At 36.5% G+C, this 121,640-nt stretch overlaps 2 protein-coding genes and 1 pseudogene across 3 annotated transcripts; 2 read left to right on the top strand and 1 right to left on the bottom strand.

The window, feature by feature from the left end:
• Positions 1-21,385: 21,385 nt before the first annotated feature.
• LOC107505042 (NXPE family member 4-like) lies at positions 21,386-38,358 on the bottom strand. Of its 2 annotated transcripts, XM_016134876.2 has the most exons (5): positions 38,263-38,358; positions 32,944-33,677; positions 26,106-26,167; positions 24,608-24,814; positions 21,405-21,964 (listed from the first exon to the last, which is right to left on the bottom strand). In XM_016134876.2, the coding sequence occupies exons 1-5, from the start codon at positions 38,356-38,358 to the stop codon at positions 21,429-21,431; spliced, it is 1,635 nt and encodes a 544-aa protein (XP_015990362.2). In that variant the 3' UTR covers positions 21,405-21,428. The 2 variants fall into 2 exon arrangements, with proteins under 2 accessions (XP_015990363.2, XP_015990362.2); XM_016134877.2 differs by lacking the exon at positions 38,263-38,358 and having other exon boundaries at positions 21,386-21,964; positions 33,408-33,523.
• On the top strand, positions 24,375-24,492 carry LOC118603431 (annotated as a pseudogene).
• A 15,090-nt stretch (positions 38,359-53,448) lies between the features above and the next one.
• Positions 53,449-87,053, top strand: LOC107505041 (NXPE family member 2-like). Its single transcript, XM_036221554.1, is given in 6 exon segments — positions 53,449-53,481; positions 54,359-54,544; positions 86,029-86,164; positions 86,551-86,740; positions 86,742-86,914; positions 86,917-87,053. Coding segments are annotated over 6 exon segments (855 nt in total).
• Positions 87,054-121,640: the final 34,587 nt, after the last annotated feature.

Below are 121,640 nucleotides of genomic sequence, written 5' to 3'. Positions count from 1 at the left end.
TTGACAAACCCAATATTTGTGTTTCCCAGACTCCGTTGTGTTTTGGTGTGGTCATAGGACTGAGTTCTCTAGAGTGGAATGTAGACAGAGGTGATGTGTGCCATATTTTGGCTTTCCCTTAAGGCTATGCTATACCTCCTCCATGCTCTCTTTTCTCTTTCTATTTAGTGCAAACCACATAGGCCAGCAGCCTAGCTTTGACCTTGGAAGTGATGACAATTACTTAACACATAGGGTTCTTAAAACCTCTCTGTAACCTGGGCCCCTTTGGCAGTCTGAAGAAGCCTTCACACTTCTCCAAATAATTTGTTTTAAAATACATAAAAGAAATAGAATTATAACAAAAAATAATTATGTCGAAATGCAGTTATCAACATTTTAAATAATTTATTTTTTTGCATAGCTGTATAGCAAATTCTTTATTAACATACTAAATTAGATTTAGCAGCCAGGTTTAACATTTTATCATTTTAAAGTGATATTAAACATGAGTGATATTTCCAGATTCCGTAAAATCTGTATTGTGGTTTTGAGTTTTACATTTAAATCTTTAATCCATTTTGAGTTTATTCTTGTATACAGTGTAAAAAGATGGTTCAGCTGCTGCTGCTGCTGCTGCTGCTGCTGCTGCTGCTGCTGCTGCTGCTGCTTCTGCTTCTTCTTCTTCTTCTTCTTCTTCTTCTTCTTCTTCTTCTTCTTCTTTGCATGTATCTGTCCAATTTTCCCAACATCATTTATTGAAGAGACTGTCTTTACCCCATTGTATATTCTCACCTCCTTTGTCATATATTAGGTGAGTGAATAGACATGGATTTATTTCTTGGCTCTCTATTCTGTTTCATTGATCAATGTATCTGTAAGACCTTAAACCATAAAACTTTTAGAAGAAAACATAGGCAATAAACCCTCTGCTATTACTAACAGGAATTTCTTCTCAGATATATCTGCTTGGGCAGGGAAACAAAAGAAAAAAATAAACAAATGGGACTATATCTAACTAAAAAGTTTTTGTACAGCAAAGGAAACCATCAACAAAACAAAAAGACAATCAACTGTTCGGGAGAAGATATTCGCTAATGATACATCTTATAAGGGGTTAATATCCAAAATTTATAAAGAACTTATACAATTTAACAACACAAAAAAAACCAATCCAATTTTAAAAAAATGGGCAGAAGACCTGAACAGATACTTCTCCAAAGAGAAAATACAGATGGCTAATAGACATATGAAAAGATGCTCAAAGTCACTAATCATCAGAGAAATGCAAATTAAAACCACAATGAGATATCACCTTGCATCTGTCATAATGGCTATCATCAATAAATCAAAAAACAGCAAGTGTTGGTGAGGATGTAGAGAAAAAGAAACCCTCATACATTGCTGATGAGATTGCAAATTGGTATAGCCGCTATAAAAAACAGTATGGAAGTTCCTCAAAATATTAAAAAACAGACATAACTTTTGACCAAGAAATTGCACTTCTGGGTATTTATCCAAAGAAAGCCAAAACAATAATTCATAAAGATCTATGCACTCCAATATGACAGCACAATTTATAGTAGCCAAAATATGAAAGCAACCTAAATGCCCATCAACAGATGATTAAAGAAATAATAGTTCATATATAAAATGGAATATTACTTAGCCATTAAAAAATGAAATCCTATCATTTGCAATGACATGGATGGACCTAGAGGTTATTATGCTGAGTGAAATAAGTCAGACAGAGAAAGATAAATACCATTCGATTTCACTTATATGTGGTATCTAAGGAACGAAAAGAACAAACTAATCAAAAACTGACTCACAAATATAGTGGACAATTCAGTGATGGACAGAAGGGAGGAGGTTTGGGAGGCTGGGAGAATGGGGTTAAAGAAGTACAAATTAGTAGTTAATAGTTGGATACGGGAAGCATGGCAGAGGGAATGCAGTTATCATTAATATGATGGTTAAGTGGAGGGCCAGGGGAGGGAGGGAGCAATTGGAGGATCATTTTATGAACATTATAGATATCTAACCAATGTACTGTATACTTGAAACTAATTTAAATAAATTTATTTAAAAACCTGTATTGTGGTATGAGAATATCTGATTTCAATTGGTGACTGATTCACAGGTACTATTAATACTACTGTGATTCGTTGTCATTATTCATAATTGAAGAGATTACTAAACTTCATTTAGAAGCTAGTGAAAATAAAGACGTAATTTTTCCCATTCAAGTTCAGACTTCCTAAATTCTGTTAATTGCCCCATATGGGGTCATCATCCATTGACTCCAAGTTAAACTTTATGGAGGTATAATTCGTATACAAGGAGTACATGCATTTTAAAGGCAATTTTGTATGTATTAATAAATGTATACACCTGTGTAGTATCAATATATAGAATATTACCATTGCTCCACAAGGTTTCCTTTTGCCATTTCTCAGTCAATTCTTTTCCCTACTGTGCTTTATTACTTTTATGTATAGTGTTTTGGAATCAGCACACATCCCAAACAAAAATGACTAGAAGAGCCTGTGTTGGCAGCTTTGATTTGTTTCCATTGTTAATTTAAATATTTCACCATGTTTGATTAAATGTCTGATGTTTGAAGTATGATATTTGCTTTTTTAATGTCTTCTATTAGATTAAGAAAGCTCTTTTCGGAAAATCAGTTTGCTAAGTGTTTTTCGTCATTAATAGGAGTTGAGATATTGTCAAAGGCTTTTTCTGACTTATTGAGGTGGTTATATGATTTTTCTCCTTTATCTTTAAATGTTTTCTAAAGTTAAACCACTCTCCTTTACTGGCTTAAACACAACTGGGTTTTAATATATATTGCATTTTTATATATAACTCTTGTACATGAGAATACAAATGAATATAATTATTTTTAAAGCAATATGGCGGCAGGTTTTTTTTTTTTTTTCAAATTCCGTACTTATGTCCTAAGTCCAAGTAACCCAAATTGGGTTATTATCACAGAGAACTTCTCAGTCAAGTCCATAAATAATCACACACAAAATTTTATGGTAGTTGCTTGTATATCTATGTGTATAGTTATAGGGAATTAAATAGACTTTAATAGGTATTACTATGAAATGGTTAAGAAAAATGTAGTGAATGTGTAATGTAGGACACTATACAACAGTTCTAAAAAGAAGAAACTTACTACATTTATGTACAACATAGAAGGCTTTTAAAAATAGGGCTAAATGAAAAAAATAAGAAATATCACAATGAGATATCACCTCACACTTGTTAGAATGGCTGTCATCAATAGGACAAGTAATAACAAGTGTTGGAGAGGTTATGGGGAAAAAGGAACCCTTGTATACTGCTGGTGAGAATGTAAATTGGTGCAGCCACTATGGAAAACAGCATGGAGGTTCCTCAGAAAATTCAGAATAGAATTACCATATGACTCAGCTATCCCTTTTCTGGGCATCTACCCCCCAAATTTGAAAACATCCATAAAGATTTGTTCACTCTAATGTTCATAGCAGCATTATTCATGGTGGCCAAGAAATGAAAACAACTGAAGTGAGCTTTGATAGATGATTGGATAAAGAAGATGTGGTGCATATATACAATGGAATATTATTCAGCTACAAGAAAAGATGAAATACTGCCATTTGTGACAAAAAGGTGGATCTTGGGATAATCATGCTAAATGTAATACGTCAGACAGAAAGGGTTGAGAACCATATGATTTCACTAATATGTGGGATATAAAACTGAAAGCAACAAACAAACAAGACAAACAGACAGAGACTCATGGACACAGACAACAGTTTAGTGGTTACCAGAAGGAAAGTAGGGAAGATGGGAGGTAGATAAAGATAAAGTGGGGGGGGCACAAATATATGGTGATAGAAGGAAATTTAACTTTGGGTGGTGAACACACAATACAATATACATATGATGTATTATTGAATTGTACACTTGAAACCTATATAATTTTATTAACCAATGTCACCCCAATAAGTTTAATTTTAAACATTTAATCTGGAAAGAAAAAGAAATATTACAACTCTTCATCACAAAAGTCTTGATGTAAATTAAAAACATACACACAAAATGCAATACAAGGATATACACATATTCAGACACAAATTTTACAACATTTTCTGCTCTTCTGACTTTGTTTATGATACATCCTGCTGCCCACCTTGGATGGCTTGCCCCTGTACCAAACTCTATAGTCAGTCAGTCTCCAATTTAGAAACGTTTTCTTTATAGAAACATTTTCAGAATAACTCAAGACTACATTGATCTCTCCTATACTCTGAATTTCTGTGATATTTTATACATTTCCCACCCAGAAAATGTCACATATGAAACAAGGCAAAAATATTTTCAGGTGTAAGCAGGTATTTTTGATATACTTATTTATAAAATTATTTTTTATTTTCAATTACAGTTGACATTCAATGTTATTTTATATTACTTTCAGCTGTACTGCATAGTGCTTTGATATTTATATAATTTATGAAGTGATCCTCTTGATAAGTCTAGTACCCACCTGGCACCACACATAGTTATTACAATATTATTGACTATATTCCCTATGCCGTACTTTGTAACTACCAATTTGTACTTCTTACTCTCTTAATCTTTTTTACTGAGCCCCTTAAACCCCCTCATCTGGCAACCATCAGTTTATTCTCTGTATGTATGAGTCTCCAACTAGATGTTAAGTGATTGTATATATGCTTGCTCCCCGTGGAGCACTGGGTACTTTGGCTCATTGGTATTAGAAAAATATTTTGTTTTCATGCCATGTTAGTCTGTCCTTTTCAGGAAGAAAGACTCACATTATTGTTTTTTGTTAGTTTCCCATGGTTGTCTTCTGAATGTTCCCCCTTTTCTTCTCTTTGTCTTACTTGAGAGAAGATCTTGACAGAGACAGTCTTTCTAATTCTTTTTGCTTTTCTTCTTCCCCTCCCTCACTGAACTTAGACAAGATTAGAGATAGAGTATGGTGAAATATCCATAGTTTTGTGTACTCACCTGTTTTAATGACTTCTCCTCTGGGTAGCTGGAAAAATACCTGTGAGTTCTTAACTGGCTCTTGTGGCTATGGAAAACTAGTTTTTCTTGTCTCTGTATTCACTATCACTTGATCTTTTATTATCTTAGGGAGCAGATTTGAAGAGGCAAAAACAAATAGTACAATTAGATGGCTATATAACTGCATGGTTCTGCTGACTGTTTCCCAGAAAGTCTTTGGGATTCTTGTTTCTGTTCCCATACATTACCAGAGACTCTTGGGAATGGAAATCTTTTAGTTGTACGACGACTAAGATCCTTGTGGTCGTGAAAGTAAACATACCCCCATTGGATCTACTGTTCGGATAGACTTTCCTCTGAAAACCTGGGGTCTCAAGATAACTCCAAATAAGAGGACAAATTGTTAGTGCATACCATGCAGAAAAATGATGGGTGGTTGAGATATTTCTATCAGTTTGACAAGAGTCTAATAAAAGGAGGGTTATTTGCTCTGTCGGATAAAGATAGAGGGGGCAGTTCATTTTTTCTGCTAAGGAAGCTCTTTTCCTATGCCTCAGGCCCTTCCCCACCTAGCACCTTTACTTTTGTCATATGACTATTATTACTTCAGCTCTGAAACATAAATCCAATATCATCTCTTTTCCTATGCCTGGATGCCTAAACCCTGAGCCAATTTCTAAGATTTCAGTTCCGAGATAACAAGCTAACAGCCCTGGTGCAAAGTCTTTCAAACTATTTGTGGTGAAACACAAGTTGTTTATTTGTTTATTTCTGAATGATCACCCACTATGACTTTTGAAAATACAATAAAAATCTATGTGGATGTTATGGGATTATGAAACTGTCTAGAAATTTTCAAATGCTTACTCTCAATTTCTGTACATACCTTTATTAGGACCAGTAACAAGCAGTCCATGGATTGGCACATGTATGTCTGTGACCATATGCAGAGAAGCACTGCTGTAGAGAAAAGGCTTTGTAAGAAAGCACAGTGGTGGAAATAAACTCCAGGATGGAAGGTTATAGTAGAGAGGTCTTCAGTGAAGAGCATGAGAAGCCAGGGCAGGGTTTATCTGGGCATTCTGATAACCCTACATTCCTTATGCATTTCACAGGCCTTTAGCATAGAGGGAGTACAACAACTTACTGTATTAATGAATTTGATAATGTGTATGATAATGAAGAATTAAGTCATTACACTGAGCAATGTGCATACATTAATTCGCTCATTTATTCATCCATTATTTACTTAGTACCTATGATGTTTTAGATACTAGTTATTCAAACATAAATAATAAAATGTTAGCCTGTTTTTAAGAATCTCATAATCTAGTGATCCTAAGGTTATGATCTTTATAGCATTAACAAAGTTATTCCTAGGGCATTTCATCCTACCCAGAGCTTCATCTGCTTCCATGCACTGTATTCCTGTGTTTAGACATTCCCTGAGGACAATATACCCTTCTGGTAACTCACCTTTCATGTGATAGATACAGAATGGAGTTGTTCTAGATTTGATTCTTGATCCAGGAATATGGTCTGGGTAGAAGAAACTGATAGGTGATAGCAAAATTAATTAATATTATGCTATTCCAAGCTTTCTTTATCTTATATTAAAATAGATATTCCAGTATCTCCTCTGTTTATATTTACTATCCCATTCCTTGGCTCTCATACTTTTTGTGTCATTATGTTTTAGATGTTAGATGTTAAGCTTTTGAATAGACTAAAGAAGGATTTTATTTTTTAATTTTAATTTATAAGTCATGTTCAACAGGAGAAATTGATCCATTTAAAATTATTGCCATTACTGAAGTGTATGAATTTATTTCTCCATGTTATTTTGTTTGCTTTATATTTATCATGTTCTTCTTTCCCCTTTTCCTTATACTTCTACTCAAATGATCACTTTTTTTTTTTAAACAGACTATATTTTAGAGCAATTTTAGGTTTGCAAGAACTGAGTAGAAAGTAGTGAGATTTCTCATATTCCCTGTGCCTCCACATGTCCAACTATCAACATCATGGACTGGAGTAGTACATATGTTATAACTGACAAGCCTATACTAACATAGCACTATCACTCAAAGTCCACTGTTTACATTAGGGTTCATGCTGGGTGTTGTACATTCTATAGATTTGGACAAATGTATAATGACATCTACATACCATTATACTATCATATAAAATACTTTCACTGCCCTAAAAATCCTCTGAGCTCCAACTATTCATCCCTTCCTCCTTCCTAATTACTGATAACCACTGATCTTTTTACTGTCTCTATAGTTATACCTTGTCCAGAATGTCATATAGTTGGAATCATTTAGTATTTAGTCTTTTCAGATTGGCTTCTTTCACTTAGTGATATGTATTTAAGTTTCCTCCATGTCTTGTCATGACTTGATACTTCATTTCTTTTTAGCTCTAAATAATATTCTATTGTGTAGATATACCACAGTTTATTTATTCATTCACCTACTGACATCTCAGTTGCTTCCAAATGTTGGCAATTATAAATAAAGCTGCTATAAACATCCACGTGCAGATTTTTGTGTGGAAGTAAGTTTTCAAATCATTTGAGTAAGTACCAAGTGCTGGGTCATGTGGTAAGAGTTATGTTTAGTTTTGTAAGAAATTACAAAAATGTTTTCCACAGTGACTATACCATTTTGCATCCCTACCAGCAAAGAATGAAAGCTCTTGTTTGTTCCAAATCCTCCTTAGATTTGATGGTGTCAGTGTTTTGGATTTTGGCCATTCTCATAGGTGCGTTGTGGTATCTTGTTTTAATTTTCAATTTCTTAATGAAATATGTTGAGTTGAGCATCTTTTTACATACTTAATTGGCATCTATATATTTTCTCTCATAAGGTATATGTTCAGATATTTTGCCCATTTTTAAATTAGGTTGTTTGTTTTCTTATTGTTGACTTTTAATAATTATTTGTATCTTTCGAATAAGTCTTTTATCGGAGATGTCTTTTGCAAATATTTTCTCCTAGTCTGCAACTTTCTTTTCATTTTCTTGATAATTTCATTTTTATTCTCTTTTTCCCCTTATAGTTTTAAAATTATATACGTACATATATCTCAGAATTTTGAAAATTTTAATGTATGTTCTTCAGTATACTTAAATTTTAGCAGTTAGTTAGGATGGTGGAGTAGGTAAACATTGTACTTGCCTCTTCTCACAACCACATCAAAATTACAACTAAGCTGTAGAACAGCTATCATTGGGAATCATCTGAAGTCTAGCTGAACAGAAGTCCTACAACTGGGGACACACAGAAGACTGGTAGGAGAGGCAGAGATGCGAAATGGGCTGGTCCTGTACTTGCATGTGGCGGTTGAGAATCAGAGAAATATCTTGCTGTGGAGATCCCCCTAGAAGAATGAGGGGTCCTAGCACCATACTGGGCTCTCCAGCCCAGGGTTCCAGTGCCAGGAAGAGAAGTCCCCACAACTTCTGGCTATGATAACCAGCAGAGACATGGCTGAGTGAGATGAAGCGCCTCTGGAGTGGCACATGTTCCTCTTACTTGTTAAGTGTGCAGACTTACTTGTTGACGGACTCAGTTGGCCTGAGCTCCAGCTCTGAGGCAGCAGCTCAAAATGTTCCAGGGATAAATGGGGAGGAGCTGGGTTGTCTGGCTTCAGGGTGAGGGCTGGTGGGGAGAGGGGAGGCACGCAGCTTTCTCCTAGACAGAGTTGCTGGCAGAGGGCATTGTTTCTTTGTTGAGCCTTCCCCCACCCAGCTTGCAGACTCGGGTTGCTGCCATATCTAAATCTCATCAATGTAGCTAATATAGGTTGCTCTGCCCAGGTGATTCTCTGAGACCCTGCCCCTGCCAACATGTGGGCCCACCCAAGTTGCTTACAGTGGCTTTTTCATACAAATGGCCTATCTTGGCTCATACTGTGGACTTTCCTAAGATCTTTTAAAGGTTCACAAAAGCTAAACAAGCAGCCTCTGGCCTCGATGTGCCCCATACCTCTTGCTGAGCAGCCCCAAGCCTGGCACTAGCGGCAGCCAGGATTGGTTTGTGGCTTGGCATCTCATGGCACTTTACCCAGCATGGGTGGCAGCCACATGCAGATTGTCTGGTGGCTCATGCCAGGTGGCCCCGGACAAGGCACAGGCTACAGTTGAATTTGGCCTGCAGCAGGGGCCCTCCTAGAAGGCTCTGGCCTGTATGCCCAGTGGCTGGCTTTGGTCTGAGCTGGAGTACCACCCTGAGTCACATCTTAGGACAGAACACCCAAAATGCAGACAGGGCAAGCACCAGAGCTCTGCCAAAGTGAATCCTGCTCAGTAAGTAGAGTCAGTCCCTCCACAACAGCTCCTCCACTGTAGTCAAGGCCAGTCATTACAATCAATCAGCCCAAGGTCAGTCCCTCCCATTGATGAGCAAGCAGCAACCAAGGCTCTACTACAACAGGAGGGTACAAATAACCTTTACAGGGACATACCTGGAGCATCCAGTTTAGGTGACTAGGGAAGACTGCACCACTGGGACCAATAGCACACCTACTACAAAAAGCCACTCTACTAAGACTGTGAGACAGCAGCCCTACTTAATATATAGAAACGAGCACCACTAGGCAGCCGAATGGAAAAACAAACATGTTACACATGAAAGAACAGAACAATATTCCAGAAAAAGAACTAAACAAAATGAAGATGAGCAACCTACCAGATGTAGAATTCAAAACACTTGTTATAAGGATGCTCAATGAACTTAGGGGAAGAGTAGAGAAATTTGGTGAGAACTTAAACAAGATAGAAAACATAAAAGATATGGAGACAACCTGTGTGTCCATTGGGGGTGGGGGATGAATGGATGGAGAACAGGTGGTACCTATATATAATGGAATATTACTCGGCCATAAAAAGAATGAGATCTAGCGATCTGCGATGGCATGGATGGACCTGAAAGATATTGTGCTGAGTTGAGTAGGTTAGACAAAGACGAGTGCCATGTGAGTTCACTTATGTGTGGAATCTAAAGAACAAAATAAATGAATAAGCAGAACACAAACAAACTCATACATACAGAAAACATTTTGATGGTTGTCGGATGAGAGGGGATTTGGGGAATGGGTGAAGAAGGGGAGGGAATTAAGAGGTACAAATTGGTAGTTACAGAATAGTCATGGGGATGTAAAGTATAGCATGAGGAATATAGTCAATAATATTATTATAACTATGTATGGTACTAGAGGGTACTAGATTTATTGGACGTGATGACTTCATAAGTTATATAAATGTCTAATCATTATGCTGTACTCCTGAAACTAATATAATATTGTAGGTCAACTATAATTGAAAAAAAAAAGTTATTAAATTTTTTATAAAGGAAAGTTGTACTATTAATTTCTCACTTTATAGATGAGTAACTTCTGCCTTATGAAGTTAAGACCTTGTCCTAGATTCAGAGCCAGTCTATTGAGAACTTTTGTTTCTCAGGTATTATATACCAAGCAGGCTCTAATGATAAAAGATAAACAAGTGATTAGCAGTATAAAGAGATAACAAGAGATTAACAGTATAAAGTAGGAAGCTGAAAAACAGAAAAAACTGTAGAATTTATTCAAAATGATGGATTTGGCACATACTACAACCTTTCCTCTCAAATAAGTCCACAGAAATGACTGGCAGGAGGTTTATAAAACTTCATTACCTTGCTAGAGGAGGTGAGTTTTCTTTAACAGAACAGAGTATGTGAGAAAATCCTAGAAGTCTGAAATAAAAAAAAGAGATTGGATTAAAGTATGAAACTATAGTCCAAAATGAATTAAGGAGTGGACTGCCACAAAAGTTTCATTTACCAGGGTTAGGAGGGAGCCCTGGAATGGCTGACAGAGGAGCCAGGAGGTATGACCTTTCCATACCTCATATGAAAGCACTGAAAGTATGTGCTCGGATTGGGAGTACAAAGCAGTGTCATGTAAAACACTTAAGAAGGAAAGGAAGTCTGGACTCCTGAAAGACTAATCTTGGCACATAGCACCAGGCAATATTTCTAACAATTCTCCCAGAAACAAACTGTAGTAAACAAGAGATAACATTTACAGAAAGACTAGTAGAGAATTTCAAATTCAAAAATAAACACAACCAAAAATTATTGCTCATGTGGAAAAGGCTAATATTTGAAAGAAAGGCATTAAGCATAACAATCAGAATTCCTATATAACACAGCAACCTATATAGGAATTTAAAATAAATATAATTAATTTCCAAAGTGACATGAGAAGGTGTTGCAGCCATACTTAGAATTATCTAGATGTTCATTAAGCTAAACATGTGATAAATAAAGCCTCGAAGGACACACTGAAAATCAAAATGAAAATAATAGACTGGTGAGGTAAAATATTAAGTATTCCTCCAGAATGTTGAATAAAAGAAAAATGAGATCATAATTATGAAAGGAAAGTTAACAGATATCAGATTTGAATGGTTCTGATCCATTAAAAATGCCAAGCGAGATGAAAATAAAAAGAACCGCGTAAATTTCATAATACCAAGGATGAAAAGAAAATCTAAAAATGTTCCAGAATATTAACTTTGATATCTGATATTTCGCCAGCCACATTACATGCAAGAAGAAAATGGAACCATGTCTTCAAAGCTATAAGAAAAATATTTTTCATCTTATAATTCTATACCAATAAACTTAACTGTTTGTGAAAGCAAAACAAAAACATATTCAATCTCGTATTGGCCCTTTCTGAAAGAACTGCTAAAGAATTTATGACAACAAGATGAGAAATCAATCCAGTAGATAGGAGTGGATTTTAGAAGCAACATTGGTTAAAGAAATCAGAGAAACAAACAATACTATTATAATTGTGAATGAAAGAATATATAAAACTTAAGCACAAATATTAGCAGTACGACTGGTGATGATAGTAGATGATGATAATTGGTGAGCTTAATCTAATAGCAAGGCACTGCTTAAATGCTGTACATGTATTAATTCATTTAATCCTCATAACAACTCTATGAGCTATATACCTGGAAACTGATGATACTAAGGCACAGAGAACTTTTTTTTTTTATATGCCCAGCACTTGGTAAGCATGTAAAAATCACTCGTTTAATGAATAGATGCTATCAGGCAATTACAATAATGTTGGTAATTAGGGGAATTTTTAGAAGTTGAAATAAATACTAGATAAAACAATAAAATATAGGTGCAGATAAAGGGAGCTAAGTGTTTCTTCTTTGCATGGAAGAGGATTAGAAGATACAGATTGATTTTAAGTGTTCTTTTGAAAAAATTTTCTTATGTTTTAATTTTTTTCATTTATAGTTGACATACATTATTGAAGAAGGGCCTGGTGGGGACCCCAAAGTAGAGGCCTCACAGCCACCAAAGCTTCACCTTTTCTTACCCTTTAGTTTAACAATAGATTGTCCCCTGTTGCTTGACCCAGAGCTTGGAATGTCCCCTGCCATAGAGAGTTGCCCTGAAACTTGTGATTGCTCTTAGGTGTACTGATTGCAATCTTTATGGTCCAGCATTCTTTCCAGACTACTCTGATCTTTGTCCCTGGGTTGCTAAGGCCACCAGAGGACCATGCTGACAGAGAGAAAGCTCCATAAAGCACAACAGGCCCTCTACCCTCAAATAGTCATGCAGCCTCTGGAATACTGCCCAGATTTTCCCTTAAATACCCTAAGCTGGACTGAGACAATAAGGCAGTTTTCGAAGGTGTTAACCTGCTGCCTTCTCAGATCACTGGTGCTCTGACAATAAACACTTATTCTAAATAGCTCAATTCCTGTGTTGGTCTATTGGTTGAGTGGCCCAAGGCCACATGAGCCCTGAACTAATTACAATATTATATTATTTTCAGGTATACAACACAGTAATTAGACATTTGTATAACTTATGAAGTGATAACCCTGATAAATCCAGTACCCATCTGATACCATACATAGTTATTACAATATTACTGATTATATTCCTCATGGTACACTCTAATTCCTCATGACTATTTTGTTAACTACTAATTTTGTAACTACTAATTCTTAATCCCCTTTCCTCTTCCCCCATCCCCCCAATCTGACAACCATCAAAATGTTCTCTGTATCTATGAGCTTGTTTCTGTTGTTTGATTGTTTATCTTGTTCTCTAGATTCCGCATATTACATTTGTCTTTCTTTGACTTATTCCACTTAGCACAATACCCTCTAGGTCCATCCATGTTGCTGCAGATGGCAAGATTTCATTCCTTTTATGGCTGAGTAATATTCCATTGTATACATGTACCACCTCTTCTTTATCCATTCATCCATTGATGGACACCCAGGTAGCCTCCATATCTTGGCTATTGTAAATAATGCTGCAATGAATATATGGATGTCCCTTCAAAGTCTTGTTTTGGTTTCTTCTGATAAACACTCAAAAGTGGAGTTACTGGGCCCTTCTTTGTCTTTTGTTTTAAAGTCTATTTGTCTGGTCTAAGTATTGCTACCCCAGCTTTATTATTGTTTGTTTCCATTTTCATGAAACATCTTTTTTTCGGCCCTTTACTTGCAGTCTGTATGTGTCTTTCGATTTGAAGTGAGACTCTTACAGGTAGCATATGTAAGGGTCTTGTTTTCTTATCCGTTCAACCACCTTATTGTTTGACTGGAACATTTCATCCATTTACATTTAAAGTAATTATGCTAGATATGTGGTTATTGCCATTTTATTATTCACATTTTCTTTATCATTTTATCCCCTTCTTCTTAAAAAAGTCCCTCTAACATTTTCTGTTAATATCGGCTTGGTGGTGATGAACTCCTTTAGCTTTTTCTTACCTGAGAAGCTTTTTATCTGTCCTTCGAGTATAAATGATACTCTGCTGGGTAGAGGAATCTTGGTTGTAGATCCTGGCTTTACATGTCTTTGACTATTTCCTTCAAGCCTTCTGGCCTGCAAAGTTTCTGTTGAGAAATCAACTTACAGTCTTATGGGAGCTCCCTTTTAGGTAACTAACTGCTTTTCTCTTGCTGCTTTTAAGGTTCTCTCTTTGTCTTTAACATTTGGCATTTTAATTATGATGTGTCTAGGTGTGGGCCTCTTTGGGTTCATCTTGTTTGGGACTCTCTGTGCTTCTTGGCCTTGGATGTCTATTTTTTCACTAGGTCAGGGAATTTTCAGTCATTATTTCTTGAAATTGGTTTTCAGTTCCTTGCTCTCTTCCTTCTGGTACCCTTATGATGGGAATGTTGGTGTACTTGATGTTGTCCCAGAACTACTTAAACTAGTCTCATATTTTTGTATTCTTTTTTCTTGTTGCTGTTCTGATTGGGTGTTTTCTGCTACCTTATCTTCTAAATCACTAATTCAATCCCCTGCTTCATGTGATCTACTGTCGATTCCCTCTAATTTAGTCTTTATTTCAGTTATTGTATTCTTCATTTCTTGTTTTTTTTTTTGTATTTTCTATCTCCATTTTTATGTTTCCTATCTCTTCGTCGAAGTTCTCATGGAGATAATTGAACATCCTTCTAATCGGTGTTTTGAATTCTGCATCTGGTAGATTGCTTGTCTCCACTTTGTTCTGTTCTTTCATTTGAGACATGTTTCTTTCTCTCCCTATTTTGGCTGCCTCCCTGTGTTTGTTTCTATGTACTGGTAGAGTTGCTATGTCTCCCAGTCTTAGTAGAGTAGCCTTATGTAACAGGTGTCCTGTGGGACCCAGTGGTGCAGTTTCCCTTGTCACCTGAGCCAGGTGCTCCAGGTGTGTCCCTATAATGGCTCTGTGTGCTCTCATGTAGTAGTTGAGCATTGGTTGCTGTTTGCTAATCAATGGGAGAGATTGACCCTTGGGCTGATTGGTTGGGAGGACTGGCCTTGACTACAGTGGAGGAGCCGTTGTGCAGGGGCTGACCCTATTGAGCAGGATTCATTCAGCAGGGCTGTGGTACCTGCCTAGTCTGTCCTTTGGGTGTCTCTTCTGTGGAGGTGGTTGGGTGGTGCTCTGGTGTGGTCTAAAGCTGAGTGTGTTGATTCTGGGACTTCTTGAGAGGAGCTCTGTTGCAGGCCAAAGTCAGTTGCTGCCTGCGCCCTGCATGGGGCCACTTGGTATGAGCTACAAAGTGATGCAGATAGTTGCCACTTGTGCTGGGTTTGGAGGTGCCTAGGAGAGGCTAAGCTGAAAACTGAGGTCAGCTGCCACTATTGCTGGGCTCAGAGCTGCTTAGCAAGACATACAGGCCACATCAAGGCCAGATACTGCTTGCTTGGGGTTAGTACAACCTTCTTAAGGTTTGTGAGGATTCAGTGTGAAAAGATATATGCAGGCAATTAATAGTTCCTTCAATCTGTTTCTTTCACTCTGTTTCAGGAGAAACTGTAAAGTCAGTCAGCCTCCATAGAAACTCTTTGTGTCCATCTTTACTAATCTCAGTAAGATTCATTCAAAAGATAAAAATACTATTATTTCAACTATTTTCCACCAGGCTATCCAGAAAGTTCTCTTTCGCATCAAACACAAATCCTGCATTGTTTACTTTGGCTAATTTCCTATGGTTTATAATGACTGTCACAACTGCATCTATAATTTTTCTTATTATTCCCAAGCAAGTTGACTTTACAGATATGCATTATCCACAATTCATCCGGTTGTAGTTTCCAATTCGTGCTAGTGGTTTCTATGCCAGCTAAATAAAAAAGAAAACTTAATGACTCATCTAGGGGTTCAAACAAGGTAATTGAGCTCCCTAAGCCTCTAGGATCTACTGTCTTTCTTTTCTTGGATCCATTTTCAGGCTGATACTTTTCATTTTGTAGTCCCAACAAGCATATACCATGTATGGTCTTTAGTGTTCAAGATCTCACCCATATCCATTCAGAATTTATATTAAATCACTAAAAGAAATAATAATAACAATTCCAATGACTGTGGTAGGACCAATCACTTATATGAGGGTAAAGTGTTTGATGGATGAGTAGGAGCTAAAGAGAGGCAGAATCACATGGTTCATAGTCCTACTAGTAGAATGTAAAGTGAAGCAGGTACAGTTATTCAGGAAAAGAGAGACCCTATTACTAGAAGTAGGAATATTGGTCAGGATAGAAAAAAAATATGTTCGATACAAAAGGTAATGCAGGTGAGGGCAGATAGGAGCATGAGTCATATTTTCTGTCATTAATGCTTTACCTATCTCTAAGGCAGCCTTATCTGAAAATTTGTTTTCTCCCCACATGAGTCAAATAAGGTACTTATTTATCTACTCATTCATTTATTTATTTAGTCCCAATCATTTATTGCATGCCTGCAGCTACAAACGTGGAAATAACTGAGATTCCATGTGTAATCTTTCACTCTGAAAGTCTCAGATTGTTTATGTGATAAAGGTATATTCCCTGCTCTCACAAAATATGTGATTTAGTTTTAGTATTATCTATATTATCAGACACACGTAGAATTATTTCTAACACAATATAATACTACAGCCATATGAAGATAGTGCATGAGTGCACAGACGAGGAAGTAGTTGAGCATGTGTATGGGGAACTAGGACATGAAGAATGATAAGGTCTCTTTAATTGGAGAAAGCTACAAAGGATGTTATTTTCGTTAAAAAGAAACAGCTTGGACAATGGATTGAAGGAAGGGATATGTAGTCATTATGATCCTTATCTAGTTCTGGAAGTGGAAAACCCATTAAAGGGCTACTCTTAGAGGCTAATGTAGTGTGAGATATGGAAGTTTAGGCAGTGCCGGTGGACCCCTGGTTCCATTTGTAAGTTATTTCTATACAAATTTATCTTGGTTGGATTATGAATACTTCCTGGTCAGGGACCAAATATTATTCTTTGTTTTTCTAAGTGTTCCAAGCCATTTCTAGAAGGCACTAGTATTAATATCATTGCCCATGTTCCAAAACAGCAAATCTTTCCTGGCAACACAAAGAGTGCAGCTAATAGCATATACCCATATTTCCCCTTTAAAGCTGCAGCCACCAATAGGTAATGATGAAAAACACAACCTCTGTTCCTAAATTTTTCATTTCTGAGTCACATAATCATAATATTTTGTGATACACATTTCTTGGGCTTTGAGAATCTTGGAGCTTCTCTGTCATATGATGGATATATTCTCCTAAAAGAGAACATGTCTATACTACATGCCATGTCATTTTATACATAAAAATATCTGTACTGCCAAACAGGTAGCTATTAGCTACTATTGCTACAAATAGTTATGTCGTTAAAATTATAAGTGGTAAGTAATTTATAATAAACTAGAGGTTGGCTATTGTCCAGAATCAGAGTATAGAGAGAACAAAGCATGTGGGTAGGACTGAACCCCAGGGTATTTCACATTCAGAGGCCAAGTAATAGGGGTAGAATTGACAAGGGAGAGTGGAAAAGAGTCTCTAGGAGGCAGAAGGAAAACACAGAAAGAGTCGTGACATGTGAACAAAGGGTATGAATAAAGAAGGCTTATTCAACTTGGTCAAATGCTACTGAGAGTCTGAGTTAGATGAAGATAGAGACATGTCCATTGGATCTGAACAACACAAAGCTGACCTTAACAGGAACAGTGTAAAACATAAGTCCAACCAGAATGTGCTATAACAGAGAATAGGAGATAGTGAGGACAGTTAATATAGGTTACATTTTCAAGAAGGTTTTAACAAAGAGAAGATGTGTGACAGTATCTGAAGAAAAATGTAATATCAGGGGAGATTATATATATATATATGACATATATGTTATATATCATATATGTGATATATATGATATATATGGATATATTCTCCTAATATATATACTATATTATATATAATATATATATTAATGTACATTTTAAAATGCAAACTATTATTAGAACATAGTCTTATTTCTTAAGGAAATGACCCAGTAAAAAGGAGTGGGTTTATGATTGTGTCATTTATTAATTTATTGTCCCTCAGCTCCGAATCCACCCTTCAATATAGTCTCTGCGATAATGGACAGAATTCCTTTAAGCATCTTTTCTGTACAGTGAGCACATTATTTAGCTTTCTCAGCAGAGAGCATTGGAGGGACATTATAGGAGGAAGGAGTAACCCTTCTATTTCCTGTGGCTGAGCCATGGGTCAGAATTTTGAGTATGGGAACATCTAGTGGAGCTCTTCTCCAGTCTTTTCCTCAGAACCGAGAAATCCCTTGGTCTTCCTTGGTCTTCATTACACAGAAAACAATGCCCGAGTGAAGGCCTCCTGCTTTCATGGGGCTGATTCCTCTTGTAAGTCCTCTGCAGAGCTCGCTGGTGTCCGAGCCCTCACCCACTCTGCATGTCCATGCTCCTGATCACACCCACCCTGCCTGTTCTGCAGAGGGTAGCTGTCTGCCGGCCCAGCAACTGCAGACCAGCTATGGCCTGGGAGACCAGCCATATTCTCTGCTATGCAGTGGACTAAACTACGCCTTTCCCAACAAGGTTTGAACTCCAGCCTGAGGAGGGCCCCTTCCAAGTTACTCTTTCCTTGGGTATTTCCCCTCCACCCTAAGGGTACTATACAGTTTCCTTATATCCTACAGTCACTTGTTTATCAGTTTAATAATTCTTTATATTGTACTTTGCCAGTTTAGCCCACTGTGTGGTTTCTAACTCCTAACTGGATTTAGACTGATACAATGACAAGAGAGATTATAACTTCAGGAATTTAGCACTAATGAGTACTTAGAATATGTCACTTTTCAAAACATCCACCTTGGAAAAAACCTCCTATTTAATTAAAAACATTTCTCATCTTCTCAGTTTCTTCTTAGTACTTTATATTCATTAACATCCTTGCCTCTTGATAATGGTTTCCCTTGGAAATATTTACCTCTTTGTTTCTTTTAGGAGTATCTATCCATCTTATCTCAGAATCCATTCTGTCCAAAAGGCTGTGTAACCAGTCATTTTCACTTTTCCATCCTGTTTGAAGACCAACTTGCACTTGCCATGTACACATTGGGTGATCATCTTGGACAGGAAATGACCACATCAAACAATCAGACACGACAACAGTTATTTTTATGTTTATAATGATTCGATTTTTGGAAGAATCTATAAATCCTTTATGAATTTTCCCCCAGAAAGCACTAACTTCTGAGGGCTATCATTCTGAATGTAATATCTTATCTGAGCTTATATTCTCTCTTTGAGCTCACATTTTACAAACATATACTTTTTTCTTCTTTTCTTTAAAAAAATCTCAGTCACATTCTAATTTTAGTCTCTGTTCTAAAATTACAGTCCTCTGTGTCCCTTAAAAAAAAAATCTGCCCCTTTAGCAAGACCCCCAATGCACATTATCCATGCTTGTCCCACTTGGAGAGTGGTAATGCAAAGTCATTTTATTAATAGAAGAAAGCAGATGCCTTTGCAAACCTCCCTGGTTTTATAACTCTTGCTCATTCTGACCTTAGCAACTATAGCACTCTATGGTGATGCCTGAGTTAAGGTAACAAGTCCTTCCCTCCCTTCTATCCTCCCTCTCTCACTTTCTTTCTTCCTTTGTCCTTCCTCCTCTCCTTCTGTCTGTCCTTCCCTCTCTCCTATTTTCCCTTCTTTCCTTCCTCCCTCCTTCCCTCAAATGCCTTCCCATTGTTATTAGAATAAAATTCAAACTCCTTACCATAGGCTGCAATGCCCTAGTAATCGGGCCCCTGCCTTCCTCTCTAACTTCTCCCCTTTTATTTCCCTCATTGACAGTATTTCAGGCATAATGGTCTCCTTCCTGTTCTTTAAATAAACCAAGCTCCATAATGTCTCAGGGGTTTGCACGTGCTGTGTTTCCCGCCCCCTTTTTTTTTTTCCCCTAGGATCTTTGTCTGCACTTTTTAAAATGAAAGTCTCCTTTCTATTATTTTGATCTCATTTGAAATGCCTTCTCCTCTAAGGTGCCTTCTCTAACTGCTCTCACTAGTCACGTCCGTTACCACCATGCTGTCACTCTCCAGTATATCATCCTGTTATAAACTTTGTTCATACTACTTTAGTGCTATGGAATTACTTATATTTATTTATCTTTTTTCTTTATTATCATAGAAATTCTTTGATGGCAGAGAATTTATATGCCTTTTTGATCACCGTATCCCTAAAGACTAGAATAGTTCCTGGCACATGATGGAGTCTTAATAAATATTTTTGATCATCTGAGTATTTACTGGGCATTTATTGTTCATAGACATATAAGTAGAAAATTTAATATCTCTTGCCCAGAAGAAACTGGATAAATAGATTTAAGATGTTTCTATTATAATTGTTTTTTTCCTAGATGCAGCAAGAGTAGGTCAGAGGCCCAGTGGTATCTGGGGCATGGTTTAGAGGGAAAAATTAAGGAGGGATATGATACTGAATTGATTTATAATAATTATATTGCCCTATCCAACTGAAATCTCCTCTCAATCATTCTTTGATGGTCAAGTTTTGGGAAAGCCTATTAAAATGCAAGTGAGAGTGATTAAAATGTTAACCTACATGTATGTATTATAAAAACCAATGTTGTTGATTATCTACATAATGGTTTTCAAATATGTTTTAAGCAGTAGAGCTTTTTTCAAACCAAAAGCCCTCTCAGAAGCCCTATATAGGTAAAAATGGCTGATACTTTGTCTGGTGTGGCAGAATTCGTACCTTGATCCCCAGGCATCTCTCCTAACTTCTGTCCCTCCAGATAGTACTAGAAGTATCACCTACTGCACCCAGGTCTGCACAGAGCAAGGTTTGAAAATCACAAAGCTTAGATTAACCATTTAGTTTGGGAAACTGAGGCTCAGAGAGCTGAAGTGACTTATCTAGTTATAAGATGACTGGCTATAAAAGGATGGAAACGCAGTTCAGAGAATTCTAGCGCACTGTGCTTTCACCTGTGTTATCTATATTTCTGAAGAATAAGTTCTATTAAATCTGATTAGCTCCTAGAAGTGGGAGTTCCTATAGGGAGAGAAAAGCCAAAGATTCTCAGTGCCCTGGAGGCCTTGCTTGGAATTTTGCTGTTTCTCAAGGGCTGTGGAGCTGGAAAATAACCTTGAGACTTCTCTTCTCACTTGGAAATCATTTTTAGCTTGTCTTTAATGGTGGAAATGAGAAAATGGGACTGCTTTTTCCAAATATTTATTGCATAATGATTTAATTGTTCTGAATTTTTATGAATTGGGGAGAAGAACTTTTAACCATTAGGTGTCTTGATGTTCCATTTGTGAAGAGTGGCATGGCCTTGATCAAGACAGGCAGGTCCTTTTCATTAGTATTTTTTATTTTTAAGTGGAAGCCCAAATTAGAAATAAATGATTCAGTTAAATTGGTGGTTTGTGGATCAGCCATAGTGCAGATTAGCTCATGCTAATTGGGAGTTCAGAGCCAAACACAGCATCTGGCATGATAGCAAACATTTACTAATGTTTTTAATTAAGTGAATGAATTTCAGAGGTATGTATTATTTAGCAAATATAGTTTAGCAATATATTAATTTGATTTCTGACTACAGATATAGGTGGGTGGACATTATTTGTGCCATATGCAATTGTTATATCCCAGGCATCAATGATGCCCACATTGAGATCCTGAAAAATGTCTCTTATGGTGAGATATTGGATATAACCATGAAAGTCACCAAATCTCTCCACATCACTATGCATCTCCCTGATGTTTTCTGTTTTGATAATAACCATAGTTTCTGGGCTTCTCAGAAGAAGACGCTGAACAGCCTCATGGACATTGAGGGCCCTTCGGATAAAAACATCAATGGGAAAGGGTCTGAAATGCTGGCCCAGAGAAATAACAATGATAGTATTTTTTTCTCCTCCAGTTCTGTCAATTACCCGGGTGATGTACTCAATCTCTTTGACTGAATAGGTCAGTGATCCAACCAAAGGGTAACCATGTTTTTGCCATTGGATGTTGATATTCTTATCCAAGTCCACAGCAAGTTGATGCTGAAATTTTCCAGATTCATGCAGATCCACTGACTTCAGGGCTGATGGCAAATAGGCAATCCCCAAATTAAAAAAGGATAAAATTATAAAGATCATAAAGACAGAAGAAAACACTTGGTATTTATATTTAAATAAGTTAATCATAGCTGATTAATTATATGTTTAAATGAAGTAATAGTTCTGAAAAGTACTTGAATAATCAGAAGTATTATACAAATAAGAAATTATATATGCCCCCTTGTAGAACTGTTAAGAACCAAATGGATTGGGGATGGTAAGCATTGGGATAAGTTCATTGGAAGATCATCGTTTTGTACATTTTGCTTAAAATGTACAATATTATTTTTGTATATTTTCTTAACTAGAGACAACTCCTTTGAGGATAAAGTACTAATTGATGCCTGTACAATTCAAAAAACAAGTGAACCTATCTCCCCAAGTACTCTGTAAAGTCTCTTAAGGCTGAAATTATATTCTAAACTTCTGGGTTTTTTGTTTTGTTTTGTTTTGTTTTGTTTTGTTTTGTTTTACATATGTATGGAATGGTACTGAGTACATCATCTATAATGGTTTTCCTATTCATTTGTGAAGGACTTTACACAGCATTTATTTGGACTAATGTATTCATTCACTTCACAGCTCGCTCGTGCTCTCTCTCTCTCTCCACACACACACACACACACACACACACACACACACACACACACATACAACACACACGCACACATTTAATTGCCATAATATAAAAAAGAAACTCAAGAGATAAAATGACCTGCTCAAGATTACACAGCTAGTGACAGAATTTCCACTTACATTTGAAGCTCTTCTCAGTTCTTGTGAAAATAGTCTACTCAATCTTAAAATGTCTGAGAATATAAGTATAATATGAATAGAATCAAACAAAATCCTTCCATTTTTCATAGTTAGTTAGACCCTTATCAGACTATCAGGGCCAGCTCCTTTGTAGTTAAAATTTCTGAGGAAAATGTTTAGAAAAGAATTATTAATGTTTCATAACATGTACTATCTTAGGAGTAAAGGGCTACATTTAAAGTCTTAACCCAGTGAGGTCTGAAAATAGAGATGCTGGAGGTTTGATTGGAGGAAAATGGCAGAATTATATTCTTCATTCTGCTTCCAACTTATTGCAATTTCTTTTTCCAAAGCATACTATGCACATAGAATTTAACTTTTAACAAAATGTACAACAGATGTTTTGCTACCACAATATAAAAGATCATTCAAAGAAAGTAAGTAACTCAGTACTTTCTATAACCTAAGAGACCCACTGTTATGGAATGTGATGTTAAAGGTTATCACCAAATCCTTAGTTTTATAGAAGGGAAAACAGAGGTCCTGAAGAGTTCAATTATTTACTAGAGGTCACAATTTAAAAATCCCTCTTCTGTTAGGAATTCTACTTACAGCTTTAAGCCAAGGCTCTAATGATTTTCCCATTATTTTGGGAAGATAAGCTTACCCCCTAAGTTTGAGATGACAAAAATAATATCATGTCAGGAATGCCAGAATGGAGCCACATCAGCTGTGTTCAGGGCCCAGAACACAGGGGCAAGCAGTGATGGTTTTCCAGGTATAAGTGCTAAGATCTACTAGTGCCTTCTGAGTTATGATTGTTGCATTCTTGGGTTAGTAAAAAGAACAACTAGGATTTTCTAGCAACTGGGTTTTGGTCCCAATTCTGACATTGACTAATGATAATTGCAGTAGCTATTGTTTACTGGGCATGTTCTATGTGCCCTGTGCCTTCAATGTGTTAAATGTTTTATACATATTACCTTGTTTAATCTTTGTAACAACCACCAGATACCATTGTTATTCTAGATTGATTGATGAGGAAAATGAGGCAGAAAAAAAAAGTAACATGGCAAAGATCATGGCTTCTAAGTGGCACAATCTGGGTCTGTTAGACCCAAAGCCCATGCTTTTTACCACTGTGCTTATCTGATGTAAAGTCATCACCTTAGTCCTGGCATGTGTCCTTTCATATCGTAATAGTGATGATAGCTTATACCAATGACTATTTACTATATAGCAAAAATCATGCATTCTAAATGCATTGTATATATTACCTCATTTTACCAGGAAGGTACTATTTTTATCTCTATTATACATGAGGTAACTGAGGGACACAATGGTTATGTACTTGCCCAAGTTTACCCAGATCGAATATAGAGAAGTCAGATTTTGATTCCAGGCCATCTGGATCTAGAATCCACACTTTTAGTCATTATTTCAACTGTAGAGGGTAGACAGTGTAATATCTTAAGTTATCTTCACCTCTACCAATGGTTTTCTGAGCATACGAGGTAAATATTGAAGTGTGGATTCTGCAGGGATAAGGATAGGTTTATAGAGGTATACTTTTAAAGGAAAGATAATTATGTCTTGTGAAAAGTTTTGATGTATTGTGATTAAGGCCTAAAAAAAAGGGTCTACAGCCATGTCACCCTGAACATGCCTGATCCCATCTGATATCAGAAGCTAAGCAGGGTTGGGCCTGGTTAGTACTTGGATGGGAGACACCCATGAATACCAGGTGCTATAGGCATTTTTAAAAAAAGACCTATGAAAAAGAAGAGATGCTCCCCATATTCCTTTTTATTTTTGAAATGAAAAAGAACATTCTGAAAAGGATATAAATAATGGCTTAGACTCAGGCATACCTTTGATACTGTCTTTGAAGTATTCCATCCACTGGCGTATTGTGGAATCTCCCATTAGATATATGAATTTTCCTTTCAGGCATTCTTTTATTTCAACTGGAGCCAAACTACAAGAGATAGGATTCCATGTGTCTTTCCAGACATATCCACTGGGGATTGTGGATGCCATTCCTAACTTGCATTTCTTTTTCATTGGAGCCATGTTTTCTGCCAAAGAATCAGCAAGATACGACCTTCTAAAATATCATATATTCATCAGTATTTATTAAGAACCTACTGGATTTTCTAAATATACACTTAATAAGGCATGAGAGTTGGGGAAAAGCCTTATTGAAGCCTTATTCCTCTTAATGGAATAATTATTTTTGAGTAAAATGTTTCTATGATGTGAATTTTCTAAACGATACCCATTAATGTTCACTACAGAGGACGTTTTCTCCCAGAAAAAAAAAAAGGCCTTTAGGGGAAAATGTAAGTATTTGTTTGTCTTCTTATGAAAGTAAAGTCATTAATTCTTGCTTAATAATAAAAACTCAATTATTATATCATTTTAACACACTTTACTCCCAAGTTTGTTACTTTCTTTCATAGTGTCATAAATGCCACCATCAAACTGTAAATCTTTTGAATTAAATGCAGGGTGAAATAAGAAATTAATGATTAGTTTGGTTTGGGACCTGGAAAGTCCACAGGGATATGGCTGTAGGCTGGAATGGAGTACTAGAGGTCCAAGATGGGCCAGGTATTAACCCATTAAGTATTGTGAAGCCTCTGGGAATCTGAGGGGCTCAGGTGGCTATAGTGGTAAGGAGCCGTTCGTAGGCTTGGTGCAGTAATTATACAACTATTAAAGGCAGTAGTTTAGTATTTTAACATCTGGTATGAGTGTACTTGTTTATTCTCAGTGAAAATGGCATTTCTACCTCTAGCTACATATTTACATTTCAGTGTGAACAAATTTATTAGTGATTAGCAAACTGCTAATGCTGAACTTGCAGAGACACAAATGCTTCTGCCTTAAATTACTTTTAGATAGAGATTTCCTGGGATATTTGAAGCCAAAGAAATTGAGAGTGCTATTTTGTATGTTAAAATGGTTTGAAAGGTCCCAAAGATGAAGAGGGGGAAATTGTGATGAATTAACTTCTTGTTGGCAAGTTGGAAACATCTAGGTGGTGATTCTTGGGCTGTAGGAAATCCTGATAGTGGAGGTGTAGGAAGACAAAGACCTAAGTATAAGTTGGGAGAGAGTTTCAACATTTGAAAATTACTGCGTTAAATTGATGATGAGAGTTATAGTTACTAAACCAGGTTTATGATTTCCTAGTGATTTCAATTATTTATTTACTTAAGTAACTGATATCTTGGCCCACTATAGACAAGCTCAATGATCAGACTGCCAATAAGACTGATAATAGTGTACAAGTCCAGCAGAAAGTAGGAACATTTCAAATGGTCGAATACTAAGCACAACCCAACAAACATAGGGAGAACTTACTGTTGCATCTGGAGACATTAATAGTGTTGAAGTTTTCCATAATCTCTACACCCACATTTGACCTTAAAGACACAAATACAGAAATTAATCTGAAGGTGGACCCAAAGGTCAAGAAACAGGGTCCAAGATGGTGGTGGTGCAAGAGGACACTGAGCTCACTCCTTCCTGAAATATACATCTATATAGAGAGCAATTACTCCTGAGAGACAATGGAAGGCTGAATGAATAGCTTCTGAACAACAAACAAGAGAAAGAGACTGAATAGAGAAGACTGAAAAACTGTAAGAGCTCTCCAGGTGCTGCAAAAATTCTCTGAGATGAGAGGTGCTGGTGAGTGACATTGTTTATGATCCTGTCTATCTTGATAGTGCATTAGGAATTCTATTTGGGTGCTTTGGCCTATCTTTAAGGTCACTGCAGTGTGTCCCCAGCCACACTGCTTGGAGCCCATTATGCCTCTGGACAAAGACAGCAAGTAGCATCTACAGGGCATCACCACATGTACCAGACCTCTCTACCTGGGGCCACTCCAACCTTGCAAGCCAGTGCTCCAAGCACAATAAGCACCTGCCTGGCATCAACTGCCCTTCCAAAACTACCAAGAACATACAGCTTACACAGACATTGCTTCTACATAAGACCACTTTCTGTGCAACAAAGGACAGAAATACTATATAGAGAAATCTGTGGAGGCACAGGAACTTTCTGGGAAATGGAGGAATTCTCCAGGGTTGGAGGTGCTGGTGAGGACCATAATTTATATCACCCTCTACCTCGATAGTGTAGGCGAGAGCTCTACCCAGATGCTCTGGCCTACCTATAAGGTCGCTGCAGTGTGTTCCAGGACAATCACCTAAGCCCATATTGGATCCAAACAAAGGGAGCAAGCAGGATCAACAGGACATTACTATAAGGGCTGCTCCAGCTGAGTAGGCCATTGTCCTGGACACCATAGGCACTTGCTTGGCTCCAGCCAGCCTGTCAAAACCACCCATTACACATAGACTACACAGAGATCATCTCTACACAAGGACACTTTTTCAGGACTGGCTGAGATAGATATTTTGTCTAATTTATATAAACAAATATAAACAGTCAAACAAAATGAAATAATGAAATACCTTTCAAATCAAGGAACAAGAAAAATCTCCAGAAAACAACCCTAAGGAGACAGATAAGTAATCTTCCTGATAAAGAATTCAAAGAAATGGTCATAAAGCTACTCACTGAACTTGTGAGTTGAATAGAGAAACTTAGAGAGAACTTCAACAAAGAGTTAAAAAGTATAATTAAGTACCAAGCAGAGCTGAAGAACGCAATAACTAAAATTAAAAATACATTAAAAGGAATCAACATTAGACTTGCTGATACAGAAAAGTTGAGTGAACTGGAAGACAGACTAGTGGTAATCAACTATTTAGACAGCAAAAAGGAAAAAGAATTAACAAAAATGAGGATAGTCGAAGGGACATTTGGGACAACATCAAGAGTACAAACATTTATGATATAAAGTTGCCAGAAAGAGAAGAAAAAGAGTGAGGAGCATAAACTTTATTTGAAGAAATAATGACTGGAAACTTTGTTAACCTGGAAAAGAAAACAGACATTCAGGTTCAGGAAGCACAGAAAGCACCAAACAAGATGAACCCAAAGAGATACACACCAAGACTTACTGTAATTAAAATGGTAAAAATTAAAGGTAGACTGTTTTGAAGGCAGCAAGAGTAAAATAACTAGGTACATACAAAGGGAACCTCATAAAGCTATTGGCTGATTTCTCGTCAACAACTTTCAGGCCAGAAAGGAGTGGTAGGACATTTTTAAAGTGCTGAAAGAAAGGAATCAACAATCTGGAATAATTTATCCAGCAAGGTTATCATTTAAAATTAAAGAAGTGACAGAAATGTTTCCCGGACAAGCAAAAACTAAAGAAGCTCATCTCCATTAAACCAGCTTTACAAGAAATGTTAAAGGTCTTTCTTAAGCAAAAAAGGAAAGACCATAACCAGAAATAAGAAAATATGAGAAAGGAAAAAAATTCATAGATAAAGCCAATATTTAATAAATACAGTGAATTGGACATTTAAAAAGCTACTATGAAAGTCAAAGGGCAAAAGTACCAAACTCAACTCTAACTACAATAAGTGGTTAGAAGATACACAAAACAAAAAGATCTAAATTTGTCATCAAAAACATAAAGCATGGAGGGGGAGTAAAAAGGTAGCCTTTTAAGAACATATTTGAACTTAAATGCCTATCAGCTTAAAATAAACTGCTATAGATATAGAATGGCATACATAAACCTTATAGTAACCACAGACCAAACACTTACAAAAGATACACAGAGACTAAAGAGAAAGGGACCTAAACAAAACATTAAAGAAAACAAAACCACAAGGGAAGAGATCAAAAGAAGAAAGGAACTACAAAAACAATAAAAATAATTAATGAAATGGCAATAAGTACATACTTATCAGTAATTACTTTAAATGTAATTGAATTAAATGCTCCAATAAATAGGCATAAGGCAGCTGAATGGATTTAAAAACATGACTCGTCTATATATTGCTAAAAAGAGACTTAAAACTGAAAGATACGTACAAACTGAAAGTGAAGGGATGGCAAAAGATATTCCATGTAAATAGAAATGGAAAAAAACTGGGGTAATGATACTCATATCAGACAAAATAGACTTTAAAACAAAGAATGTAAAAAAAAAAAAAAGACAAAGAAGGACATTATATAATGATAAGGGGTCAATCCAAGAAGAGGATATAACAATTGTAAGTTGTTATGTCACAGGAGCACCTGAATATATAAAGCAAACATTAATGGACATAAATGGAGAAATTTATAGTAATACGAATAATAATAGTTGGGGATTTTAATATCCACTTACATTAAATCACCCAGAGAGAAAATTAATAAGGAATTAATGGCATTAAGTGTCACATTAGACCGGCTGGATTTAATAGACATAAAAAACATTTAATCCAAAAACTGCAGAATACACATTTAAGTGCACACAGAATGTTTTCCAGGAAAGATCACATATTAGGCCACTAAACAAGACTCAATAAATTCAAGAAGATTGATATCATATCAAGTATCTGTTCTGACCACAGTGGCATGAAAGTAGACATCAACTACAGGAAGAAAACTAAAGAAAAACTCACAGAGACTATATAATGTGTTACTGAACAATCAATGAATCAAAAAGGAAATCAAACAGGAAATCAAAACTACGTTGAGACAAATGAAAATAAAAATACAGCTTTTCACAACTTATGGGAGGCAGCAAAAGTAGTTCTAAGAGGGAAGTTTATAGCAATACAGGGCTGCCTCAGGAAATAAGAAATACCCCAAATAAACAATTTAACTTTACACCTAAAGGAACTAGAAAAGGAAGAACAAATAAAACCCAAAGTAAACAGAGGAAAATAATTAAGACAAGAGTGGAAATAAACAAAATTAAAAAATTTAAAAATGATGAAACTAAGAGCTAGCTCTTTGAAAAGATAAACAAAATTGATAAACCTTTATCTAAACTCATCAAGAAAAAAAGGAGAGAACCCAAATAAGTGAAATAAATGAAAAAGAAGCACAGAAATACAAAGAATAATTAAAGAATACTATAAACAATTATATGCCAACAAATTGGACAATCTAGAATAAATGAATAAATTTCTAGAAACATGTAATCTTTCAAACTGAACCAGGATGAAATAGAAAATCTAAACAGACTGATTACTAACAATGAAATTGAAGCAATAATCAAAAAACTCCCAACGAATAAAAGCCCAAGAGCAGACAGTTTCCCAGGTGAATTCTATCTAAATATTTAAAAAATTAATATCTATTGTTCTTAAACTATTTCAAAAAATTAAAGAGGAAGGAACACTTTCAAACTCATTCCACATAGCCAGCATCATCCTGATATCAAAACAAGACAAAGATATTATAAATATTAGCAAACCAAATTAAACTATATATTAAAAGGATTATACACTATGATTAAGTGAGATTTCTCCCAGGCATACAAGAATGGTTCAACATTTGTAAATTGATCAATGTGATACATTGCATTAAGAAAATGAAGGATAAAATTCATGTGATCATCTCAATAGGCATAGAAAAAGCATTTGAAAAAATGTAACATTTATTTATGATAAAAGCTCTCAACAAAATGGGTATGGAAGGAACATGTCTCAACATAATAAAGGCTATATATGACAAACCCACAGCTAATATACTCAATGGTGAAAAGATAAAAGCTTTTCCTGTAAAGTCAAGAACAACACAAGGATACCTGCTATCACCACTTCTATTCATCATAGCCACAGCAATCAAACAAAATAAAGAAATAAAAGGCATCCAGATCAGAGAGAAAGAAATAAAACTGTTTTCAGATGATATGATACCATATATAGAAAACTCTAAAGACATCCAAAAACTATTAGAAAACTTAATGAATTCAATATGGTTTCAGAATACAAAACAAATATTCAGAAATTTGTTGCATTTTTATACACCAATAATAAATGATCAGAAGGAGAAATTAAATAAACAGTCTCATTTACAATTGCATTGAAAGCATAAAAATAACAAGGAAATTTAATCAAAGAGATAAAAGACCCATACTCTGAAAAATATAAGATATTTATGAAAGAAATTGAAAACAATACAAATAAATGGAATGATATACTATGTTCATGAATTGGTAAGATTAATATTGATAAAATGTCCTCACTACCTAAAGTAATATACAGATTCAATTAATACCTATTAAAATACGAAAAGCATTCTTCTCAGAACTAGAACAACTGTTCCTAAAATTTATATGGACCACAAAAGACCCAAATTAACCCAAAAAATTTTGAGAAAGGACACAGTGGGAAGCATCATGTGGCCTGATATCAAACTATACTATAGAGCTACAATAATCAAAACAGTATGGTACTAGCATGAACAGATATATAGATTAATGGACTAGATAGAATAGAGAGCCCAGAAATAAATCCTCACTTATATGGTCAGTTGATCTAGGACAAAAGAGGCAAGGATATACAATGGGGTAAACACAGTCTCTTCAAAAAGTGGTATTGGGGAAACTAGACAAATATATGCAAAAATATGAAATTGGACCACTTTTTACACTATATACAACAATAAACTCAAAACATATTAAAGCTTAAATGTATGAACTGAAACCATAAAACTCCTAGAAGAAAACATAGGCAGTAAACTCATTGACATTGGGCTTAGTAATATCTTTTTGGATATGTCTCCTCAGGCAAGGAAAATAACTACAACGAAAATAAACAAATGGGACTACATCAAACTGAAAAGTTTTTGCACAATGAAAGAAACCATTAACAAAATGAAAAGACAACCTACTGAATGGGAGAAGATATTTGCAAGTAATGCATCTGATAAGGGGTTGATATCCAAAATATGCAAGAAGCTCATAAAACTTAACACCAAAACACCCTAAAAATCCAATTAAAAAATAGGTAGAGGACCTGAACAGATATTTCTCCAAAGAAGACATACACATGACCAATAGACATGTGAAAAGATGCTCAACATCATCAGGGACATGAAAATTCAAACCACAATAAGATATCACCTCGCACCTGTCAGAATGACTATTATCAATAAGTCAAGAAACAAGTGTTGGTGAGGATGTGGAAAAAAGGGAATCCTTGTATGTTGTGGGTAGGATTGTAAATTGATGCAGCCGCTATGGAAAAACAGCATGAAGAGTCATCAAAAAATTGAAAATAGGTTGTCATACGACTCAGCAATTCCACTTCTGGGTATACCTGAAGAAAACAAAAACACTAATTTAAAAAAGATATATGCACCCCTGTGTTCATTGTAGCATCATTTACAAGAACAAAGATACAGAAGCAACCTAGCTGTCCAGCGATAGATGACTGGATAAAAAAATTCTCTCTCTCTCTCTCTCTCTCTCTCTCTCTCTCTATATATATATATATATATATATATATATAAAAAATATATATAAAATATATATACACCATATACAGAAAACTCTAATATACGTATATTACTCAGCAATAAATATATATAGCAATATATATATATATACACACACATAACTCAGCAATAAAAATGAATGAAGGCTTGCCATTTGCAAGAACATGGATGGAACTAAAGAGTGTTATACTAAGTAAAATAAGTCAGACAGAGAATGACAAATAACGTGATTTCACTTACTTACATATGGAATCTTAAAAATATAAATAAATAAACAAAACAGAAACAGATCCATAGATATAGAGAACAAGGTGATGGTTGCCAAAGGTGAGGGGGTTGGGGTATGGGTGAAATTTAAAAATTAACAACAAAGATCAGGAAACACAGGAAGCCACATTATCCATTGGTTCAGTTAGTTAATCCTTAGTGATAATAATTGACTACAGCTGGCCAGTGGCACCTTCCATGCCAATACACCTCCCACAATTCTTGGCCATTTATTAAATTTTCATTTCCTTGCCTATTCATCTAGGGGTTATGCAAGGTCATTTATTGAGATGCAGAAAAGATGTATTAGAGCATATACATATACACAGATGTATATTTCTCATTCTCTTTTAATTTTATTCTGTTTATGTTTTTGTTTCAATAATAACAGTTAAATATTCAAAAAGTTTAGGAACTACTAGAAAGTGGACATTGTCTCCAAGTCTTTTCTAAAGTGGTTCTTCATAGAGTCTCAAAGTTAATGTACTCATAGTGCTTCCCTTTGGATCAACATATGGGCAAAATCATTACCATATTTGCCCAGGTAAGACCAGAAGTAATTATTTACCTTTTAAAGAGGATCCTTTCTTGTTTTCTAAGATAAGAAACTTTCTTGTTTTTGGAATGCATGTGGGTGAGTGCAGCACAGGGTATGTGTTGAGGTTTCATGCAGTAGAAGGCTTCTTGGTCTTGAGGATCTAGGTACTTGCACAGTTCAACACTTGAGTTTAAAACCAGGGCACAGTAAGAATTGGCAAAAGAGGTCTCACTGGCAAACTGGCCTATGAAGATCACCCTGTCATAGCCTTGGTTTCTTGCCCTCCAGAGAGCTGACACCCCTTCACTGGGGTGGATGAGCAGAAGAGACAGAGTGACCTGGCCCTCCCAGAACAGACCAAAGCTGACAAGGTACGTGCCATTGTTGAAGTCTGTCACTTTTCCCGAAGCACCTGCTTTCAGGGCTGGGGAGGACATCCTGGCCCTCAGGAAATCTCCACCATATTCTTTCCTGCGTCCCAAGTGGTCCCTCACCTCCAGCAGGATGTCTAGCTGATGCCCCCTGCAGTATGTTTCTTGAGGGTTGAGGATAGTGGCTCTGCTCTGGGCAGCACTGGTGGTGGTTTTCACATGGGTAAAGGGTCTGGGTGGGATAAGCTTGTCTAGTTTCTCCATGATTTCCTTGATTCTCAGCTCAGTCTCTGTTGGTGAAACTCCTGGATTTAGTGGCACTTTAGGACATGAGGATTTCATGATGAAATTCCAGTAATAGAGGGAGAAGGGCAACTTGAGTGCAGTCCATAACTGAAATGACATGGAATATAATAAAGAATATAGAAAATGTTCTATTTAATGTAACAATTTTGGTAAGTCAGCCAACTTTTACATTTTGTAAAATAATAGGAGGTACAAAAATTAAAATTAAAATGATATTGAGATTTTATTATTATATGTGTTTCATAGGGAAAAGAATTTTTCTGAAATTTGGTGGCAGAACTCCACTTTTCACTGGTTAACCTATTTTTGGATGAGCCATTTAACTCTAAAGAGCCCTAGGATCTTTTTCTTTTTTTTAAAGTGGTGATGACAAAATATACCTTTACTGGGCAATTGTGAAAACCAAACTGCATAGTGGAGAACAAATCTTTATTTATTTTTTTATCTTAAAACTAGAATATAGTCATTTAAAAAAAATTCTTAAGAAAATGTTTAAAATGCATGGGGCTTTTATGGAAAATATGATTATCTTTTTCTATTCCACCTTTTATACTTGCTTAAACATTTTATGATATTTCACAATATTTTCAGATTGTTTTAGCTAATTTAGGAAATAAGAAACACAGGTTTATAAAAATATATTTTTTCTAATCACAAAATAACACTGATTTATTAAAAATGAGAAAATGCTGAGACCGTAACTGTAAAAAAAAAATCAGTCACAATTACATCAGTCATTGATAATTACTGTGAACATTTTGGTGATTTTCTCTCATTCTTTGTGTACCACATCACATGATTGTGAACAAATTGAATATTTAGCAAGGAATTTTGACTTTTTAAAAAAAATATCATAAAAAACATTCAACTGCATGTCAAAGGCCCACGTAATATTTCATTCTATGGATACAGCTTATTATTTTACCTATTCCCATATTTTTGGAGATTTATTTCATTCAGCTTTTCTCTATTACTTACAATTCTGTAAAGAACAACTTTTGGTATAAATGTTTCTTTTCAATTCAGATTATTTGAATTGAAGTACAATTATAGGTCAAATGTGGTGAACATTGTTAAAGGTTTTAATATGTCCTATGAAACCATTTTCCAGAAATGTGGTGCCAATGTGCACCTAAATCAGCAGTGAATGAGAATTCTAGTCTTACTACATGCTTGCAACACTGGGTAGCTCATTTTCAGAGATATTTGCCTGAGGTTAAAGCTTGACTCTATTACTGACTAGCTTTGCAAACTTGGTTAAGTTCCTTAACTTCTCTGTCAATCAGTTTCATCATCTAAAAATTGGGTCATAAAAGTAAACACCTTGTGTGTTACTGTGAGGATTAATGGCTAACATGAAAAACATTTAGAACGGCACATACTAAATGTTTGTTACTATCTCTATTATTTGATAAATAAAAATGTTTTTATATAAAAAAATCTTGACATGCCAAATCATAAAACTAATAATATTAATCATACTTATATCTCAGAATTTCCAATAAAGGCAGAATAGCTTTTATTGAACCAATTTTCCTGAAGATAACAATGTTAACTCTAGACCAAAAAAAAATCTCTCTTAAAGCACTGGAGAGTGACCACATGCAGATGCTGGAGGGGAATAGAAACTTGGAGGAAGTTACAGCACTGGACTTGCATTATAAGAAGTATGAACTAAAATTTTCAAGCTGAAGTAAAGTTATATCAAATGGAAACATAGATCTTCAGAAAGGAATGAAAAGCATCAGAAATGGTAGATATGTGAATAAATATAAAATATTGTGTGTTTATTTCCATATTTCTTTAAAATCTATGTAATTGTTTGAAGTAAAAAATGATTTTGTAATAATGTGAGAACTACAGCATGAAGAACTAAATGGTTGAAAATTTATTACAGACTACATGAAGTAGCACAATATTAACTCTAAAAGTTAAGAATGTATATTGTAATCCCTAGAGAAACCACTCTTGAAAAACAACTTAGAGTTATAAGAACAATAGAGAAACTAAAAGGAAATACTAAAAAAAAAAAAAATTCAGTTAACTCAAAATAAGGCAGTAAAGGGGGAACAAAGGAATACAAAAATGGAGGGGCCAAACAGGAAACAAATAGTAAAATGGTGGACCTAAATTTACTCATATTAATAATTCCTTTGAAAATAAGTAGACAAAACATTCCATTAAAAGGCAGAGATAAAAAAGCAAGACTCAACTATTTGTTACCTATGGGGAATGTAGTTTAAGTATAAAGATGGGTCAAAAATAAATGGGTGGAAAGTGAAAGATCTTATAAGCACAAAATGGCAAATATTAATATTAAAGTAGACTTCGAGATAAAGGGTATCACCAGAAATAAAGATGTACACTTCATAATGATAAAAGGGTCATTGTGTCAGAAAACATGCCATTCATAAGTGTGTATGTGCCTATATCTACATGTATTTATATGTGAAACAACAATCGAGAAAACTAAAGGGAGAACTAGAAAAATACACAATCATAATTAGAAACTCAAAAAACTGTCTTAGTAGCTGCTACAGGAAGTAGATAAAAAATGAGTAAGGTTCTAGAGGATCTGAACAACATTATCATAGTAATGTCTTTTAATCATCACAGTACAGTATCAGATATTTTTAAATTGCTACAATTTCAAATAAAAATTATAAGTGATTTTTGGTATGGTGGAATAGTATTTGGTACACAAAAAGTTTTAGTAGAAATATAACAAGGAAATTCTGATTAAAGATGGAGGAATAGCACATATCATATCTTCAGTTAACCACTGTAAAATCTTGTAAAAGGCAGAAAAGAACTTTAAAAATAATTCTGGGATATAAGAAGAGGTATCTTAATTAAGTAATCTCCTGAAAAATGAAAAGCAGTGCAGACTAGATCCAGGAAGAAAGCCATGGCTCCAAATGCACATAGACGAGGATTCTGCAAAAGATGGAAGCCGCTCCAGGGAGAGTTCAAATGTGGAGAGGGTTGATAACTAAAGTAAGAGAAGGCAAAGAAGTAGCCCAATCCCTCCCTATTTTCCTACTTGTGCCTGGGCCAGGTGGCTAAAAACAGGGACTTCTCTATTTAGGTGCAAGTAAAAACTATAGATATTTAAGTTGGAGAAGTAGCTAAGAGACATATGGGGATCATATATTGCCCTTCAGTACTTAAAAAAATTTAAATTATTTTATGTTCTACTTTTTAATATTTTTAAATTAAATTTATTGTGGTGACTTTTCACATCTCCAGCATAAACAAAAAGAAGTAACACCACTCCAGACTGGTCAACACAGAATCTCAAGTATAAGGATGTCCATACACCAAGAAAGCAAAAATTTTATGAAAGTCAACTCATGAAAGAGAGGTATCAAGTTCACTAAAGAGAAAACATCCAAAGGAATAGAATTAATAGAAAAACAAAACTTTAGAACAAGTATACTTTCTATCCTCTGAGAGATGCTAAATGATATTGTATCCTTAAACTAATGAATCAATTAGAGACCTTGGAAAGTAAAATCTTGCTGTTCAGTACACAAGAATCACTTGTATTCCTCTACATCTGCAGCAAGCAATTAAAAAATGTATTTAAAAGGATGATATTTACAATAGCAACAAAAAGTTATAGGGTAACTGAGAATAAATCTAATAAAAGGTATATAAGACTGTATGCAACAATTATAAAATTTACTGAAAGATCTTGAAGGAAACCTAAATAAATGGAGAGAGATTACATATTGCTAAACAGCAAAACAATATAAACATCAGATTTTCCAATTTGATCTACATGGTTAATGTAATGCACATATAATTTAAGTAGGATTTTTCATTCGACAGGCTGACTCTGAAACATATAAGAAAGAGTAAAGGGCCAAAATTGGCCAAAAACCTTCTGAAATAGATTAAATAATGGTAACTTGACCTAGAAGTTTTCAAAACTAATTATGAAGTTCTATTAATTATAGCAATGTGGCATTGGTACAGGGAAGCCAAATTGATCAATGGAACAGAAAAAAGAGCCTAGAAAGGGACCTGTTCTTAGGTGTGAGTATAAACTATAGATATTTAAGTTGGAGAATTAGGCAATTTTGATTAAAATTTTAATAAGGAACAAACAAATGACATGAAAAATAGCATGGAAAGAACAGCGAAAAAAGAGTCATTATCCAATATGGGAATAAAAGAAAAATCAGAAAAAAATCCAGTTACATTACAGGATTAAATATCTAAAGTAATTTTTAAAAGTTTAAGTAGAATATTGAAATAATATAATTTGACGTTGGAGTAGGGAGGGGTTTCTTAATACTCAGAAAGCATTAATTGTAAAAAAAAAAAAAGTAGATAAATTTTATTATATAAACATGAAAATATTCTGTATAGAAGATATCTTAAAGAAGGTGAAAAACAAACTATACATTGGGAGAAGATAGTTACCTTTACAAATGACAGAGGAAGAATGTGTGTGGTACGCATACACACACACACACACACACATACACACACAATATTGCCCTCTCCCATATTGCATAATGATTATCAAGTACGTTGATTCTTAGTTTGTATAAGCTGTTGGAACTCCCCTACTATAATCTATAGGTCTGGCCATTTGAACTAGAACAGGTTAAGTATCAAGTAAAAATATTTTTCTAAAACACAGAAAGAAGGCAATTCCTACCTCTGTGGAGTTTTCAAAAACTGTAAAAGTCATCCAGGAGGCTAATATAAACAACAGTACCAGCAGTGGCTTACGATTTGTCATATTCATTGTCATGAGTAGGATCCTACAAGAGACAATATCAAAACTAGCACAAATATAACACAACAAAACAAAAAATCAGAAACAAAATGCATGAACATGTGAAAAGTTTATACTTTCTGATTCTTTTTGTCCTCAGATTAGTTACTCCCAGAATAGAACATGGGCCCTCTCAGCTGCTCTTGCTGTCTCCCAGCTGCTCTCTTTGGCCGTTGGCTTGTACCTTCAACAGAAGTGCTATTCTGAGACGCAGAGTCCACTATGGACTCTTAAGAAATTGAGAAACTGAGAGCTCGAAGAATGCAGAGTTTCTCATGTCCGGGTGTAGTCTCCAGGTTACATACCACCTAACAGGTTTCCTATTCTCTTTCCTTGAACACAAAGAACAGACACAAACATCTCAGTAAATATTGACCCTAAGAATCACATTATCCCACTTCCCTTTTACTGTAACTTGATTTTTCCGGCTTCCTTATTGCAAAGCTGTTGATATGTTCTTCTCTTATCCTACCAGCCTTTCTAGCACCCCTCGAGCTTGAAAATAATTATTTTAAAACTCAGATTTCTTTCTTCATTTTAAAAAAGTGTTGGCTGTATCAATGTTTTTTTTTCCCCCCCATCTGGTAATATCTACTTTCTGTTTTTTTTTGGAATTTCAAGTTTTTCTTAAGTCAGATTGCTTGAATGCTGCCCTTCTAAAATTTTCCATCTCTCAAAGTTTACTCTCTCCTAGAAGCACTCCTACACTGTATCCCCAGTTTATACATAGATATCAAAATTTTCTGCACCGAAGAACAAATGTTATCCCCACCCTACTGGTCAATTTTGCAAATATTTTCATACCTTTAGAGTTTAAAGATTTTGTTCAATCTTCTACATTGGAACTATGCTTAGCTGGGTGTTGAGGCTTTGTTCTGAAGTCACCAGTGTACTACTGGGGCACCTCCCCTCTGTGCCAAAACAAATCACAGGTATAAGTTGCAGTCTGCATGCTTTTACCTTGGATCTAAAACCTTTACTTGTATTGGCTAAGGTGAGTGTCGGGCATACCAGGTTCACCTTGAGGAGGGGCCTGGATCATAAACTACACTTATCAGGTCAGGCAGACATGGGAAGGAAAACAAAATTCTCAGTATAGTAGATTAGATCATTTTGATGTCCTGAGACTTTATTATTCTAATTCCAGTAAGTGTGCAAGAAATACCCAACACAAACATGAGTGAATAGAGCTGGAAGTTTGAACGATTGAGAGTAGATAGTCATTCATGGAAAGCTGAACTACCTAGTTTCTATCTGAGCCTTGTCATCAAGACACAGTTGCTAGGATTTATGTGCATACTATCTCATATACAGTAGGTCCTCAATAAAATTTGTTGAATTGAACTGAAAGGGCCTCAAATACAGTGTAGGCAAGACAATGATACTGATGAAATCTCAGACTAACAGAGCGATATCTTATAGTCTTGAGTTTAAAGCCATCTGGAATTTGTATTCTTGACCTGATAGAAATGGTGTCAGAAAAAGCAGGTGCCCAGGACAAATGCCCCAGTGCCCATGGGAAGCAGCAGGTGATCATACTGTGAATCCCTCCACATTTGTGCTGTCCCACACAGGAAGTTAAAGATATTTAAACATGTCTATCAATTCTCCCAGATACACACACACACACCCACACACACACACACACACACACACACACACACACACATCCATATATACATATGTGTATATATACACACATATATACACACATAAATACGACAATCAAGATCTGTTTTGCAAGGTTTTCTAAGGTTTTGATAATCCTTCCAACATCCTTGATTTTTCTCTACCAAACTGGCCTTAACATGTCTTTACATGGTAACAGTTGGAAGCTGTTTTAAGCATGTTTGACTGCGCGGGATTACTCAATTCTGCTTTAGGGAGTCCCTAATAAAAGATTAATATTTGCAGTGGGTCTGATTTGGCTACTCCTTAAGAGACTGATGCCAGCAAGTACCCAAGTTTACTGTCTACTCAGAAACACATAAACATATAGATTTTAATATGCTTTTGTCACACAGATGTTACAATTTAATATTAACCTGGTATCTTTTTATGAGGTAGGCATGATGGACGTGCTGACTCAAAGAATTGAGAGCACAGGTGAGAGTTTAAATGATTTGCCCAGGTCATACAGTGAGCTTTGAAACAGAGCTGAGAATAGGATTCCTGTCATTTTGATCTGACTCAGAGCACTTTCCGCTCTTAAGCTTGACTCCAATACATATGGTATAACCAAGTTCAGGTAGATCCTGTGGTTCATATATTCGTTGTCTATTATTCTCAAAAGAAAAGGCTCTTCTTCACCATATTTTCCTTCAAATTGCTCAAAAGATTAATGTGAGCAAGATATATGGTCCTCCTTAGTGTCCTCTCTGTAGCAATGTGTGGTTTTGTTATCATCTGATTGATTAGTTCCCTTTCCTTTACATTTATGGATCTAAATGAGAGATCTAAACATGAGAGCTCATTCAGGGGTAGAAACATGAAGTCAGGAGTTTACATGACAAAATATAAACTAGGAGATCATCAGTTCTTTGGGTGTAAGAGTAGTGCTGGCCAGGGTCTAAAAGATTCCAAGCAAAAGGGGCAGACCATCAGCATCAGGCAAAGTGAAGAAGTGAAGTCAAGAGAACACTCAGTGGGGACTGAGACACAAGTTAGGGGAATGGCGTTGTGGCCCCAAGAATCAAAGAAGATGCACCTCATTGCCAGAGAGGCTGCACTGGTTGGTAGTAAATCTCATGTCCATGTCTAAGTACAAAGAGAGGGTCCCTGTCTCTGGAAGGATGAGAGAAGAAGCAATAGACAAAACTCAAGATTACAACAATGAGAACTTGGCATAGAACTTGTATGTCACTAAGTAATGATGAAGGCACAGGATATTGCAGCTTAGACATGTTAATAGAAGAAAAAAGCCAATGATGTAGCAGGTATATGGTTAGAGAGCTCACCATGGCCCCAGATTTATAGAAGGTCATGGACACTGCCATTTTTAGATATACTACAGGAAGGTGCATGAAGTTAAGAGTGACTGCCATGCCCATCAGTCCTCTTTGGAAAAGGCGGTTTCAAACCCATCACTAGGGCTACCTCACATCCTAAAATCTCTTCCAGTTAGTTTCTTAGCAACACTTAATGATCTCTGTGAGGCATTGGAGCATGTTGGGGATATGAGAGGAACAATTTTTTCTCACTCCCCCCCCCCAACTTCTCAGACAAAATTCTAAAACGTGAGAAACTGTCAAAAGTACATAAAACCAATTACACATATTGCAAACACAAGTCATTAGATTTTTATTCACTGTCAATATGAAACATGTTTGCCATGAAGATAAAAAACAAAGCACAGGAAAACCATGAGCATCTCGTTCAAATGCACGTGACTTTGACACTTTAGCAATACTAAGAGCATGTGTTTAGGGATTTTCCTCATTAGCTAAATGAACATGTTTGTTCAGATAGTGACGTGCTTGGTTTCCTGAACAATCTTAATGGATCTGCACAAACTAAACAGGAGAATACGGGCTTCTGGCCATCTACTCCATTTTTGACCAAACACTGAATGACATGTTTACCTGGCTGAGATTTTGCCTCCAAGATAGAATGAGGAAGAACTTGTTTTAAAGATTTGCAAGTCGTCTTGCTCTTCCAGCATTGACTGGAATTCCTCCCCTACCAAGAAAATTTTAGCTATATGACTATAAGGCAAGTGTATGCCTAGTTTTCTTTTCCCTGTGGAAAACATGAATGAAATGGAGCAACTTAAATACAGATATTTTAGAATAATAATTATTCCATTTACTAATATAAATAGATAAATTGTTAAGGTGCATCATTTCTCTGCATTAGAACACTGCAGTCATAATTTCTATAGGCAAAATCTGTCAATGGGTCCTAAAACTAGTGAAAGAAAATTTGAGAGGAAAAAAGAATATCTTTTCACCAGTACATTTAATAATTTAAAAGTGAAACATAGTAACTTTACAGTGGAGAAAATCTACAGACACCAGTTTACCCAAATGATCAAGGTTAATATTACTGAAAAGAAGATACATCTCTTTTTTCACGAATGTTATATTGAAAAGGGCACACCCCAACTGTGGTATAATATAATTATGAGAAAATATTTGAATAGAACAAATTGAGGGACATTCTACAAAATAACTAATACTTCAAAAGTATTGTGATCATGAAAAGCAATGCAAGACTAAGCAACTTTTGGAGCTTAGAAGAGACTAAGGAGACTTGATAGCTAAATGCAATGTGGATCTTGGATTGGGTTTTGGAACAGAAAAGGAACATTAGTGGTAAAACTGGTGAAATTTTTAAAAAGTCTGTAGTTTAGTTAATAGCCACTAATAATACACCAATGTTAATTTCTTGATTTTGAACATTGTGCACCGGTTATACAAGATGTTATCATTAAGTGAAGCTGGTTAAAGGATATATGAGAACCATCTGTACTATTTTTGAAACTTTTCTATAATTATAAAATTATTTCAAAATAAAAAGTTTTGTAAACTTTCTCAAATGGAGGAAATAATAAATATCCTCATGAAATGATTTATTTTGCCTACATAATCTACCAAATAACTTATCAAACTTATCAAATAGTAAACTAGAGAAAGCATAGTGGCATCACTAGAGACTCCCAAGGGTAGTGAATAGAAACTTACATACACAAATGAATGAGCTAGTTCTGAACTTTAAATCCTCCCCCATTGCTATCATTGGGGGAACTATTATCATTTTCTTTGGGACAGTAATTCATTGTGTGGGATTTTTCCATACATTATAGCATATTTAGTATTCTCAGCCCATCGCCCAAAATGCACGTAGTAATCCAGCATCATAATAGCAACCACCATATTTCCCTCACATATTTCCAAATACCACCTTTGGTGGAGAATTTCTGGTTTAGATAGCTAGATCCCCAAAGGACAGCAGCTCTTTAGAAAAGGTTCTCAGCACTAAAGAACCTTTCTAAGAATTTCTGTTAACTCAATGCCAAAGGCATAAGTTAAGGCTTGGAATTTGGCCTGTTTGCCTAGGGAGGTATTACTGTTGGTAGTAACAGATAATCCCAGCAAATAAAATAATGAGATATTTGAAGAATACACTATATAAGAAAGGAAAAAGTAATGGACAACATACAGCAAAAATTAGAATTAAGTACAATAAATATCATTAGAGAGAAATAAAGTAGAGGTACAGATCGTCTGGTTGTAAAGCAGAAATAAGCAGTCATAAAGAACTAGTTGAAAATTCTTAGTCTCGATGTATAATAACTGAAATAAATAATAGTATGGTGCAAGAGTATAATATATGCAAAAATGAAATTAGTGAGCTGGAGGATCAGGTTGAGAAACTTTCCCTGAAATTAAGAAGGAGTATAACATTGAAAGAATATGGAAGACAAGTTAAAATATAGGCAGCGAGAAATAAAAATGACAATATCCATTTTAATAAGAATTCTAGAAGAGTAGGGTAAAAACCAAGGAAACAGAGAAATTCATTATTTTCAAGAATATGTGAAAATCAAAAATAAACAACATACTTGGTCACAAGAGAAATCTCAACAACTTTTAAATTCATCATTTAAATGTAAATCACAATAAAATTGCAATATATTCAACAGTGAATAACAATGAAAATCTTTATATCAATGACTTGGTGGAATGTCACCAAATTATACTGAGCGGGAATTATATAACTGTAAGTGCAGCTATTAAACAGTAATGAGAATTAAGATGAGTTGAATGTCCAAGTCAGGAAAAAGAAGAGCATAGTAAACCCGAAGAAAGTAAAAGGAGATCATAAATATAAGAGCAGATACTAATAGGAGAGAAAACAAAGAAACAATAGAAATGTTCAGCTGAATAAAAAGATAATTCTTAGAACAAAACTAAAAAGTGAGCAACCTGCTAGTAAATTTGATCAAGAGAATAAAAGAAAATACGCAAATAATTAATTTGGGGAATAAAAAAAAGGGTATACCGCAGCTGATACCAGGAAGATTTTTGAAATCATGGCAGTATACTAGAATTACTTTGTGTTAATACATTTTCAAAGTTTGAAAAAAGGAAATATTTGCAAAATATATAACAACAAAACCCATAATCTCAATCTAACCATGGGAAAATACCAGATGATAAAATCCCAATTGAGGAATATTCTATATAATATCTGATCAGTACTTCTCAAAACCATCTAAGTCATCAAAAACAAGGAAAGTTTGAGAAACTATTATAGCCAAAAGGAGCCTAAGAAGACATGACAACTAAACATAACATGGGATCTTGAAACAGAAAAATGGCATTAGATAAAAATAAAAAAAATCTGAATAAAGCAATAGTCATTAGTTAATGATAACGTATCAATATTGGTTCATTAATTATAACAATGTATCCTAATGTATGTTACCATTATAATATATATCACATATATGCATTGTTATATTATAAATGTGCCATATCTTGAAATAGTAATAATAAGAGTGCAGGGTATATGAGTACTTTCTGTGCTATCTTCTCAATTTTTCTATAACCTAAAACTGCTTTAAAAATAAGGTCTATTAAAATTTTTAAAAATGTAATTATTAAGGAAGGTGAATTCATCATACAAAAAAAAAAATTTCTCCGAACTTTACTGCCAATAAACAAGTTTTACCTAATTTAGACTCTATGTTATCTATATTATATAAACTATTTAAAAATAGAAAAAGACTAAAAGTTGTATGAATGATTTTGTGAGAAAATATAGGATGAAAAATTAATTTCACCATGAAACATATGTGAATAATTTTAAATAAGTTACTAGCTAATTGAATTCTGCCATGTATGGGGGAAGTAAACCATCATGTTAGGTTTGTCCCAGAAAGACAATGATGGATATCCACTGCATTTTACCATGCGAGGATTCACTCAGAACCCCATAGTTGGAATAAAAATTATTTTAAACTGAAGGCATTTGAGATTCAATAGACATAAGTAACAGCCTTCTTGAAATTTCACTTATCTGACTAAAACAGCAACTTCTGGGAAATGAGGCTACCATAATAAATCAGCCCTCTGGGGGTGTGTCATGGCCACGAAGATGGAAAGTCTATTGGCAGCTACATAAAACACATTATCGCAAATTTTATTATTTCCCATTTGTTCTAAAAAACAATTTATTTTTCCTAAAGAAACCCAGTTGTTCTTCCTATGAGAGCCTCCTCCCGTTCTTTTCCTTAATAAATTAGATGTGTAAAACTCTAACTTTAATCACTTAACAAGACAGATACTTCTTTTGTTGGCTCCCATATGCATATAAATCTTTCGCTCCTATTAATCTATATTTTGTCAGTTTAATTCACAGGGTCAGTTACTGAACATAAGAGAGTAGAGGAACAGTTTTTTCCTCCCTGACAATTACATTAACATTTAGATGAAAAAGAAAAAAATTGGTCATTTCAATTGATGCTGAAAAAAGTCAATAAAATACAACACTCTTTAATAATTTAAAAACAAAACAATGTAAAACTACCTTTTAGCAAACTAGGAATAGAAGGAAATGTGATTAGTATAATAAAGGATATTTATTAAAACCCTACATCAAATACATTACACTTACCCGTAATATTTTAGAAGAATTCACACCAAAGTTAGAAACGCATTAAAATAGTTTGTCATCATGACTTTTATTCGACATTTTCCTGGAGTTGTAGCAAAAGTAAGAAGACCTAAGGAAAAGAAAATGAAAGAAAAGACAGAAAATGATTGTCTCTGCTGATTATATAAAAGCCTATATAGATAATTCACGAATTATTAGAAATAAGAAGAATGTTGGTCAAGTTGTTTGATGCAAGATTGTGAACTATATAATTACCACCCTCACCCCCCCCCCCAAAAAATTCATGTTCACCTGGAGCCTCAGATTGTGATCTTATTTGGATATAGGGTCTTTGTACATGTAATTAGTTAAGGATCTCAAGATAAAATCATTCTCAATTTAGATTAGGCCCTAAATTCAATGACTGGTGTCCTTAAGAAAGAAAAGAAGATAGAGAGGCCATTTGAAGACAGAAGCAGAGACTGGATTACACTATCAAAAGCCACAAAGTGTCTGGGGCCACTAGAAGCTGAAAGAGGTAAGCCGACATTCTTCCCTCAAGTCTCTGAGGAAGTATGGTCTTGTTGGTACCTTGATTTCAGATTTACAGCCTCCAAATTTGTAAGAGAATAAATTTATGTTGTTTTAAGCCACACAGTTTGTGGTACTTTGTTATGACAGCTCTACAAAATTAATTGACATATAAAATCAATTGTATTTTTAAGTAATACTAATGACCAATTAAAAATATAAAAGTAAAAAAACTCACATGCAGTAATATCGAAAATTAACAAGGCATAAAAGAAGACATGAATAGAATAGTATGTCATGTTTATGAATACTAAAGTTGAATATCATAAAGATTGCAATTCTCCCCCGCAATTCTATCAGAACCCTATGAAGTAATTCTAAATATTAAGAAGCAGTTATAACTCAGACAATGTAGTATTTGCATAGCTATAAACAAATTGACCATTGAGGTAGAATATAAATCTCATAAATCAACCCACTAAGAAATCTTGATAAATAGCAGAGTTGTCATTATACCTTGATGGAAAAAGATATACAATTTAATAAACGATTATTCATACTGAAAAAAGAAAACACCATAAAATAAGATTCCTACATCACATAAGGCATGCCTGCAAATTCTAAGTTGATTCATTTCTAAATTATAAAAAGCCAAACTTTAAAAATTTAGGGGAAAATGTAAAAATATATTTATGACTCTGAAATCTAAAAAAAAATTCTCAAAGACAAAAAGGAAATAACTCACAAAAGATCACAAACTATAGAAAAAAATGTTGGTAAATTTAACTATATTAAAAATTTTAATTTCAGTGCAACAGAAGATATCCTAAAATTAAGTAAAGATGTGAGATGTTAACCTAAAAATAAAAAGTCAAAGAGAGGCAACGCAATGCATTTGAGATAAAAAAAAAAGAATTGCAGTCAAAGAGAAGTGAGAGCGTATATGCAGAAAGAAAGATGAAACTGGGGTCTTTTCTGTGGGTAGGAAAGATTTCAAAAAAATAAATAAATGAATTTTGTTAAAAAAAATAAACAATTGCAATCCATAGGCATGGATTCAGGCAGAAGCCCAAATTATGTCCTGATTATGGGGTGAAAACAAATGGTTTTTATGAGAAAGTGAAGGAAAATAATTAGATAAATAGAAGGAAGGAATTTCTATTGGTGATAATAGGCTAAGTTATTCTTTATTTATACATGGCTCTTTACTTATTCTAAAGAATGTCTTTAATTATCAGTCCTCATAGTCAGGATGTCAGCTTTCCTTTTAGTGTTACAGTTTTTGTAAAAGAATTTTGGTTTGGTCTAGTCTAAAGGTAGTTTTGCCCAGTTCAAACATTAAGATTCTTAGTGTAAGATGTGCACTGTAGTTCCTCTGGAGAGGCTGGCTCTGACTCTATTTTAAAATGGCTTCACTTATGCCAACTTTTCACATTTTCCCCTTTTGATTGGTTTCTTAGAAAGCATTGCTGATCAACCATTGGAAGATAATGCTGATCAGTTATTAAAAGCCTCCTTGGTCTTTTATTGCCAGGAAGGCTCATTCCTGGTATGTTATGTCCCAAATAGGAGGGAAAGTGATTTCCTTAGGAGTCTTAGGCCACATTTGAGCATTAAGATCAGCAGAACAGAGGAAGTCTACCACCATGTTCTTTTAAGGGCAGACATCTTTTGCAGTTCCTTGAGATTTTTTTTATATAAAGTCTCAAGTAATGTTAACTTATTAAATAGACTTAATTAGTTTAGTATCCCCTTATTTAGAGGGGGTGGGAAGAGAGCTAGGGAAAAATCCTTTTGAAAATCTCAAAGTTATTTTCTGGTTAAGGAAAAGACTCTTAAAAATTTGAATTTTGGAAAGTTTGCCAAATATATCAAAGGTTTTAAAACACTTGGCCAAATATGGTGAGTCACTGTGAGACAATACTTAGTTATCCATTTAACCAGAATGACAGTTAAAGAATTTGCAGGCAAATACAGAAAGTTAAAAAGTTATAAGCAAAACTTAGTTTTTAGTTTTCTTAAGTAATCAAAACCCTGATGATGAGGAGCATGAAAATTATTTTGGAAAAGTAAAATATTTGCTTTCATTTTATATCAGGAGCATACCAATAGTGTGAGAAAACTTTGACCCTTTTAAAAAAGAAAAAAAACAATTTTAATTTTTTATCTTTTTTTTAATTTTAGTTTTTAAATTAGAGTTGACATTCAATATTATTTTAGGCTAGTTTTAAGTGTACAGCATAGTGGTTAGATATTTATATAATTTACAAAGTGATCCCCTCAATTAGTCTAGAATCCATCTGTGTAAATTCCCTATGCTAGACTTCATATCTGTGTTACCTACCAATTTCTATTTCTTAATCTCTTCATCTTTTTCACCCAGCTCCTTGAATTTCCTCCCATCTGGCAATCTCAGTTTGTTCTCTGTACTGATTCTCTTTCCATTTTGTTGGTTCATTTATTTTGTTCTTTAGATGCTTCATATAAGTGAAATCATATGGTATTTGTCTTTGGCTGTCTGACTTATTTCACTTAGCATAATACCCTCTAGATCCCTCCATGCCAAGCAAAGGGTAAGATTTCATTTTTTAAAATATGCTGAGTATTATTCATTTTGTATATGTACCATTTATTCTTTATCCAATCATCTATTGATGGGCACTTAATTTGCTTCGATATCTTGACTATTGTAAATAGTACTACAGTGTACATAGGAGTACTTATAAATTTTTGAATTAGTGTTTTGGTTTCCTTAGGATAAATACCCAGAAGTGGAATTGCTGAGTCATAAGGTAGTTCTAGTTTTAATTTTTTCGAGGAAACTCCCAATCGTTTTCCACAGTGGCTGTACCAATTTACAATCCCACCAACCATGCACAAGGGTTCCCTTTTCTCTACATCTTCACCAACACTTGTTTTTTTACTTATTGATGATAGCAGTTCTGACAGGTATGAAGTGATATCTCATTGTGGTTTAATTTGCATTTCTCTGATGATAGTGACATTGAGCATCTTTTCATGTGTCTATTGGTCATCTGTATGTCCTCTTAGGAGAACGTCTCTTCAGGTCCTTTGCCCATTTTTTAATCAGATTTTTTTGTTGTTGTTGTTGAATTGTATGATTTCTTTTTAAATTTTGGATATGAACCCCTTTTCCGATGCATTATTATCAAATATCTTTTCCCATTCAGTGGGTTGTCTTTTTGTTTTGTTGATGGTTTCCTTTGCTGTGCAAAAAGTTTTTGGTTTGATGTAGTCTCATTTATTTTTTCTTTTGTTTCCCTTTTCCAAGGAGATATATCATAAAAAATATCACTAAGGGCAATGTCAGATTTTTTTTACCTATGTTTTCTTCTAGGAGTTTTATGATTTTGGGTCTTACAATTAAGCTTTTAATCCATTTTGAGTTTATTCTTGTATATGGTGTGAGAAACTGGTCCAGTTTCATTTTGCATATATTTGTTCAGTTTTCTCAACACCATTTATTGAAGAGACTGTTTTTACCCCACTGTATATGCTTGCTTTCTTTGTCATAGATTAAATGACTATATTGGTATAGGATTATTTCTGGATTTTCTATTCTGTTCCATTAATCTGTGTCTGTTTTTATGCTAGTGCCATGCTGTTTTGATTAACTATAATCATAGTATAGTTTGATATCAGGTGCCATGATACCTCCAACTTTGTTCTTCTTTCTCAAGATTACCATGGCTATTCAGGGTGTTTTATGGTTTCGTATAAATTTTAGGATTATTTATTCTAGTTCCGTGAAAAATGCCATTGGTATTTTGGTAGGGATTGCATTGAGTCTATAGATTGCTTTGGGTAGTATGGACATTTTAATGATGTTAATTCTTTCTATTCATGAGCACTGTATATGCTTCCATTATTTGTGTCTTCTTCAATTTCTTTCTTCAATGACTTATAATTTATTTTCCTTAAAAATGCATCTCTATAAATACCTTATACCTTCTTTTATCAAAAACATGTATTAATTTCTTTCTATATTAATTAGAATTCATAACTCCTAGAAACCTTAATTTTTATTTAAAAACTAGCAATTAAAGCAATTGTGAACTGTCTTATATTAGCATTCTGTGGATTCACAGACATGAATACTTTTTATAACTTACAGAAACATGTGCTTTTTCATAGAACAGTTGTTCAGTAAAGCATAAAACATGTTGATTAACAGACCCAAATTTATCTTCAGTTTTTCTATAATAAGAAGCCAAAAGCTGTTAAACTTAGACTTATTTGGCAATTGATATTTCAGTATTTTATCTTATCTGGAAATTATCTAGATATTTAATAAATTTTTATTATTTAATTCAACTCAAAAAAACTCTAAAGTTCAAGTTACCAAGAAGGTTTTAGAAAACTATATACTATGTGTTATGTATTATAACACATAATTATTGTTTTAAAAGTTCACCATTTAATTCTATTTACATATATTTAATTTATTCTAAACGATTATGCTTACATTATACACAAAAACTTCATAAGACATCTAAGTCAAATTATCATTTCAAGCAACTTTTACTGCTGACAAATTTTATAACAGAGATAACATAAACTTACTTTAGTAAACCTAGGCAAAATAAAAGTATTATATTAAATATTAATAAGTCTAAAGGCTTGCCTTTTAAAATTAAACCAACAACTTAAATTAGTTTTATTACCAAATATTTTTCTAGGACCTGAAAAATATGAGTTTGTTTTTATTATTTTTCTTAATTTACATAAGTCCTTTAAACCAAGTAAACAGAGTTCTTTAAAAACCAGTTTTAGTAGTATCCTCTGGTGGTAGATATTACATGCAAATACATACAAAGATGCAGAGACCCGAGAGTTTTGTTTATCAGCTTTAAATTCTGCCAAATTTCTGATCATAGAGTTGTTAAATTCTTTAAAATCTTTCCAGCTTCAGGTAGGACAAACGGTAAGAAATTTTGAAGTGTTATGGACACTCTTACTTTAAGTGCTTAAATTAATATTGCCTGTTCAGATGGCTAAACATTTTTTTATGATCAAATAGAGCTGTTGTTGAAGACATTTTTCTTTTAGAAACTTCTGCATACCACAGAAAGTGTTCTGTTGTCTGTAAGAGGTTTGGAATCCTTCCTTTTGAAGTGGGATCTTTAAGAATGAATTATATAAAACAAAGGTTTCTCAGAATGGCCATTAGAGTTTTAAATTATTTTGGCTAAGTTAGTTCATTTTATTATGAAGGTGCAAGAGGAAGGACCAAAATGTTTTTACATATAATCAGCTTAAAACTCCAAGGAAGGGAATTCTTGGGAAATTTTAGAGGATGCAGATCTCATGTTAAAGACAAATTCCCTTGAGAGCTGACATGGTAGGACAAAAAGACAAAGAAATGCCAGTCACAAGCCACAGGGTGTATTCCTGTGCTTTTGACCTACTGGATGCAGCTGCTCTAAACCCCCAGTCTATTTGACTGGCTGTCAAATGTACATGGATATGTGCACCTTTTGGATGGCAAAGCCAAAGAGGGTATTCTCATAGATAAAAATCCCAAAACTTTAAAGACTAAAGGAAAAATTTCATTTGATTTCTAGTAGTTATGCATCATTTGATGATGGGCATACATTCTGAGAAATGTGTTGTTAAATAATTTTGTCATCGTGTGAACATCATAGAGTGCACTTACATAAACCTAGATAGTATAGACAACTACACACCTAGGCCATATGGGTATAGCCTATTGCCCCTAGGCTATAAGCCTATACAGTATATTACTGTATTGAATATTATAGGCAATTTTAACACAATGATGAGTATTTGGGTATCTAAACATTTAAACATAGACAAGGTACAGTAAAATATAGTATAAGAGATGAAGCGTGTGAGTATGCATACACATACATTAAAAGAGTAGGGGGAAGTCTGTGGAGGAAGGCACAGGAGGGAGAGTACAATTCAGGGGGAGAAAGGGAGGGAGAGAGAGATGGAAGAGAAGAGGAGAGGAAGAGAGAGCAGAGGTTGAAAGAGACCCAGAGAGATTCTCGAGAGAGTTAGAGTGAGAATGAGAGGAACAGGAATGAGAAGAAAGAGAGAGAAAGAGAAAAAGAGGGAAGGGAAGTGAGTTTGTGTGCCTGAGTGTGTGTGAGCGGGCTGGGGACAGACCTCTGAACTCCCCTCCTTTCCTATCCACTCCTCTTACTCCCTTACCAACTCTGGGACCTAAGTGTAGGTGGGCACAGAACAGAGAGAGAGTATGCTGAGTCTCCTTTTGTATTCAAACCACCCAAAGCTAGCACTCAGCGAGGTGCTCCTAGATAGCCTCAGGATGGAGGCTGGTCACCAGAAGGATTAACACGTGATTAAATTGTGGAAATTTTCAGCCCCATCCCCAAACCCTATTTCATCTTTGGCAGAGCACAGGAAAAAGAGACGATGTTAAGGCTGGAACATTTTCAAATGGCCAACTTCTGCTTCCATTGTTTAATGTTAAACAGGGTGTAGTTCTAGGAGATATTCTGTGCAAAGATATGCTAATGTTAAGGGTGTAGTTATCCTGTGTAAAGATATGTTAATGGCCAGCCTCTGCTTCTGTAAACCTGCTTGCTTGCTAGAGGGTGTTTTGGAGCTTTTTAAGCTATTCCTTCTAGAGGCTTGGGGCTAATTCTCTTGTGAGGAGAGTCAGTCACCTGTGGCTAATAAAGGCTCATAATTAATCTCAATTGGCTCTGTGGGTCTTAAATTTAACCACACTGCAACATTTTGAGGCCCCAGAGAGATCCTCCCCTGAAAGAAAAGGGGAGCATCTCCTAAGACCTACAACCCCCAGCCACCTTGGGCGAGGACCTGCTCCGTCTAGGGGATGGTCGCTGAGAGACATTCCTCAGCCCCAGATGCCAGGCAGACTCGCCCAGAGGGCAGGTGGACAAAAGGTACAATTCTGTAACAATGGGGCACGAGTCATCTGGAGCAGCTTCACCGGTGAGTCAGACTGCACTACAGGTATCCAGGTTTCTGGGTATCTGTCAGGGAACTAGTGGAAGACTGGCTGCAGCAATACTTGTCTAGTTCAGTCAAGGTCTGAGACGTCAGACTTGACTTCTGGTGTTACAGGTATTCAGGTTTCTGAGTATCTGTCTGTCTGTGAGCCCTAGAGTACGTCTAAGTTTCAGCTTAGACCTGGCTGCCAGTAAGCACTAGAGTTCGTCTAAGTCTTGGCTTAGACCTGTTTGTGAGCTCTAGGGTACGTCTAAGTTTCAGCTTAGACCTGTTCCTGTCTGTGGGCCCTAAGAACTAGTGGAAGGCTGGACACGGCACAACTTCCCTTGTACGGTCAGGTCTGAGACGTCAGATCTGACCCAGTACCTGCCTGATACGCTAGCGTTTTGTGTTACTTGTAGTCTATTTTGTCTCTCTGTATTATGTCTGTCTGTCCGGACTGGTCAAAATGCACTGTTACCTTCTTATTGCCCTGGCTTTCTTTCATAAGCGTACTCCATATATCGGTGTGTGGTATTTTAATTCTTTCCTTAGGTCCGGCCTCCGTGGCCCCGTCTGATTGGACGCTAGGTCAGAAGCTGATCCTAGCCCTGGTTTATTTGGCTTTTGTGGGGGTCTTGCCTGTTTTTATTTTTAACATGAGTCAAGCTTCTTCCTCGAATCGTCCTACGCCCTTCAGTGCCTCCTTAATCATTTTAAGGATTTCAGGAGATGAGCCCATGCCTACGGAGCCAGTGTCACTCCCTTTGACCTTCAGCGGTTCTGCCAGTTAGATTGGCCCACATTTGGAATGGGGTGGCCATCAGAGGGGTCACTCGAACTGCAAACAGCCTTTCAGGTGCGGTTCTTTACCCACCAGCCGACCTGGGACGACTGTTGGCAACTCCTCCAGGTCCTGTTTGCCTCAGACGAATGGGAGCGGATCCAGAGGGAGCCTGCAGAAAAGCAGTATTGGAGCCCAGCGGGCAGCCTTTCACCGACCCGGCCCGCATCCAACAGGTTCTCCCGAACACCTATCTGCCTTGAGACCCCAACACTGACCAAGGTAAGGAGGCTCTCCAACGGTATCACCAGCTTCTGCTCCAGGGCCTCAGGTCTGCCACCCGACGACCCACTAACTTATTATGAGTTGCTGGCAGCATTCTTGGAACGACTCTTAGAGTTATACCGGTTATATATCCCTGTTGACCCGGAGGACCCTAATAATAAGAGGGCTGTGAATTTAGCCTTTGTCAGTCAGTCGGCCCCAGATATTAGAAATAAATTGCAGAAGATAGAAGGATTTGAAAGAAAGAACCTATCTGGGCTGGTCAAGATCAACCCAGCTACCCTATTGCCTGATGATGACCCTCGCTAAACCCTGCATGACTGCCTTGAGGTCCTAGGGAACGTCACCTGCACCAGACCGAACCTGACAGACAGCCTTTGGCCGAATCCAGACGCTACTCTACTTACGGATAGGAGTAGCTTCGTCTCAGAAGGAGTCAGGTATGCGGGGGCTGCAGTGGTTACTGCTGAGACTGTCATCTGGGCTCAAGCCCTAAACCATGGCAAGCCAGCTCAGTGGGCTGAACTAGTAACAGTGACTCAAGCTTTTTGGTGGGGTGAAAACAAGACTGTGACAGACAGCAAAGGAGGCTGCCAGAAAATCAGTGGGGCCACTTGACATTCTGCCGGCCTTACCGCCCAGGGTGCTAATGGACACCCCTACCTACACTTCAGGAGAAATTGAACTATGCAACAAGCTGGGAGGCAAAGAAGAATCTGCTGGGTGGGTTAGGCTCCCGGATGGCTGCATGGTAGTACCTGAGGCCTTGAACCGAGACCTTATAACCCAGGTTCACCAGAGAACTCACTCGGGAGGAACCAAGTTGACTGAACTGTTAAAAAGAGACTATTATATACCGGGGCTGCAGCGAATGGCCGAACAGATATCAGCCCAGTACCACATCTGCGTGGACAGGCACCGGGGGAACATTGAGAGTTGGATTTCACTGAGGACAGCCCAGGAACCTTCGGATTCGGGTGCTTGCTTGTGTTCATTGACACTTTTTCAGGATGGACTGAAGCCTTCCCCACCAAGCACGAGACCACTCAGGTAGTAGCAAAAAATTAGTCTCAGAAATAGTGCCTCAATTTGGCCTGCCCATAACACTGGGGTCCGACAATGACCCAGCGTTCATTGCCCAGACCAGTCAATCTTTAGCCAGAGTTCTAGAAATCAATTAGAAAGTTACATTACATTTACAGGCCTCAAAGCTCAGGACAGGTAGGAAAGATAAATAGGACCTTAAAGAAAACTTTGACTAAGTTCAAATTAGGAGCTGGCGAGAACTAGGTGAGCCTCCTTTCCTTTCCTTCCCTCTGTTGAGGGCACAGTGCACCCCCTACTGTAGGGGGATCATGCTTCGTAAAATCACGTTTAGAGGACCTCCTCCACTTCTCCCCAAACTAGGGAGGATGGGCTCGCAGAGGTCTGTAACTTCTCCCTTCTTGGGTCCTTGTAGGCTCTCCACCTAGTGCAGCAAAGGGCTCACCAATTGGTCTCCGTGGCCAGAGTCCCAGCTCGATCTCTTACCCAGCTGCAACCTGCCTCACTTGAGCTTCACTGAGGGGGACTCTTCCTGGTTTTAAATGTCTTTTCTGAATGTAAATATTTAAATAGTTTTTGTTTGTTTCCTTTACTGCATCAACCATGGTTTCAGAATCTGCTTTTTGTACAGCTTAGTTTCAAAATCTGTAAAATTGGTTAAATATCTTGTGTATTGATTCATACATGTAAGATTGATGTGTTCATAAAATATAGATAATTGAATAGCTTTAGGTAAAAAACCTGCTGTTTTTATGTTAATCATTTAGGCATCATTAGAAATAGCTTAGCTTTGGTCAGACCAGAGTTCTGCGACAGAGAAGAGCAATGGTGGAGGACAAGATCTTGGTGTGAGAGCGTGTTTAACTGGTGCCTGTGGTTGACTACTCTGCTTTCCTCTATTACAGGACATTATTGTAACTACGTATGTAAAAAGGGTGCAGGTAGTAAAACTCATGGTTTTCAGAACTCACTGCCCACCATTCCAGGTTGACAAATCAATGATTTGAATTCCCCTAGGAAACCAGTGGGGAATGTTAAGGGTGGAAAATTTTCAAATGGCCAACTTCTGCTTCCATTGTTTAATGTTAAACAGGGTGTAGTTCTAGGAGATATTTTGTGCAAAGATATGCTAATGTTAAGGGTGTAGTTATCCTTTGTAAAGATATGTTAATGGCCAGCCTCTGCTCCTGTAAACCTGCTTGCTTGCTAGAGGGTGTTTTGGAGCTTTTTAAGCTAGTCCTTCTAGAGGCTTGGGGCTAATTCTCTTGTGAGGAGAGTCAGTCACCTGTGGCTAATAAAGGCTCATAATTAATCTCAATTGGCTCTGTGGGTCTCAAATTTAACCACACCACAACAACGGGAGTGATAGAAAAAGGAGAGAAGTCAGCAAAAATGTAAATGAATTGTTAAAGGGCAAGTATGGGCAGGTGTGCTGATTGGAAATAGCTGGAGTACCAGAAAAGGGTAGGCCACAGTCAACCAGAAACTCTTCTTCATGTCTTTTTGCTGGTGCTCTCAAGAAGAGTGGCAAAGCAGGATATTGAGAGTATCCCTACTTAGTGCAGGCATGAAGGAAGTGAGTGGCAGCTGCTTTTAATGGACATAAAGCCCTGCAGACTTCCTCAGGCTCTCAAACAAAAGCCTTAAAAAGCAAAAGCCTTAAGAAGGGGCTATGAATACTGTAGCTCCTAGAGCCCAGGAAAAACTCTTTTTGCTAAGGCAGGAAGATTAGAAATACAACCTGTGTGCTTTGGGAGATGTACAGGTAGCTTTCTCATCCCCAGGATACAAGCAAAATCCCATTGCTGCAAAGAGAGGAGATAGAATATTCCCAGGAGAGAGACAGGGGGAGCCATTTTGGATACTGAGCAGAAGTCTGCTACCACTGTGGGTTGGCTAGGACACTCCCACCCAGACCAACCATGGATACAAAGTAGAGTGTGGCTCCCAAGAGAAAGAGGAGCAGAAGCTCTGAGAAGGGCTGTCTCAAAGACCCAGGCACCAAGGACCTGCCTAAGACAGAGGCTGGACCAGGAAAACAGAACCTCTCCTGCTCCCATCCTAGCGCTAGTACCCAGTAGCAAGAGTACAGCAGTGATTTGCAACTGGTGGAGGGAGAGCAAGGTGACATTGGCCTCAGAGATGGCTGACAGTGGATGGGTAAGCAGAAACACAGTAAAAATCTTCCTGCATCTCAGCCCCCACCCTAAACATAGGGTAACAAAGAATTTGAAGCTTGAAGGCTGTGGTGGCCTGAAGGCAATAATAGCAAAAAAAGAAAAAAAAAAAAAAGAAAGAAAAAAAAAGTATTTTGGGTAGCAGCAATGTTTAATTTTTTTGTAACCCAGGATGAAGTGGAACTTGGAACTGGATTGGACCTCAAAAAGATGTTATTCAATTGATAAAACTTAATCACTTTCCCTAACATGTACACCGATATTTCAAATTGTACTTTTGTTTACTGCTTAGAGTGTTTTGCATTCTGCGGCAATGTATCCTGGTAAGATTCAAGATAGGAAAGGGATAATCAGTGAGATAAGGGCCATGGTAACAGAGGACTCTGAGACCTTACTTGAGTTAACAGGTGAATTCATTTTATAAAAGAATATTTATAGAAATTGAGTGGAAAATAATTCCCTTTAAGCATTCAGTTCTATTCCTTTCAACCCTTGGAAAAGCTTCAAGTCTCTAGAGCTATATGTACCCAAGCTTGAAGCTGTGATTTATTTGTAGGGTTAAGAGTACAGTCGTGCACCACATAATGGTGTTTAGGTCAGTGATGGCCCACATTTACAATGGTATGGTGGTCCCATTGCCACAGAATGCAAAACACTCTAGGCAGTAAACAAAAGCACAACTTGAAATATTGGTGTATATGTTAGGAAAAGTGATTAAGCTTTATCAGTTAAATAACGTCTTTTTGAGGTCCAATCCAGTTTCAAGTTCCACTTTCACCCTGGGTTACAAAAAACTGAGTATTGCTGCTACTCGAAAAACTTTTTTTTGCTATTATTTGCTTATATTGGATTATAAGCAAAAAGTTTGTGATGTTGAATTTACTTCTAGCTCCATGTGGTTGAAATAGATGAAGAGGCTCAGCCTGTAGTCCACCTGCCCTGTGCCTGCCTGCAGCTGAGGTGAAGAGTTGGTGAGGGAGTGAGGGGGCCGGGCTGGGGAGGATGGGAGCTGGAAGCACACTCCCCTCCCTGTTCCTGCCCACCCCTGCACACGCATCCACATGTACAGCATGCACACTTCTCTGTACAAACTCCCTTCCCTTCCCTAAGTTTCTCTTTACCGTTTCTTCCAGTCCTGTTCTTTACTCTCATGAGAATCTGTTTGGGTGTCTTTCAATCTCCACTGTCCATTTCTCTCCCCTTTGTTTCTCTCTCTCCTTCCCTCTCTTCCTCCTCCTGAGCTGCTCTCCCCCTACAGCCCTCCTCCTATTCCTTGAATGCTCATACTTTATCTTTTATACCATATTTTCACTGTACATTCTCTATGTTTAGTTATGTTTAGATACACAAATACCATTGTGTTACAACTGCCTAATGTATTAAGGATAGTAACATGCCGTACAGGTTTATAGCCTAGGAGTAATACGCTATACTATAAGCCTATGTGTGTAGTAAGCTATAACATCTAGGTTTGTGTAAGTGCACTCTGTGGTGTTCACACAATGACACAATTGCCTAAGGATGCATTTCTCAGAACGTATCCCTGTTGTTAAGTGATACATGACTGTGCAGTTTCGAGAGTGAGACTCCACCACTTGCAGGCTGTGGGACCGTGGGCAAGTCTATTAAGCTTTTAATGTCTCATTTTTCTCTACTGTAAAATGAGGATTGTGATGGAATTTATCTTAAAGGGCTGTTGTGAGGATTAAATGAGATGGTCCATGTAAAATGCTTAATACAATGTGTGCTGGTTGAAATATATTAGCTATTATTACTATAGTTCTCATCAGGAGGTAATAAAGTCCTGAATTCATTATTGAAGTTAGAGTGAAAAGAGGAGATGGAGTTGAAGGATATTGTTAAGACTGAATTGACTCACTGACTGATTAAATATGAAGGACGAGAGTGTGGGCAGTGTTAAGGGTGGCTCTACGTTTTGAGACTATGAGATTGGTAGAGTGGTAGTGCTGATGGTACCTAAAAGGTGGCCCATTCAGCTTTGGCCACCTCCATTTGAGACTGCAAACCCAGTGGTGCCAATCCACTACTGTTTCAACTGAAGTCAGTAATCCAGATGATTATATGAAATTCCTGAATTTTTAGTATTCTTAAAAAAGTGGAGCAAACAAAACATGACTGTGAGGTGCAAATCTGCAACCTCTTAGAGATTCTGCTCCTGTAGAGATCATCGATATATGATGCCTTTAATTTAGGATTTTCTCTGGCTCAAGGATCTTGTCTCCCTAAAATAGTTTTGTTTTTTTTCAAATAAACTCTGGAGGACTTTTAACTTCAGCCTAGAATGTAATTAGCTGGCAGGAGTGTCATCATTCCTATAGTAACATGAAAGATTCAGATAATGTACAAAATTATAATTTTTGTTTAACTTACTAGCAACTGGGGTCACAGACCAACCATCTAACTTAAAGTCTATGGAAAGACAGATGCTTCCAAGAACAGAAGGTACACAAAAACTGATTCATTTTGGAGGGAGAAACGGGTAAAAAGAATTTAGTTAATTCTAAAAAATAAATTGCTCTCAGCTGAGTGTGTGTTAGTGTGAGTATGTCTCTAGGAGTAAAGACATAAAGAGAGTTTGCACCTAACTGCTTACTCTTCTCCTTGGACCTCAACCAAGCACTCCTGCGAAAGAAGTCAAGGCAGAAGACTGGATAAAGCCTCCCTCAGCAGTGCTGCCTGGAGGAGAAACAAGCTCCTTGATGAAAAGGCACACCTTCTCCTCTGTGTCCTTTTAATTTAAGAACAAAAGCGTATGCCACTGGGGGAAGGGTAGTCAATCTTTCCCAGAGCACATCTGAAGACTGACCATGAATGGGGAGATGGAGAAGAGATAAAACTGTGTACCCCTCCGGGGAGGGAGTTGTTCTGGACCCAGACCAGTAGAGATTTCTTAATGCTGTAGGGAGGGATAGAGGACCACTGAGAAAGACACCCCAACCCTGACCGAACCAGGATACAGGGCCTGCTTAGGTCTGAGGCTGAGCCAAAACAACAGAAAATCCCATGTCTTCTCCCCACTGGGATAGGCAGCATCAAGTGAAAAGCAACAGCAGTCAACCACCGGAGAAGGGGCAATGGCATGGAGAGAGACCCTTTATGAGATACAGGGAAAGATGAAGCTAAGGGTGAAATAAGAATAATAAGACATACCCTTTGTTGAAAGAAATGCCCATCCTAAGCACCAAATCACTCCAGGGAAATTTGGAGCTGATGGTGAACTTCAGATCACCATAGCAACAAAATACCCAAACCTAGTTTAACTTCTGACTACATTAAGTGACCTCCCACTAATGGCCTAGGAGAAGAGATGTACAATTTCTATGCATAAATACTATATTTAAAGTCCATTCTGTTCTAAAATTTATTTCTGATAATAAATGAAATAATTATGGGACACACACATTAAAAAAATCAAGGAAAAATTTCTTGGTAAAGGAGCAAGGCAATCAATAAAATCAGACTCAGGTGACCCAGATGTTGGAATTATCAGACAGGGACAGTTACAGAGATGAAGTATGCCTTTGGTGACTGTGATAGTTAATTTCATATGCCAACTTGTCTGGGTTAAAGGATGTCCAGTTAGCTGGTAAAACATTTCTAAGTTCATCTGTGAGGGTGTTTCCAGAAGAGATGACCAATTCAAGGTAGACTGAGTAAAGAAGTTGGTCCTTTCTCCTCGCCAGTGTGGGTGGGCATCATTCAATTCACTGAGGGCCAGGAGAGAATAAAAAGGTAGAAGGGAGTGGAGTTTAATTTCTCTGCTTGAGCCAGGACTCCTATTTTTTCCTACCCCTAGACATCAGTGCTCTGGTCCTCAGACCTCTGTGTGTGTGTGTGTGTGTGTGTGTGTGTGTGTGTGTGTATACATTCTTCCCAACCCAAAAATAAAATGAATAACCCAATTAGTAAATGGGAAAAAGTTTAACCATTTCAGCAAAGAAGATATATAAGTGGCAAATGAATATATAAAAAGATGCTCAACATCGTCACATTAGGGAAATTAAAATTAAAATTATAAAGAGAAAGCATTACACATCTATTAGCATGTCTTAAAAAAACTGACAGTACTGAGTGCTAGCAAGATGTGGAGAAACTGAAACTCTCATACATTGCTGGAGTATGCAAAAATGGTTCAGACACTGTGAAAATCAGTTTGGCAATTTCTTACAATCTTAAAATAGGCTTACCCATCACGACTGCCACCCAAGAAACATGAAAACTTATATCCGCACAAAAAACCTATTCGTGAATGTTTATAGAGGTTTTATTCACATTTTCTAAAAACTAGAAATAATCCAAAGGTGCTTCAACTGGGTAAACAAACTGAGATATGTCCATATCCATACAATGGAATACTTGAGTAAAACGGCACAAACTACTGATAGACACACAACATGTATGAATCGCTAATGAATTATGCTAAGAAAAAGAACTTAGACTAAAAAGGCTTATATGACTTTTTAGAAAAAGGAAACTAGGGACAGAAAATAGATTAGGGGATTACTAGGAGTTGTAGATTGGGGCAAGGATTGACCACAAAGGGACATGAGATAATGTTTTGGGTATGATACAACTATTCTGTATCTTCATTGTGGTGATGATAACATTACTGTCCAAACCTCATATAATTATATACGAAAAATGGTGAATTTCACTCTATGTAAACTATACTACAATAAATTGACTTTAAAAAAACCTAGACAGTATTTTCTACATTTGCTCCAGTTAGATTGTTTTGCACACCATAAAAAAAAAAGTGAGTTCATAAAAAAAGAGCTCCTTGAAGGAACATGATAAATCATTTTAAGTGCTGATTTCCCCCCAACAATCTTATCAATTAGAATTTTGAGATAATATGTCCATAACAATTTGATGATCTGTTAATAAAAATGTATGTCCTGACCTTGTTCAAAGTTTAAAGATTTTGTGAACATAATGCATGAGTTTTTATTCCATTGATAGTCATACTTTTCTGAGGCTTACATCAGTGCTCAATATATCAGTTCCAAAAATGAAGAGTTTTGAAGAGTCTGAAGATCTCAAAACATGCAAAGAGACATGTGGCTTTTAAAATATTGCAACAACTTCTCTGAAGCCCACATAGTTAATATCTTGTGTTAGTAGGACATGGAGAACCAGAACCAATTGCTATGAGTCAGTGTAGGTGGAAGATGGTTTGGCATGTTGGAAAGAATTTATAATCTGGGGTCAGAAAGACAGAGTGTGTAGGTGGCATATGTCAAGATAAGTCAAGGTCAGAATCCAGGGACTCAGAGGAGGCCTATGGCTATCCAAGTAAGAAACTCCTTGGAACTATTCCCTTCTACATATTCTAACTAAAGCTACTATTTATTGAACACAGACAATCCACTAGGACCTTACACAAGCTAAAACACTTATCTTCATGACAAACCTGTGTGTAGTTATTATTCTAATTTTATAGAAGAGACTGAGCTAATGTCTGGGTCACAAATGGAATTTACACCTTTCTGATTCCAATGTTCCTACTTGTTTCACATTATCCTGCATCTTATGAGAAACCAATCAGCATTCAGGCTTATTTGGCCCTAATGCACATTTTCCAGATTTCTGAAGACTTTTTTCCCCATCCTTGGAGAAATATGCCACTCTTTCAACTGGCCCTGTCATCTTTTTTCATGATTTGCAGTGCATTCTAGACCTCAGAGAGTATTGGACCTCTCTCTCTAAGGCCCTGTCTGACAGTTTCCTACCTTTTCTCCACTATAGAAGGTTCATTCCTCTTTACAAGGTCATCTTTTTGATACACAGCAGCATTTCCAGTTTTACAACATTCCTTGCTTGCCTGGAGCCATTGTCAGTGTCTTTACAGTGAAAGTGCCACAGATGCATAATTATCCTTCATTTGGGGATGGGGAAAAATTTTTCCCTTAAGAATAATTCAGGTAGGTTATCATTTATCAAGATTTAAAATGCGTATACCCAGATATGTGATCTGTTTTGAAATGTTATTTATGGACTATCAAACAAAAAAGTTTTGTATTTTTTTTCAGAGGTGGTAACATAGTATAACTGAAATTCATAGGACCGATATTTAAGAGACCTATTCTACCCTAAATTCATTGTTCAATCAGCTATATAGCCTTTGGTAAATCTTATAACCACTTTGAACTTCAGTTTCTTGATCTGAAAAATGAGGCGTAGTTTTACCAAAAAATTTCTAAAGAGATTAGAGACCCAAATCTCACTCTAGATTGCTAATGTATGCTAATGAAAACTTTTTCATTGCTAATGAAAATTTATATTAGCTAGAATATCAGCTCGTCTTGTAATGTTTTTTTTAGTGTATTTGTGTTTTCCTTGTATTTACAGCCTTTGTTTAAACTAAATTCTTATTCAGTCATGATGGACAGAATTACCAAAGGAAAAATGAACACAAAATCTCATTCACAATATACACAACCTAAATATAAAACATACACAGAACATACTCCATGTACACACCCACACCTCTTCCTCTTTCTCTCTCTCTCCCCCTTGCCACACACACATCCTGTAGTGTAAACCCTGACAGTTTTGTCCTTATTTGTCATGTAAGTGTCTGACTTTAGCTTTGATTGCCGTTCACTTCAAAGATCATATCTTGAATAGTAAACACATTGTCAGCCATGAGACAAGATAAGGAGCCAGGCCACCTCTCCTCACTCAGGCTTGTTTTAGAGATTTTGGTTCCTTTTGATAACTGACCATTTGGGTCACTTGTTTTCTCTTCTCCCCACTTTAAATTCCCACTCGAATGTTTTAAAGTCACCAATAAAGAGAGCCTGCAAAATCTTAGCCATCAAATCTAATAAAAGCGGAAGTCTAGGCCTACTCTGTCTCTTTCTCTACCTGTGACCTTGCTGTGTGGCCCCAGGTGTGTTGTGTAATTTCCAGTTTTTGCTGTAATAAACCTTTATTTTTTCAAAGTTTCCTGACGGTTATTGCTGTTGAGCATTTTGTAATTATAATAAGAACCACAAGGGCTGGTCTCAAAACAATATTGGTTTTTGAAAGGATGAGACCATCACAAAACACCCTTATACATACATTCCTCAGAAACACAAACACAGGATTGAACATTAAAGCAGTGGTTCCCAAAGTTTTTGGCACCAGGGACTAGTGCTCCTCTTAGAATCCAATGCCTGATGATTTGAGGTGGAGCTGACGTGGTGATGCTAGTGCTGGGGAGCGGCTGCAAATACAGATGAAGCTTGGCTCACTGGCCGGCTGCTAACCTCCTGCTGTGCGGCTCCTGTTCCTAACAGGCCAGGGACTGGTACTAGATCACAGCCTGGGGCTTGTGGACCCCTGCATTAAAGAATATCTAAGCTCCCCACCTCTAGAGTATGTACTCATTTGTCTTAGTCTACTTGGGCTTGAAGACATAAAGAAAGGTATTTAATCGAAAAGATTATCAATAAAGAAAAATTATAAAAAATTAAGAAACAAATAACCAAATGGAAATTCTAAAGTTGAAAAATATAATAAGTAAAAAGGAAAGTTCACTAGATATGCTCAACAGTAGGTTTGAATGAGTAAATCAGCACATTCCGAAGAATGAAGAGAAAATGAGAAAAATAAATAGCTCCTCAGAGGTATGTGGCGCAATTTTAAGCATACCAACAAACACGTAATGGTAGACCACAGGAAGAGGGAAAAAAAAGCAGAAAAAAATATTTGAAGAAATAATGTTTGAAAATTTCTCAAATTTGATTAAAAGAAAAACCCACCATAATCTACACACGAAGGAGCTCAACCAACTCCAACTAGAAGAGTATAAAGAAAACCCTATCCAGACATATCACAGTAAAAATGTTGAAAGCCAAAGCAGAAATGAAAATAAGGAAATCAGAAAGACAAAAATGACTAGTCTTGTGCAAGGCAACCACAGTAAGATTAATAGCATAATTCTCATTAGAAATGATAGAAGAAAAAGACAGTAGGTTGGATGACATGTTCAAAGTGCTGAGAGGGAAAAAATAAACCCCATGAAACTCATCAACCAGAATCTTTTCGAGCAAAACTATCTTTCAAAATTGAAGGTTAAGAAAAAGAGACAGACTCACTGATTCACCCAGAGCAACTCCAGTCTAGCAAACTCCATTCATGACTTGCGGAGACCAAGAAAAAAATAGCACAGATGATAGAGGCTCTGTTCATCCCTCTGGCAACCAAATCAAAGTTGTGACAGAAACAAGGAGCAAACAGCAAGGAAAAATTGCCTGGGATCTAGATGAACAAGCCATACAACCATGAAGAAATCCAAGAAAGCTCCCTGCAACGGCAGAAGGTAGGACGGGCTGAGGACGCAGGGCTGCTCAGTCCCAAGCAGCTGAGCAAGACCGAGGCTGCAGCAGCGGCAGAAACCTCTTAAAGGGGCCGCATCTGCGAGCGGATTTTCACGGTGACGGACATATTCACTCTGAGCACCAGTGCCCAGTCGGCTGTGTTCAGGAGGCACCAGGGACTTACAGGGAGACATTGTCAGAGTGAGGATGGAGGTAGAAGTGCTCGGTACAGAAGTGTCGGCGGTATCCATTGTTCTCTGTTGAGCCCTCCTCCATCGTAGTGTGTGGACACAGCACTGCCATTGCTGTGGCGTCATCAAACTGGATAACAAAGGTCGCTCCGCCCAGAGCAGTCCCTGAAAACCCTGCCTCCCCCAACTTGGGCCTCACCCAAGCCACGTCCAGGTGTATTGTTACAAAGTCAGGAGCTCCATGCTGAGGCTCACACTGGTGTGGCCTTTTGAGGCAACTATGAGCACAGCATCTGTGTATTTTGCTTGCTGAATCTTAACAGGTGGCCCCGGAGGGGTCGAGGCTTGGGCTCAATTTGGCCTGCAGCCGAACCCCTCTCAGGACTGCGCCACTGGACAGATGCCCACTTCACAAACCCACACTAGTAAGACGGGGAGACTTAGGAGCTTTGCTTAATACATAGAAACAGACATGGAAAAGCAGCCAAAACTGGAAGACAAAGAAGCAGAAACCATATGAGAGAACAAAATAGAGATCCAGATATTATGGAGTCCAGTAATCTAACAGATGCAGAGTTCGAAACACTAGTTATAAAGATGCTCAATGAATTTTTGGGAGATGTAGAGAACTCCAACAAAGAGATGAAAATGGAAATGGAAATTTTAAAAGGGAACCAGTCTGAAATGGAGAACACATTATCTGAGAGGAGAAGTATATTAAATGGAATAAACAAAGGAATAAACAAAGTGAGTAAAGAGAGGATCGCACACCTTATCTAGAGTACAGGAAACCCAGTCAGGACACTCAGACAGAATGGCAAGAAAAAAGGTGCCACTGAGACTATAAAAATAATTTAAGGAGGATATGGGACACTATTAAGGCTCCAAATATTCATCTGATTGGCATAATTGAAGAAAATCAAGATGTTGAACAACAATTAAATTTGAAGAAATAATGATGGAAAACTTCCCTAACCTGGTGAAGGAAATGGGCATAGAACCCCAGGAAGCTCAGAGGATTCCAAAAGTCAGGGATCCAGAGAGGCCCACCCCAAGTCACATCATGATTAAAATGCCAAAGGTTAAATTAAAAGAAACAATATTAAAAGCAGAAAGAGAAAAACAAATAATTACACATAAGGGAACGCTCATACAACTGGCAGCTGCTTTCTCAAAATAAACTACGCAGGACAGAAGGGCTTGGCAAAACGTATTCCACAGGATGAAGACCCAGCATATACAACCAAGAATAATTTATCTGGCAAAGCTATCATTTAGAGTCGAAGGACATATAAAGAGCTTCCTAGACAAAAAGCAACTAAAGGAATTTATCACCACCAAGCCAGAATTACAGGCAATTCTGTAATTCTGTAAAAGAAAAAATACTAAAGACTTCAGATTAAAAGAAACAAACAGACTAAAAGGAAGGAGATGGAAAAAGATATTGCTTTGATGGACCTAGAAGATATTTAGGTCAGACATAAAAAGATAAACACTATATGATTTCATTTATATGCGAAATCTAAGAAATAAAAAAAAAAACTAATCGGAAACAGACTCACAAATATAGTGACAATTCGGTGATGAACAGTACGGGAGTTTGGGGGGCTGGGAGAATGGGTGAAGGGTTAAAGAACTACAAATTAGTAGCTGATGGGTGGTTATGGGGATGGGGAGCATGGCATAGGGAATGCAGTTAGCATTAATATTTTGGCTAGGTGGAGGGTCAGGGGAGGGAGGGAGCAATTGAGGGGATCATTTTATGAACTCTATAGATGTCTAACCAATGTACTGTATACTTGAAACTAATTAAAATTAAAGAGAGATATTCCCAGATAAATAAAAATAAAGGGAATCCATTGCCAATGGACCTGTTTTACAAGAGGAATTCTTCACACTGATAATTAGCGGCCCAACCAGTAATTTGAAAGGAGGCATTCACACAACGAATGACTATAGAACATAACTACCATGCATAATGAGAACCTACTGTATATGGTACTTGCTAGAACACTCCTTAAAACTTTTTTCAATAGTAAAAATATCATTAAAGAAATTCAAAGTTATATTACAAAAGAAAGCAGTAAATAAGGAAAAGAAGAACAAAAAGACATGGGAAATATTGAAAACAACAACAAAACAAAGCAACTATCTCAATAATAAAATTAAATGTGAATGGATTAATCAACTGAATCAAAAAGAAGAAATTTCCAGATTGGTTAATAAGACAAGATTCAACTATATACTGTCAACAAGAGACACACTATATTTAATAATACAAATGGATCAAAAGTAAAAAGATGGCAAAAGATATATATACAGTAGTCATAAGAAAGTCATAAGAAGTTGCTATACTATTAACAGACAAAATAGACTTAAAAAATAATGTTACTAGAGATGAGGAACACATTTCTAATGATATAAGGGTCAATACATTAAGGATATACAACAATTAGAAAAATATATGCATCTAACAATGCAGCTCGTTCTGTGAAGCCTGTATTACTCTGGTAATAAAACCAGACAAAGACACTACAAGAAAACTAGAAACCAATATCTCATGAATATATATACATGAGAATATTCGATAAAATATTAGCACATTTAATCTATTAATTTATGAAAAGGATTATACACCATGACTAAGAAGAATTTATTCCAGGAATGCAAAGTGAATTTAACGTGTGAAAATAAATGTGATACAGCTTATCGATGGTGTAAAAGAGAAAACTCACATGGGTATCTCAATAAACACCAAAAAAAAAAAAAAGCATTTGACAAAATTTAACATACTTTATGACTAAAACACTCAACATATTAGTAATAATAGGAAGCAACTTTCTCATTCTGATAAAGAGCATCTATGAAAAACCCACAAATAGGATCCTATTTAGTGGTAAAAGACTGAAAGCTTCCCCAAGATGAGAAAAAAGGCAAGAGTGTATGCTTTCACCACTACTATTCACCATTGTACTGGAGGTTCTAGGCAGGACTATTAGGCAAAAAAAGGAAAGTAAGAAGTAAAACTATCTCTATTTGGAGGTGACATGATGCCCAATATAGAAAATCCTAAGCAATCCACTAAAAATCTATTAGAACAAGTAAATGAGTTCAGCAAGTTTGTAGGGTATAAGATTACAATATACAGAAATCAATTGTATTTCTATAAATTATCAATGAATAATTTGAAAACAAAATTAATAAAATTCCGTTTATAGCAGTGGCATAATGAATTAAGTACTTAAGAATAAATTAAATAAAACAAGTGTAAATCTTAATCTGAAAATTACAAAATATTGTTGCAAGTAATAAAGTATACCTCTCCAAATGGAAAGATAGCCCACATTCATGGATTGGAGGACTTAATATTGTTAGGATGATAGTTTTCTCCAAATTGATGTTTAGATGAACACAATTGCCATCAAATTTCCAACTAGCTTTTTTTTTTTTTTTGAAGAAATTAATAAGCTGCCCTTAAAATTTCTGTGGAAACTTAAGTGATCCAGAATAGCAAAAACAATATTAAAAAATGAAAGGTCAGAGAATTCATACATCTGAGTTTGGACCTTTCTACAAATTAACAGTAATTAGGCCTGTTTGGTACTGGCATAAAGATAGACTTATAGATCAATGAAATAAACCATTTATAATAAATTGATTTTTGGTGAGAGTGCCAAAGCAGATTAGTGATTGCCTGGGGCTGGAAGCGGGAATGAAAAGAGATTGCATATAAACATGAGCAATCTTTTGGGATGATGGAAGTGTTCTAAAATTGATTTTTAGGGATGGAAGTTTTCTAAAACTGATTTTTAGTGATGATTTTATAACTAAGTAAATTTATTAAGAGTTAGTCAACTGTACACTTAAAATGGGTGAATTTAATGATATGTATATTATAGATCAATTAAGCTGTTAAAACAAAAATATACAGTTATGTTGGATATATTCTCTAATACTTGAAAATCCTAAGGATTGCTTAAGATTTTCCCATCGTACGCTGGAAACGATTTAGGGAAAATCAATTCACTCTGTTTGGGGCTACAGGGTACAAAATTAGGAATGTGGAATATGAAATAGAAATCATTCTTAATTTTATCTATAGCACCCTCTTCTGTGGAATTCCACCTCCCTCTGAGGATCATTCTCTTGTTAACACCCATCACCACCCTCTTTTCTTTATGATCAACTTCTGTACATTGTAAAAGAGTTCAGTGTTGAGTTCATGATCTTCCTCCCCAACCCAATCTCATTCGCATTCTGTGAGTTTTTAATAGACATGTGAATGACATATCTGACATCTAAATCTTCGTAGTTTTTTGTCTCTCTTCAACCCAGTGACCTTCCTCTTTGCATCGCTTTAGATGATTAGACCCATGGGCACATATTATAACTCGTCATTAATCATAATTTCTATGCCACTTTATGACTCCACTTAATGAGTACAGACTCCTTGTCTTCTTTCAGTCCACTCACTTTTTTAGTGAGGGCTAGATAATAAATATATTAGGCTTGTGGATCATATGATCACTGTCTCAAATACTTGACTCTGTATTTGGGGAAAAAAAAAACCAGTCATAGGTAGTATGTAAGCAAATGGGTGTAGAGGTCTTCCAAGAGAAACTTTATTTATAACAACAGGCCACAGTTTTGGTCCAGGCCATAGTTCGTACCCTTCTCCCCCTGGCTCAGATACAGGCTTGTATAAGTATAAGCAAATTATTTTGCCTTTTGAGTCTCCCTTTCTCTATCTATGTAATGGGGATAATGTTTTTGCACTCTTCATTTCTGAGAGTCAAATGAGAAGATGAACTAAAAGCTCAAGTGCAATTGATGACACAATATTGAGGGAATTCATAATTTTTTATAGGGGTTCTAATAAATACCTGTTCTCTTTCAGGCTGAGTTCTGAATGAGTGGAGAAATTAGAAAAGAGTAAACGAATGGAGAAAAACCCGCCCCCTAAATTCATGGTTACTTCTAAGAAAGCTGAAATTGGAGAACGTAGCTTATACCTGCAAGGCAGGTGGTCTTTCTGATACTGAATCCCAGAATCAGAGAAGCTTACCTACCCAGTCCAGGCAGCAGTAGACCAAGCCAGGCCTTCTTTGCGTACTTTCTTATGAACAATCATGAATATCCTTCCAAATGGAAGGAAATTTCAGGAATGAGTTCTTAATGTTCTGCCTAGAACAAATGTTTGTACCATTCCTCCACTGTCCCCACACTGGATACTCATTATGTTGATAAGGCCAGAGCACCCTCTCCCACAGGGTGTTGGCAACGCCCTCACACAGTCCCGAGATTTTCTCTGAGTGTGTGCCAGAGGAGTTTCTCTGAGTTTAGGTCAAACTTCTCTCGAAATGTCTTCCAAAAGCAGAGAAGAATAAACTTTAACCTTCAGAGGCCAATGGATATTTCTGAAAAAGATTTTGCTAAAGGATTAAAATTTCTTGGCAGTGTTTTTTATCTTAAAAATTCATGCAACTGTTACATTTCCCCCAAGGAATGTTGAAGATTAGATTGATAAAAATGTCTAAAGTTACTTTCTAATTAAATAGCTTTAATTCTACCTTCCCTCCCTGCCAAATCATTGAGTAAAATTAACACAATAGGAAAGCGTGCTATTTAGTACCTACTACTCCACTTCTTCCAAAATGCACCCTCATACTCCCCTTATCACTGGGCAAAATAATTTTAATTTGAGAAACACGAGTCAACCAAAAATCAGCTTTCCTTTGTTATATTTATTTTCTCAAGGATTGGAGATTCATACCCTGAACCCACTGCGCCCATTCCTGTGGGCTGCAGGCCCACACAAGGCAAGGGCCTGGCACTCTAGCCCCAGCTCAATTGCCGATGCTGTGACCTCAGACAAGTTTTGTGGACTCTGTGTCCCAGACTCTTTATTACATGGGGGTACTAGTTTCTTTCCTGACTAGCTCCGTAACTATTATGGAAACAAAATGAGTTAATTATATATTTTAGGGGTACAAAGCGTTTGTCTGTTTACTATGCTATTATCTACAAAGCTGTGCTAATTATGCTGTGCTCAGAGCACACATTTATCATCAAGGATTTATGAAGCCACATGTTTTCACTTAATTCCACACAGGTAAGCAAACTTTCAGGGTTCCAGATACTATAATAATTGTCAGTATACTGTAGCATAAGGCAGTAGAGAGAAACATTCCTTAAAAAGAGTGGGGAAGGATTGGTGAAATCTATATCTCTTTTCTTTCAATAAAATTATTTTAGAAATTATCTACTGAATTTCTGTGCCAATCTCCAATGCTCTGTGATCATAGTCCTGATATCCATGTAGTTTTATGAATATGTGCCTGGAGGTATTGGTATAGATGCAAACAAACAAATGTTATATGTATATCCATATATCAAAAAGTATATGAAATACATGCATGTATATCTATATACATATCCATATCTAGATATCTCTATCTCTACTTCTGTATATAGATATCTATATATACATATATATTTCCATATATTTGTATCTATATCTAGATATCTCTATATCTAGGTATCTCGGTCTCTGTCTCTATCTCTCTCTATTGATAGCCCCATGCAGAGCAATGCAAATTAAATATGGCTGGTAAAATATGGTGATAACATGCCATTCGGTAGGTGGCTGCATTGTGATCAGATACTACCTTCAGTGACAGTGATCCTCTCATTGACAGAATTTTATTTTTGGGGTTCTCTCCTACCCTATTACAAAGCAAATTCCAGTGGGATTTTAAAATACTTTTAAAATGGAATGGAATGGAATGGATTAAAATAGCAAAACTAGAAAATATCACAGTACATTCTTCTTTTTATGGCCTGAGATTTAATTTAAATCATCATTGTTGGAGTGCTTAATGTATGCAGTTGTTTAAGCAAGAGAGTTTATAAAAAAGCACTCCAAATCTTGAGATGAAACAGCAAAATCAATTCTCAGTCATTCAGGAACTGTGGACAAGGGCTTCCATTTTTATTTCCAGTTTTTCAGATATTTCTCCTGCAACTGTGGAAGTGACTAATCCCACATGACAGCAAAACAAAGGCAAGACCAAGGGAAGTGCATTATATATGTAAATATGTAAGGATTCAAACAAGTGTGACCCTGGACTGTGATTACCTATATCTAATCTCTGAAACAAACTTAAGAACTCCTTCATGGCTTCTGTCTTCTGGCTCTGTAGAGTGAGCAGAAACAGGTCATTGAAAGAAAGGCTGTTATTACAGCTGGGATATTGTGGCCACAAATGGCATTTCAGCTTTTGATCAATGAAGCTTATAGGGAAACTCTAACCCTGAAATAAATGCAAAGACTGCTTTAACCAAAGAAACTCTGGATGGCTATAATTCCTGTGAAAGAGTATGAGAATGTGATGGAGAAGATATTCAACCACTATGTGGTACCTTCCAACTCTTATTTGCATGCTTAATGGTAGAGACAGGAGAGAGAGCAATAGATCAATCAGTGCTTTTCAAATGGTGATAGTAACCCTTTCGAGATAGTAAAATTATTTTATTTAGACATAGAAAATACTTTTAAAATGGAATGTAATGAAATGGATTAAAATAGCATAACTAGAAAATATCACAGTACATTGTATGTGGTAACTGTTTTGTGAGATGTGTGCGCGCGCACGTGTGTGTTGTGTGTGTATGACCTGAAATGGGCTTTGATAATTTGATACGATTTTCTTTCTGTGGATCCTGGACAAAAAAAGTTTGTGAAACTCTGCTATAATTTAGTTCTTTGCCACGTACTTTTAGGATTTTGGGTTTAAAAATATAAAACTAAAATTCCAACCACACAGCAATGACAACTCTAAAGAATACACCCTGAACTTTTATGGCAAAGTTTCTCAACTACTTTAGCATGAGGAGGTTACAAACCTTAGGTGGAAACAAGCTCCCTGAAAAACAAATGGGAGATTTAGACTTAAGCCTTGGTAGGCAAGTAAGACCAGTGAGGAAGGGTACCACATAATGATTGTGTGTGTGTATCTGAGAGAGAATTAGAGACTAGGATTTATTAGAGGGCACCAAAAAAGTGTTTCTTAGGGTAAACAATTGCTATGGGTAAAAACCTTGTTATGCCCACTGAGTCTTTGATGAGAGAAAAAGCTCAGAGCCCTGATATGACTCCAAACTGAAGAGTCAACCTGAGAAGAAACCAGGAGTCCTCCAATCTGCTCGATTCCCCACCTCAGGGAGGACTGTTATTTATGATTTCTTTTAGAACATATATTGGAACTTCCTGAAAATCCAGGAGGTAGTAGCATATAGACCTATTCTGGAAACTACTGAGGAGGAACCAAAGTGTAGAGAGCAATGTCATGTTTATTTGATTTAATGTGTCACTTTCTCCTGTTCTTTCTTAGAGGATACTTTGTTTCCAAATGCCACAGCACATAAATTACTGATGATGTTGATATTTATCTTAGTTCTCTGGGTCATTTACTTGGCTTCAAAAGACTTCACGAAGGTAGGAATTATTTCCTTTTCCAGAATTTCAGAAAAAGTCACAGTGACTTTGAATGCTCACCTTTCTCAAGGCAAGAATTAAAAGCCTAAAGCTTGTCATTTTAGCAACAGATGTGGATGAAAAGTTTCTCTGTTCAGCATTAATCCTTTTGACAATATCTATGCTATTATTATTATTACTTTTTCCACTGGCAGGTGGATTTTTAACCATCTCTGTAGTATTTGGCACTGCTAACCATCCTGCCTAAAAATTCTCTTTGACCTTGGCCTCTGAGGCTCCAATCCAATTAAATCTGTTTCAGCCTTCTGTCTTTACAGGAATTTTCTTATTATTTGCATAGTTCAGTTAGTGTTTTTTGATTTTCCCTTTCTGTAATCTTTCTTAAGTGATCTTGCTTCACTCTCTCCTCCCCCTCCCCAACCATTTAGTACAAAATTCATTTTTCAAAAATTCTACTTTCATCATCTTCTTGTCCTGATCAGAAACTTTCATCATGGCTTTTACACATGACATAATTGATGAGATCAACTCCTTTATTAACTATTTAAGGCTCTTCTAAATTTGAACACAATTTCTTTTAAAAGTATCTCTCTCACCTTGGTCTGATACAAACTCCCAGCTCCAAACAAGAAGGACCATAAGTCTGGAACATTCAGACGGTTAGTTATATGAACTGGTAAAAAATAGAGTTCTCAGACCACAGCTCAAAAGGTTTCTCTTTGTGAGTCCTCTATGTAAATATTTATGTTCTCTACGTTTCTTTCTTTAATCCTCTTCTTTTTCATACTTGTATCCTTTAATTCACATGCTCAGGTCCCATCCACTACCAATATTAATGTTTCTTTTGAATTTTTTTTTATTTTTCAATTAGAGTTGACATATACAATTATATTATTTTCAGGTGTAACAACATAGTGATTAGACATTTACATAACTTATGAAGTGATCAACCAGATAAGTCTAGCATCATTTCTTACACTATACGTAGTTAGTACAATATTATTGACTATATTTCCTATGCTGTACTTTATATCACTCTGACTACTTTTATAACTGGAAATTTAAACATCTTAATCCCTTCCCTCTTTTCACTCATCTCCCAATCCCCCTCCCATCTGGCAACCATCAAAATGTTCTCTGTGTCCAAATTTGTTTTGTTTTATTTGTTTATTTTGTTTTTTAGATTTCACATATAAGTAAAATCATATGGTACTTTTTTTTTCTCTGTCTGACTTATTTTAATTAGCATAATATACTCTAGGTCCATCCATGTTGTCGCAAATGGCAAAATTTTATTCTTTTTATGGCTGAGTTATATTCCATTGTATGTATGTACCAATTCTTCTTCATTTATTCATCTATGGATGGACACTTAGGTTACATCCATATCTTGACTATTGTAAATAATGCTACAAAGGGCCAGTTTATGGGAATGATGGAGCTAGTCCGTATTCTGATTATGGTGGTGCTTACACAAATCTTGACATGTTAAAACTCATAGAACCATATATTAAATGAAGTCAATTTTACTGTATTTTAGTTAAACAAAACAAAACAAATAACAGGGTACATACACAGGTCTGTCCTCACCAGTTCCAGACTTACCTAAATTTGGTGACTCTACTTAGAGTCAGAATATAAGTGAAAACGAGGAGATTGGAAAATGATAAAGGCATGAAATCTGTACATTCAACCTCATGCCTTTCCATGACTTTTGCTTCCACCTCCTTTGCTATCCCAATGTCTTATGTAAAATACCTAGATTAAAATAAAAAGAGAAATTGTATCCTAATTTTCAAAGAGATAATAGTTAAGGGTGGATAAATTTCTCATATTAGATTGAAATAATTTTTGAAAATTCAGTGATTTGCTACTTATAAGAAGCACATCTGAAATTAAATAGGTTTATTCTATTATTCTCTTTAAACATGAATGTCCTATGTGTAAAGAACCCCTTAACAATGATGAAATGAACTTCATTTAATGCATAATCACCCAGGTAAATGGTGATATCAGGAATCAAAGTTTAATTCTTTTTTACCTGTAACATGTAATCACTCACTATATCTGTGTTGAAAGAAAAATCTTTATTTTTTAGAACTATTTGATGTCTTATTAAGCTATCTACCCTAAGTCCTTGGCAATCTTACTCTTAAGAGTAGTACTAAGCTGGGATTCCAGAGTTTCAAGACCATGACTGTTGGCTAGTGGAGAAGAGCCCCAACTCCTTATTATTAGAGTTTGTCACCTCAATCATTTAGGACCCAGTGTTGAGAAATGAATCTGAAAACAAGAATTCTAAGAAACCCAAGAATAAGCATATTTTAGCCCTGGGGAATCAGATGAAAACTGCTTTAGAAGTCCCAGGTCAAGGGAACAGTATAATTTTTCAAAATTCTCCAGAATGTCTTCAACATCTGTTAGCCTCGATTCTTCTTTAATTTGGTTATTACTGGGATCTTTATAACATAAGAACTTTAGGGAAGGTTAATGGTTCTGGGCTATGGCCACGGTTTACAGAGATGTAGTAAAGATAAAGTTTTCTAAAAAGATAAAACCCCAGAGCCAAAGATAGATTTCCCCTCATCTCTATCTGGTAATCTCCCTCTCATCTTTTGAGAATCAAATGCCACCAGTTCTGTGAAGCCATTCTTTAAAAACAAAACCAAAAACAGTTTTATTGAGACATAATTCACATATCATACAGTACACCCATTTAAAGTGTATAATTCAATGGTTTTTGGTATATTACATTATTAATTGTTAAAAGTATGATCGAACATATATAACAAAGTTTTTCCATTTTAACCATTTTTAAGTGTATACTGCAATGGCATTAATTACATTTACAAAGTGTACTGTTATCACCACTATCTATTTCCAAACTTTTTTGTCATTCCAAATGGAAACTCTGTGGCTATTAAGCAATAATTCCCATTCTTCCTTCATGAAGCCATTTTTAACTGTCCCAGGCCAAATTTGCTAAATTTCTTTTAGGTGCCCATGAAGTTCTACTTACATATCTTTCAAATTATTCACTTTTTGTAGTAAGTTTACATGTTTGTCCCTCACACTAGTTTAGCCTTTCTTGGGATATAGTCATATCAAGTGTAAATAATAATTGTGTGTCTTCCTTTTATAATTAACCAGAAAAATTAAATTAAAATTATTATTATAAAGATTAATAAAGAGGGCAGAGAGTAACTGTTGAATTGTACATTTGAAACTTACTGGATTTTGTTATCCAATGTCACCATAATAAAAACATAAAATAATAATAATAATAAAAAAATAGTGGTCGGGTAAGGCAGCAACCTGAGAATGAATCACTTGAACAGCAACCTAAATGAAATGAGGAAGTGAGCTACATGAATTTTGGAGGAAATACTGTTCCCAAGAGAGGGAACAGAATCTGAGGCAAGAGCACGCTGGGATGTTCCAGGAATCCTGAGGGGGATCACTGAGCCTGAAATGCAACAAGTGAGGGAGAGATGAAGTTAGATGGGTAAGTGGAATCTTAGAGGTCATCTGTGTTTGATAGGGAGCCACTGAGGGCTACCATTTTGTCTCACAGACTTAGCACAATGGCTAACACCTAGAAGGTTCTCGATAACTGTTGAGTGAAAGAATAAGTGACATAAAATCTGGGAAAAGAATTAAATAGTTTTCTTTGCAGCAGGCCTTCTCAGTAATTTTAGTATCCATCTCTTCAAGTGTGGATAAAGCATAAAACATTTCGCCAAGTTACTTGACCAAGGAATATGCATTTAATGAAGACTTTTAAATGACTTTTGTTCCACAGTTTGGGAGCTGCTGCTATAGAAAGGCCTTGGTTTTCCAATATGGGTTCATAAGAGCAAGCTGGATAGCATAATATCCTTGAAATACAAGTTCAAATCCAATTCAATTATTAGGATGATGCAAGGTCAGAGGGAATGGCAGAACTGATCCTACATCTCTACAAGATTTTCCTTTCAACCTTATTTCACTTTCTCTTCTTTTTGTTTTCCTGATCAAGGTATGGAGAATCTCTTTTTTTAATAAATATTTTACTAATAACAAAAGGGATAATGATCATGGAGACATAGAGGCCTTTCTGTCTTGAAGGTCTCAGAACCATGTGTTAATTCTAAGGGAAGAGAATACGTGTTCTGACTCCATATTTCCTGTTGGCCACATCTGGCTTCTTCTTGAAATGGTCCTTGTTGCAGCCTATGTGGAAGGAACTCTTCTTGCACACTATCCCTGCTGCTATCAGGAAATCCTAAGTCTCTGATCTGGCAGACCTGCATATATTTTAGGTCCATCATGCTTCTCAAGTGGGCTCTATAGTGACAATAATCTGCCTGACCTCGTTTTACTTTCCAATAAACACATTTCCTTCTGGATTCCCTGCTCTATTTGAACTGTCCAGTTTTTTCCCCCTACTGCATGGAAGCAAAGATTTGAGTCTCCTCACAGGTGATTTAGTGTATAGACACTATACAAGGAATACTTGGCCTCACAAGTGATTCCATATCCAAGAAGTCTCATGGATCATTTTATTGCTAAGCTCTAGGGCCCCTTCTTAGGTCCAAGCCAGGTTCAATGACATCATTTCTTTTCACAAGTCCATAGACTATGCCTGTTTCACATTCATTTGTAACATAGTAAATACATTTTCCCACCAGGGTTTTCTCTCCCAACCCTGGCTACAGAATCAGATGCTACCTCCTCAGATACTGCTTCAAAGTTAAAAAAAAGTATTTTTTCTTTGATTTAAGAGTTTTATTGATAATCATAATGAGAAAATATAAACAAAGGTTTACCACATGAGAATACTTTATATAGACAACATAATTGTTGACAATTCTTTCAGTTTCTATTATGATTTAATATTACACACCTTTTTATGCAATATAATATATACATACACACACATGCATACTCAATAATATGAAGACAAGACACATGGAAATGAATGCCTTTATGCCATGAGTACATATTTTTTATTCTAATTTTAATGTTCCATCAAAGTTTGACTTTGGTAACCAAATTTACAGGGCCAGGTATTTATTTCTTTTATCAACTTCAACCTTACCTGGAATAGATGTGGGGGAATACATGTTTGAACAAGTGCAAGTTTCCCACTGAGACAAATTTTAATCTTGTGCCAAAGATAGGAGTGATAAGATCCTCAATAAAACCCTATGTAGTGATTATTATTATGCCCATTTTACACATATGGAAATTTAAGCACAAACATATTAAAGAGCTTGGCCAAAGTCACATACATAGTAAATTGCAGAATTGGAATCCCAATCCACCTTATTCTAAAGTCAATGGGGTATAGCACTGTCTCCCATGACTCCACCACTTCATGCAGCCTTCACTGTCCAGCTACTCTGAACTCTCAGTTCTCCAGTCCGCTTGCCCCTCAGTGAGGAGAATATTATTCTCACCTGACCTAAAAAAATCCTTTCCTGGGATTCAGGCAATCTTTTTCAATTTTGGAAAATACTTCCTTTGTTCCCTCTTGAGGCTCTGTGAATCTGGATCTGGAAGTTCTACCTTTCTCAAATATATTTCATTTTAAAGAGTGAATTTGATTTGACCAGATATAGCCACCGTCTTAATTGGTAAGACCTATTATCTTGAGGTGAAGCTCACTGTGCTAGGCACTTGAAATATTATAGTGAATAAGATTGACTGAAGTTCTACTCTAAAGGAGAAAAATAGAGTATGTAAAATAGACTCCTTGGGAACTTGTGAAGGTGGGAAGTACATGACGATGAGGCTGGGGAAGTAGACGCTAATACAAGGTTGTATGCCAGTTAGGGAGATTGGTCCTTATACTGTAGGTTGATGAAGGAAAGTCGTGGAAAGATTATGTGTGTGGGAATACAGTAGGCAGCATAGAGGATGTATTTAGGTTGGGTAAACTAAAGGGGAAGAAAGGTAATATAATAATCTAGGACAGGGTTCTCAAAGTAATGTCCTTGAGTAGACAGCCTCAGCTTCATCTGAGAGCTTGTCGGAAATCCAAATTCTTCAACCTCACTCTAGAACAATTTTTTCCAGCTTTATTGAAGCATGATTGACAAATAAAATTCTATATATTTAAGGTGTACAATGTGATGTTTTGATATACTTATATATATATAGTGAAATGATTACCATAATCAAACTGATTAACATATCCATCATCTCACAGTTACTATTTTGAGTGAGTGTGTATGCATGTGGTGAGAACACTTAAGCTATACTTTCTTAGCAAATTTTAAGTATACAATACATTATTATTAACTATAGTTACTATGTTTTACATCGGATCCTCAGAACTTATAGCTAACAATTTATACGCTTTGACCAACAGCTCCCCATTCTGCCCAACCCCTAAGCCCTGGCAAGCACTAGTCTACTGTTTCTATGAGTTTGACTTTTCAAAATTCCACAAAAAATGAGATCATGCAGTATTTGTCTTTCTGTATCTGACCTATTTCACTTAGCATTATGTCCTCCATATTTTATATATAGACCACATTTACTTTATCTATTCATCCATTAATGGTCACTTAGATTGTTTCCATAATGTGACTATTATGAATAATAGCCATGGCTGTTACAAACATGATATCCCTTCAAGTGCCTAGATTTTTAAATCAAAAGCTCTGGAGATGAGGTCTGTAATCTGAGTGCTGTTAAGCACTCCTGAGAATCCTGATGCATGCTCACATTTGACGATCACTGGCCTACGAAAATGTCGATGAAAGCCTGAATACTACAGGTGGTGAAGATGAAGAGGATGTCTTGTTTAAAAAAAATTAGAAGGTAAAAATCAAAGATTATGTATATATACACATGTGTGTGTGTCTGTGCGTGTGTGCGTGTGTATATTAGTTGCAGATGGAATGTAAGTGACTCTTTCTAGATCCCTGGATTCCTGTCATTAGCAGAACAGTTTTCCAGAATTCCTAACCCATTTACTTCCCCAGAATATCTTAAATACATTTAAATGAATGAATGAATGAATGAATCAATCAATCAATAAAATCATTTGCAGAAAGTTAAGACTGATTCAATCCAGCTAAACCAGTTATTTATTTTTACTTTAATATCTGGGCATATATCAGGCTTATTTTTTGAAGGTCCAATGTGGGAGTCGAATTGATGAAAAACTTTACCTCCATTGATGTCTTATCATATAGCAGTAAGTCTATTGAGCTGTTGTCTGTCATGTTCACAATTTATTAATTTAAAGCTCATTCTTACTTTAAGATATACATATTTTTAAAATTTTAATTAGTTTCAGGTATGCCGTACATTGGTTAGACATCTATATAGTGAGTAATATGATCCCCCCAATTGCTCCCTCCCTATTCTGACCCTCCACCTAGCCAATGTATTAATGCTAATTGCATTCCTTATGCCCTGCTCCCCATCCCCCCGACCATCCATCAGCTACTAATTTATACTTCTTTAACCCTTTACTCTATTCTCCCAGCCCTCCTCACCCATTTTCCCTCTGTCTATCACCAAATTGTCCACTATATTTGTGAGTCTGTTTTTGATTAGTTTGTTCTTTTTATTTCTTAGATTCCACATATAAGTGAAATCATATAGTGTTTATCATTCTCTGTCTGACTTCTAGGTCCATCAAAGCAATATTTTTTTCCATTCCCTTCCTTTTCATATGTAAGGGTCTTGTTTTCTTATCCTTTCAGCCACTATATCTTTTGGTTGGAGCACTTAGTTCTTTTCCATTTGAGGTACTTATTGATAGGAATGTAGTTGTTACCATTCTTTATTCCAGTTTTTGATACATGTTTTTTCTTCTTAAAGAAGTCCCTCCAACATTTCCTGTAATTCTGTCTTGGTGGTGATAAATTCCTTTAGTTGTTTTTTTGTCTAGGAAGCTCTTTATCTATCCTTTGACTCTAAATGATAGCTTTGCCAGATAAATTATTCTTGGTTGTATATGCTGGGTCTTCATCCTGTGGAATACGTTTTGCCAAGCCCTTCTGTCCTGCGTAGTTTATTTTGAGAAAGCAGCTGCCAGTTGTATGGGTGTTCCCTTATGTGTAATTATTTGTTTTTCTCTTGCTGCTTTTAATATTGTTTCTTTTAATTTAACCTTTGGCATTTTAATCATGATGTGACTTGGGGTGGGCCTCTTTGGATCCCTGACTTTTGGAATCCTCTGAGCTTCCTGGGGTTCTATGTCCATTTCCTTCACCAGGTTAGGGAAGTTTTCCATCATTATTTCTTCAAATTTAATTGTTGTTCAACATCTTGATTTTCTTCAATTATGCCAATCAGATGAATATTTGGAGCCTTAATAGTGTCCCATATCCTCCTTAAATTATTTTTATAGTCTCGGTGGCATCTTTTTTCTTGCCATTCTGTCTGAGTGTCCTGACTGGGTTTCCTGTACTCTAGATAAGGCATGCGATCCTCTTCTTTACTCACTTTGTTTATTCCTTTGTTTATTCCATTTAATATACTTCTCCTCTCAGATAATGTGTTCTCCATTTCAGACTGGTTCCCTTTTAAAATTTCCATTTCCATTTTCATTTCTTTGTTGGAGTTCTCTACATCTCCCAAAAATTCATTGAGCATCTTTATAACTAGTGTTTCGAACTCTGCATCTGTTAGATTACTGGACTCCATAATATCTGGATCTCTATTTTGTTCTCTCATATGGTTTCTGCTTCTTTGTCTTCCCGTTTTGGCTGCTTTTCCATGTCTGTTTCTATGTAATAAGCAAAGCTCCTAAGTCTCCCGGTCTTACTAGTGTGGGTTTGTGAAGTAGGCGTCTGTCCAGTGGCACAGTCCTGAGAGGGGTTCGGCTGCAGGCCAAATTGAGCCCAAGCCTCGACCCCTCCGGGGCCACCTGTTAAGATTCAGCAAGCAAAATACACAGATGCTGTGCTCATAGTTGCCTCAAAAGGCCACACCAGTGTGAGCCTCAGCATGGAGCTCCTGACTTTGTAACAATACACCTGGACGTGGCTTGGGTGAGGCCCAAGTTGGGGGAGGCAGGGTTTTCAGGGACTGCTCTGGGCGGAGCGACCTTTGTTATCCAGTTTGATGACGCCACAGCAATGGTGCTGTGTCCACACACTACGATGGAGGAGGGCTCAACAGAGAACAATGGATACTGCCGACACTTCTGTACCGAGCACTTCTACCTCCATCCTCACTCCGACAATGTCTCCCTGTAAGTCCCTGGTGCCTCCTGAGCACAGCCGACTGGGCACTGGTGCTCAGAGTGAACACGTCCGTCACCGTGAAAATCCGCTCGCAGATGCGGCCCCTTTAAGAGGTTTCTGCCGCTGCCGCAGCCTCGGTCTTGCTCAGCTGCTTGGGACTGAGCAGCCCCGCGTCCTCAGCCCGTCCTACCTTCTGCCGTTGCAGGGAGCTTTCTTGGATTTCTTCATGGTTGTATGGCTTGTTCATCTAGATCCCAGGCAATTTTCCTTTGCTGTTTGCTCCTTGTTTCTGTCACAACTTTGATTTGGTTGCCAGAGGGATGAACAGAGCCTCTATCATCTGTGCCATTTTTTTCTCCCTGAGATATTTTTTTGAGATTAACCATTTTGATATCTCCTCCCTGGGACAAATAGTATCTATCATTTTATGTTTTAAAGAAGAGATTTTGTTCTTGGAAATTATTTTCGTATCAATTTAAACCAATTTTCACCCTGAATCAGATATAAAAGTCTAGGCAACCCTTAAGTTCCGCTGCCTTCTCTTAAAATGTACAAGTTATTTGCATTTAAACTTGAGATTTATTCCTGAAAAGCCAATAATGGGTACTAGAGCTATATGAAATGTTCAGATGAGCAATAGATTTGAGAAATTTCTTTGGTGGTTTCTAATCTGTCTTTCAGCTGAACCATCTCAGTTGAAGTTCTTAAAACTAGCAATTTCTGTAGATTTTTTAAAAATTTTATCACGTGACCTTCAGTGGTAAATACAAAGCCATCTTACTCATAAAAGGGATGTTTCTGCTATACTGGAATGAAAGAGAATCCCAGAAAAGCAAATGACTTCTGTTATAACAATCAACAGGGTGTACATTAACTCACTGTCCTTGAATGCATTCAGCAAATGTTTATTGAGCACCTACTGTAGGCAAAGAACTTTGCAAAACCTTGTGGAGAACATAAATATAAAGAAATTATGAACCCATACCTAAAGCTCCCCTTTTCTGCCATGGCAATTATCATCCATGCCCAACTTTTACACCAAAGAAAGTTCATAGATTCTTGAGGTAACTTGAGTCCCCTTAATATCTCTGGTTTCTCTCTTGCCTGGACAGTAATTTCTAGTAAAGTCAGAAGGTTTCTTAAAAGATAGTTCTAGGCTGTCATTTTTCAGAGGCATTTATAAACCTGATATAATTCAACATGGGAAAGTTTCAGTTCCTAAACTCATACCCTAAATCCTAATAATCTAGGTAGATGACAAAGAAGATGTGTGTTTTAAGTGGCACAAATATAAAAATGTCCTTAGTTTTACGTAGGAGAAAGTTTGATATGAGTCAGTGAATACAGCTTAGGCTACTTTCATAGTGGAATATTCAGAATAAAAAGGTAATGATCCTCCCTTTTTCTGTGTTAATCAGACCACACTGAAAATATTATGTTCAATTCTGGGCACAATGATGAAGTATTTAAAGGATTTTAAGATTAATCAGAGGACATGATTCATGTACACACAAAACAAAATATGTGTGACTCTTATTTCATAAATGTGTTCAAGTGTTTTTCATGGGTAAGTAGTTTAGGGAGGAAGATATTTACAATTCAGCAAGGCCAATGTCAAGATTATAATATTCAGCTGGGCTGCAGAGCCACGCATTACCCCCTGATTTGGCTAGCTATTTCACAATCAAGTGGTCTTGGGGACAAGGAGAAGCCTGGGGCAACTTTGAAAATGTACAAGAGAAAAACCTGTCCTCACCCCAGGAAAAACTATTCAGGGAGAATTTTTAATTTCTCCTTTGAACATGATCTTGTAAAATAAAAATTTGTGGAAGAAGGGAGGGCAGAAATAGTGGAGGGTGGAGGGAAAAGAGAGAAAAGAAGGGGAAAATGAGGAAGGTGTTTCTGAAGTTATCTGTGGTAATAGAAATTGCTTACTATGGAAATTCTATTGCCAGAGTCAGAAAATAGAAAAAAAAATGTCAGGTTGGAATGAAGACATATTTTCCCAGTGGTTATACTGTAAAAAAAAAAAAGAAAAAGAAAAAAGGTAGCTTATCACATTTTGCAAACAGTTCGAGTTAAATGAAACAAAAAATATAAATGACTACTTAAAGAGAAAACTTATTTATCTCATGAGACATTCAACCTTGCATCAGTGGATTAACTATTTACATAAAGTTCTGAAAAGTATGTATGTTATTTTATTTTGAAATTATAGTTGACTTTCGAGGTTATTTTTATAATAATTAGGATTCTTTACTTTTTTAATGATGTTTGTTTTATTATTATTTTTCGATTTGCCAAACATTTGGGTTTGGGCTTTTTGTATATAATTAATTTGTTTTTTTTTAAACTAAAAATATTAACATTTTTTTCTTTCTCTATTCTAATAAAAAATTCAAAATTTTGTTAAGATTTTAATGCATTTGGTGAAGTTTTCTACTTTTCATAGACAGTAATACTATTATAGTTAGAATTGATATTGGTTAGAATTTTATAAATGTGGTGTGAATTTTGAAATTACATCATTATTTTCCTTTTGTTAAAAGATTCATCATTTTGTTTTCCATCAGCCTTAAGATATTTTGATCATGTAACTGGCATCTTTAAAATACATGTGCTTCTGGTTGCTGAAAGACATATTTTGATTCAGTGGGAAAAGCACGGCCCTCCATTTATTACCACAAATCTGTTCTCCGTGAAAGATGAAAACTACATCCCACAGGAAAATGACCAAGTAGCAGAAGACAGTGACATAGCCATTACCCTTGCCCATCAGCATTTTCATCGGTAGGGCCATCAGCATTCAAATGGCCAATGAACGTCTGTTCTTGGGAAGCCCAGAGACCAAGGTGATCCTTAAAACTGAAAATGCCAGGAAGATGTATCTAAATGCAGAGATGTTTAGTGACTTTCAGGACTACATACAGAATCTTATTATAGAGATATTTTCATGGATTTCACTGTGGGTATTATTGATGCTTGGGACATGACTATTGCATTTGGCACTGATAATGCCTATCCACCTGAATATGTGATTGGTAATCAGATTAACATGTTTTAAAACTATATTTGATAGAGGGAAAATACAGAAAAACAACACTAGCCATTCTCTATAGATGACATCACTTATACTGCGAGGATAGTTTAATACAATCCAAGGAGGGAAGAAATAAAATTTCAAAAATAAATTTATTCTAGAAAATATGCATAACATAAAAATTGCCATTTAAACCATGTTAAGAGTATAATTCAGTGGCATTGTGTACATTCACAATGTTGTGCAGTCATCACCACCATCTATACTCAGAACATTTTCATAATCCCAAACAAAAACTTTGTACCCATTAAACAATAACTCTCCATCCTCCTTTCCCCTAGCCCTTGACAACCACCATTCTACTTTCTGTTTCTATGAATTAGACTATTCTAGGTAATTTATCCAAGTGAAATTATATAATATTTGTCCTTTGTATTGGCTTATTTCACTTAGTGTAATGTCTTTACGGTTTATCCGTGTCATAGCATGTATCATAATTTCCTTCCTTTTAAGACTGAATAACATTCCATTACATGTATATACCACACTTTGTTTATTCATTCATCTGCTGATGGACACTTGGATTGTTTTCATCTTTTGGCTATTGTGAGTAATGCTACTATGAAGAGGAAACCAAATTTAAAGGAATATCACCAGTGCTGAGTATGATGACAGAAGAGCAAAACAATATCATTCATAATTTAATTTTAAGAAATGTACATCCCAGAAAGGAGTAGTCTAAATGATTCAAATTCAGAGAAAATGTGATCTGTTAGAGAAAACTTAGTGGAGTCATAATAGCAGCATTTTTGCTTGAGAAATTATTTGGAATTTGTTCTCTAGATTCTGGTAGGAATAAAGGATCATAGTCCAAAACTCACAAGTTTATTGAGAGAAACCAACTAAGCATTATGTCAATGCAGACTCTGAAACCCTGGTTTCTTGCTGACCCTTAAAGTATGAGGTAAGATCTCCAGAGGATCTCAGATGACTTTATAAGCTTTGTCTCTAAATCTTGCTCTCAGAATAAAAGTATCCGCCCTTTCCATTAATTTACTTGTGGTCACAATAGTGGAAATATTGTTATTCAAAAAGGATTCCCTTGTTTAGAATGTGTTTCTTAGTGAGAGAAAGTGAAATTATAATACTATAACATCAGTACAAAGGGCAGGTCATACAGCTCAGGACTGGGCTTCTCTAAATAAAAGAACATACATTAGAAATCTCTTGTATCAAACTACCTTTTCATTCTAATTTTTCCTATAGAAAATGTACAAAATAAATCTAATTATTTTTCCAACCATTGAACTCCTAAGTGCTTACAGGAGTTATCCTTTTCCCACCAAGGCCACCTCAAATTCTCTTACCTTAGTTTTAACATGGTAAAGTTTGTAGTTTTCTTAGTATTACTCTTCTCCGAATGCACTGAAGTTTGTGTACATCACTCTACAATATACCTTCTACCCCATCGCTCACTGTCACAATTGAATACTCCAGCTTAAATGTGGTCAATCGGCTTAGAATAATGAGGGTCAATTACTTCTCTTGTTCTAGAGCTGCACTGTACAATGTAATAGTCATTAGTCACATATGGCTGTTTAAATTCAAATTAAATTACATTAAAGATCCATTCCTTGGTTGCACTAATCACCATTACAAGTGTTCAATAGCCACATATGGCTAGTGACACTTAGAACAGCACTATATTTGCATGCATTTGTCTCTGGGGAGTATTATTTTATGTTTTGTTGTATTTAGATGGGCTTTAAAAATTAAGCCTGGTGATATTTTATAAATGTTTATGGTGAGAAAAATAATCATGAAATGTTACTAAGTGTCAAACTCTTGACTTTTAAGCCATTTACTTCTGATGAAGTCTTTTTAAGAAATCCTGGTATCTATATATTTCATAGAGTTTTGGCCTTGAAGTGATATCTCCAGGTTATTGCAGATATTGACTCTATTGCTGATATATAAGACTTAAGCAAGCCATTTGACATGGTAGAAATGCTCTTGATTTTTATTATTAAGCCTCTTTCAAAATTGTAGGTATACACAATAGAATGAAACTAGAAATCAATAGTAGAAGGTAAACAGGAAAATTCACAAATATGTGGGAATTAAACAATGTACTCTTAAATAATCAATGGATTAAAGAAGAAATCACAAGGGAATTTAAACTATAGTTGGAGACTAATTAAAACAAAAACACAATATATCAAAACTTAAGGAATACAGTGAAAGCAATACTAAGGGAAGTTTATCATGGTAAATGCTTACATTAAAAAGAATAAAGTTTTTCAATCAATATCCTAACTTTACACCCAAAGGAACTAGAAAAAGAAAAACAAATTAAATCCAAAGTCAGCATAATGAAGGAAAGAATAAAGATTAGAGCAGAGATAAATGAAATAAAGAATAGAAAAACAATAGGAAAAAATAAACAAAACCAAGAGTTGCTTTTTTTGTCAAGATCACAAAAACTGACAAACCCTTAACTAGATTAATTAGGGGAAAAAAAGAGAAGAATCAAATTAAAAAATTAGAAAGGAAAGAGAAGATATTATAACTGACTTTACAGAAATAAAAAGAATTACAAGAGATTGTTATGAACAAATAAGTGTCAACAAGTTGGATAACCTAGAAAAAAATGGATAAATTCCTAGAAACATCCACCCTACCAAGACTGATACCATAAGAAAATAATAAATCTGAACAGACCTATAACTACATTGAATACAATGAAGACATGGAAGCAGTAACAAAAAACTTTCCAACAAAGAAAAGCCCATGACCAGATGGCTTCACTGGAGAATTCTACCAAACATTTAAAGAGGAATTAATATCAATCCTTTTTAAACTGTTCCAAAGAATAGAAGAGAAGGGAATACTCTCTAAACACATTTACGAAGCAAGCATTACCTAGATATCAAAACCAAGGATACAACAAGAAGGAAAAAAATGAAAAAAGAAAATGTGATATATACATACAATGAAATACAATGCAGTCTTAAAAAGGAAGGAAATCTGTCACATGTTACAACATAGATGAACCTTGAGGACATTATATTAAGTGAAATATGCTAGTAACGAAAGGACAAATATTATATGATTCCACTCATCTGAAGAATTTAAAGTATTTAAAATCATAGAAACAAAGTGAGAAGATGGTTATCAAGGGCTGGGAGAGGGGCAATTAGTGTACAGTGAGTACAGGGTTTTAGTGTTGCAAGATGAAAGTCCTAGAGATCTGTTGCATAATAATGTGAATGTACTTAATGCTACTGAACTGTACATTTAAAAATGGTTAAGATAGTAAATTTGTGTTTTTTAAACAATACACACACACACACGCACAACCTGATGTATGATTTTTCCCTTTCATAGCAAATAAACTTCAAAGTAGAAATCAAGAGCATGTCATTTCTTCATCCGACCTGCTGAAATGAAATAGTCTCTGATAATCAGTACCTATTAATGATTTGAATTCTTGATTTTCGTCCATGAAACATATTGTTAAAAAAAATAACGGTTCTCTGAATAAAACAGCACATGAATTGGCTTCAGGTATAAGTCTTGCTGCACAGATAGCTGCTACCCTAGTGTGAGTAACCCCAAATGTTCTTTTTCATTCTACACCATAGCTCACCAAATAACTTTCACGAACATTCTTCCTCTACAGCATGAGTTTTCAATGGCAACTAGAAGCAAAAAAATTCTCAAGTGCTTCAATCTCTTATAAATGCTGCACAGATGTCAAGAACTTATTCATACTCTGCATATTAGTCACTTCAACCTACTAAAAAGCAAAAGGTGTTATAGTACATACCTTTCAAATTCACATTGTATGCTATCGACATTGTGTTTGTATGGCAGTATCATTTGATAAGGAATTTTGCCAATAGTTCTTTCTGATTTGGCACTAACTATATCTTTTATTATATATGGTGGTTGGCTTATTGACTTTATAACCTTCTCATCAGTGGTTTGACTTGTAAAGTTTTTCATTATAAGGAGTGCAATGCTGAGAGATACTTTGGAAATCCTATTCTTTCTTTTGACTTTATTGATAGAAGTCATCAAGTTTGTATTGGAAGGACTATTTCATTCTTTCCCTGGAGAAAAGCAGATTGCTTTAGCAGAATAGTGACTGTGCTTTGTCTGACAATTATATAAAATCTTGGTGACTCTGATGGCTTAACACTGTTCAGTAGGACATTTTTAACAGGTGATAGAAATCCACCTCAAACAGACCTGAGGAGGGATGGGAAGAAATGTATTGACATAACTGAAAAGTGCAGACAGAAAAGTTGAGAAATATTTTATCTAGATGCTTAAAAAAAACATTGTTAGGCCTCTGGTTCTTTGCCATCTCTTGACCCTGTGTTTCTCTGTTGGTTTCATTTTCAGGCATATTCCTTACATGTGACACATGAAAAGCTGCATGATCCTTGAGACTTGCGATCGCAGAGGAATAGAACACTTTCCTAGTGCTTATATATAGATTAAAAAAAAATACAGAAGACTGGTTCTCCCAGTGTGGGCCATGTGTCCATGTTTCCATGTTGGAACCAATGACAGTGGCCAGGAAGATAGATGATTTTGATATCAAGCCTACACCATATGCTCATCCTGTAGCCAGATTCGATTGTCAGAAGTGGAGGAAAAAATATAGACATAAAATATTTTTCTTCTACTGGAGGCATAGTTGACACAGTATCATAAAAAATAATACCCAAGGAGCAAATAGATTACTGATTCCATAATATTGAATTATCAGAGATCTGTGGTTGTATTTTGTTTTTAATACTTTTTAAAAACTTAATTATATAAAATCACCACATTCATAGATATTTGAAAAGAATCTCTTCACTTTAAAAGTTTTTTGAATTGAAATATTTGTTTCTAAGTTTAACACTACATTTACTTTCAATAATCTACGTTTAACCTTTGATTTACTTATTTTATGATGAGGGTATAAATTGCATAATAGAAATCAATAAAATGTAAATTTACTCCATTTAAACAAATCCTCTAATGATGTAAAAATATGTTTATAAAGACCAAACTGTTCCATGTTAACTGAATACTAATCAAGACTGATTGACCAAACAGACCTTATGATTCATGCACCACCTTTGAGAAAACATTTTTCATTAAGAGTATAGAGAAATTTTCAAAAAATTTTACCTGACAATTATATATAGTTTTTATGGTTTTAGTCCTTTTTATGAGGTAGGACTTAAAAAATTTTTTTTACAGGAGATATAAATCCACCTCAAATTTATGAAATATAAGTAAACAAAATATTTAAGTAGTTTTCTCTGAGAACTACCAAAACTTCTTCTGACTCCTTCTTTGATAAACTACCAAAGACCACACTCTGAGAACTAGCACCTTCTTCTATAAGGGGATTTCCAGAGTCAGCTTCTCCCATGAGCCTGAACCACAACTACCTGTGAAGCTTTCAAAAAATATGGATTGCCATTGATCAAACGAATAAGACTTTTCCTGGCTGACGCCCAGGAATCTATTTTTTCAGTCTTCCAATGTAATTCTAATACATCTGTCCTGGCATCTGACAATACGATCAGTTGAGGCATCACGCCCTAAACGATCCTTTCTCCATTTTATCCCCTGAGGTCAAAGAGATTATGTATGTCCATTGACCCTGTTCATATCCCACTTTGGTTCTTATTTAAACCTGTTGCCTTGCTGAATCCTCAGCACAGGATGCTGTTAAAAGCAGGTGAAGTAGCTTCTGACACAAGTAACTCATGATCCTTGTGGGAGCTTCATCAGCCTCTTAGACAAGGAAGAGCAGCCTTAGTGTGACCTGATCACCAGGCAGCTTGTCTCTACCCTCACGCACTTTGGATCCAAAGAAACTAGGTCTCCTCTATGCTTTTTCTTTTATTGCACTTCATGAAAAAGGGGAATCTGGTTCTCAGGGACGGCCACTCCATTTCCTACATATTAGTTATCCCAGGAATAGGACAGGGGTGATGAAGGAAGAAAGAAAAATGCTCTGGAATATAGTAGGCATGTTTCTTGTGTCCTTTATTCATCTATGTGTTAATTATCTGAATCTCAGATATATTATACAATATGTTTTTCCTACAAGGTAGAACCTGAGCAGAGAATTAATCATGTGGCACTTTTCAAGCATTTGGTCAGCATGTATTGAAAGGGGAGGCTGAGGATTGCATGGTGGTAAAGCAGAGAAAGCTCAGCACCACCCGTATTGTCCTGAGCAATTCAGCTCTGACCCCAAAGCTGCATATCCCACTAAGCCAAAGAATAGCTCTGTGATTAAAAAGACCTGCCCTACTCAGAAGGCAGTTTGGCATTAGGCCATTTTCACTTGACTATGTCCTTTAGGTGATAGGTGTTTCACTATTCCATACTCTAAGCAGTTGATGAAAGTATTCCATTCAGTCACAAAGAGCACATTCTTTACGAATATTGAAATAAATAAATGAGTTTTGCCCTTCTACATATCCAGTGCTAGTTTATAGCAGGGTTCAGCAAACTGATGGCTGCCAGCCAAACCCAGTCTGCAGCGTGCCTTATACTGTCTATGAGTTAAGAATGTTTTTTACCTTTTTAAAGGTTTATAAAAATAAAACAAATAAGAATATGTGGACAGCAAAACCTAAGATATCTACCATCTGGGCCCTTAAACTAAAAATCGCTGACCTTTGGTTTAGAATCCTTTTAGACTGGTGCACCTGGTTACTACCTGGCTGGTTTTCCTTTTAATTTCTATCATGAAGACCAGCTAAGAGTCATTTCTGACCTAGTTCACATAGCTGTTCTCCATTTACCAGATCCATTGGTGTACAGGTGTACAGGTTCAGCAACTTGGAAAAAAGCGTCCTGAGTTGTAGTATTTGTCAATTTTTGTGGTGTAAATACTCACTTCCATGGCTGATTTCAAGCTACCAATATGAAATTGGTAAGATATGCACACAATCAGATGTTGCTAGGTGGTAGGAGCCAACTTTAGCACTCCACTGCTGGATCTCAAAGGTGTGAGGCATCTGATATAATGGAAAGAATGTCATCCCCTAGTTAAACATTCTTACATTTAAATCCAATCTTCACCACTTAACTAGTTGGGTGACCTTCGAAAAGTTACTTGACTTCAATGAGCTTGTTTTCTCACTTGCAAATTTGAAATGATGTTGCATACCTCTCAGGAAGAAGAAATTGGGAAGAAAAAGAATAGGTACAAGTAAATATACCACAATGCTTGGCACACACCTTCCCCACTTTCCCTCCACTAGCTGATAGCAGGATGAAGGTTTTTTATTTCTTCCTCCATCTTCTCAGCAGTTCTCTATGCTTAAGCAGGACTGGATGTGGGCCAAATGGATCTTCCTTCTGGGTCTGTTGTGGAGGTGAGAGTCATCAGAGGTGTTTGGGCCTCAGGAAATGTTTGAGGTCTGAGAATGTTGGCTGGACCCTTAGGGGCAGAAAATCTCAGAATGTTGGGTTGCCCTGAGGATAAGTTTGTCCAAGGAGAAGATGTTCACTAGATTCTACTTTAAGGACCGAATGCTAGTCTTATTTTTCTCTGTATTTACAATACCTGGATGATTATGTGGGATATAGGAGCCAGAATATATAATAGCTAAATAAATGAATAAATGATGAATATATCTGCCAATAAAATAATGCGATCATGATCAAATAGTGATTGAGAGACAAAGCTCTGAATAGCTTGGATTTGATTTCCAGCTTTGTCTTTTTTTAGCTCTACACTTGGATAAGTTATTTAACTTCTCTGTGCTTCAGTTTCATCATCTGTAAAATGAGTAATAATAGTATCTACATTCTAGGATTGATTTAAAGTACTTAGTAAATGCACGGTAGTGTAAATTATTCTTTTTATCATAAAAGTCAACATTAGGGAGTCCTGGTCAAGATGGGGAAGTAGGTAAATGCTGTACCTCCTCTCACAATGACGTCAAAATGCAACTAAACTACAAAATAGCCATCATTGAAAATCACCTGAAGTCTAGCTGAACAGAAATCCTACAACTGGGGACACACAGAGAGGCCACATTAAGACTGATAGGGTGGGCTGGTACCACACCCACATGTCGTGGTTGAGAATCAGGACAAATTTCTTGGCTGCAGAGGTCCCCCTGGAAGAGCAAGGGGTCCTGGCCTCACACAGTGCTGTCTAGCTCAGGGATCCAGTGCCTAGAAGAGAAGTCCCCACATCTTCTGGTTGTGAAAACCAGTGGAGATTGTGGCTCAGTGAGACAGAGGGCTGAGGGAGTCACAGATTTCTCTATAAGGGGCCTGCTAAGACCTACCACTGACGAATTCACTCACTTTGAACTCCAGCTCCGGAGCAGCAGTTCAAAAGGCATCAGGGACATATGGGGAGGAACTGAGTTGTCTGGTTGCAAGGTAAGGGCTGGAGGGGCAGCATTCTCCCCAACAGAGGTACTGGCAGAGAGCATCATTCCTTTGTTGAGCCCACACCTGCCTTCCTTGCAGACCTAGGCAGCCGCCATATTGAGTAGCCATCAACACAGCCGGAATAGGTTGCCCTGCCCTAGTGATCCGCTCCCAATATGTGGGCCCACCCAAGCTGCTTCTAGTCCCTTTTTCATGTAAATAGCCTGTCTTGGCTCATGCTGTGGACTTTCTTAAAAACTCTCAAAGGTTCACAAAACCTAAACAAGCAACATCTGGCTGGCTTCAGTGTGCCCTGTACTTCTTGTTGAGCAGCCCAAAGCCAGGCACTAGCAGTGGCCAACCTCGGTTTGCAGCTTGGCTTCTCAAGGCTCTTCCAGGTCCAGCATGGGTAGTGGCCATCTGTGGATTTCTCTGTGACTTATGCCAGGTTGCCTCAGGCAAGGCACAGCCTGCAACTGAATTTGGGCTCTGGCAGGGCCCCTCAGAGGAGGTCCTGGCCTGCATGTCATGTGGCTGGTTCCAGTCTGAGCCAGAGCACCACTTGGGGTCACATCTGAGGATGACACAACCAAAGGGCAGATAGGGTAGGCACCAGAACCCTGCCAAAGCGAATCCTGCTTGGTAGGGTCAGCCTCCTGCAGAACAGCTCCTCCACTGGCCATAGCCAGTCATCACAACCAATCTGCCTAAAGGTCAATTCCATTGACAAACGAATAGCAACCAAGGCTCAACCACAACGGGAGGGTACACACAACCCATACATACAAGGAACATACCTGGAGCACCCAGCTCAGGTTACCAAGGAAGACTCTGCCACTGGGCCCCATAACACACCTATTACATAAAGCCACTCTACTAAGACCAGGAAAGATAGCAGCCCTACCTAATACATAGAAACAAACACAAGTAGGCAGCCAAAATGGGAAGACAAAGAAACATGTCCCAAAGAACAAAACAAAGCTCCACTGAAAGAATTAAACAAAATGGAGACAAGCAATCTACTAGATGCAGAGTTCAAAACACTTGTTATGAGGATGTTCAATGAACTTAGGGGAAGAGTAGAGGAATTCAGTGAGAACTTTAACAAAGAGATAGAAAACATAAAAAGAATCAGTCAGAAATGAAGACTACAATAACTGAAGAGAAGAATGCCTTGAGAGGAATTAACAATAGATTTGATGAAGCATAAGAGTGATTCAGTGATTAGAAGATAAGGTAGCAGAACATACCCAATTAGAACAGCAATGAGATAAAAGAATCCCCCCACCAAAAAAACAAATGAGGATAGTTAAGGGGCCTCTGGGACAACATCAAGTATATCAACATTCACATCATAAAGATACCAGAAGGAAAAGAGAAAGAGCAAGGAACTGAATACCTATTTTAAGAAATAATGACTGAAAACTTTTCTCACCTGATGAAAAAAATAGACATACAATTCCCAAACAAGATGAATACAAAGAGGCCTCCACCAAGACATAACATAATTAAAAATTTGAAAAAAATCAATGGCCATTTCAAAATTAAGGAATGAATCAGGAGTCAGACATGGAATTAAAGTAGGCAAAGTAATTCTCAGAGGTGGGACTCGCAGATGGTGTCATGTGATGGGTGGACTTGGTAGCAGTGGGAATTTTTGGAAGAACCAAGTCACTGCCTCTGTCTCCTTGTCTCTCTGATTCTTCTCTCTGTTTCTCTTTCTCTCTCTCTGCCTTTTCCTCTCCCTCTCCCTCTCCTTTTTCTCTTTTGTTGGAGGGGTACATGGATTAGCTGTAAATTTCAAAATGTAGCCTAAAATCAACTAAATCAATATTTCATGTACAATGTAAAAAGAGTCCTGAGGTCATTTGCGTTTGCTTTTGATTTACTTATGTCCAATTCTTCCCTACACCTATATTGTCTAACTGACATTCCTTACAGTTTTTTCCCTAGTCTTCTACCCTCAATATTCTTTTTCTTTTTTTACATTGGAAGGAAATTCTGGATTCGTGTCTCTTATTTTTTTCAAGCTTCTAGCAGTCATGGATAAAGTTTCACATGTATTGGTTAAGTCTTTTTTTTTTTTTTTTTTTTTTTTTAAAGATAGATTGTGGGATGAAAGCTGAGGTCTCCTTACATTTGGAGGTCTGAAAAGGAACTTAAACGAGTTCTCACTGGTCAAATATGGGACTATTTTAGCACTCAGAAAAATGATTTCAATTACTTGATACACATTAAATATATAAAACTCTGAATTTAGGGGAGAGAAAAATCTTGTTTATTATCATCTTGCTTTTTCTGTGTGAGCTGTTAATACTGTTAAGAGGAGCTCACTTTCATAGATGGCTTCAAAGAACTCAAACTGATGAAAGTGAGCTCTGCTTAACAGTATTGTTCCAGCTAATAAATGTGGAAAGAATTAGAAAATCACTAGTTTTTGAAATCCTAATGAATTTATGTATCTAGGTAATAATTATTAATAGATGCTGAAGTAATTTTAGATATTTACAAAGTGCCCAAACATTACAATAGATCAATTCATGGCTATCAGAGAAAATTGTCTGTACAATGGGAAAGTCAGCCTGCTACCACCAAAAGCCACTTAGCATCAATAAAATTGAGATATTCACTACTATGTACCTTCTGATGTAATGCAATATGAAGTATTTTGCCCAAAATGTTGAACCAGAATCTAATAGAGTCTTCAAATTTAATTTTTAGTTTACAAGAAACCTAGAGATGAAAGAACAAATTAAATTAAACCATGAGGAAGCAATAAGAAAAATCCAGAAGATAGGATATTCTGCAGAACAACTGCCTTGTTTTTTCAGCAAGTCAATATCAAGAAAATTAAAAAGTTGAGAGATGAGTGTTCTGGATTAAAAGAGATTTAAGAAGTAGAATGGTGGTTGCTAGGGCTTGGGATATGGGGAAATGGGTAGTTGTTCATGGGTGTAAAGTTTCAGCTATGTGAGATGAATAAGTTCTAGAAAATGTCTACACAACATCATGCCTTTAGTTAACAGCACTATTATTGTGCACAAATTGTTTAGAGAGTAGATCTCATGTTGAGTGTTCTGACCACAAAAACAAAACGAAACATCAACAACAAAAAATGAAACACAAAAACAAAGGGGCACAAAAACTTTTCGAGGTGATGAATATGTTTATCTCTTTGATTGTGGTTATGGTTTCACAGATGTAAGCATATGTCCAAACTCATCTTATTTGTAAAATAAGTGCCTTTTTTGGGTATATAATTTATACCTCAGTAAAGTTTTTCTTAAAAAAATAGAGATGAGACATACATTCAGTTATTGAAATGTGTGATCATTTATTGGACCTTATTTTTTTTTCTCTCTCTTCCGCCCCAGTAAAACGAATTTGGTGGGGACAATAGGGGAATTTTAAACATGAATAGATATATGTGAGATAATGGTTAACAAATGGATGAAATTAAGGCATTTCTGTAAATCTTGTTAGGAAAAATAATGACATTGTTCTTACGTAACAAATGCCTTTTAGAGAGAGAGAGAGAGTAAGAGAGAGAGAGAGAGAGGCATACATACACATTTGGAGGTAAAGTGTGATTTGTCTGACAGTTTTTTAAATATACTTTAGCCAAAACAAAATAGATGGAAAAAAATATAATAAAATGTTAATCATTGTTGAAACCAGATAGGTATCTGAGGATTCATTATATTATTCAATTTTGCTTACTTATTTAAATGTTTGAAAATGTTCAAAATAAAAAGTGAAAAAGAATGTGAAGGTCCAGAATTCTGGTGGTACAGGGAAACAAACGAAGTAAGTCACTTTCATCATTGTTATTTTTCTCTAGGTCAATTGAGATCTGTCATATGGTGTTAAATCTGGTAGGTACCTATAATCATTAGTGTAACTGGTATGTTCAGGCTTCATGAATTGGTGACATAAAATAAATGTCAAAATCCTATTTTTAATTTTGCATAAAATAATATATATATACATGTTAAAGCAAGCCCAAGTACCATAAGATGGTGCTACATGGAAAGTGTTTTGCCCTACCCACTCCCTCTAAAGAGTTAATCATTTCTGATTTAGGTTCGCAGATAGCATACCATAAATTCAAGTTTATAATTTAGTTATTGATCGTACTGACATTAGACAAATCTATTGAGTCACCATTAGGAAAGAAGAGAAATCTCAATCACTTCTAGCTCCTCTACTTCACTGTGAGATTTGTTCCTTACGTTACTGTTTTCGGTGCTTCTGTTGATTATTTTTTATTACTTTAAGTAATATACCGAAAGCTCTATTTTGTGTTATATTGCCTGTGTCAGTGAGTTTTTACTGCCAGAACACAGGATACTTCTTCTCTACTTCTTTTGTTTTATCTCCCTCCCAACCAAACCAAAGAAGTGACAGAAATTTTATTTTCAAAGAATAAATTAATAACTATTTTAGAAGAAAATGAAAAGGATCAGCAGCAATGAGAAATATTGAATGACCTACTCTCTGGACATTCCTGAAAGTCAGAAAACAGTGTCAGTAATGGGGGTCTGGGAAAGTGGAAGCTTAGTATGGCAGAAGACTGGGTACCCTGAAGAGTGGGAGAGCTGTCTGGTTGTGCCTTTGCTCTTTTCCACATTGCTCTGGGTGGGCTGTTCCCATTTTGTTGTCACGATAAGCCATGGTATGAGTCAGAGGTGGCAGTGACTATCATAACCATTGGTTTCATATATGCAGGGAACGAGTATAGAAGAGTGACAGTCTCTGCTTTCACAGGCCTGGTGGAAGGTCTGCAGAAACAACTGCAGTCAACCTCATGTGCCCACCTGCCCCAGGGGCTCAGCCTGCTTCTGAGCTCTGTGTCAGTGGGAGTGTTGAGTCACAGTGAGAGTGTCACATGTATCCTCTCAAGTAGTTTCCTGGCCTTGTCCCTTTGCTGGGAACCTCTCAAGTTAGGTGGGGTGTGAGTGGGGAATGCAGGCCACCTGACCTCTGATGCAAGCCCGCTCTGATGCCATCCACCTCCTCAGGTCCTGTTGGAAGCCCTATGGTTCTCATTAGTACCCAAGGGTCTGCACCCTAATAAAGGCGACACACTGATAGAAAGACTGGCTATGACAAATATGAGTAAGCCTATGTGTCCTTTGTCTGACTCCCACATGTCTTTGCATCATTTCTCTCATAGGAGGAAGCCTCCAAGGTCAAGAGACTGCCCAGAATGCTGAGGGTGAGTTCAGGCCATAGGTGGCCAAGGCCTACTATTCTGTTTCCCTCTTCCTGCTTGATATACGTGCTTTCCTAGAGGTTCCTTCTTCTCTTGAAAATCTCAAATGTCCTCCATTTCTGTGGGTTCATACATAAGGTACTTTGGCTGGTGTTCAGGGCTCTGAAAACACTACCTTGATTCCTCTTCATCACTCTCTATTACACTTACCACCTCCTAATACTTGATTGGTTCCATTTTCATGTTCTTTTCTTCTTAAAACCAAGTTCAAGTGCCCTCTCCTGCCTGGGCTCTTAGCTCCCTGTGCATTTCTTTCTCAGCCTGCAGCCGAATGTGAATTATGTCTGCCCCACAAGCTGGGGCATGGTTGGGGTTGTCTCTGACTTCCACAATGATACAGTCTCAATTCTTACTTATTAACACTATTTGAGAATTTAGTATTTCTTCCTCCTTAAAACCCTTTAACTTGTATTCTAGAAGGTCTGCTTCTCTGGGTATTCTCCTGTTAAAGACCCGTTCAGGGACATGAGATCTGAGGTGTGCAAGTACAGTGAATGATATCCTATAAATAGACTCCCCAGCTCAGCTGACCTAGAGGACACTGAGCTAATGAATCTGATGACTGAACTCCATATTAATAATGAAACAACTCAGCTGGGAAAAAACTTACCTGAGGAATTCTGACCTAGGGTCAGTCTCATCCTTCTGCGTCTCCTGATTTAGGCCTATTTATCTGTAGGGCAAATATTTTTATCTGAAACTAAAAACTGTTCCTGCTCTTCATATGGGGCCATTGTCAGGTTTAATGCAATAGAGCCTTCTTGGTCGAAATCTTTAGTGTCCAATTCAGTAGCCACCAGCCACATGGGGCTATGAAGCACTTGAAATGTGTCTGGCCCAAATGCAGATGTATTGTAAGTGTGAAATATGCACCAAATTTCAAAGACTTAGTATAAAAAAAAATCCCAGAATGTAAACTATTTCATTAGTAATTTTTATATTGATTATATGTTAATATGACAATATGTTGGGTTAAATAAATTATTAAAATTACTTTCATCTGCTTTTACTTTTTTAATACAGTTACTAAAAAATTGAAATTATAGGAATAGCTCACATATTTCTATTATTAATGCATCTAGGTCTAGGCACAGTTGAATTTGTCATTTTTTACTGAGGGCACAGCCAGAGAGGATTTTGGGAGGAAATGGTAAAGAGTTTCTTGCCTCTAGAGAGCAAACATCCCTTTCTTTGCTGTGGGTGGATGAGACACAGTGACCAGGCCCTCTTGGAACAAAGTGAGCTTGATAAGGTAGGTCCTGTTATTAAAGTTGGTCACCCTTCCTGAAAGATCTGCCTTCAGGTGCTGGCCTTTAAAAAATCCTCATCATACTGTCTCCTTTTCCCCCAAGTGTTCTCTTAACCTCCAGCAGGACTTTCGATGACTCCCCTGAGGGCCATTCTGAGGTTGAGGATTGTGAGTACACTGAGATCTGAGCTCCAATAGTATTCATGCGAGATCGTCTGATTTAGCTTATTGATGGTTTCTCCTAAATTATTTTTTATTTTTTTGTCATTTCATTTTAGGTAAACTGACTTCTTTCAGTATTTCCTATAGTGCGGGCCTCATTGTGGAGAATTTCCCTAATTTTTGTATGTCTGGAAAGGTCTTAATTTCTCCTTTATATCTAAAGGAGAGCTTAGCTGGTTACATTATTCTAGGCTGGTAGTTCCTTTCACTTAGTAGTTTAAATATTTGATTCCATTCCTTTCTGGCTTGTAAGACCTGTGCTGAGAAGTCTGAGGATAATTGAATGGGTTTTCCTTTAAAGCTACCTTTTTCTTCTCCCTGGCTGACCTGAGAATTCTGTCTTTGTTATTGATTTTTGATAATTTTAATACAATGCATCTTGGTGAAGTCCTTTTTAAGTTGAGGTAATTGGGAGTTCTGTTGACTTCTTGAATTTCAAACTCCAGCTCATTCCTTAGATTTGGGAAATTCTCGTCAACTCTTTGTCTGAAAATGCTTTCTAGTCCGTGCTCCTTTTCCTTGCCTTCGATAATGCCCATTATTCTTATGTTCTCTCTCCTGATAGTATCAGCTAGTTCTTATATTTCGCTTTCGTTGTTTTTCATTCCTCGGTTTTTCTCTTCTTCCTTCTGATTTATTTCTAGATTTCTTTGATATCACTGATACTGTCCTCCATTTGGTAGATGCTATTTCCGAAGCTTGCTATTTCATTTTTCAACTCTTGCAGTGTTTTGTTTCTTTTTTAATCTCCAGAAGTTCTATTTGGTTCTTTTTGAGAGTTTTAATCTCCTTGCTCTGCTCATCTAGTTGTTTTTCCAATTCCTGAAATTATTGATATGACTTGTTTCCGAACTCACTGAGCTTTTTCAGAAGTACCATCCTGAATTCTCTGTCATTTAAGTTGCATATTTCTATGTCTGTAAGCTTATTTTCTGGGATTTTTCTTTTTCTTTCTGAGGTGCCTTGTCACCTTGGTTCTTCATGCTATTTAACAGACTATTTCTCCTCCTGGGTATTAATGGATATGTATTCTGCTTTTTTTCCAGAAAGAAGGTTTATTATATAAAGGTCTCTCTTTAGTCTGCTGCAAAGGAGGAGCTTTTCTTTTAGTTCCCAGTAGGTAGCGTCAAAACCTCTTGGGTCCCTGCTTTATATAAAGATTGAATAATGCCTTTATATAATGCCTTTATTTTCTGGTAGATATTTAATCACACTTGCTACCTTCAGTTTCAGTCCCTGCCAGGGTTAGCAACAGTTTCAGCAGTGCTTGCTGATTCCTCTGGGGCTCCACAGTGATTGGTCTCGGAGGGTATGGGGGGAGGGGCCCTCTGGGTAGGAAGTTGGGGACAGTAGCTCAGCCTTGGTTTTGCCATCAGGGCCAGTAAAAATCAACTGTTGTTTTTCTGCCATCCACTCTTCTGCTTTCTGCCCAGATGATGGGGCCCTGCTGCCAGCTGGCTGAGGGGAGCTCACTGCTTCCCCAGACAGGGCTGTTCAAGGAACTCACTGCACCTTCTTCCCTTCTCCTCCTACAGGGAGCTCCAGTGGCTGGGAGAGGTAGTTTCTTTATTTCTCTCAGTCCACCATCCGACATCTGGGGTTCTGACCTGTGGTAGCCCTTATGTGCAGCATCCACACTCAGACGTGCTGGTGTGCAGTTTGGGTATTTTTTGTTAAGTTTTAGATATTCAGCTTGTTGTTTCAAGGGAAGAGATCTGGGGACATCTCTCACTCCATCATATTTCCTCGGTCCTCTACACAGATTAACAGCATTTTGTATGGCAAAGTTTGTAGCGAAAAAGAGCAATTCTATATATCCTTACTCCTCTTCTCACTCAAGTTCTGCTTTCTAGATCTATGAGCTCTTTTTGATATTTTCAAATTAGACATTATTCATTGGCTTATTCTTTAGGAAGCTAAGTGTTTATTTCTCTTATCCTACTCCCTATCCATACACACACGTGCACATGTGCACACACACACACGCGCACACACGTCTTTTCCCTTCTCAAAAAATCACATTTTGATTAATTACTCAGGATTTTATATAACTAGGTGTACTAGTTTCCTATTACTGTTATAACAGATTACAACAAAGTAGTGGCTTAAATTAGCACAAATTTATGATCTTACTTTCTGTAGGTCAGATGTAAAAATCAGTCTCACTGGGGTAGTGAAGGTGTTAACGGGGCTGGCTGTTTCCCTGTTGAAGCTCTAGAGGAGAACCTGTTTCCTTGTATTTTCCAGCTTCTGGAGACCACCTGCATTTCTTGGTTCATGGTCCTTTCTTCCATCTTCCAAACCAGCAGTGAAACATCTTCAAATCTTTCTCTGACTCTTTGACTTTGCTTTAGTTGCATATCTCTTTCTCTCATGCTAACCTTCCCACCTTTCACTTATAAGGATCCTTGGCCTCACTTAAATAATCTCCCATCTTAAGACATTTTCTTTAATCACATTGACAAGTCCCTTTGCCATGTAAGTTAACATAATCACAGGTTCCAAGGATTAGAATGTGGACATCTGGGAGAGGGGGAAGGCATCATTTTGCCTATCATATAAATATTTCTCATAGATGAATCACTTGGTATAGTATGATTAAATTTTCTTATATAATTTTTGTTGGTGTTGATAATTATCTTTCGTTGTTTGTTTTATTTTCTATGTAATTACACTAATTCTTTTTTACATTCTATGTTAGAAAGATAAAACTCTTCTTAATACGTCAAACTCATTGGGTAAACTATTAATTCTTGTGATGGCGAATTTTATGTGTTAACTTGGCTGGGCCACGGCACCCAGATATTTGGTTAAACATTATTCTAGAAGTTTCTTTGAAGATTTTTTTTTTAATCTACACGATATTAACATTAAGTCAGTAGACTGTCATTAAAGAAGATTACCCTCTATAATGTGGGTGGGCCTCATTCAATCAGTTGAAAGTCTTAATAGAAAAAGACTGATTTCCCTGAAAAACAGGGTTTTATCCCAGCAGACTGCTTTTGGACTCAAACTGCATCTCTTCCCTGGATTTCCAGCTTGATAGCCTACCTTTAAGATTTGGACCTTTCTATTTCATGAGCCAAATCCCGAAAATCAATCTCTCTCTCTCTCTCTCTCTCTCTCTCTCTCTCTGTCTCTCTCTCTTCCCCTCTCTCCTTATTGCCCTCTCCTCCCTTCTTTTTCTCTTTCTCTCTCTCTTTCTCTCCCTTTCCACCTCAATCCTGTTGGTTCTGTTTCTCTGGAGAACCCTGACTAATAAGATTTCATCACTAAGAGTGATTCTAGAGAAACAGAATCTTCAGGATGAATTTTCGAAATTGGTTCTGGGATTTCTGATGTTGATTCTCTTATCTGATTAGATTTAAAGACACTAATGACTATATTTCTGGTAATAAATAATGGTGTACTTATAAGAAAAGGAGACCAGAACGCAGGCAGCAACAGAGAAAAAAAAATAAGTGACGAGTCAAAGAGAAGATGGCTGTCTATAAGCCAAGGAGAGAGGCCTCAGAAGAAATCCATCCTGCCAACACGTTGACACTGAATGTCTAGCCTCCAGAACTGTGAGAAAATAAATTTTTGTGGTTTAAGCCATTGATAAGCTAGGTCTTTACAGTAATTCTATAATACCGAGTTCCTCAATTTTTGCCTATTCTGAATTAACTGATATAATATTCTGTCTTATCCCTTTGAGAATACTATCTTGGCCTAAGATTATTTTTCTGTTTGTTCTTTTAATTGTTTTCTTGGGTGTTCTGTTTGCTGAGTTCAGTGCTGTTTTCTTTTTCTTTTTCTTTTTGTAATAAATTTCCACAATGTTAGGTGTTTCTTGCTGCATACTCATCTTGTATAAGAGTTTCCTATTTTATTTTCCATGGATGCTATATTTTGAAGGGAGCAATTCTGTGTCAACTGATTGAGGATGCTGAAACTATCAAATATACTTCAAGAAAGTAATGGTAGCTATTTGAGGAGGCATAGGTGTCCTGCTTCTTTCTGGGTGTTGCAAGTCACCTAGTACATTGCCTTTTCTCTCTTGCCCAGGTACCTATATTCACAGATTAGCTTGGAGGTTAAATGTTCTGTTGCCTGCTCCTTAGTACAAGTGAACATGCTGTGTCATTTTCTTCGGGGTCAACTTACCTAGACATTCAAAATATATTTCTTTAACCACTTACCCAGATGTTTTGCCAGAGTCTTTCCTGACCCCCTATATCTATCTATGCCTTTAACCTGAAGTACCTGCAGAGCCATTGCCACCTTTCTTAATAGCCTTCTCACACGCCTTAGACAATAGTTTCTTCTGTTAATCCAATCCCATGTGTATATTCTTTCATGGATTTTTCATGGTCTCTGGTATAAATTTTTGTTTTATAGTACATTTATGAATTTATTCCTTTAAATAATATCTTCTATGCCATTCCTAAGGATTTAGGTCAAGAGTTAGTAATGAATCTCTTCTCCAATTTTTATTTTGTTCTATGCTGTGGAATAGCTTAAATAGCACCAGAATTATTTATTATCTTAAGTCTTGATAGAATTTATTTAAAAAAAAAAGAAACCCTCTGAGCCTGAGTTTGGGGTCAAGTTTTGACTACCCATAATTATTCTTCCATGAATATTAGACTTTCTAGGTTTTCTTTATCATTTTGATCATTTTTATTGTGCTTGAAAACTCATCTCTTTCATACAAATCTTTTAATCTGATACAAATTTGACATGGTAAATTAATATAACTTTAAAACTCTCCTGTGTATCAATAGATATGTCCTCCAAACACTAATTCTTTGATGAACAGCTTTTAGGGCAAAGATAATTCATCTTGTTTCCTTCACAGTGTGTAATCTTAGTACTTTATATACTTGCTAAGTTATCTTTTTAATCTCTTTCAGAGTATTCATCGTACTGACATTGGTCATGGTTCAGGGAACCAAGACTTTTTGCTAACACCAGGTACATGGCTAATGATTCATGTTTCTATATGCTGCTCATTTTTAAAGCTATGGCATCAATGAGAAGGAATGAAAGTAAGCATGATCTCCAATTTACTTGGTTTCACAATTCCATCATCTCCTGAATATGTTATTTGTACTCTTGTAGGGCTGGCAAGCTGGGTAGACTTTCCAGCTTCTCTTGGATACACAGTCCAGGAAAAACAAGCATGTGTCCCTGTGTGACTCATGGTCATTTCTCTGAAGTATTAGCAGGGAGTTATTAATAACCTTTGCATATCTCTTTCTTCTGTTTAGTGTTTAGTGTTTCTGAAAGCATGGTATAATTTTACTTTTTCAGCATATTCAGAATAATCTTCCACTAAAAAGTCTGAACTCTAATCTGTATTTCTAAGAACATAACAATTTCTCTCTCTCTCTCTCTCTCTCTCTCTCTCTCTCTCTCTCTCTCTCAAACGCTGCTGTTGGAATCTTCCAAAATCTACTTCTTATTAATGGTTTCCTCCTGCCACTGTATTTTTACAGAAGAATTTCTTATATCTCTTGTGAGATTTTTTCTTCCCCTCTGATAAGCCAGGTTTGCATCATAAATCTGAGTTTCTAACTATGTAAATGTAGGTAAACCATTTAACTTCTCTGAATATAGTTTCCTCATTAGAAAAATGGAGGAGTTAAAACTATATCCATCTCATAGAATTGTTGTGAAGATAAAGTGAGATAATGAATACACATTGCTTAGCTTGGCACATGGGGATCCAATAAACATTAAGTGGTCTTGTCACTCATTTTAATCATCATCCTCATAATCATCTATATGCCAGTTGCTTTTCTCCAACATTATGGAAAAACTACAGCTTAAACCTGTGGGAGGAATTTGGGGTGATTGCCTACAACAGGAAAGTAACCATAGCACCCTGTCCTATAGGTCTTTGTTACAAATATCTGTCTCTATCTATTTGATCTTTAACTAAGTGGTCCTTTGTGGGCACCATCTGTGCCTGTTTGTGGTGTTCCTGGGAAGCATGCTTCAGAAACCTGCTTATTCTCTTCTTTCTCTGGAAGTGATAACCCGCCAACCTCTGAGTGCTAGCAATTTGCAAGGTATTGATTTACCTGACTCTTGTACTCCTTCCTAGAACACACACATGATAAAACTTGTTTCTTCCTTTATACAATTGGATTTCTCTTATTTTCTATGTTCTGACAATAGTCCAATTTCGATCTTTGCCCCAGAATTTTAGTGCTGTGTTTTCCTTTTAAATGAGTTCTTTCAGTACTGATATCACCTAATGCTCCAAATTCATCTCTACTGATATCAGTAACACCTCAATCCCATCTCCACTAACATCAGCTAATTCCCAAACCCATCTTCACCAATATCAGCTAATGCCTCAAATCCCTTTCCACATGGATTGGGTGAAGATGGGCTTGCAGCATCAGTTGATATCAGTGCTGAAAGAATAGGTTTAAAAAGAAACAGAGCTGTACATTTATATTACATCACCAAGACTTACTTATTGTATAAGTGAAGTTTGTACCTTTTGACCACTTTCACCCATCTCCCCCTCCAGCCCTACCCTCTACCCCACAAGGCAACCAGCAGTCTGTTCTCTATATCTGAGTTAGATGAGAATGTAAATCTTCAAGTTCTCATCACAAGAAAATAAATTTGTAACTGTGTGTGACGATGGATGTTAACTAGACTTACTGTGATGATCATTTCATGATATATACATATATTAGAAAAAAAGAAACAGAATAATATGTTTCTGCAACAGAAATCAAAATCATAACATAAAGTATAAGAATAAATTAATAATTTTAAATTATAAATATAATAAATAGGCAACATCTCTTGAATACCTAAAATGTGCCAGTCACTCTGCTGAACACTTTTCTTGGGTTCTACCATGTTATCCTGCCAAACAATTCTTGAAGTAGTTTCTATTATTATATTCATTTTGTGGTTGAAGAAGCCAAGGCTTGGATGGATTGAATCAGTGACTCATGGCCACACATAGCTGTCGAGCACTGAATCCTGGACACAAGTCCGGAGTTTGAGGGGTTCTAATAAATTACACCCCTAGCCTTCCCTCTTCAATTCTAAGCAAACTGAGAGAAACAGAATAGTAACAAAGATGGAGGTAAAAAGATTAGCTCTTTTACTGATATAAGTTGAATTTCAGGGCATGGCTTATGCAGCAACAATTGGCCTCTCACTTCTCAGTGTCCCTTAATTTAAACCATGGGAAAGTTTGGTTCTGCAGGGCAGTCACACTTAACGAGCTTGCTGCCTTATATCACTCCAGGATAGAAAAGAAAGAAATAAAGAGTAAATCTCTCTCTATTATTTTTATTACTAATGGAATCTGGATTGTAGGCTATTGTTTGAGTATGTTATCCAAATGACTTCCTGTGCTAAACCTCAGAATTTGGTAGACTCTGTCACCAGGGCCCTACCACTAAATAAGCTGCTTTTGTAGAGAGAAATGAGAAGTCTTTAGAGCTGGCACTGTATTCCTTCTGACTCGGCTTCTCAGGCTCCTTTGCTGCCATTATTCTTGTCCATTTCTTGCTAGAGACCTACAGCAGGGCTTGGGGTTTCCTCTCTTCACGCCAATTATAAGAAGCTAAGGCTTGGATGTTTTCCTATCTGTGATCCCAGCCTCTGTCTGTATTGGTGAGTTGGAGGTAAAGGGAAACTCCAAAATCACCTACAAAAACTAGATGTAACAAGGACTACTAGGGTACTATACAAGAAGAAAACACTAGAGAAAAATTAGGTGCCCCCAAATTTCTTGTTATTTTCTCAATTTTATTGAGTTATTGAACCTTACAGATGTGCTATATAGGAGCCTTGGAACAGCTGCTATGTAATGCAAATATTGCTCCTGTATTCAAATGATAAGCTTGAAATTTCACTTCTAAAAATTTAGTAATGAAATTGTAATAGTAATAATAATATCTTTGACATATTTTAATATTATAAACAATAAATTCTGTATAAATATAAATTTCATATACACATAAATAAAATAATATACTGCATACCCTATAATTTCCTTCTCAGATAGATGGCTATTTTCAGCTTTGGCTTGGCTTTAGTTGAATATTGATTTTAACACTTGACTGAAATCTGTATTTGGTGACTTCTACTACAAATGATCTTGAATAATATTAGCAGCCATGTTGATCCTCATTAAAAGTATTTCCAGTGTGGGGGTTAACTAGTTATGATTGTGGGTAACATTATGGTATCTTTATTTCTGTTAGCTGAGGCAGGATTTCTGTTAAAGATATCAAATAAACTGAAAATAAAACAAAATAGACAAAAAAAAAAAAAAAAACCACTTAAAACACCAAGTAGGAGTCAGGTATTGTAAGAAATCCAGAGTTAAACCATTTAAGGATTGTTATCAAGACTCGAGATGGGTAAAGAGACAGAAAACCTAAGACCAAGAACTAGTAGGAGATCCACTTCAGGTGCCATGAATCCAAGCATTTAAAGGGCCAGGCTTCAAAAGGGTGCACTGTCCTTTTGTATGGCCTTAATCTTGAAGAAAACAAAATTCTAGGTCTTGTTGCTATGTTAATACTGTTATAGCTACCAGGAATTTCATATCCCCTATCTCCTTGGTTAGTTTGGAGTAGTATCCCACAAAGAAATCATTCTTACCTCTCTTCAATCAGACGATCATATCTTTTCCCTTCCCTCTACCCAGGTTCCATTCTCTGAATTAAGTCTCTACATAGGCTACATTACACTGCAACAATAAACAACTTCCAAACTTAGTGATTTAACAAAAAAAAAAAGTGTTTTACTTGCTCACTTTATTTATAAGTTCCATCAGATGTCTAACTCCACCATGACACTCAGGAAGGACCCAGGCTGATAGAGACTCTGTTATCTCTTAGCTGCAGCATCTACAGCACATGACTTCTTCAGTCACCACAGTGGAGAAAGAGAGATTGGGGAATAGCATTTGGACTTTTTACTGCCTTTGTACAGAAGTGATACATGTCACTACTGCTCACCTTTCTTTGGTCTGAAATAATCTCAAGTCATTTGAGCCAATAATTGCAGTATTCTATATACCCAGAAGGGGATGAGAGCCAGATATTAGTGAATACTAATAATCACTATCACTAAGTATTCACTTAACTCTCTTCCAACAGCCAACAAAGCAACCTGAAAGTCTCTTTCAGTCATGGTCCTAAACTCGAAGCCCACTGTTTTTAGGTAAAGTATCATAGTCTATATTTAGATCCAGCCATGGTTCCTCTTCATCTGGAGGCTATGAATGAAAAAGGCAAGTTTTCTGCCCTGCCATAGGCCCAATATACAATATCCAGGAAGGAGAAGGACTCACTGGCCCATAGGAATTTTTCAGTCTCACTGGCAGGCGCTCTACCCTGAAAGCTTCCTTGTCCTTTGTTTCTTTGGCCCTGTCTTTGGAAAATTTTCCATTTTTCTTCTTTAGCTACAGCTTAAACTTATTTTGGGAAATAGAGTCTCTATGAGGACCGTGCAGATTTCACAGTCCACGTTCTGAACGAAAAAGTTTGGGAGCCAACAGTTTCTCACAATCTTTCAAAAACATAGAAAGCTTCTTTTTATTAGATTTCAGTTATCTTCATGCATCAGAAAACACACCCATATTCACAATTCTTTTTCTTTCCTTCCTTTTTTTTTGAAATGTATCAAACTTATAGAAAAGCTGCAAGTATGGCACAAAAACTTTCTTTTCCTCAAGCTACTTGAGACTAACTTGCTGGTCTGACGCTCTATCATTCCCTATCATGTGCATTCCTACTAACTAGGACTTTCTCCTATATAACGAAAATAGAATCATCAAAATCAGGAAATCAACATTGATATGTTACTATAAATTAACCTTAAGACACATTCAAATTTTGCCTGATATTTCAAAAATATCCTTTATAGCAAAAGGATCCAGTTCAGAATCATGAGTTGTTTTTCACTGACGTATCTTCTGTTGTCCCTCACTGTGCTCAGTTCCTATCTTTTTTTGACTTTCATTACCTTGACACTTTTGAAGATTACAGATCAATTACTTTGTACTGTGTCTCTTGATTTGCATTTGTTTCATGTTTCCCCATTATCAGATTCAAATGTTATATTTTGTCAGGAACATCACAGAGACGATGCTGTGTTCTTATTGCATACCTATTAGGTGACACAGTTTCTTTTTTTTCATTTTGATCACTTGAATGAGATGATGTCTGCCATGTTTCTGTACTGTAAAGTTATTTTTTTCCTGTTTGTAACTAATAATTATTGTGGGAAGGAACTTTGAAACTATGTATATAACCCATTTGTCTTGTAATCTTCACTTTATTCATTTATTAACTTTTATTTTGAATGTATGTTTTACATTTTATCTAATATATCATAATTGATTACCATTATTATTTATTTTGATAATCAGATTGCCCTAGATTGGACCAGTAAGTGTCCCTTCAGTCAGGCATCTGTGTCCTTATGATATGTCTTTATCATTCTTTAAGCTGTTTTTTGTTTTCTAGGACACTCTCTATCAAAAGGATCTGGCCTTCTTAGAGAAATGACTGATTCCAGAGCTGGGGAAGGAAAAATATAAAATGATCTTGGAATATCTTGTTATTTTGAAGCCATGATCTAGGCACTGTTATGCTCATTGGTATTGGGTGTCACTTTTCTTAGGCTCTCTCAGAGGACAGAGTCAGAGAATCTGTGTATGCATATATGCATATCTACATTTACATATAAAGTATATTTTGTGTGCGTGAGTGTGTGTGTGTGTATAATATACAGCAGTTTCTCGAATAACATCATTTTGTTCAACATCATTTCATTATAATGTTGATGAGCTGCCACAGGAACTTAACCTTTATATCGATTAGTCTATGGTAAAATTAGTTTTCTTATACATTGTTTTGCTTAAAGTTGCAGAACCTATTGACAGTTAAGTAAAGACTTACTGTATAAAAAATATATATACATATAAACTTTCCACTGTTCATACTGATGCATCACAGGGCTCATTCTAGTTTTCTCTCTTTACATATTTTAAGAGGCCTTTTCTGAAAACGAGAAACCTGTCTCCCATCATCTTTATTTCATCAATCTCTGTGTACAGCCAACCACCCATTGCTGCTGTGTCTTCCTTGCACAAATGCCCTTCTCATTGCACTCTGGCTGTATCTTCCTTGCATAAATGCCCTTTTCATATGGATGCCCCCCTCAACCTACTCAAGATCTGACATCTATACTAGACTGCTACTTTACAAAGACCCCTTACCGCCCCCCCCCCCCCGCTAGGTCTCTAATGCCCATACCTGGAAAGCCCTCTGTAGAAATCCCCTTTTCACTCTGGGCTCTGAAACCCCATGACAAGCCATCCTCCATGTGGGCGTTCTCTTCACCCAGCTCAGGCTTTGCCACCTTGTGCCCTTCCCCCACTGTGGGTGTTCTCCCCAGTCCACATGGGCTCTGACTCTCCATGCTCCTGGGTGCTTCCCACATAAATGTCTTCTGATGCCCCATTCCAGGGCACTTCTCCAGGAAGATTCTTTCTTCAGCCAAAAAGCTCCTCCACCTGCTTTTGAGGCTCTGACCCTCACAATCTACCCGTCAGGTGGACAGCCTCCTCACCCCACTTGGGCTCAGAATTGGGCAGCTGTCCTATGAAGATACCCTCCTTACTCAGCTTAGACTCCACTGCTCTCCTTTTTACCACTGTGGCTGCCACATCCCTGTAGCAGGTATAGAGATCCACCTTCTTTTGCCCCCTTAATGGTTTTAGGGCCAAATTTTTCAAGAAGGAAAGGGAAGAGAAGAGAAAGATTCTTTGGGGACAAATTTCTCATATCTAGTGTGTTTTCTTTCTTCTTCTTTTTTTTCTTCCATTTTTGCTCTCACATCTCTCTCTATTGTACTTTTGTTATAAGGGCAAGTTTTACTCTTAATATTTGATGTAAGTAATTTTATAGAGTTGAAGAAGATTTACTGAGCAATATACCCTTAATCTGATCCTTGCTCTTAGGTAATATAATCTGTTGAAAGAATTTATTGACATCTTCCTTAAAATTGCTTTTTAACTTCCATGTTTTGCTACCTAGAGTCTAAAAGCAGCTGTTGTTGTTTTTAACCTTGCAAAGCCCCAATTCCTAAATCTCTCCAGTTTCTTTCATTTCTGCTTTCAAATTGGTCAATTCTCTCTTGGGCTTATGTCTGTCTTATAATACCTAGCCAAACATGACAAATATCACTAAACAAACATTCTAACATGTTTCCCCCTAGAACTACAGTGCAGGTTCACTCAAATCATGATCTATTTCCCAAATTATATAAGTGCAGTTTTACTAAATATTTGGTCACTATAAAACATGGATTACAGCCTTTGTAACCTCTGGTATGTTTCCTTGCTGATGACCATCTAACTGTGAAGTTAGCTCCACATATGCTGGGTTATTTTTCACAAAGGTGTCTAACTTCTGACAGCAAATTCTGTATTAATTGGAATAGACTAGGTTATTTCTGATAATAAACAATCCAAAGTTTCATTTCTTAATACAACAAAATTTGATGTTTTGATTCCAGTGTATGTCTCATTCTGGTTGGTCAGGATAAAGAGAAGGCTATGTTTTGCATAGTTGCTCAGAAACCCAGGGTATCAGAGGTCCTGCCATAAGGATGGGAAAAGTGTGCATGGGCTTTTTACTGCCTTAGATCAGACATGACATGCATTACTTATGGTCACACTTCAGTGGCTAGAATCAGTCACATGGTCCCAACCAACTACAAGAAGCTAAAAGTACAGACTTCCATGTGCCAACAAGGGCAGAGCTACATACTGGCAAAGACTAGTAATATGTCCCACAGATACATTTCATTAGCTGATTCCACTTGTGTCTCATTCCACCATATGTTATTATTTGTGAAGTGTCTTTTACACTCAGTAGACATTTGTCGAATGCCTATTACATTCTAGGTACACTTCTAGGTACTGGTGATATAGCAGTGAACAGAAGAGATGAAACCTACCCTCCTTATAATGGGCTAGACGGACAAATTTTAAATATTTAGTGTGTCAGGTAGTGATAACTGCTACAGAGAAAAATTAAGTGGAAAAGGAGGCTAGGACTTTCTGGTGGGGTAATGAGATTTGTAAACTTAAATATTTCTTTACAGTTGGAGAAGATCTATGAAGAAGCTCACTGTGGCAGGCTGAGTAATGGCACCTGAAGATGTCTGCATTCTTATCCCCAGAATCTGTGAATATGTTACCTTATATGGCAAAAGGGTCTTTGCGGAGGTGATTAAATTAAGAACCATGAGATGGGGAGATTATTTCGAATTATATGGGTGGGCCTGATGTGATTACAAAGGTCCCTATAAGAGGGTGGCAGGAGCATCAGAGTCAGAAAAGACAATGTGGCAATGCAAGTAGAGGTCAGAGAAAGGGAGATTTAAAGATGCTAGCTTTGAGGGGCCAGGAGCCAAGGATGCAGATGCCTCTAGAATCTGGAAAGGGCAGGGAAATGTCCTCCCAAAGAATGCAGCCTTGCTAATATCTTGGCTTTACAACTTCTGACCTTTAAAACTGTAAAATAATAAATATATTTTCTTTTAAGCCACCAGATTTGTGATAATTTGTAATAGTAGCAATAGGAAGCTAACACAGTGAAATTAAAAAAAAAAAAAGATATGAAGGACAAGAAGGAAAGACTAAGTGAGTGTCTCAGGGAAGAACTTTCTGGGCAGATAGGACAGCTGATGTGAAGACTGAGACAAGAGTGTGTCTGTCATGTGCAAGGAATAGAAAGGCTGCCAGTATGTTTGAAGCCAAGTGAAGGAAGGAGATGAATCAGAGAGGAAATATATAGTCAGTTCATAAAGGGTCTACTTGATCACTACAGTGGCTAAGGCTTGCACTCTTCATTAGTTGGGAGTCATTTGAGAATTCTGAATCACAGAGCCACAGGATCTCCCTTTAACAATCAATAATAGAAAATAGGAGGTAAGGTGGAATCACGGGACCATTAATGAGGCATTGCAAACAATCCAAGTGAAAACGATGGTGTCATGGTCCAGGGTGATAGAAGAGAGGGCAGTTAAAAGTGGTCCAGTTCTGGATCTTTTTCGAAAATAGATATTCAGATACTTGCTGATAGATTAGATGTGTATGTGAAATTGAAAAATTAAGAATAACTGAGATTTGGAACTGGAACAACTAGATGGATAGATCTGCCAGTGATCAACATGGGAAAGACTGGGAGTTTGGAGAAGATTATCAAGAGCTGAGCTTTACACATATTAGATTTAAGATACCTTTTAGATACCCAAAGGGATCTGTCTAGTTATCATTTGGATATAGTCGTCTAGTGTCCAAGAAAAGGTAAGAATGGAGACACACACTTGCAAGTGTTCACTTATGGATAGCATTTGAAATCATGATACTGGATAAGATGACCAAGGGAGAGAATGTAGATAAAGAAAAGAGATCCCAGGATGGAAAGGTCCTAGGACACTCTAAGATTTGGAAAGCAGGGAGGTGAGGAATAACCAGCAAGGAAACTGAGACATTTCCATGGTGAAATAGGAGGAAAACAAGAGTGTGTTGCATTAAAGTCCATTGGAAATGTGTTTTAAGGAGAAGGGAAATATCAAATATTAGGGAAAGGTGAGGTGAGATTCCAACTATTTACCAATCAGCATGGTAAAATAAATTAATGTAAAAGTGTATATATAACAACTTAAAATAATCCCATTTTATCCTTTTAAAAAAGCTAGGCTAAATATCATTTTCTCATGTGACATAGTCATAGTATAAATTGTTCATCAAATCATTGTAATAAATTCTAAATCTTTTGTCAATTTTTAGAAGTTGTTGGTGTGATCTTTTATTCGAGGAGGTTGTCACTAGCTAAATGTTCTTGTCTGAGCTATGCTTTAATAAAGAAGACTGCATCAAACAAAAACTTCCCCACTAAATTAATAGTTATTGGTGACTTAGAGTGTCAAATTCACATCAGAAATATAGATCATGGTGCCAAATTCTTTCAGCTTCTATCGAAAAGCAATTACATTAAAAATGTTCTACCCGCCCAAATACTTTAGCTTTTATATTACTGAGATTTTGTGTACTAAAAATCTTTATTATCAACTAAATCAAGAAAATTATTTTGAAAGGTCATATTTAATTTCACAGAATACAATCCTTCAGGCCAAACAAGAGGCAAAGTGCTATAGCAGTTAGGAGCAATCAGTCATGTGCCAGACTAAGTTTAAATCTTAGTTCTGCCATTTAAGTTTTAAATAACCTTTGTGCCTCAGTTATCTGTAAAAGCAGGGGTGATAATGATCATTAAAGTACTTAAAGGAGTTTTTATTTAAACAGACACAGAACAAATTTACAAGTGATTGTTCATTTTTGTTAATAAAATTGTTGCTGCTAATTCTTGTGATGAATGAGTGTTTGGTCAATTTTAATTAGCCCGTCAAGTTAAATGGAGGTGAAATTTAACAGTGATGCATGCTCTGGGTCTTGACCTCTAAGTTTCCAAGGAGCCCATTCATTCCCTCCTGCTCACCTGTTCTTCCTGCCTCTCCTAGATCCTTTCGGAGGTGAAGTCTCATGGAGGCCATAGTCCTATATAGCCATGTGAAGGACTAATACACCAACGATGAATATCAGCAGCATGAGGCTAGAGCTCTGGAGGCCAGATGGAGCTTAGACATTTGTTCACTTGAATACCAAGTGATACCAGGGATACTTTCTATAAGTGTCTGGGCCTACTAGAGCCAAGAAAAAAGGTTGGTTCATGGGAGGCATGGTGGGCTGGCTGGCATTCCAAGAGACTGGTGGATACCAAGAGGCCTCCCAAATATTGTCACTTGGAGATCCTCAAGGCCACGTGTGAAGTGCAGGCAGGGAATGGGGTATGGGGTAGAGGGATGGCAATGCCAGGAAGTAAGGACACTTGGGTTGTTGTAAGTGGCACATACACTATTGATATCCAAGGAGAATACAGTCTGGCCTTAGTGCTGGAGCAGGGACCTGGAGGCCCCTGTAATGCCTAGGACTGACTCTTTAATTTCTGGATTTTGAGAAGGTTAAGGAATGGGTTCTGGGAAGAAGCAATAGTCGGTGGGGCAAAGGGCTCAGAAATGTGGAGATCATCGATGTTTTTGTGAGCTGACAAAGGTATGAATCTGAATGAGTGGGTTCAGGGGAAAAGGCAAAGAAAATTGGTTACTCTTTCAAGGGATTTCGCTATAAAGAAGAGTAGAGAAATGAAGTGGGACATAGGGGGATCAAAAGAGGGTTTTCTTAAAATGGGAGAATTAACAGCATATTTGTACGTTGATGAGAAAGCTTTTGCAGAGAGATGATGATGCCTACCTTTGTTTATTACCCAGAGGTTGTTTGTGGAATGTTCTAAGGCTACACATATATATTTTTTCAGTATTATTTTTCACTTTTCTTACCATCATTTCCATTATGAAGTACCAGAAATCCTTTCCATTATTATTTTTCTTCTCTCGTTATAGATGCTGCCTGATTCATTTGGGGGCATTTTTCTTTCTCTGCCTCTATTTTTAGTGTAAAGTCTGTTTGATAAATCAATAAGTACCCAGGTAGCCTGCATATGCTGGATGTGTGCTCTTTTCTGTCAAGAGACCAACATTTCAATATCTTAAACTATGGTCCAGAAAAACACATGTCATTTTGTAATACTAGCTTTGCAAATAGCTTATTCAGTCTCTCTCTCTCTCTCTCTCTCTCTCTCTCTCTCTCTCTCTCTCTCTCTCTCTCTCGTCATCCATCTATCTCATCTATCCATTATCTATCATCTATCTATCTATCTATCTATCTATCTATCTATCATCTATTATTTATCATCTATCATCTACCTATCATCTAATTCTAGAAAGAGATTAAATCAGTCTATTAAACTGATTTCTCTGCTCAAATCTCACCCTTAGTAGAGATAAAAAATACTGCCTACCTGAACCCTAAGTTTCATAATTTTATGATAAAACATCCTTCTCTAGAGTGCTTTCCCACTCCCTATCCCCTTAAGAATGAGTTCAAGTGATTGGGGATGAAAAGAGTGATAAATACTCTAGTTTCATCACATCCTGATTCCTTATGTCAGGGACAGCCAGCCCCCTCTTGACTTCTCACACCCACCTCTGAATATTTCCTTCATACTCCCCAGCTGATAGTTTTCTTTCTTCTTCCTGGGCCCAGAAAGTGGGTTTCTCATACTCTGTAATATTGTGACTTCTCTATTATTCCACAGAGGATGAAATGCTACTTCTTTTCCAAAGGTCACAGAAAGAGTCAATAGAACAGAGGTGTTAAGAGCCCAAAATATTGTGTAAGACAAACCTGTACACAAGTTTCAGTCATATATTGACTAGCTTTATGAGACATGCTCCCTGTAAAATGGGGATGAAATCATAATGCTTTCTTTATGAGGGCTGTGGACCAAATGAGCAATAAACAAACAAATAATCAAATAAAGTTCTTTGTGTTAAAAACAAGTCTTTGTCTATATTCTACAGTACAAGAGTTCTACTTTATTATAAGTATCATACTTAGTTTTGAGTTTCTAAAATGTGATTTCTTTCAATGTTCCTAAATCCCTAAACATAAGTATAATTCTCTCAATAGCTAATGATTTTTCTCCATAAAGAAAGCCTTTTTTTAAAAAAAAAAAAAATTATATCATGGATGGCAATACAAACATACTCTGAAATCTTTATTTTGTAGTGACTCTCTCAGAGATCTGTTCTAGTTTATACAATGAAATAACCCTATTTACAGAAATAGACATTTAAAAGCCTTGAATTTAAAGTAATAATAAATAAATCACTTATCTTATTTTTAGTTTCCTTATTCATTAAGTGAAGAGTTAGTCGCAGCGGACCTTTATGATCCCTTTTAAATATATGCAACAAACAATATCAGTTTCAAATTTCTGTGAGAAAGGAGACTTAATGGTTGAATGAAATAAAGGTGGGGCTTTGGTGAGTGTCTACTACCTGCATTTCTTTTGTCGTTAGGTTAACATTGGGTGGAATAACCAATATGTTAATTCGGGGTTAACAAGCATTTGAAAGTCACGACATTCCTTCCTCTCTCCACAATAGGCCTTATTAACTCATTACAGCTCTCTTCCCAGCTGTGCTTGATAAGCTCTCAGAATCCTTCCCAATGTAGTGCTGCAGCAAACCGTTGCCAATCAACTGGCATTGGCATGCACATAGAAATCAATTTTTCATCCCTTGAAAAGTAATATTTGTTCCAGAAAATTTGTCCTCATGACACATAGGAAACATTTGGTAACTGAGTTTAGTTGTCTTTGTCTCTCTAGGAATATATCAACAACAGTGAAAACCACTCCCTCCAGAGCAGATTCCGTCCTGAACCAATTATGCAACTCATCATCTTCTCACACTTATCTCTTTCTCCATTGAGGATGGCAAGACATTTCTTATCCCAGACATCTTGGTTTTAGTCGATGGAGCAAAAACTCTCTTTGGTAACATTTCTATCAGTGACAGAAGCTTTTTTTTCTCTGTTTCTTATTTATTTAATAACCTCTCATTCCCGAAGTTTCCATAACTTTCATGCCTCTTTCTCTCCTCAGAACAAATAACAACTAACAATGAAAATTAAAGTTAAAATGTCATTAACCCTATTAGGGAGGGGTTTGGAGAGGGCCATACATAGTCTATAGCAATAACTCTCTAGGATTGGATTTCAGACAATAAGATCAAAGGGGAGATATGACAGAATGAGTGGTTTTTCTGATGTACCTTGGAATGTACAATTAGGTATTTACTACACGGAGTGATAAATGGAGTGCACAGTGGGGAACTTATATTCTTTTGAAAAAGATTTGGGGTTCTCAGATTAGGGATCCATGAAAGACATCAGAGATGAGATAAAAACAAATATTCACATTTAGGAGTAGTAGTACTTAATAAAATGATTAAGCAGTGACAGTAAATAAGTTCTCAGGTCATTTTGAAATGATTAATGTAGGTGTATGGAAGCCAGGATTTATTGAAGAAGGAATATAGAGAGGTTTTCTTGATTAAAAATTACAAGCAACAGTGGTAAAAATATCATGGGAAGTTTTGTCTGATTGTCCTTGGCATTAAATGACATTAATTATTAAAGAACCGTCTCCCTCACTCTGCCACAGGGTGAAGAGGAAAAAGTCTACGGGGGAATGGAAATATTTGTAGGCACTTTCTGGGTTATGTTGCAGTTGTTCACAGACACTCTGGTTCATTTCTATCCCTTAACCTTTCCCATTTCCTAGGTGAATTTCACTGACCCAAGAGTATGGTTGCCATTTCCAAAAGGGCATTGCCTCCATGATTAGCACAGTGGTTAAGTCCCTACCCCCAGGATTATTTGTAGGATTCAATAAGATACTTTGTGTAAACTGCTTATTAGAAGCACTTTAGAAGATATATGGCA

This window comes from Rousettus aegyptiacus, unplaced genomic scaffold (assembly GCF_014176215.1).
Source record: "Rousettus aegyptiacus isolate mRouAeg1 unplaced genomic scaffold, mRouAeg1.p scaffold_m13_p_5, whole genome shotgun sequence".
Lineage (NCBI taxonomy): Eukaryota > Metazoa > Chordata > Mammalia > Chiroptera > Pteropodidae > Rousettus > Rousettus aegyptiacus.
This window is presented reverse-complemented; position numbering and strand designations above follow the sequence as displayed.

What these genes read in the sequence shown, in the direction of transcription:
- LOC107505042 (XM_016134876.2), bottom strand. Translation starts at nt 38,358, where the DNA reads ATGACAATGAATATGACAAATCGTAAGCCACTGCTGGTACTGTTGTTT. An exon ending in TTTTTGAAAACTCCACAGAG is followed by an intron (nt 33,678 to 38,262) that starts GTAGGAATTGCC and finishes ATGTCATTTCAG; the next exon opens with TTATGGACTGCACTCAAGTT. An exon ending in TAATGTCTCCAGATGCAACA is followed by an intron (nt 24,815 to 26,105) that starts GTAAGTTCTCCC and finishes ATTCTTTGGCAG; the next exon opens with AAAACATGGCTCCAATGAAA.